General features: G+C 47.8%; 4 protein-coding genes across 6 annotated transcripts; all 4 read right to left on the minus strand.

Moving 5' to 3' along the window:
* Positions 1-993: 993 nt before the first annotated feature.
* On the minus strand, positions 994-22006 carry WDR76 (WD repeat domain 76). Its single transcript, XM_083370938.1, has 11 exons — positions 21809-22006; positions 20154-20209; positions 17221-17350; positions 16777-16869; positions 16649-16692; positions 16410-16563; positions 11236-11391; positions 9834-10048; positions 6995-7144; positions 2136-2189; positions 994-1638 (listed from the first exon to the last, which is right to left on the minus strand). Exons 1-11 carry the CDS (start codon positions 21986-21988, stop codon positions 1383-1385), a joined length of 1488 nt encoding a protein of 495 aa, XP_083227064.1. The 5' UTR covers positions 21989-22006; the 3' UTR covers positions 994-1382.
* Positions 22007-22839: 833 nt separating this feature from the next.
* BLM (BLM RecQ like helicase) lies at positions 22840-54226 on the minus strand. Of its 3 annotated transcripts, none has more exons than XM_083370921.1 (21): positions 53997-54224; positions 48318-49012; positions 47796-47955; positions 44685-44779; positions 44464-44578; positions 42515-43230; positions 40906-41100; positions 36749-36867; positions 33850-33963; positions 33585-33683; positions 32964-33112; positions 32714-32820; positions 31500-31660; positions 29572-29767; positions 28542-28732; positions 28076-28217; positions 25233-25432; positions 24844-25036; positions 23935-24057; positions 23492-23687; positions 22840-23115 (listed from the first exon to the last, which is right to left on the minus strand). In XM_083370921.1, the coding sequence occupies exons 1-21, from the start codon at positions 54092-54094 to the stop codon at positions 22968-22970; spliced, it is 4212 nt and encodes a 1403-aa protein (XP_083227047.1). In that variant the 5' UTR covers positions 54095-54224; the 3' UTR covers positions 22840-22967. The 3 variants fall into 3 exon arrangements, with proteins under 3 accessions (XP_083227047.1, XP_083227046.1, XP_083227048.1); XM_083370920.1 differs by having other exon boundaries at positions 44685-44794; XM_083370922.1 differs by lacking the exons at positions 22840-23115; positions 23492-23687; positions 23935-24057 and adding an exon at positions 24128-24432 and having other exon boundaries at positions 44685-44794; positions 53997-54226.
* CTSH (cathepsin H) lies at positions 54207-60214 on the minus strand. The gene is made up of 12 exons (XM_083370949.1): positions 59830-60214; positions 59611-59642; positions 59213-59321; positions 59022-59092; positions 58063-58167; positions 57801-57887; positions 56601-56656; positions 56400-56481; positions 56242-56310; positions 55879-55985; positions 54756-54881; positions 54207-54382 (listed from the first exon to the last, which is right to left on the minus strand). The coding sequence occupies exons 1-12, from the start codon at positions 59936-59938 to the stop codon at positions 54307-54309; spliced, it is 1029 nt and encodes a 342-aa protein (XP_083227075.1). The 5' UTR covers positions 59939-60214; the 3' UTR covers positions 54207-54306.
* Positions 60215-79443: 19229 nt separating this feature from the next.
* Positions 79444-129191, minus strand: RASGRF1 (Ras protein specific guanine nucleotide releasing factor 1; the record flags this gene model as incomplete). The annotated part of the gene is made up of 27 exons (XM_083370923.1): positions 79444-79536; positions 80035-80103; positions 80282-80399; positions 81738-81817; positions 83092-83289; positions 87399-87483; positions 87835-87938; positions 90042-90102; positions 90507-90619; positions 90727-90833; positions 91083-91256; positions 91526-91651; positions 92179-92552; positions 95235-95483; positions 96178-96260; positions 96552-96688; positions 98125-98191; positions 98493-98653; positions 99844-99962; positions 101571-101680; positions 101908-102101; positions 103563-103642; positions 104649-104902; positions 107095-107187; positions 109702-109849; positions 113495-113601; positions 128928-129191. 27 exons carry the CDS (start codon positions 129189-129191, stop codon positions 79444-79446), a joined length of 3768 nt encoding a protein of 1255 aa, XP_083227049.1.
* Between the last annotated feature and the right edge of the window lie 12145 nt (positions 129192-141336).

Raw genomic sequence — 141336 nt, forward strand, 5'->3', positions numbered from 1 at the left:
ATTCTTAGATAGCTGTTGACCCTAAACAATCCTAGGCCCAATTAAGAACACTTTTTCTTGTGCACTTCAGAATGCATTGGGGGACTATGCTCTATTTCTGCCAAGGGTTTCGTCCAACCCTTCGTCCTTCTGTTTCATGTTTCACTGCTCATTTGTTCCAAATCACAATTGTATGACTTGGGGGGACTTCCACAGGTTGCTGTATCAGAGGAAACAGACTCTGAATGAGGACTAACATGCTGCACGCTGAAGCAGGAAAGGTCAATTACCTGAAAATGTGAAATTTTCATTTTCATAATATAGATGTTGATTCATGTGCCAAATACTATGTGTCACATTTTTCCGTCAAAGATGTAAATTTTTCTACATATTCAGCCTGTAGTTAGTGCGAAACCATTGATTCCATATAAAAGTATTTTCAAATTTAAATAAATACTTATGATGAAAAAATGCCTTTTGAGCAATTTAATTGGGAAATTATTGTGTACAATAATTACTAAAAACATTTAAGTATGTTTAAGGGGCACTATAAAAGAAGCATGAATAACTAAAATGAGGGGGGGGTTACACAATTGTTTATACCAACGTACTTTTTAAAGATGTTTACGAACACAAAGGCCATCCCCCCACTGATTCGTAAGAGCCATTTTTCTGATCAGAGCATTCATAATTCATAAGCGTGGCTGGTGGAGCAGTGGGCTGATGCCTCCTTAAGTAACACCAGCTGCCTGCAATTAGTGCAGGTTCACGTCCCACCAGGCTCAAGGTTGACTCAGCCTTCCATCCTTCCGAGGTAGGTAAAATGAGGACCCAGATTGTTGGGGGCAATTAAGCTGACTTTGTAATAATGCCGCTTGGGGGGGTGGAAAGCCCTAATAAGCAGGCATATACATAGAATGAAGGCTACTGCTAAGCTTGTAAGCCGCTCTGAGTCTTCAGAGAAGGGCGGGATATAAATGGAATTAAAATAAATAAATAAATAAATAAATAATTTCCAATCAACACTAGGAATAGACAACATAAACATGCCATTTGTATTAAAATATCAAAATATGCTTTTTATTCATTCTTGAACACACGTTTAAAGTTCTTATTACAAAAATATCATCATTTAACTTCTAAATGGGGCATTATCTATTGCACAGTTTGTGACACAGATTTATAAGCCTCTGTGATTGACACGAACAGTTTCTCACAACCTGTTCAAAAAGTTACAATCCCAAAATGACAAACCTGGGCCTTATTAATTTCCAACTTAGTAGCAACAGAAGACATCTTCAGATGTGTAACGCAACATATTTATTAGTCTGTAGCTGTCTTTGCCCTGAAGCAAAATAAGGAGTAACTAAACACCAAACCCTGATTTGTTTCCAGCATGCTTATCACTCTTTAAAGATGTGCAGGCGGCCACTGGAATTCCCACCCGCAACAATGTACCTGGTGGGGTGCCAGGAATTGATGGAACAAACCGAGTTAAGATAATCCTCACTCAGAAAGGAATGCAGCAGCTCTCCGGTGGCGTGAAAGGCCTGGATCTCCCTCGGCCGTGTCATGCTCCCCACCACAAAACAGTCATCCCTTTTGGGGTCCCAAACTGCCCGGAACCTGGTCAGCCATCGACCAGTGTTGTTGTTGTGCCTGTTCAGAAAAGGCAAAAGAGACATGCAGGGTTTGTTCACTTGCCCTTCAAACTCCTGAATGACACTTGGATGCCATGAACTGTTCACTGTGGAAAATTTTGTTCATTTAGGCAATTTCATTCATTTAGTGACTGTTCAAAGTTACAATGGCACTGGAAAAAGTGACCTATGGCCATTTTTCACATTTAGAACCATTGAGGTATCCCTATATTCACGTGATGAAAATTCGGTTGCTTGGCAACTGGCATGTATTTATGACAGTTGCAGTGTCCTGGGGTCATGTGATCATCTTTTGTAACCATGAAGCCAGATTCTTTCATAATCATATTACTAACTTAACAACTGCAATGACTCACTTAACAACTGTGGAAAGAAAGGTTGTAAAATGGGTAAAACTCATTTAACTGTCTTGCTTAGCAGTGTAAATTTTGGGCTCAACTGTGGTCATAAATCAAGGACTACCTATACCAAGTCAATCTCCTTGTCTTAACTCACCGAATAGTTGTGAGAATAGGAGCTAAAGATGACAAACACTGAGTTCCAAAGATCCTGTAAGGCAAAAATGAGAGTTTAGCCAAAAAACAAATCCCAGCCCCTGGATTAGGTTTTAGGGGAGTAGGACCCAAACCCTAAGATCATTAGCTGCTGTCTTACATGCCCCCCTTCATCATTTTCATGTTATGATATACATTCTTATTTAGATCTTTTGATAAAGGAAGGTTTGTGCTGGGGACATTCTAATCATCCATCTCATTTTGCACAAAGATTATATCAAAACTTCCTTGAGGATCAAATATTTCACCTCTTCCGGAGCATCCCCCAACAAGAAACCGATACAGCCACAGCATCAGTTGGTTAGTATTCCACTATTCCCACCCCTCCTGTTTGGCTATTCCACTGTCTTTGCTGAGGGACCAAGTTCCTGATAGAAGACTTGCTCATCCAAATTGAGAGCTCTTTCACAGTCAGTTGACATCTACTGTGGAAGTGACAAGTCAACAACCTAGTCCACAGGTTGATTCAAGAAGAGAAGTACCCCCTTTGAAAAGTAAAATCGCCATAATGATGATAATGCGACACTGACAGCAGGCAGGGAGAACCGGGGCCTTGGCCTTCTTTCCCAAAGAAGCAACAGGCTTCCATTCAGAGCTCAAACACGGAAGATTCAACTGCTCTTTCCTCAACCTCTCATTTTAAAGCTTCAGACCTTTGCAAGCGGAAGAAGCCATGATGATTTTGAACCATGTTGACCAATTTCAGGCCAGAGGCTGCTTCCCTTCTCCTGCCTATTCCCCACCCCCAATTCCCCTCCTTGCCTTCCATTTCCCACCATGCAACAGGGCGGAAGCTGGAGTTATTCCTACTCCAGCATTCTTCCCACTTGCCTACCCAGCCTACTCGTCCAACAAAAAGGCCTTAGAGCATGAAGGGAAAACTAAGAGCTGATTTCAGGACGTCCCTGACAGGGGAGTGTGAACAGATCCTGGATGATGAGAGGGGGAAATCAGGGCAGAGCTTGGGTGTGTGTATACAAGCCCTGGTATTTAAACTGCTCTCTGGCTTTGACAGTGAGCAGCAAAGAGTCCTGCACTGCACAGATATGGAAAAGCCCCCCAAAGGGCCAGATCAGCCCAAGCAGCTTTGCTCCGGATGGAATCAGACAGGGAGAGAGGAACTGAGAACAGCTGCCAGGGGACTGGTGCATGTCAGGCGTGAAACCCCCCAAGTCAGGCAGGCAATAAATCTGCCAACCTCCTGACCCAAAGAATAGTCAACCAGTAAGAATGAGCAAGAACTAAAACAAATCCCCCTAAGATCAATAGATGAATGCAAGGCTGTAATCAAGACCGGGAGGCTGTGAGCAGAAGAAACTCAGGGGACCTGGGACCCTGGAGACAAACAGGGGGAAAAGGAAGGGGCGGACGGAGGTGGAAGGACGTCAAGGCCTTTCTCCTCCCTGAAGCTCTTTCTGCCCTCCTGAATGCTTTCCCCCACTGAGTTAAATCCCTAAAAAGGTGTGGGAAAGGGGGCAGGCACAGCAGCCAAAGAATGCAGGTGGAGACCCACCCCTGCCCATGGCACAGACAGCAGAGCCAGAAAAGCAACCCCAAACCTCAACCCCCACCCCTGGATACCACAAGGATAGGGCAGCATGGGGAAACTGGTATTTGATCTCTGCATGTTTGCAGCAGCTGCTCTGGGAACGAAGCTAGTAGAACCCTGAATGCATGAGAGGGCCTCCTCAGGGTGCCTCCGGTCAGAGAATGTCGACTGGTGGCCCCCAGGGGGAGGGCCTTCTCTGTGGGCGCTCCGGCTTTATGGAACCAACTGCCGGTTGAGCTCCGGACGGCACCGGACCTTCGCTCCTTCCGGCGCGGTCTGAAGACCCATTTATTTGAACAAGCTGGTCTGGCCTGATGGGGGACGTTAGGGTTTTTAATGGGTTTTTATACTGTTACTGTTTTTATCTGGGCAATTGTTTAATTCTCTTTTAATTTTTGTATTTTCTATTTATATATGCCCTGTTCACCGCCCTGAGTCCTTCAGGAGAAGGGCGGTATATAAATTTAATAAAAGAAAGAAAAGAAAGAATTTGACAGGCCAGGATCCTGCCATGGGGAGTATCAGGTCCCTCCGGAAAGGGGAGGGGAAGCACATATGAGTGTGGACTGAGGATGTTCCTCTACTCTAGCCTTTGTTGCTGCTTTCGCTTTGATGTATTTGCATGGGAGTTGAGGGGGAAACTCCTTCAGAGCCATCTGATTTCACAGGGCCTGGGAAACTGGCCAGTTATCACCTTTTTGGCCAGAGGTTATCGCAACATCTTCACACCAGCGGATTGGCTGCTACTGGACTCAAGGCGTTGGAGTGAGGCTGAAAAAAACGGGACTTTTAGCTTAACGCTCAGGGAATATCAGATTCTGCCTTTTTACTCTGCAATCACTTTCTCTCAAAGATCCTCTTTGAAACAATGCTGGTTTCCTGAGTGTGCTTTCCTAGGGGAATAGCCGAGGCAGGTCCTTACAGAAAGAGAGAGGACTCCGGTATGAGCAGCCTTTTAAAGGCTGGCTTCTCTCAAGGGTGAGGGCAGCCTTGGGAATGTTTACCTGCTACCCCCACAGGAAGTGTATAAACAGCAAAGTAGGAACTGGGAAGATACCGTGATACCTAAGTGCATCTAAAACTGCAAAACAGCGGTCACTTGGTATCCCAGAACTGACTGGCTCGGGCGTATTGTGGGAAGTGAGGAGAGCAAGGCTGGACTTCAGTTCTGGGATAGCACACCATGAGGGCAGAGGAAGACACGTTGAGGGACGCTGACTAGATTGCTGGAGAAGGGGGACACTGGTACCTCTTCCATGTAGAGATTGGCCACAATGGGGGACACGGAAGAGGTAGAAACCAAAGCCCTACTGGTATAGGCATGTGGAGGATACTTGGGTCAAGATTAAAACACAGGAATTGGAAGCATTCACCAAACATATCAACTCGGTGGACAGATACATCAAATTCACATGTGAAGAAGTGAAGGAACATAGTCTAGCCTTCCTGAACTATGCTTATGCATTAAGGAAGACAGAAGCTTTAACACTGAAATTTACAGAAAGCCCACACACTCGGATCAATATTTACATTTTGATTCTCACCACCCACTGGAGCTCAAAATGGGAGTTATCAGAACCCTACACCACAGAGCTGAAGGCCTGCCGACCAGCAAAGAAGGAAAAGAAAAAGAAATAAAACACATCAAGGAAGCCCTCAGAACGCGTGGCTATCCCAAGTGGGCCTTCATCAAATCCCAAAAAAGACCCAGCAGGAGCTCCTCTGTAACAGGTGTGAAGAAAACAATAAACGAAGCAACGTAGTCATTCCATACGTTGGAGGAATATCGGCAAAGCTCAGGAGGATCGTCAGCCAACACAACATATGTGCACACTTCAAACCTAAGAGCACACTAAGGCAGAAGCTTGCCCACCCCAAGGATAAAACACCCAGACACAAACTGCACGACGTAGTATATGCAGTACAAGGCGGTGAGACGTGTGCAGATCTGTACATTGGGGAAACAAAACCTCTTCATAAAGGCATGACACAACATAGGAGAACAAACCCACCGGGACAAGAGTCAGCAGTCCATCTGCATTTAAAAGACAAAAGCCACTCCTTCGAAGACAGCAAAGTCCACATTTTGGACAGAGAGGAGGCTGGCTTGAAAGAGGGGTCAAAGAGGCCATCTAGGTCAAAATCCTCTTTCAACAGAGGGGGAGGGATCTGACATCATCTATGTCTACAACACACTCCTTTCAGCAGTTCCAAGAAGGCACCACACCCATTTGCACCACTCAGGTGGCCCTGAAGACAGATAAGCCTCCAGGTGGCCTCAATGACTTGCTAAAAGAATGCAAGTGAACAGCTGTCTGCAGGAGTATAAATCTTTCCATTCCCCACCATCCAGTCAGAGCTTCATAGATGAGAAGCAAAATGTCTTCAAAGAAAAACAAGAAAGTCCAGCTGCCCCATGAAAAAGCATCTTTGGGATAACTATGACCTGGATGACTGAGAATCTCCATAGACCTTGATCTCTATGTAGGTGAGGATCCTCTTAAGATGGTTCGTCCCATTGCCCGAGTTTTCTGAGCATTTGGGAATTCCCTGATGGTGCAGCCTCCATCCTGCTTGATGTCAAAATAGTTTTCTAAGCTGTCAATCCCTGCTGGCTCCAGGTTTCTTGGAGCAGCTGAAGGGAGCAAAACAACACAGTGAGCAATCCTGGTAAAAAGCGAGAACCCCACCGCTGAGTGGTCGCATGTGCCCACATGTGGGCCCCCCCCCGTGGCAACGGGTTCTTCTCCCCTTTTCCTTCAGCTGCAGATTCTATGCAAGTCCATCCAGAGACGTTCCCTTGGGGCAGATGCCAACTGGTCCCAGATGGGGGAAGTGAACTCGGGCACCTCTTGCCCTGTGAACTCATATTTGGACTTTCCAGTTTGTGGAATCTGATGGTCAACGGTGGAACCAGAATTGCTCGATTCCTCACAATATTTACAATAAGGGTATAAAGGTATGTTTCTTGAGTCCTCTAGCATTTCACCACCTCATCTTTCAACCGTGTTCCTTTTTACATGGAAACCAACAAGCTCTTTTTGTTCTGCACACATTGCAAAGAAAAAAGAGAAACTGCTGTGAGGGCAAATCTGTCTCAATAGACATCTGGTGGTATGAGGGTTACTTGGGCAATTTTCCTGGACTTTTTGTCTTGCTAAGTAGAATATTTTGATAGCAGAGTTGCAGGAAAAAATTTAGAAGGCAGACTCCCAAAAGCAAAATCTAATACAAAGCCAACTCACACATACCTCAGTGTATCGTCAGCACAAGTTGTCACTATTCTGTTTCCAGTCACGGGTGAAAAATAAGCCGAAGCAACACTCTTGGTATGCCCATTGAGAGCAAGTACTGGCTGACTTCTGCTCTTCAGGTGCCGAGCATCATAAATGCTGACGTTTCTGAAACAGCAATGGAAACAGGATATTTACCAGGATGGCACATTTTCTTCAAAGATCAGAAGATCCTGCGTACGGAATCACCCCCCATCACTCCTGAGAAGCGGGACTAAGCAAAAAGAACGCACATCTCTTCTCACAGAAGAGAATTCAAGTTCCTGGTTGTGGGGAATCTAAGCAAGGAAGCTCTTCAGGAAGACCCTCTGGGTCCTGGGAGTGAAGAAATAATGAACACATTTTTAGAATTTAATGGGGACGTCCTCCTCATTGCTGCTTCTTTCCTACTTTCCCGTGCATCCCCTGCTTGGCCTACATGAAGTTTGTGCTTTTTCTGGTGTGTTGCATCAACAGCCTCACTCTTGTTAAACAAACGTTGAGGTATGTGATGGAGCTGCCAGCTGGGTGAGGGCTTTGGGATGAAGCCACAGGGCTGGGTACTCAGAACTGGAAGAGTGCAGAAAGGGAACCAAGGACTACATCCAGAGGAGTGACACTGAAGACAGTCACCTTCTCTATGGATTACTGTAATTTGCTTTACGTGGAGCTGCCTTTGAAGACCACTCAAAAACTTCAGTTGGTGCAAAGTGCAGCAGCCCACAGGCTTGCTGGTTATGACCATGACACACTGCTGCTGGGAGGAGCTACATGGGTGACTGCTATCCTTCTGAGTACAACCCATGTCTGGATGGGACCTAGACCAGGGGTGGCGAACCTGTGGCAGCCGTGCCACAGGTGGCATGTGGAGCCGTCCCTGTGGGCACGCGCACCATCACCCAAGAAGGAGGCAGGGCCAGGCTGCCCCACCCACTCTCCACGTGCTCCTGCGCTCTTGTTCTCTTTCTCTCTGCACTGAGTCAGGAAGCAGCTGCACAAGCTGGGCGGATCCAGGCTGGACGGTGAAGGCAGCTGCAGCACGAGTCCAGGTAAGCCTCCGGAGCAATCCCCCCCCCCGATCATTTTACGATGCTCCAGCGGCCCGATCCAGGCATTGGAGGCCTGCAAAATGCTTTTGCTGCCCAGATCTAGGGCTGCAGAGTGATTTTGCTCCCCCCACCTCACAGCCGATCTGGGCAGCAGAAGCGGTTTCAAAGCTTCTGGAGTTTGCATCCATGGCTGTGGGGCGATTTTACAATGCTCCAGAGGCCCGATCCGAGCATCGGAGGCCTGCAAAATGCTTCTGCTGCCCAGATCTAGGGCTGCAAAGTGATTTCGCTCCCCCCCTGGCCGATTTTGCAGGCCTCCGACACCCGGATCGGGTCGCTGGAGCATCGCCCACTCGATGGCCACATCCCCGGCACCCAGTGATGCATAAGTGGGTTTCGGGTTGCAGTTTGGGCACTCGGTCTCAAAAAGGTTCACCACCACTGATCTAGACCATGGCATCTATAAAGGTGCAGGTAGTCCTTGTTAAGCGAGCAGTCACCTAGCGACTTTTCAAAATTATAATGCCCCCACCCAAAGTTTCTTAGGGCCCAGTTCCAGAGTTTTGATGCTGCACACACGCCTGCACTCATGACTGCATTTCAGGCAGTTGGCAAGCAGTTCTATGACCAACTGCAGCATTCCATGGTCATCTGACCATAATTTAAGTTTTTTTATGGTTTCCAGCTTTTTTAGCAAGTTTCTGATAAACCACCCACAAGAATTTGTAGCTTTGCTTGATGCCCATGCATTTACTTAACGATTGCTGTTTAAGTAACTCTCATATTTAGACTACAGAGAGTAAGAGGAGAAAGGTTAGCCGTGTCTCCTTTTTGAAGGCCTACCATAGGGAAAAGGGTGTGGATTTATTTTTCAGCTCCAAAGACGGGCCAAGAACTTACTGGTGTAAGCTTTACAGAGGGAGAGCCAAACTTAAAATAAAGAGCAATTTCCTGATAGCAAGAACTATTAAACAATGGAACAGTGGAGTCAAGAAGGCCCATCACTGAGTGTTATCAAGCAAAGGTTGGGCCACCATTTGCATGAGATGCCTTGGAGATCCCTGCTCTGGCAGGGTCAGGACTAGAAGACCTCAAAGATTCTTTTCCATTCTGATTCTGTCAGTTGCTCAGTTATACTTCTGATTCTGTTTGTAATAGGTTCACATCACCCTCTCCCACTGTGGGGACCTTCATATGGAAACACATTGTGCAAAAGTGGGTTTTTCTGGGACATGGGGCTGGATTGTTAGATAGTTTTTATTTTGTAACAGAGGAGACAAGCAATAATTCTGTCCCTGCATATTTTCTTCTAGCAGGCCTTGAGCTGGGAGGGAGGAAAGGATCTTATGAGGGCCTAGCTTTGGAGCCTCGGCACTAGTAATCTCATCAGCAGATAAAGTTCTTGGTGCAACGCCCCAGGTAAGAGGCAAAACAAGTTCCAATAGCACTTAGCACTTAGACATACACTGCTTCACAGTGCTTTAGAGCCCTCTCTAAGCAGTTTACAATGTCAGCATTTTGCCCACAATAATCATTTTACCGACCCCGGAAGGATGGAAGGCTGTCAACCTTGAGCTGATGAGAATCGAACTACAGGCAGCCGGCAGTCAGCAGAAGTAGCCTGCAGTTCTGCATTCTAACCACTGCACCACGCGGTAATTCTTATTCATTACACAAAACATTTTTCTTTAGATTCTATTCTAAATCAAACGGGTGGCCCTTCCCTGTTGCTACCAGCCTAGCACTCTTGCGTCTGTGTGGAAACCTACCTTTCCCCAGCAGCAACAAAGTACTGTCTATTGACAGGGTGAACGTGGACCGTCCTGGTCTTTGAATGAAGATCTACCGAGATCTCGGGGGATGGTACTGGTGTTCTCCGATCCACTATGGCTACCCTTCCATCCCACATGCCTACAACCAAAGTAGAGGCATTGCTTGCCAAGAAGTCAAATGAAGAAAGGCTGTGGCTCTCATTTCGGTAGATCTGTGAATGAAAGAGAAGTTTCCATTTAGAATATGCTTGAGGCATTATTCAGTCTGAGCTACTGACTTGATGCCTGCATTTCGTAATAGCTTGAAATTAAACTTCCATCTATTTTCAAGGCTCACTTATAGCAATCAAAAGACTGAGAAAAGCAGGTTTTCTTGCAGACAGTTGGGCTTGCCAAACAGACAATAACAGTCACTCTCTGAGTCAGAAAAAACTAAGCCCAGCTGGAAGTGGTCACTTAGAACAGAGGTCCCCAACCTTTTGGGCACCAGGGACCAGTTCCGTGGAGAGGTTTTTCCACGGACCGGAGGGGGCTTGGTTTCATGTACTGTCTGCATCCCACGGATGGGGCTTTGCTCGTTTGCGCAGACTGGTTTCTGGCATGCCATGGCCGGATGCCGGTCCATGGACCGGGTATTGGGGACCCCTGAACACAACTCTCCAAAGTGGCCTGTGATTATTCTCTCTAGAGCCCCAGGCTTTGGTCTGTGGCACTCTCCTTCCAGCAGCAGCAATGGCTGTCCCAGGCAGATGGGAGCAAGCTTCTTTTCAGTTTCACCTGCGTCCAGGGACAGGGAAGAAGAACAGGAATGGCAGAGCCCAACCCAGGCTCCACTGTACCTGACAGAGTCAAGCTATGCTCCAATTGCTAAGGGAACAGCGCTGTCAAGACTCTTCAGCCTTTCCCTAAAAAATAGGTAAGTATAAGGTTACTGAGACGCGGTGGCTCAGTGGGTTGGGACGCTGAGCTTGTTGATCAGAAGGTCGGCAGTTTGGCGGGTCGAATCCCGAGTGCCGCGTAACAGAGTGAGTGCCTGTTACTCGTCCTAGCTTCTGCCAACCTAGCAGTTCCAAAGCACGTAAAAATGCAAGTAGAAAAATAGGGACCACTACGGTGGGAAGGTAACAGTGTTCCGTGCACCTTTGGTGTCTAGTCATGCCCGCCACATGACCACAGAGACGTCCTCGGACAAGCGCTGGCTCTTCGGCTTTGAAACGGAGATGAGCACTGGCCCCTAGAGTCGGAAACGACTAGCACGCATGTGCGGGGGAACCTTTACCTTTAAGGCTACTATAACAGCAGACAGAGGCCTGGGAATAGATCGTCCACAAGGGTTAGGGTCTCTTCCAAACATGGCATTATAGGATTTCTAAGATTATTTAATGACTGAAATATTCACCTCCTCAAAAATTCTTTGGGTTACATCTCCAGATCGTAATGAGCCATCGTGACTGAGAGATAAAAGATGAGCAGGATTAACAGGAGAAAAGTGCAAACAGCTGACTGCCTGGCTATGGGGTATGAAGACGTAGGTTCCATTTTCTAGACCGCAGTCCTGAAAAACACAAACCAGAGCAGCACCACAATTACTGTCCTGCTTTTCACAATGAGCAACAGAAATCATAGTAGGAAAAAGAGGAATATGTGACAAAATTAGTGGACCAGAGGAATGTTGTGGATATAATTTACTTGGACTTCAATAAGGCATTTGATAAAGTAGACCACAACATACTACTTGATAAGACAGAAAAATGTGGGTTAGATAGCATCACCCCGATGGATTCGTAGCTGGCTGACCGGCCGTACTCAGCATAGGGTCCTCAATGGAGCTGCATCTACATGGAAGGAAGTGTGTAGTGGGGTGCCCCAGGGCTCTGTTCTGGGCCCAGTGCTCTTCAACATCTTCATCAATGATTTGGATGAGGGGATAGATGGGGAACTCATCAAATTAGCAGATGACACCAAGGTGGCAGGAATAGTCATCACTCCAGAAGACAGGTTTAAGAGACAGGAGGATCTGGACAGACTTGAACATTGTGCACTATCTAACAAAATTAAATTCATTGGTGAAAAAAGTAAGGTTCTACATTTAGGCAAGAAAAACCAAATGCACAGGTATAGTATAGATGGTACCTTGCTCAATAGTAGTGACTGTGAGAGGGATCTCGGACTCCTAGTGGACAATCACTTAAATATGAGCCAGCAGTGTGCTGCAGCTGCCAAAAAAGCCAACACAGTGCTAGGCTGCATTAACAGAGGGATAGAATCAAGATCACGTGAAGTGTTAATACCACTTTACAATGCTTTGCTAAGGCCACACTTGGAATCCTGCATCCAGTTTTGGTCACCATGATGTAAAAAAGATGTTGAGACTCTAGAAAGAGTACAGAGAAGAGCAACAAAGATGATCAGGGGACTGGAGGCTAAAACACATAACAAACAGTTGCAAGAATTGGGTATGTCTAGTTTAATGAAGAGAAGGGCGAGGGTGACATGATGGCAGTGTTCCAATATCTCAGGGGCTGCCCCAAAGAAGAGGGAGTCAAGCTATTCTCCAAAGCGCCTGAAGGCAGGACAAGAAGCAACAGATGGAAGCTAACCAAAAAGAGAAGCAAATTGTTCTGACAGAACAATTAATCAGAGGAACAACCTGCTTCCAGAAGCTGTGAATGCTCCAACACTAGAAGTTTTTAAGAAGAGACAGCCATTTGCCCGAAATGGTTTACGGTTTCCTGCCTGAGCAAGCGGTTGGACTAGATGACCTCCAAGGTCCCTTCCAACTTTATTATTATTATTGATCATTGCACAGCCAGCCAGATGTTCAGACTGGATTTGGCATTTTTGTCTACCTATCGAGTCCTTACCAAGGACCTGGGATAGGGAGATATGGATGTTTGATGGTATTACAGATATCATCGCAGGCTGGAAGCATTTCCTAGTTAAGGCCACCTTTTGCAATTGACTAATGGCGAATTTGTCAATGCTGATGATGGTGTTCAAGTGGTGCTCCAGTTGTTTTGGGATTGCACCCAAGGCGCCTATTAGTATTGGTACTAACTACCCTTGCTTGCCTTTGCCACAGTCTTTCTATTGCTATTTGAAGGTCTTTGTATTTTGTGATCTTCTCCAGTTCTTTCTCGTCTATTCTGCTGTCTCCAGGCACTGCCACGTCCACTATCCAGACTTTTTTGTCTTTCTTATCGACAATTGTTAAGTCTGGGGTGTTATGTTGCAGGTGCTTGTCTGTTTGAATTCTGAAGTCCCAGAGCAGTTTAACTTTATCGTTATCATTATTATTTTCTCACACAGGGACATAAATGCTGCGATCCAGCCAGAGCGCCCCACCCAGGCCCAAGGCAGGTGCTTTCAAAAAGTGGCAACGTTTCACTTTTTTGTTTTGGGTGATCCAAAAGAAAAAAGCCTTGATAGCAGAATGCTTCTATTTTTCACTCAGATAGTCTGTGAGGGTAGTGCATTCACCCCAGTGCTCCTTGATCTCCCAGTGGCTTTCAAAAAAGGTTATCATGGTATTTTTAGGACCTTCTGTGGGGCTTGAGATTTGGGGCACCATGTTACAGCAGTTCGCCTTTCTTTGGGGTCAGTTCCAGGTCATGCCTTCAGACTCTTACCTGTGGAGTGCAGATAATCTTCAACTTATAACTGGTAGTTTTTGAAATTTTGAGCCCAAAATTTCTGTTGCTAAGTAAGATGTTTGTTAAGTGAGTTTTGCCCCATTTTACGACCTTTCTTGCCACAGTTCCTAAGTGAATCGCTGCAATTGAATCTAGCTTCCCCACTGACTTTGCTTGTAAGAAGCAAAAGGTGATCACATAACCCCACACTCCAACCATAATAAATGCAGTCCAGGTGGCCAAGTCTGAATTTAGATCACATGACCATTGAGATGATGCAATGGTCGTGTGAAAAATTGCCATAAGTCACTTTCTTCAGTGCCGTCGTAACTTCGAACAGTCACTAAATGAACTGTTATAAGTCAAGGACGACCTGTACCTCAGGGCATGATGCTCTCTCTTCTCCTGATCAATGTCTACATAAAGCTGTTGGAGGAGCTGATCCTCTAGTTTGAGGACCAGTATCATTACTGTGCTTCTTTAAAAATATTTTTGTTAGAATTTAACATAAAAATACACATTCAAATAAAGATCAGAAGGGAGATGGGAAAGAAGTATAGGTTAGAAAGAAAAAGAAAAAATAGCAGTGACTTTGACTTTTTTCGGTGCAGTAGAATATCACACCTCAACTTTTTGCCTTACCTTTCTAATAAATACAAGCCATTTCTATACCAAGTGTCATCCCTCAGCTGATGGTGGCCAGCTGTACATCTCCATTCTGGGCCAAACAAGGGATGCTGTGGATTTTTTCGGTCCCCTGGATGTGTGGACCCTCCAGGTTTAGTCTTGAAGATGGTTTGTACTTCTCCAATCAAGACAGGTGCACAATCTGGGATCTCCTTGGACTTCCAGGTCCTGCTTTAAGAGAGGGCAGCTCTGTCCCAGAGCCTGTGCCCCCTGCATCCGGTGGGCCAACTGAGCCTGTTTTAAGATTAGGAGATCCTCCAGAAAGCCTCTCATGCCCTAGCCCAGGGGTAGGCAACCTCGGCTCTTTTATGACTCATGGACTTCAACTCCCAGAATTCCTGAGTCAGCTGACTCAGGAATTCTGGGAGTTGAAGTCCATGAGTCATAAAAGAACTGAGGTTGCCTAACCCTGCCCTAGCCATTCCACAGTTGGTACTATGTGCTCCATATAGCGCAGCTTTTAAAGAACACTCTGAAGCTACTGCTCATGTAATACCTCTGTCCTATGAGCACCACTGGTTCGAGTGGGCTTCCAGATGCAATTCAAAGTGCTGCTCGATAAAGTCCTTCATGACATACAGCCAGAAGATTTTATGGATTGCCTGTCTCCAGGGATTTCTGTTCATTGGTGAAGTCAGGCAGAGAGGGCGTACTTTGCTTTCTTTCAGTCACACCCATGTCATCTATCAGGACCCACAGAAGCTGACCAGTGCATTTGGAAGCACTTAGAAAAACAAGGTGATTACCAGAAGCCACTGTGGATTAGTTAAAAATAGGTCATGTCAGTAAATCTGTCTTTTTGGACAAGACTAGACTAGATGATCAGAGCAAGGAAATGCTTTGGATGTTGTACACTTAGATGTCAATAAGGTATCTGACAAGGTTGACAGTAACCTGCTTTTTGATGAAATGGAATTATGTAGGATGGGCAGCCCCACCACCAGATGGTAGTTCTGTGGAATATTCGTCTCCTGAATGGATCTGTGTCTACAAGAAGGGAACTCAGCCAGGGGCATTTTGAGGTTCTATCCAGGCTCCAGCCTTCTTCATCACTATTATAAATGACTTAGATAGGGGACAGAAGGATGCTCAGCAAATTTCAGAGGACACATAGCTGGGAGAGACTGCTAACACTTCAAAAGACAGTCTCAAAAGGATCTTGATAGACGAATGTTGGCTCCTATATGCAATTCAGTGGGCAAAAGTATGAAAGACCCTACTTTGAGTAGAGGAAACCAGATGCACAGCTATAAAAATAGACATTTAATCACCGGAAATGATAGTTCTATGCGACATTGGTCAAACTGCACCTAAGTACTATGAGTACAATAGAAGGGCAGTGAAGAGCTGGAAATAATGGAGGGAGGGAGGGAGGGAGGGAGGGAGGGAGGGAGGGAGGGAGAGAGAGAGAGAGAGAGAGAGAGAGAGAGAGAGAGAGAGAGAGAGAGAGAGAGAGAGAGAGAGAGAATGGCAAGAGGCTTGCAGACTTCCAATACTCAGAGCTGTCAAGGAAAGCAGGTAAAGAAAAACGAGTGACTGAAAGCTTTACAGAGGGAGATCCAAACTTGCAATAAGGAAACCTTCCTCATGAAGACAATCATCACACCGTGGAACAACCTGCTTCCTGGAGTGGTGGCTGCTTCATCTCCGGAGCTTTCCAAGCAAAGTCCGGACAGCTCATTTGGCTGCCATGGTCCAAGCATCATTTCCTGAACAGGGGAGTAGGAACAGATCCCCAAGGAGTGTGCCAACCATCCCGTTGGCATGTGCAGCCAAAGAAACTCCTGGGACATCATCTTACCAAGAGTATAACTTTACTGATAGATCCATATAAGCACAGTAGAAGCAAAGACAGTTCTGAAGATTTTGCAGAAGAAACGGCAGTTAAAAACCCCCATTTTCTCCATTTCTTTTCAAATCACAGAACCTACATTTCTTGGAACAGTGTTTCTCAACCTTGGCAACTTTAAGATGTCTGGACTTCAACTCCCAGAGTTCTCCAGCCAGCACAGCACAGCCTCTTCAAGTTGCCAAAAGTTCAAACCTCTTTGCTTGGCTATCAAAATCCTGCCAAGCGAGAGGGAAACGGAGCCGTCTGATTGATCTGAATAGCAAGAGGGCCACATCTGAGTTTCATGAACCTTGTTTCTCTAAACATTCAATTATTCTTACCTAACATCAAGCCTTACTTTATGCTACCTTGAAAGCATAATAAAAACATTGCTACAAAGACAGTGAATCATGAAGTACTTACTAAATCCCAGAGGCCAATCTGCCCCCACTTGTCCCCAGCTGCCACCAGAGTTCTGCTTTCAGATGGATGGACAGCCACAGAACAAATCCGGCTTTTCACCACTTTCGCAACATGTTCTTCTCTGAGGACCATCCCACGGAGATGAATTTTGTAACTGGGCCAAAATAATGAATATGTTAGTTTAAACACAAAGCAAGCAAATTTTTAAAAAAGCAAGTTAGAATTAGTTTCAGAGTTACCTTTCTAAGTTACATGAGCTTTTCTCACTCTTCTTTCCTTCCACCTAGTTAATGGTTGGAAAACGATGCAGAAGTTATTTACATTGTGTGCGGGCACTTTCAAACTTACTAGTGAATTCTAAAAATACCTGGCTTATTTTTGCCCACATGTTGAGAAATGTGTCAGTTTTTGGCTCCTGAACAGTAGCAATCATTGGATGAGGTCCAGGTGGCAATTGGGCCTTTCAAAAAAGAAAAAGATATATAAAACAGTTAATTGTGTTGTATATTATCAGTGAGGTTCACAGAAAAAGCAGCAAGCAGAAAAGGACAGGTTTTGCTTTGTTTGCACAATCCAAGTCACTTGAGCAAAGTTAAATTTAAGATGCAGTCAAAGCAACTACATGAGTATCAGTGAAGCGGCAATGGAAATCCAAGACCATCCATTAGGACTGGAAGTCCCTACAGAGGGAAACTCTCAATCAGAAAAGCTTTGCCAGCCAAAGCGCAGAAGCCCCTAATGTGTCTGAGTCATCCAGAGGGCCAAGCACAAGCGCATCTTAACCTGCCGCTCTCCCCTGTGGTCCTCTTACATGCTCCTCTTCCACAGGAAATTCCAGCTTTGCTTCTGGCTCCGGGAGGGGAATGCCCAGTGGATCTATTCTCTGCAAACGCATGGATCTTCGACAAGTTGTCTTAGTTTCTGCCTTTGGAGACTTAACTCTACCAAGACAATACAAGTGAACCTCTAAATCTTGTGCTTCAAGAATACATTCACATCATGAAAACATTTGCTTATGCCCTATTGGTATTTTCAGTTACTTGAGTTCTCGCTGTATTTTCTACTATCATTTCCTCCCTGTGACATCACACAGGCTGCTCTGTGCTACAATCTGAAGATGAGAATTCAGTATGAACTTGGCTAGTTGAGGCTGGACACCTGCAGCTCTTCCCCAACTGGCTAAGCAGATGAGTGTGGATCATTTCCACTGGGGTACGACACAGAGGGGGCTACCAGATTTCTCCAAGGATGTGGTCCTCCCTAGAAAGTGAATAATTTCCTCCAGGACCATAAAGAAGAAAACAACCTTAACATAGTATTGCTGATGCTGCTCAAAATATTCATTCACAATTCTTAAGAGTGGGATCTGTAGTAAAAATATGCGTTTAAAAGATTCTTGGACAGATCCATACTTTTGTGCTTCTTTCTAAATAACTCTTTTCCGGCTAGTCTTCATGCATTTTTCACTGTGAGCTGCAGAGGGCAGGACAGTATTAAAAGAGCTTTGAGTTGCAAGTGTCCAGGAAACCACCAGGTTCTGTCCCCTGGTAAGCAGAACTCAAGGCTCAGCCCACAGAGATTCACCCACCGTGAATACCTCCAATGAAAGGTACCCAACACCTCTCTGATGCAGGATGCCTCTTATTGTTTGGATTCTTTCCTAACACTGAATTCGTATCTGCCACCTTATAATTAATATCTGATATTCTGTATCTTTCACTTCAAAATCCTGACAGAGAACAAGTCTTGACCTTCCTCTGCAGTCTTTCACCTGTTTGAAGAAAGCTGTTTACTGAGGTGAACGAGAATTTGTGGGCCCTTTACCTGCAGTATCATGAGCTGTATCAAAGTACTACTAATAGAGATAGAAAAGAATGGACTGTGGAATTTCTCTAACTTTTTGTTCTGGTTCACAAGTGTATTAGACATTCCTGACCCATTTTGGATCACCTGTGAATTTTACAAACATTCTTCCATCTCCTCATCCATAGTTAAAAAAAGTTGGAAAGTTCAGGATCAAGGGCTGTATTCTATGATAGTCTATGATTATCTGCTTTTAGGATCAATGAGCCTTCTCAGAGTATGATTTCTGAGTCAACTATACCAAAATGTCCTCCCATCCAACCTAATTAGCTTTCTAATCAGAGAATGACACACAGTATAGTGTAAATGCTTTTGCTGAAGTCAAGGCAGGTGAGGGAGATGGGTGGTTTCTAAATTTGACAAATAAAATGTTTCATTCCCAGTACTCATAATCAACCAAGCAGGTTACTTGATCATAAAGATTAATCTTCCTAGACCAGTTCTGCATAAATCCATGCCAATTTCTGATAATTCACGAACTGCTCTAGAATCTTCCAAAGAACAGGTCGAAGTAACCAACTCTTTCTTTTTCACCTTTTGAAAACAGGGCCATCAGTCCTTCTCCATTGTTTGAATTATTTTCCAGGATGTAAGAACAATATAATGGGTTTCAGCCATTCTACTAACTAGATTTTCTATATTCTTGGATACAAGAGGTAGCCACATCTGTATCGCTATCATCAGTCCTATCCTTTCACAATTCCGAGTGACCAGCATCTTTGGGAAAAGCCTGAGAAAAACATCTAGCATAGGCTTGCCAGATTTACACCCTACCTTTCTTGAAATTTATTTGATTTTGATAGCTGTCCATCTCAGTGACTCCACTGGAACCCTCCCTTCATTTTTCTCCAATAAGGAGTGTTAGGCTGGGTTATATGTTAGGCTGGGTTGTGAGAGCAGCTTCTATGACCAATGGCAGACTTGAACTCAGGTCTTCCTGGTTCTAGACAAACAGCTACTAAGCCAAACCACGAGTTCCAATATTTGTTAAATGTCTGTAAGGGGCATTTTGCTGCTCTCCTTAAGCAAGCAATACACAGATTCTTTTCCTGGGTTTCCTAACACCACCAATATACTTCCAATCTACTGATAGTTTTCTCTCTTTGTGCCTGCAAACCCCCCCCCACTTATTTTTGAGCTTCATTAAGCCACCTTTGACCTTTTTCTTGTCCTCCAATTCCCCCCACCACCCCAGCTTTAAGAAATATCATGAGTGCTGCTTCCCAGTCATTTGTCCTGCTTTGGGATCCTAACAGGCAGTTTCGTTTTTTTTGAAATTTGGTATGTATATGAGTACATTCAGTTTAGTACATTCATGTGATTCCCATTATTCTCTTGTAAGATAAGCATCATTATGCCAAGACACAAAAATAGCAGGGGGGCAGGGTGGGGGAGACAGAGAAGAGAAATGTGCCTTTTTCTCGTTTCCACCCACTTGATGCATGCTTACTCCAGTCCATCTTACTCCAGTCCATTCTTACTTCCACACTGTCCTTACCGCTTCCTCTCTGAGGATCTCAGTAACTTCATGTAATGATCCTGACTTTCCCTTTCCTTCATATTTTGCAATTCATTCTCTTTAGGCAACTACCATCACCTCAGCATAGTTCTACAGTGTTGATTATTCACTTTTGTATTCAGCCTCTCTTCAGTATGTGCTTACCACAATCAAAGTGTTTTATATTTATTATTGAGATTTAAGTTCTGTATAAAATGTAACCTTTTAAATTTAAGTTTTACTTAATTTTGGGTACCACAGATACCACTGGAAGGGTCAGTCACCGGCCAACAAGAACATTTCCCATGGTGGGGATGTCTGGATTAATTTTCTGTTGGGATTGCTAGGTATCTGAACTCTGCCATGGGTTAATGTAGTTTTACCTCTTTATTCCTGGTGTCTTCTTTTTCAAGGTCATTTTACGAAGTCTGGCAGCTGACTTGAAGGAGAAAAAGAACAGAGAAGCATGAACTCTCAATGTTTCAACACATTTTAAAAAAAATTAAGGTATTTTTATTCCCCCTTTGTTATTTTTATAAGTAACTCAAGGCCTAATACTTCCTCCTTCCTCTTTTCCTCATGCGAGGAATAAAAATTTAACTCTTAAGGGTGTTGGAAAACAAAACAAGTTTTATTAAAGCTTTTGCAAAAGATGGTGGAACTTTTGGTAATGGCAAATCCCAGTGTCCACACTTGAATCAATTTTTGCATAGATTTTTACAGCCTGTCCCGTGTATTAGCCACGTCCTTCCAAAGTGAGCCCAGTTGATAGGCCCACCTGGTTACATGCTTTCTGACCACCTAACAACCATTACAATTACCAAACCCTCCAATTATTAGATCAAAAGCCCCTTTTGTTCCTGTCTTATCTTTGCTCCCTTTCTATGGCATGATTTGTAACATCCTTCTAATGGTGTAGCTTTATCCACAAGGTGAACTGTTACCCAAACTGGATAATTGCAATTATAAAGTAGTTATGTCTTCCCTTTTTTATCTATAAGAGTGCCTGCTTTTCATCTAGAAGCTAACAGAGTTCATGCTTTGGTTAAACATGGCTGCACTTTGGTTCATAGTTATACTTTAAAATACCAACTCTAGGCAGTTTTTATAAAGACTACACCTTATATAAATTGAATATGTTATGCATAAGCTATATGCTATTCTACAATAGCGTGCACTATTCTAAAAGTATGCTTTAAGTCAACATATATAATTCCTCTCTATTCCTTCTATGTATCCCCTTCCCTAGAAGTACCTTAGCTAGGTGCCTCTTTATGCCTGTCCCTTTAACAGAAATGGCAAATTACAACATGTGCACTTCCCTCCCATTCACAACCACCACCCTGCGAGGTGGGTTGGGCTGAGGGAAGGTCTGGCCCAGTCACCCAGCTGGCTTTCAGGCCTAAGGACCACAACTCACGTCTCCTGCGGACGCCTGTTAGGCTAAGGTGGAACTAGGCCTCGGAGTCTCAAGGCGGCGCCTTCAGGGTTATACCAGGAGCCTCTAGCCCCGGAGCAGCTGGAAATGTGGCCCCACAAGGTGGCCAACTTTCGACATCCTGATGTGACTTAGATGCATATGGCAGGGGTCGGCAACCTCGGCTCTTTTATGACTCGTGGACTTCAACTCCCAGAATTCCTGAGCCAGCATAGCTGGCTCAGGAATTCTGGGAGTTGAAGTCCACGAGTCATAAAAGAGCCGAGGTTGCCTACCCCTGCGCTATGAAGTGTGGGCGGCCCAAGGCGACGCCTCTTCCCTCAGCGCGGCCCAGGCAGCCACGCACCACCCCCGTCTGGCGCTCTTAATTTCGCAAACTCAGGCCGGCCCTGAACGTCGGGCTGTTTTCCACAAATCCCGGCTTGCATCCGGGCGCAGTCAGCGAAGCGGTCCCGCAGCTGCAGCGCTCCTTCCGGGCAGGGAACGGCCCGTCCGCCCCGCCGCCGCGCAAGGCAGAAGGCGGGCAGAGCTTCGCCTCTTCCCGGCCCCGCCAGGAGCCCCTGCGAAGAGCAGCCGGAGCGCCTCCAGCGCCTCACCGACCTCGAAGAGCTTCAGCGAGGCGAAGAACCGCGCGTTCTCCGAGATGTTCCTCAGCCGCTTCCTCTCGTAGGCCGACAGCTGCGCCGCCTCGCCGCCCCGCGGGCAGGGAAGCGGGCCTTCGGGCTCCTCTTCCCCCTCCGCTCCGGCCCCGCGGAGGCCCGCAGCTCCCGCGCCCGCCATCCGGCCCGGTTCCCGCCACTCCGGCAGGCGCGTGCGCAGGCGCGGAGGGCCCGGCGGGGGGGGGGGCTGCTGGGGGCGGGGCCTCTCCGGCGTGGCCGCCCTCGGGAGGGAGCGCGGCCGAAGGCGTCGCCTGCTTCTCTCCCTCAGACGGAGCCTCGCCTGCGACGGGGGCAAAAAAGGCCCTTTGCCAAAATTGGGACCCCCAGCCCTCCCCCTCCAGGCCGCCTGAGTTGGATAGGCCGCCCTGGGACCCCCGTCCCTCTGCCTGAAGGGCCCGCAGGGTAGAAGGCCGAGCCCATGATTCCCCCCCCACCCCAAGCTGTTGGCAACCTGAAATTGAGGACCCAGATTGTTGGGGGCAATAAGCTGACTTTGTAATAATGCCGCTTGGGGTGTGTGTGAAAGCCCTAACAAGCAGGCATATACATAGAATGAAGGCTACTGCTCAGCTTGTAAGCCGCCCTGAGTCTTCGGAGAAGGGCGGATATAAATGGGATTAAAATAAATAAATAAATAAATAAATTGAGGTCCTCAATGAGCCCTCCCCCTTCCTTCCACCGGACCTGACCCTTGCCCTGCCTTCTGCCCCCCCCCCCCCCGCTGTTCTGGCCCTGGAGAGGCGCCCCCCCACCCCAAGACTGGTGGCCAGCGGGCAATCTCTTGCCCAACTCCCTTGCTCAAAGGGCTGCTGCTGATCACTGCCCTCACTTGGGATACAAATGGTCCATTTTAATCTCTCTCTACCAGTTAAATTTCCACTCTCCCGCCTCCCAGACATTCATTTCGTATTTAGGGGATTCATAGCCACGACTCAAAAGCTCTCTTATGCAACAGCTCACAAGAAGTGACTTAATTTAAATGCTTTACTTCTGTACAAGCAAGTTACAAAACATGAATACTTAATATAAAAGTCAATGAAAAATTTAATACTTTTATGCCGAATAGCATTTAGAAAAACGAGAATTAACTTTTAAGGGCATCACAAAAGTGTGTAAGAAGGTTTAAGGTATTGTCTGCTTTGGGGCCTTGGCAGTGCCATGATTCCAGGCCTCTTGGCAGCTCCTGGCTGGCCAGGAAAAATACAGGAAGTAGAATTTTTAGAACCAGACTTGCAGGCTTTGGAACTCCTAGGAAGGGAGAAGAACAAACAGGCTATTAGAGCATCTTCATATATCTTGTTTCAAAAAATCACAGGGGCTTCTGTCAGACAGTTTAGTTAAATGGTCAATTGTAGACGGAGAAAGGAAACATTTACATAGCGACACCAGCAGAGACTGCTTTTCCCATCACCTTTTCTGAATCCTCAGTGCTCAGGTGGTGTTAATACTTCTGTGGCTCTTACAATGGGGGGGCGGGGAGGGGGGGGAAGGAGAGGCACAGCTAGTCAGTGGCCGTGTTAAAGAATTCCAAAGTGATTGTCAATGACGGAATTCAATGTTAAAAGGTGCTTCATTAGCACTGTCACAGTTTGATTCAACTTTTATGAAGAATTGGAAAACGTACCTCTTAGAATAAGCCTGCTGTCCCCCAGATCCTTTTTTTTTCTTCGATTCCCTAAAAAAATGGGACTTCTTCCTCTTCCTTCCCTTGCCATTTTTGGTTTGGAAATAGCTGGATGTCGTATTCGTTGCTTCTTCCTCACCTTCACTATCACATCTGCTAGCGTCAGTCTCCGTGGCTGTGAGAAGCTTGTTTTCCGCTGCAGAGAAAAACCCAATATTCCTTAATACAAACTTTTTTCTTAGTTTGGACAGCATTTCTGCACTAGGGGTCCCATTTGCATGACTGCCACCAAAATACTTGAGGAGCTTGTCTAGGCCAAAGCAACTGAGGTGTGTTAGTGATAAGGAAGGAAAAAAGTCAACAGGACAGAAGTTAATGTTTTAGCACGATTCTGTGGCAATGGGACCAGCCAATACATTAAATAAATGAAGTTATTTAAATACCTGGTAGTATATTTGAACAATACTTCTGCATCACTCCTATTATTTCTGCTCCATATTTCTCTAGTTTGTCCTCTGTCACACCATCAATCTGAAGCAAAACTGCTGGATCTGAAGACAAAGTCTCTGGAAAAAAAAAGAATCTCAATATGGCTTTCTTGGCATCCACAATACGAAACTGGCTTGTCATCCCTATCTTCCAAGAACTTTTTTTTAACTTCCCAGTTTAGGCTACAGTACAATGTTTCGATTCCAAGTCTAACCAACCAACCCTGCTTAGCTTTTTTGAGATCAGCCAAGAGGTGCTAAATGTTGGCCACCTCTGTAAAGGACTCCCTGTTGACATCATTGAACAGGATGTTACTCCGCTACAATACAGAAAACCCTTCCCATTTCTGACTTCAGGGATGTGAGTTCCTGACATCGAAAGTTTGACTGATTTTTTTCATTGAGCATATTATCACCCTGATATTGCCTGAAGGTCATTAGAGATGAAGAAATCTGCATGAAAAGGATGAAAAATGGCTATAGAAACAGGGCACTTTGAAAGCTGGAAAATCTGGAGACAGAGAAACATTACAACTCAGCATCCTATCAAGTAACAGATTTTTTAAATGTCGTCAGGTATCATGGCCTTTACTTTTGTAATTCATACTTATGCAGAGAAAACAAGTGAGAAAAAAGGTGGAGATGGCAAATAAAGGAAAATAAAATAGCGAGGATTGCTATTTGAACAAGTGTTGCATTTATCATACATAAGCTGAGCATTGCACTGAAGTGTTGGAAATTATACATTTGGTATGTCAGGTGACTTGATAGCAATAACACGCTTGTTATTTTTATTGCAACACGTATGGTAGGGCTTATCCTCAACTACATCATACACATTTTTCCCATGAAGATATAGATTACCTGCTATTCTTTTTAATGTGGCAGTGTTAAAAATATTAAAATAGTGGATGTTAAACGCTTTCCCAAGGTTTTTACAGACATCTGTGAGTTCAGAGAGGCATTTCTTAATCATCTCTTCCCGTAGGGACATCTTGGTCTCCAAAGCCCTCTGCTTCCGAATGTTGCTGGCACTTTCTGTTTCACAGAACTCCACCTAGGGCACGAAGTGGGTGTACAATGAAAATAAGCATGCTTCTGAAACATCGTTTACAAGAGAGGAAAGAAGAGGGAACAGTCCAGCACAACCGATGGCTGACAGCAGGAACCCCCCTTTGCTATTCTGTGTCTCTGAACCATCCCACGGCAGCTTCAATCCATGCTCAGGGACAGCTGGGTCTGCAGTCACGCACCTGCAAGAAGCCATTCAGCACAGCACCAGCTTTTTCCCCCAGCTGGATGTACGCTATCGCTTGATCGTTAGCACTAATGTACAGGTCTTCGTCCAGAATCTTGTCCAGCACCAGCTTCCTAAAAAGTCGCTCGGCATTATGGCGTGAGTAGGCTGCTCCCTGGCCAAAGAGACCACGCTGAATCTTTGCACTTCTTGAACCTGGGAAAAGGAGGAGAGTATAGCACATTTTTATGCCCAAGCTGACTTATCATTTTGAACGTTCTCGGCCCTTCTTCAGAAAGAACAGGCCCCAGGATTGGAAATCTCTGGCACTGTACAAAAGGGTAGGGTCCACATCTGGATATAACCAGCTGTGAAGCTATGAGCGAGTGTGTGCTGACTGGGCAGCCTGGAATGCGCACCTCTCTCTGGGTTTGCCATAAGAAGGGGAAAAGAGCCCAGCCCCTCCGGACTCCTCCTTTCAGCCCCCCTCCCTGCTTCCTACACAGGTAACCAGGGCAGCCGAAGGGACTACCCAGTCCCTCCTCTGCTTCTCTGTGGCTGAGAGGAAGCGCCCTCCCTCCATCCCACAGGCAGATAGGGAAGGAGGGATGGCCGTTGCTAGGGCACAAATTCCACTCCACCACCTCTTGTCACGTGAACAGACTGCTATTTATTTATTTATTTATTATTGTGACTTATATGCCGCCCTATCTCCCGAAGGACTCAGGGCGGCTAACAACAATAAAATACAATAATACAAAAGTTAAAAAGTAATTAAATTAATAGCCCCAGTAGAAAAGTTAAAAAAAAGTTAAAATTAAGTTAAAAATTAAAAACATTATTAAAATCCCTGTCAGTCCAGGTCAGCCTGATGGAAAAGGAGTGTTTTGAGGCCGCGGCGAAAGGACCGGAGATCCGGGGCCATCCGATCTGAGCCCCAACAGAAGACCAGGAGGTGGATAAGGTGAGCCATGTGATACTCATGGAAACGACTGCGCATGAGACCAGGCCCATCCTTTTTTGGCAAAAAGCGGGGGGGGGGGGGCGCCCTGGGGAGAAGAAAATGTCCCAGCCAGTTTTACAACCTATCCAGCACCCAATGTTAAAAAAAAATACAGGATTTGTATAATATAGAATATATGTATATATGGATCCTTGGTTTTTCGGGTTTTTCCCCGCGTAGAACTAAAGGTGTAGGCGCAACGTTTCGACGAAATCCCATCCGTCATCATCAGGCTAGTGGTTTCTGCTTCCTTCTTCTGGGAGAAGTATGTGGCTGTTTGTTTTTCTTTTTTAAACTGCCAGAGGGGGTGTGTTCCGTGAGTGGAAGTGTGCTGATTGGGTGGGGATTATGTGTGTTCTGATTGGGTGGGAGTGTGTTTTGAATGGTGGGGGTGTTCTGATTGGGTGGGGGTGTGTTTTGAGTGGATGGGCTGGTCTCAGCTGCCAGCCTTAGACCTGAGCTGGTGAGTTGTGCTGTTTTTGTTTGCCTTCGTGTTTGTGGTGGTGCCATGTTTTTATAGTGGGTGTCAGTTTGCTTATTATGTGGTTTGGAGGGGTTTAAAGTGGCTGATGTTGCAGCTGTAGTTAGGTTTCTGTCCTGTGGTTGTGCCTCCCCATCATTGTGGGTTCGGATTTGCTTTTTGAATAGTTGTGTGGTGGTGATGTCATGTGATGTTATCATGAGTTTGGGTCTGGTATCATTCTTGGTGGTTGGGACTCGTCTGTCAATCAAGGCGGGTTTCCAAATAGCTGGTAGGCGAGAGGTATCATCTCGTTTGTTCATGCTGTGGGGGCGTTTTTCTATCTCAATGGCTTCTCTGATTATTCTGTTGTTAAAATGTTCAATTTTGGCGATAGTTTTGGTTTTTTTAAAATCAATTTCATGTCCCGTGGCTTCAAAGTGTTGGACCAGGGATGAAGTTTGTTCTCCCTTTCTGAGTGAGTTTTTGTGCTCTTCAATGCGTGCACTTATTCTTCTGTTGGTCTGTCCGATGTATGTGGTGGGGCAGGTGGTGCATGGGATTTCGTATACTCCTTGGTTTTCTAACCCAATTATGTCCTTGGGGTTTCTTAGGATGGTGGATACTTTTCTGTCTGTGTAGAATGCTGTTTTGATGTTGTGTTTTTGGAGGACTTTGCTGATTCTGTCTGTGGTCCCTTTTAAGTATGGGAGGAGGGCTTTGCCTTTTTCTTGTTCTCTGTCTTGGGTTTTTGTGGGTGTCTCTCTTCGGATTAAGTTGGTAATCATGTTTCTTTGGAATCCATTGGCTGTTAGTACATTAGTGAGGTTGTGTAGTTCGGTTTTTAGGTGTTGTTTGTCAGCTAGTTGTTTTGTTCTGGAGATGAGTGTCTTGGCTACGGAGTTGATCTGTGCTGGGTGGTGGTGTGAGAGTGCATTCAGATAGCGGTTTGTGTGCGTTTTTTTTATGGTAGATAGTGTGTCCTAGGGAGCCGTTGGATTTCTTGTAGACTAAAACATCAAGGAAGGGAAGTTGGTTGTTAGCTTCTGTTTCCATGGTGAATTGTATTTTGGGGTGTAGGCTATTGAGGTGTGTGAGGAAGTCATCCAGTTTTTCTTTGCCATGTGGCCAGATTACGAAGGTGTCATCTACGTATCTGAGCCAGAGTTTGGGTTTGTGGTTGGATTTTTCTAGAGCGAGGGTTTCAAAGTGTTCCATGTAGAGGTTTGCGATGACAGGTGAAAGGGGTGATCCCATGGGTGCTCCTTCCATTTGTTTGTATCTTTGTCCATTGTAGATGAAGTATGTGTTAGATAGGCAGTGGTTGGTCAGATCTAGGATGTGTTTTGGGGGGTTGTATTATATATATATATTATATGTATAATATAGAACTTACCCAAGAAAATGTCAATCATCATATTGAGGGTATATCTTCCTGCATTTCTCTTGATATTTCTACTTCCTTTTTCACCACAATGTTCCTTAACAAACATCACAATGTTTTTTACTTCTTCAGTCACATTCTTCAACTTGTATGCCTAATAAAAATAGTTGTATTAATTTTGCATCTTGGATGAGCCGGTAGACTGCAGAATTTTCATATCATTTAAAATGTAATCCATGTAATTGTAATTAATAACATAACAGGAATATCATATAATAGCTTTTTTGGGATGAAAAACAGCGATAATGAGAAAAAATGTTATCCCATCATTGGAAAACTAACTTTTGGCTGCTTTCAGCCCTTCCCAGGAAGATTTATTTCTTTAGTATTTATATTTCATATTTCTAAACTGCCCACTCCCTCAGAGAGGGCCTCGACCCAGCTGTTTAGAGGCAAACTTTGAGGCAGAGCTGCTTACCTGTTGTTTGGAGCAGTTGTCGCAACTTACTTCAGGGTGCTCCTTACAAAATCTAGGATTAAACCCTGTTTCTCCAAAGTATGCCAGCAACTGTATCCTCCGGCATTCCATGATGTTCTCGCAGTAATGGACCATGCTGTAGAGGTTGTTGAAGTGCGTCTGCCGGGTGTGGGTGTTACCCTCCCTTTCCACTGAAATGCAAGCAACGTGGTCCCTGTGAGAAAAGGTTCCAGAGGAGCAATACCTGGAACAAGCAACTGAAGTTTCACAAAGCTGCTGCAAAACCTCTGATGAACCTGGTGAGGATGGAAAGAAATACCCGACAGACCTTGGAATTCCCTTTGTGGCCATTTTCCTGGAGCAAGGAGATCCCTTTAGCTGCCGGATGGGTCCTGCTGGCTCAGATTAGGTTGTGAGAAGTACCGTCACAGAGCTTGCTGGGAAAAACAGCTGGCAATTGTGGTGCATTTTCCATTTTTTAAAAAATTAATTCTAACTGTTAAAACCCAAACTGTTCCCAGTCCTCATCCTGTATACACACATCACTGGGCAAACAGGAAACAAAAGAAATCAGCCAGGCAGCTGTTAGAATCAGCTAGACTAATTCTGGCTGACTTTCTAGCTACTGCTAAGCTTGTAAGCCGCCCTGAGTCTTCGGAGAAGGGCGGGATATAAATGGAATTAAAAAATAAAAAATAAAAAAATAAAAGTGAAAGCCAAATTATGAAATGTGGCCTCTCATGTAATAGTCCAAGCAGGATAAAGTCAGTCTTATTTTGGCTCTGAACATTGCTGGAGTGGCAGGCAGGCAGGCAGGCAAGGTTGCTGTAGGAAGGGCTGCTTGCACAGTGAAGCACAAAAAGCAGAACGTCAGTGCATCATCGGCCGGACACTCTATTTAGGTTTAGGGTTTTCTCTTAACCGACTGGAACCTTTGGGAGCGAGCAGCACCATGAGCTGGGCAAGGGAGGAAAGGCCTCCAGCTTGAAAACCCCACTTGACACGGCCCAGGGCTTGAAACGACACTTACTCAGGATGAGCCGTCTCAGCCTGGTCACGTCGCTATAGCTGTAGAAAAGCAGGCAGTGGGAGACTTCGCCATCCCGCCCGCTTCGGCCAGATTCCTGATAATAGCCTTCAATAGACTTCGGGAGGGAGGCGTGGATCACAAAGCGCACATCGGGCTTGTCAATCCCCATTCCAAATGCAATGGTGGCACAGATAACCTGGAAGACAAGAGAAGAAGCCCCTTACTGCATGGTGGGGAAGCACAAGGGCACTGAACCTTGGGGGACTGACCCCCAGGAAGCTGCCTCCGATGGGCTCGCGTGTGCCTGTTAAGATGATCTCGCTGGACTAACTCTGGCTCTTGCCGATCGCTTCTTCCATCTTTCCTCTTTACCCAAAGCTCAGGCTGGGCAGAGCGCTTGCCATCCTCTGCCATCTTCCCCGCCCGTGGTCCCGACTGCCTCTTCTATCGCACTGTTCCCTGTTGTGGGTGTGCAGGTGTGGCTGGGAATCGAGGTGAATCTATGGCCTTGCTAGGGAAGAACCAAAGCGAGAGTCCAGCCAACTGACTGGCAGAGCCGGTCACTAGTTCATCCCCGCTGGCCTATCCCTCGTTGCTGGCCCACGGAGACGCTGCCAGGACTGCAGGCAAGCCCTCCCTCTCTTCAGCTCTTCTTCAAAGCCGTTCCAAGGAGGGCAGCGTCTAAGTACACCAACAGCTTTATCAAGTGGGAGGGATCCAATCGGGGAAGGCAGCCCAATTGCTGCATTTGGCAGCGTCACAAAATGATGGCCTACTATTTGAGTCCAGGTTTTAGGAACCCTCCCATTCCTCCCCCCCCCTTGATAACAGAGTCACAGAGTTGGAAGGTCTTCTCGTCCAACCCCCTGCTCCAGCAGGAGACCCTGTACCATTCCAGACAAGCGGCTGTCCAGTCTCTTCTTAAAAGCCTCCACTGACGGAGTACCCACAACTTCAGAAGGCAAGCGGTTCCATTGGTTGGTTGTTCTCACTGACAGGAAATTTCTCCTTAATTCTAGGTTGAATCTCCCCTTGTTTAGTTTCCATCCATTATTCCTTGTCTGGCCTTCAGATGCTTTGGAAAATAGGTCGGCCCCCTCTTCTTTGTGGCAGCCCCTCAGATATCGGAAGGTTGCTACCCAGTTGCCCCTAATCCTTCTTTTCACTAGACTAGAGAAACCCAATTCCTGCAACCGTTCTTCACGTGTTTTGGCCTCCAGCCTCCTAATCGTTTTTGTTGCTCTTTTCTGTACTCTAGAATCTTTTTTATACATAGTCCTTGACTCACGAGCACAACTGGGCCCAAAATTTCTGTTGCTGTGAGACATTTGTTAAGTGAGTTTTGGCCCACTGTGTGGCATTTCTTGCTGCAGTTGTTAAGTGAATCACTGTAATTGATAAGCTAGTAACGGTTGTTAAAGTGAATCTGGCTTCCCTATTGGTTTTGCTCGTCAGAAGGTCACAAAAGGGGATCACGAGAGCCCACGTTGCTGCGACCGTCATAGGCACGAGTCAGTTGCGAACTGTCAGAATGTGGATCACCTGACCACGAGGATGCTGCAACAGTCGTAAGTGTGAAAAACAGTTATAAGTCACGTTTTTCAGTGCCACTGCAACTTCAAACGGTCACTAAACGAACTGTTGTAAGTCGAGGACCACCTGCATTATGGAGACCAAAACTGGAAGCAGTATTCTAAGTGTTCTTAAGGCTTCTTGCCTTCCCAATCACCCTGTTCAAGCCACAGTATTAGTTAAACAATGAAAAGCCACATTTAGCTGTATGCCAAGAGAGTCTGTGCCAGTCTGAGCCCTTGAAGCTCCCTACACCTCCTTTGTAGCGGTTGTTACGGGGCCCCCTCTCCGCCCGCTTTAACCGCTGAGATGGTTGCGTGACTTGATCTCGCTTTCTGACGGGTTATTCTTTCTACCTGGCATCCATCCTGGTTAATCCATTTCTGCTGCACGAGATCTCTGGTGCCGTCAGGGAGACCCGCGTGGTAGGCCAGGGCAGAGAGGCCGCCCCCTTGCAGAGCGTTGGCCACCGAGTCACATTCATACCGCGAGAGACAATAAATAATTCCTGAGTCACCTGCAACACAGAGGAAAAGGCTCAGGGTCTCAGCCCTCTAAAGATCTGTTCCAGTGTTTCTCAACCTCAGCAACTTTAAGATGGCTGGACTACAACTCCCAGAATTCCCCAGCCAGCTTTTTTCCCAGCAAAGCTGCCTGGGAAATTCTGGGAGTTGAAGTCCACCCATCTTAAAGTTGCTGAGGTTGAGAAACACTGGTCTGTTCAAGAGGGCGATGCAGTTCTGAATTCCCTCTGTTGGCTTTACTTAATGGCAGCTTGTAACTACTCATCATTTGATAGAAACAAAACCAAGTGTCAAACTTGACATTGTTCCTTTATCTCCATTTCTAACCTGCCCTTTAAACAGATGACGAGGCCCCTTCCCGTCTCTTAGCCCTAACAACAAAGCCAGCTTCTCCCTCTTCACATAAGGTGACGAAGGGGAAGCTCTGGAAATGACGTTGGCAGCTGCTGCAAACATCAGAGCGTGGTCTTCAACCGATGCTCTAACGTGGGGGATGCAATATAATGCTCATGGATGCCCCATTCCAGAAAGGAGGGACCTGCCCAAATTCCTAGCCTTCCCAACAAAAAACAAATTTGAAAAAAATATGTATCAAATCATTTATCCCCTTCTGGAGTGTCTCCAGCTGGAAGCTGGACAGTCTTCTCTCTGGGATGCCTGCGTTTGGATTTTTGCCTTGAGTAGGCAAAAACCCTCCATGGACCTTTCTAACTCCAGAAAAGGAAGGGAAATAGGGTATTTCCAGCCTTTTGTAGCTGGCACGTCCCTTACATTGCTGCTATTACCCAAACACTTTTCAAAATCAAATGGCCCCAAATTCCAAAAGGATCGGAGAAACTTGCATTAGCTAAATGGCACCACTTTATTTATCAATACGGGACATTTTTGAATAGGTTTTAGATGTCTACAGAATCATTCCACAAGGCTTACTTATTTTTTGTGCATATTTCACTAAGGAACACCAAGATATCAAATATCTAATATTTGGGTTTAAAATAACCTCGTACAAGTAGATATTGGCCAAGGAAGAAGGGATGATAGCTTACCGGCGTGGTGTTTTCTGATCCACTGTAAGCAATCTAAAGCAACAGTTTTGGGTTTCTTGGGTAATACGTCGTATTTCAAGTTGTGCCTGTTAAAGCTCATAGTAAACCTGGAAGGATGTTAGCGATTTAGTCGAATAAAAGGATTATGGAATAACTACACAGCTCATCTATGCAGCAATCCCAGTAAAGCCATCCCTTTTCCAAAGTCCCCAGGCAGGAAACCTCCCCTCTGCCTCCGAGTCGAACTTACACCTGGGGCTGGTGCATCTCCAGCTGGTTCAGGATGTCCTTCTGCACTCTGGGGTTGGCGGTGGCAGTAAGAGCCATCATGGGAACCAAGGAGAACTTCTTTCGAAGCATGTTCAGCCGCTTGTAGTCTTGACGAAAATCATGACCCCACTAATAAAAAGATTTCTAAAAGTTATATTTCTTTCTATGGTCATGTGAAAAAAAAGTGCACCCTCTTTTGTGTTCTACGGTTTTACATATCCAGACATAGTAAAAATCATCTCATCCTTACCAGTTTTTAAAAGTGGGTAAATGCAACCTCAGATGAACAAGAGCACAGGTCCTGATACGTAAAAGCATAGAATTCAAACAGGGTGTAGTTTCTTTATGGTATGACTCTATTATGCCTCTACTATTTTTACAAATAACCCAAAGCCACAAACATATCCATTCCTACAACAACAACAGTGCTGTGAGGTGGGCTGGGCCGAGAGAGGGGGACTAGCTCAAAGTCTCCCAGCTGGCTTTCGTGCCAAAGGTGGGAGTTGCAGGTCTCCTGCTCTCCAGCCCGGTGCCTTCAACGCAGGCGAAAGAGACGCAACTGTTGTGGCCGCCTGCCCCCTTTTCAGTGAAAACAGATCACCTGACTGACGCAGTGGGCCTCGTCAATCACGAAGCGAGCCAAGAGCTGTCGCTGGTACAGATTCTCCAGCGCTGACATCAGCCGGCCACTGGAGCAAACCTGGGGAAGGCAAGTGCAGCTGGAGGCCCAGATGGCTCTGGCATGTCTCCTTCTCCCCCAGCCCCACCAGGCAGGCAAGGGCAGCCAAAGCCTCCTTGCCTTCGGAGGGATCCAAGCCCGCTGGGCAGCTGGAGCACTGCTGAGCGGCCCAGGCCGCCATACAAACCTTCTCTGGAGTAACGTAGAGGAGTTTTATAATGGGATCTTTCTTTGAGAGCTGCATGTAAATCCGGGATGCTTCGGCGTCAGTCTTGTCACCTGTGAGGTACGTGGCTGGAATCTAGACAGAGAGGACAGCAGCTGTACCATCGGCAGCTAGCAGGGCTTCAACGCAAATCCTGGTTCCTGTTGACCACTTCTTTTGGAAACTGGTCAACAGCAAAGCCAATGCTTGTGCCCGGAGTGGGGAGGCCAGACCTATGGTCTGCTGTTGGACAGTGCCCGCTCCTTTGGACTCGGAACCAAATTGTAGGAAGCACCACACAATTCTAGCTGGACCTGTACTTATAACTCTGTGAATATTTATTTATTTATTTATTTATTTATTTAGATTTATATACCGCCCTTTCCCGAAGGACTCAGGGCAGTTTACAGGGCATTTAAAAGAAAGTCAATACAAACGTTAAAACAAATTTAAAAAGATTAAATAGAACCCTGACAAAATTAAAACCCAGTTAAAATTAAAATTAAAAAATTCTCAGCCTGGGCCAGAGAGCTCGAAGAGCCAGGTCTTCAGGTCCTGGCGGAATGAACAGAGGTTGGGGGCAGTCCTAAGCTCCGCAGGCAGCTGGTTCCACAGGGCAGGCGCACCCACTGAGAAGGCCCTACCCCTGGGTGTTACCCGCCGGCAGTCTTTGACCGGCGGCACCCTGAGGAGACACTCCCTGTGGGAGCGCACTGGACGAAGGGAACTTGATGCTGGCAGCAGGTGTTCCCTCAAATATCCCGGACCCTCGCCATTTAGGGCTTTATAGGTCATCACCAGCACCTTGAATCTCACCCGAAGGGCAACTGGAAGCCAATGCAGCTCGCGGAGTAGAGGTGTTACATGGGAGTATCGGGAAACCCCCATCACAACTCGCGCGGCTGCATTCTGCACCAACTGAAGCCTCCGGGTGGTCCTCAAGGGCAGCCCCATGTAGAGAGCGTTGCAGTAGTCTAAACAGGAGGTCACGAGCGTGTGAGTGACTGTGCATAGGGCATCTCGGTCCAGGTAGGGTCGCAACTGGCACACCAGGCGAACCTGGGCAAAAGGCCCCCTGGTCACGGCTCCTATATGGTCTTCAAAAGTGAGCTGCGAATCCAGGAGGACGCCCAAGTTGCGAGCCCTATCTACGGGGGGTAACAACTCACCCCCCATCGTTAGAGATGGAATAGTCTGGTTGACCCGAGATGCCGGTATGCACAGCCACTCAGTCTTGGCAGGATTGAGATGAAGCCTGTTTCTCCCCATCCAGACCCGGACCGCTTCCAGGCAACGGGACATCACGGCGAGGGCATCGCTGGGTTGGTTTGGGGTGGAGAAAAAAAGTTGGGTATCATCAGCGTACTGATGATACCCCACCCCAAAACCACGAATGATCTCGCCCAGCGGCTTCATATAGATGTTGAACAGGAGGGGCGAGAGAACCGACCCCTGAGGAACTCCACAAACAAGAGGCCTCAGGGCGGACCTCTGCCCTCCCGTCAACACCGACTGCGAGCGGCCCAGGAGATAGGAGGAGAACCACCGCAAAACAGTGCCTCCCACTCCCAACCCCCTGAGACACTGCAGTAGGATACCATGGTCGATGGTATCGAAAGCCGCTGAGAGATCTAATAGGACTAGGACAGAGGAACAACCCCTGTCCCGAGCCCCCCAGAGATCATTCACCAGCGTGACCAATGCCGTCTCCGTGCTGTGCCCAGGCCTGAAGCCCAATTGGTACGGGTCTAGATAATCAGCTTCCTCCAGGAACAGAGGAAGCTGATGGGCCACCACACTCTCAACAACCTTTGCCAGAAAGCGGAGGTTGGAGACCGGACGATAGTTATTTAAAACAGCTGGGTCCAGGGCAGGCTTCTTGAGGAGGGGTCTCACCACCGCCTCCTTCAGGGAGGCGGGGAAGACACCCTCCTTCAAGGAAGCAGTTATTACTGCCTGGAACCAGCCTCGTGTCCCCTCTCGAGCCGCATAAACTAGCCAGGAGGGGCACGGGTCCAATAAACAGGTGGTGGAGCTCAGCCTCCTCCTCATCCTGTCCACATCATCAGGGGAAACAGGATCGAACTCAGTCCAGATAACATGCTCAAGACCGTCCGATTCCTCCACGTCAGACTCTGCCCAGTCAGAGTCCAAACCGGCCTGGATCTGAGCGATTTTGTCCATCAGATGATGGCTAAACTCCTCGGCCTGCCCCTGCAAGGGATCCTCCCTCACCTCCTGGTTAAGAAGGGAGCGAGTCACCCTAAACAGGGCAGCCGGGTGATTATCTGCGGACGCGATAAGGGCAGCGAAGTAATTAGCCTTCGCCGTCCTCATCGCCGCAAGATAAGACCTTATAAAGGTTCTTAACTGCAATCGGTCAGATTCGGATCAGGAGGATCTCCAACAGCTCTCTAGACCCCGTCTCCGACACTTCATCTCCCGGAGCTCCACAGAAAACCATGGCTCCCAAATAATATTTGGAAGTCACTTCTATAAATCATTTTTCTTACTTTTCTATTGTTCTTCAATGTTTTTTCTTTGTCCTAGTCTACATCTTTTCGCTTAAAAGTTTCAATAACAATTATATGTAAAAAACCCAATTCTAGCTGGACCCATAACTGTGAGGAGGCCAAGGCTATGTTGTTCTTTTGATGAAAGCAGTTATACACCAGATTTTTCCCCCTAGATTTTAAACAGGACTAGCCCACTAAATTTTGTATGAATACAAATTCTACAAGAATTTAGGGTTTTATGTTTGCACAGTCACCCTGCAAAGAGCAGAAATCCAGATGCCTGTGACAGACACAAATTATCTTAATATGGCTTTGCATTTCAGGCAATTTACAGAGAATCAAACAGGAAGCCATCTTGAACTCACGTCCATGGAGGTCAACTTCTGAACTTGATCCACTATCAGGGACCTCAAGGGAGAGATGACGATGGTGACTCCCACTGAAACACAGGCTGGTAGCTGATAGCACAGACTCTTGCCACCTCCTGAGCAGAGCAGAAGTACAGGGTGAAAGCTCTACTCATGTTCTACTCCATCACTAGTTCTAGACCCAAGAGTTCTGCACACACAACCACGGGAGGAGGCGCAACGCTTCCACTCACACTTTCTCCATCACCTGTGTAACTGTGAAGATTAAAATCTGGCCCAAGAACTGAGATGCAAAGAACCACTAAGTTCAATCTCCTGTTTGGTGCAGGAGTGAACCATTCCTGGAAGGTCCTTAACACTTGTTCAGACAAAGTACAGTTCTTATGAAATTTATTTTAATTCTTTCCTTAGGTCTTTATTTAAAGTGCAGCCAAACATTTGATTGCATATGAATTCAGGTTGTTACACACACTGAAATCCTGAAAATGATTTCTAATCATGATAAACAGCAATTCATACATTAATATCAAAATAGAAAATAGCTTTATAATGGGCAGAAGAGTGTTCAGTCTGGGCTTGTGCAGGGAAATGTGTAATTCAACAAAGAAAGAAATCCAATAGTTTCATTTATTCTGAGTAAAATTTAAAATTGATTTAGAGCCTAATTACTTCTTATAAAGTTACAAAAATACTTAACTGCCCTCACCCCCATGCCTTGACATGTTGGGAGACCTCACCCACTTCAGTGGCTTTGACAGCAACGCTGGCAGGACTGTAAGATCCAAGGAGGAGGGGCAAAGCAAAACTCCACCCATGAACAGCTATTCTATCTGCTTGACTGCCAAAGACACCTACAAACCAGATTTAAACCCCCAGTAGACCGCACAGCTGGATGGCAAATAACTGAACAAAGCAGGCGAAGAAAACTGATATGGCAGATAACCGTGGATGCTCACCTCAGAATAAGCACATGCCAGCATACCACAGATAACCCCAAGCAGCTCCTGGAACAAACCATGACTCCAGAACACACAAAAATGCTGACAACCACCATCCAGATTACATCCCTCAGACAAGCTGGAAAAGGGAAGACAAACTCCAAACCAAACTGCTCAAGCCAAAAGCCGGAAGCAAAGAGGTACCTGAATCTGAATGGTTTGTCAACATGTCCAGACGCCCAATCCACCCCGGAACACAATATCCTATGGAAGGGCCTCAACTATGGATAATGCTAATCAGTTAGAATTTTTTGCGCTTTAGAAGCAGCATTTAAAGCCACAGGACTAGCCACAGAGACCCAAGGCAACATGCCAGGCAACCACACTATAGACCAGGAGAACACAGAATCAGAACCAAGTCAAAGCAGAAGATAGAGCAGTGCTCAAAAAATTAAAGAAGGACCAATCCATCATTCTCCCAGCAGACAGAGACCAAGCTGCACTTTTCCTGGACAGATCACAATACATACCAAAAACCAAAGAATTGCCTGAAGACAAACCTGCGTCCCAGTAAATACCAGCCCAACTCAGAAACTAGGCAACCTGATCAAGAGAACTGTTAACTACCTTATCAAGAAAGGTGAAATCACAAAAGGAGAACAGTGGCAGATGAAAAACAGTGGATCCATTTTCCCAGGGTTGTACGGACAGACAGAAACACACAAGCTTGACAGATCTCTTCATCCAAGTATTTCATTAAGGAGACCCCAACATACAACAAAGCGAAAGAACTTACAAAAAAGCTTGGACATCTCATATAGGGAGTGAACATTCACCAACTCCCCACTAAAGGCCTCTGAAATATCGAAGACCTAATAATAGAAGATGATGAGATTACAGTGTATTCAACGTCACAGCACTGTTTACACCCATAGATCCAGGACTAATGAAAGAATCCATGGCGGCAGTACTACACAACACCCCCAAGCTAACTATATACACCGACAGTGAAATATCCAGAATCACAGCTCTTATCATCCTCTGCCTCTCTATCTGTTTTCAGTTTGATGGACAAATACACCAACAAATCAGAGGAACACCCTGATGGAATCACCATTCTCAGGGCTCACAACAGAGACAATATTGCAGCATCTAGAAAGCACAGCACTCCCACACATACAACCCAAAGTATGGAACTGGTATGTAGACAACACCTTTTCATTATAAAAAAGGAACAACTAGAGAAGACACACAAAACAATCAACAAAACCTTCAAGAAAACAACACACTACCCTTTCTGGATATCCTCATCAGCAGAGGAAATGATGGCAAATTAGGAACACCGGCCTCTCCGAGACCAACTATACTTATTAAGGGTTCCACTACCAAAGTATCAACCCAAGAGGAGCTGGGTAAGAACATTATTCTGACAAGCCCAAGTACACTGCAGCAACCCAAAACACCAGAAAAAGGACCACCTACAACACCTGTCAACAAAATGGACACCCACAGAACTTTATCAGAAAGTGCCCTGACTGCTCAACACACTACAACACAAGGTGTGAAAAGGATAACACTGTCGTGCATCAGACACATCTCAGAAAAACAACAGCGTACTATTACAGCCACATGGCATCATCTAAAGCCTTTCAAACTATCTAAACAAAAGACCAGTAGCCCGAGGAGAAAAAACAGGAGTCGGCTACAACATACAATGTAAGGACTGTAACAGCCACCACAGGTTATCGATGACTTACAACCATGTTTAGTGACTGTTTAAACTTGTTACAATGGCACTGAAAAGTGACTTATGACCGACCGTTGCAGCATCCCCACAGTCACGTGATCAAAATTTGGATGCTCGGCAACCAGCATGCGTTTACGACAGCTGCAGTGTCCCATGGTCATGTGATCACCTTTTGCCATCTTTTGACAAGCACAGTCAATAAAAAACAGATTTGATTAACAACCACATTACTAACTTAAAAACTGCAGTGATTTACTTAACAACTGTGGTGAGAAAGGTCCCAAAATGGGGCAAAATTCACTTAACAACTCTTGCTTAGCAATGGAAATTTTGGGCTCAATTCTAGCCGTAAGTCAAGGACCACCTGTATGCAGGACAGGCAGGCAGAAGCTTAGTCATGTACACCAACTGTCAAAAAAACACAATGAAAACTCCTTAATCACACAACACATGGGCAGATTCAACCATTGTTTCAACTGGGAAACAGTGAGCACCTGAGACCAAGCTAAATCAAAAACTGCTAGGAAATTCCTGGAAGCCTGGCATCCAGACCAATCAGCCATTAGCAGGCAGATAAAGATAATTAACATGCATAAACCATCCACAGGAGACAATAAAAAAAGCTAAAAAGGAAATAGACCATCACCAGCAATCAACCCCTAGAAAGCAAATAAACATATGTAATTTTGACAGGTGATATGAGAAGATAATAGGTGAGATCTATCCTTGGCAGGAGTGAGGAAGTAGAAAAGGAGGACAATGGATCAGGTGGATGGGCAGGATCCACAAAAGTGTGGGATTCTCTTGGAAAAGCTTTCAATTATTATTGAAGCAGTTCAAAAGGTATCCATTTGTTGCCATACATCAAGCCTGACTCAATGGTCTCTACAGGTAGTCCTTGACTTATGACCATAATAGAGCCTGAAATGTCAGTCATAAGTCATTGCAGTCGTAAGTCAATGCACTGCAGTCGTTAAGCAGGTTTGAAATAGCTTACTTTGCAGTCTTTCAGAGCTGGAAGTTTTTCCCAATTCTCATGTGAAGTTACCAAAATTATGCAATGCATTCAGCTCTGAAACCAATATTTATAACTATTCAAAAAACAGACAGAATGATGGATTTCATTAATAAATCTAATTTCCCCTAATAGCAATGGTTTACTTCTGTAGGGGTTGCACACTTGTACTGAATATTCTGTGCTGACGGGAACCAGCTGTAATAATTGGTTCAAACAGCAGACGGAAGGAAGTTCAAGGTTAGATCATCACCTGAATCATTTTATCCCAACTCTTCAGCTTACTGGCATATCCCAATTAGAACGTATCAGCAACTTGATTTAAAACCAATTATTCTGTTCCCCCCCATTATTTCAATCACAGTTTAATATGCTGTTTGTCGGCCTTGATTCCCTCTGCCTCTTTCTTTGAAGATGGCGGCCACTAAGAGGGGGCCTCTGCTGCAAGACTCACCTGTGGGCATCAGGATGAAGCAGTCTTGACCCAGCAAAGCAGCATTAATGGCTTCAAGCTGATTAGTCCGAAAATGATGGAGACCAAACTTTTTATGAAATATCTTCAGCATCTCATTAGAATGTGGAAATGCTAAACCTCTGAATGGTTCCAGGGTGGCATTTCTGGAAGGTGTGTTCTTAATTAGTGGAGGAACTAGGAAGAAAGCAAGTTTTTATTATGAGACCGAAGGCAAAATATGCTTGCTGTTTCCAGGATTTGCAGCCAACCAATCGGGTGCTGAAACTTAATTTCATAAACCTGAAAATATATAAATACATTTCAGGGGTGGGAGGAGGGAGTGAGTGTGTCACTACACCACGTCAATGATTAAATCTCAGGAGATTTCACCTACTCTGTTTCCAATCTTATATGTGCCGAACAAAGTGAAATCTTGAAGAGGACCCAATTTATGTCTTGACACACAGCTCAGCCAGCGAAACACTTTCAGTCCCCACTTATTACAACACAGCAATTTTGGCTATAATGCAGCTAGGTTCAAAATTACCATTAAAAACTAAATGCAAAATGCTGCCAACAAAATAGACGCTTTATAACAGTTCTAGTCCTGCCTTAGGCACAAAGCCAGGGCCAGTCACTTTCTCTCAGCCCTAGGGAGGAGGCATTGGCAACCTGCTTCTGAAAAACCTTGCCAAGACCGGTCCAGGCAATCTCCAAGAATCAAATACTATTAAGCAGAAGGAAACAATTCTATCGGAAAAACTATTTGCTCTATTTAAAATTAATGCACTGAAAAAGTTGTATTTCCAAAAACATGAGAACTCAAATGTTAACAACCTGTGTGTGTGTGTGCGCACACACACAGGCACAATGGATAGCAATTGGTTGTCCTGTATTCCTGATACGCTGCCAAGGAGTGCCACTCTGCCTCCAACTACCTGCTTTAATGGACATCTAGCTCCCTGTTCCCTCCTGACCTTTTCCATCAAAAAAAATATTATGGCTGGTCACACGTTTAGGCCGGATTTGGCATTTTTACCCACCTACCACGTCCTTCCCAAAGAAATGTTGTTAGTCGATGTATTATATATATATGTATGTTATTTGCCTGAGCAGGGGTTGGACTAGAAGATCTCCAAGGTCCCTTCCAACTTTGTTATTCTGTTATTTTATTATTATAAAAAGTGATGACTTGGATTCATACATGTTTCTTTATAGAATAAAAATGATGGTCATATGCAACCCAGAACTCTTTCTTGGAAATATGCCTGCCAGTCCAAAAAAGGAACGAAGGGTTAGCAAGGCTAGAGTGAGTGACAGCTAACTTTCAAGTACTTTATACTCACATGCACACAAGTATGCACACGCAGACATACCTACGGCGAGCCAATTTGTGAACTGTGGGAAGCATCGCTAGCAACTATGTGGTGAGTGTCCACATGTTTCTAAAAATCCAAATATACTCAAAAAGGTTGAGGACAGTTAACGTGTGGATAAGAGTATCTGATGCAAGATTGTTTGTCAAATGAGTTAATTACACTCTTCACAGTAATTTCTTACTGCAGCTTATTTTCCAGAATGCACTAAAAGAAGAAATAGTGTAACTTACCAGGACAACTCTCGTCAGTCACAGAGTGGCCCATGTAAGAAAAATTGCTATGCGAAAGATCAGCATTTGCTTTGGACGCTACACAGTTTTCTTTCAAAAATAATTGTGCAGGGGAGGCATCTGCAGCAAACTGGGCTGGCCTCTCATAAGCGTGTCTGGTTGTTGAAGCACTTATTGCCTCATCCAAGTCATCAAAATCAAAATCAAAATCAAAATCGTTACTAAGCTTCTGCCCTCCAGTTGCCAACGAACTCTCACTTTCAACATTGCTCATAAACGGAGCGCGCTTCCGTTGGCTCTCCGGTTTTGCTCCATTCAGCGTTGAAGGCCAGCAGCGTGTCTTTGCTTCTAAGTCTGGATTTGGGGGTCCAGTTGTTCCACCAACTTCCCTCTTGGGACAAGATATGCCTGAACTTTCCATGGCAGAAGAGGAAGCGTCCAAGGTAGAATCTTTCATGAAAACGGTGCTGGCTGATCCTCGAGAGGGTGGCAGATGAAAGTCACGCAGGGGGGGAACATCACCGAGCAGCTGGCCGGAAAATGGCCCAGAAGTACAAGCACTCCGTTGAGGAACAGCGGGAGACGTTTTTCCCAGCTGAGAAGAGTAAATTCCATCTTGGGACCCACCATAGTCGAAATTACATTTGCAGTTTCTATCTAGAGGTGTATCAGCACCGATTCTGTTTCCATTTCTGGGATTGCTCAACAGCTTTCTTCTGGATATAAGAAAATATAAGATATTGTTTTTAAACTTTCCAAATGAATTTGCTGTTCCCATCTCAGAAATTCCTCTTCTTTTACCTTACTTACAACTCACAACCCAATTTAGAACCCTATAAAACATAACTGACATGTAAAACAGCTGCTTGAGTGTATTATATAAAAGCATTTTCAGTTTTGATTTGGCCAATAAAGTGAAGCAATACTATTATCCTAAACAGAATATATCTACCCTTAATCGCAATGTGGAAACTTTACTAACTACCATGTGATTGACAGATACATTTTTAGTCAATACTGAACAATTTCAACAATTCAGTCAATACTTCTGATCCTTGATGGCTACAGATATTAAAATGCTGTCCCATTTTAAAAGTATTTTTTAATTATTATTCACCCACGAGTTTCCTATAGAACTATGATACTGGGGTATTATCTGATCATTAAGAACTCTTTTGTTCTACAACATTCCTGTTTCTCTAATATAACAGATAAGTAACAATTCCCACCCCCCCTTGTGGACTAGGCACATTTTCCAAAGTTGGACTTCTGCGGAGCTTTTACAGCCTTGGACTCAATAGGCACTGCAATCATAAGATATTTTATTTTATTTTTTTTAATTCCATTTATATCCCGCCCTTCTCCGAAGACTCAGGGCGGCTTACAAGCTTAGCAGTAGCCTTCATTCTATGTATATGCCTGCTTATTAGGGCTTTCATACACCCCCCAAGTGGCATTATTACAAAGTCAGCTTAATTGCCCCCAACAATCTGGGTCCTCATTTTACCTACCTTGGAAGGATGGAAGGCTGAGTCAACCTTGAGCCTGGTGGGATGCGAACCTGCAATAATTGCAGGCAGCTGGTGTTACTTAAGGAGGCATTAGCCCACTGCTCCACCAAGGCTCATAGTATTATTAAATTAAATATTAAATCCCAATGAAGAGATCAAAAGGGAATTTATTTGCGTAATTCTGCTTCTGAAATAAATATGAGTAGGACTCCATTTACCTGTAACCTGTGACAAAGATCTTTCTACTTTCTAGAAGTTATCATGCATACCTTAAAAAAACTGACTTGCTTTATACAGCCTGCTTTAAGAGCTACAAGAATCTTAGGGGACCGAACACTTTGCAACTTGGACAAACTTAGCCCATCTTAATTTCTTAACTTAGTGTAAAGAAGCAAAGGCCCTCATTGCATTCCAAACCAGCCTCAACTCGCAACAGACCTGCAATCTCTAAGCCGAAGCAGCTCTTGACCACCTTGCAGAGACTTCAGTTCTCTTTCTGGAATGGAATCCACCAGACGACAGATATCTTCCATTACACATAGGAGGGACTGGCCTGAAATGTAACAGGGTTCAGTCACATACTTTGCAAGACACACGCAGTGTAAAGCTGGCTGACGATCATCAAAAGAAAACAACTGGAATACCTCACAATGTTTTACCTTCTCTCCTTCCTTCGCTTCTTGTGGTGGTTTCTCCAAACTCTGGAAGTTGATTCATCGAGAGTTCAGGATTCAGTGTTGTCTCATCAGCTGTTCTTTGGGGAAAATGCCTAACAATGTTAATAATTATTAAGAAATCCAGACATATATCATAAAGTAGATACACTTTATACATCTAATAGAATTTTAATGAGACCGTGATTTTATACACACATCCACAGTATTCTGTCAATCAAAATTGTATACTGTATATTTCTATAGTCAATAACTATTAGGAAGGTATGGAATTAGTGGAAATTAAATTTGAGTAAAACAGCTGTATTGAAGTTTGAAAGTGTTAATTTTTCAGTGAGTGCTTCTTCCCATTTGCTTAAACACTACCAACCAAAGAAATTATTTGATTTTCCAGTTTTTTTTGCAATAATAAACCTGTCACTAAAAGATGTATTGATTTATTGTGTTAAGTCTGTCAGCAAATCTTTATAAATACAAACAATAAACCTTTGATAGAATTAATCACCAAACGTTGTTGAGAATTTTTCCAATTATTGCCGATTATCTGAACTCACTACAGTCCGGTTTCAGGCCTGAATACAGCATTGAGTTGGCATTCGTCCTGGCTCTCCACAATCTCTCAGCACTGATCAAGGTATCCTCTGAGCCAGCTGGGGGGAGAAGGGGGAGGGGGGGCTAGGAGTGGGCATTGAGCTCGGAGGGAAACCTGCAAACACGAGGCAGGAAGTACTGGAAGTGCTTCTCCCGGAAAGGCCAAGGGCAAGAGGAGAGGCCCACTTTTTGCTGGATTATCTCCTCTGGAAAACGGGCATCACACATTTTCAGTAACTCGGTAAGGCATTTCAGTATTTAGTAAGGCATTTGACAAAGTAGTTCACAGTCTACTTCTTGGTAACATGGAAAATGTGGAACAGGCAGCGTCACTACCAGATGGGTTCATAACTGGCTGGCCAACCACACTCAACGCATAGTCCTCAATGGAGCTACATCCACATGGAGGGAAGCATGCAGTGTGGTACCACAAGGTTCCGTCTTAGGCCCCGGACTCTTCAATATCTTCATCAATGACTTAGATGAGGAGATAGAAGGGGAGCTCATCAAATTTGCAATGACACCAAACTGGCCAGGGAAGGGGGGGGGAGGAGGAGATAGCTAACACTTCAGAAGATAGATTTAAGATTCAGAAGGATCTCAATAGACTTGAACACTGGACCCCATCCAACAAAATGCAAAATGCAATTCAGGGGTGAGAAAAATAAGGTCCTGCACAGGCAAAAAAAACACCAAATGCCCAGGTACCGAATAGCTCAACAGCAGCAACGGAGAGGGAGATCTAGGAGTCCTAGTGGACAATCACTTAAATATGAGCCAGCAGTGTGCTTCAGCTGCCAAAAGCCAGCGCAGTCCTCAACAGAGGAATAGTATCAAGGTCATGTGACGTATTAGTACCACTGTATACTGCTTTGGTAAAACCTCACTTGGAATACCACTTGCTATTTTGGTCACCACAATACAAAAAAGGTGCTGAGACTCTAGGAAGGGTGCAGAGAAGAGCAACAAAGATGGTTAAGGAGCTGGAGGCTAAAACATAGGATGAATGGTAGTAGGAATTGGGCATTTCTAGTCTAATGAAGAGGAGGTGCATGATAGCAGTCTTCCAATATTTAAGAGGCTGTCACAGAGAAAAGGGGGTTGACATATTCTCCAAAGCACCTGAGGGCAGGAGGAAAAATAAAGGATGGAAAGAGAGATCCAATCTAGAATTAAGGAAATATTTCCTGCCAGTGAGGACAATTAACCAGTGGAACAGCTAGCCATCAACAGTTTTGGGTGCTCCATCACTGGAGATTTTAAAGAAGAGATTGGACAGACATTTGTCTGAAATGAAATAGGGTCTTCTGCTTAAGCAGGAGGTTGGACTAGATGACCTCCAAGCTCCCTTCCAACTCTGTTATTCTGTATAGCAATAGCAATCGCACTTAGACCTACATACCACTTGAGGTGATCAGGATCAAACTCCTGGCAGTGGGCAGAGCCAACCTGCAATACCGCATTCTAGCGCTGCACCGCCCATGGCTCCTGCTCTGTATTCTTGAGAATAATGCATACCAGCTTGACTAGACCTATTCCTGACTAAATAAATGTAATTATCATAAAGCTGTTTTTAAAAGGCATAGTACCACCTAGGAAGTATTTGTAAAGTCAGCTCTTAATGGCTGTGTTTCCATGATCGAACAATCCAGGTTTGTCACTGCCTGGGGGAAGCAGACATCCCCACAAAGGGCTGCTCCAGACCAAGGAAGGCGGTCAGGCTCATTCACAGGAAGACGGCTGAAAGGTCACAGTAAAATATATTGGGGTGCTGCTGGGGCTACAGGTCGTCCTCAACTTACAGCCATTCGTTTAGTGATCTTTCGGAGTTACAACAGCACTGGAAAACATGACTTATGTCCATTTTTTATACTTATGACCGTTGCAGCATCCCCAGGGTCATATGGTCAAAATCTGGATGCTTGCCAGCTGGTTCATACTTATGACGGGCGCAGTGTCCCATGGTCAATGGATTCCCTTTTACGCCCTTCTGACAAGTCAGTGGGGAAGCCAGATTCACTTCACAACCGGGCTACTCACTGAACTGCGGCCATTCACTTTACTGTGGCAAGAAAGGTCATAAAATGGGGCAAAACTCACTTAATAGTCTAACAGCAGAAACTGGGGATCAGTTGTGGTTGTGAGGATTACCTGTAGAGTGAGGAAAGGGAGACGCCTTCTGGATCCATCCCCTTCCTGCCCACTTCCCCATATGATTTTGGTGTGTGTGTGTGTGTGTGTGTGTGTGTGGTGGGGGGGGACAACACCAGGAAGACACTGAGCTTGATTCCACACTGGCAGCTACTGGTCTCCCTTTCCTCTGGGGTTGTCTAGAGTCCAAACTCACCCACCGTTAATGCCACCCCTGCCTGTTTAGAACAACTGGATGGCTTTGCCCTCATTGTTTTATCTTTAGGGACAAGGCAGACCATTCAGCTATATAAATACCAGCCATTTCCCACACGAAAAATGCCGTCTTTACCCTTAAGATAAATTCTAGTGTACCTCGTGCTCTTCAGCATGAACGGAGCAGGCAGCATCTCCTCCTCTGGGGACGGGGGTATGAAGTCCACGTAGTCTTCAGACTCACTGAATACCTGAGGGTCATCCCTTCCATCATCAGGTTCTTCGTTCCCACTTAAAGGGAGGCCAGAATCGTTTTGCCCTTTAACCAAAAAAGAGCACATATTAAACAAAAGACCAGTGAAAAATAATGAACATGTTGAATCATTAAAAATATCAAGTTAAATTATATCAATAAGAGTCATGGTGGTGCAGTGTTTTGACTAGCCCTGGAAAATAAGCCGCGTTGGGGCTGCTTAGATGGGGACCAAATGAGGAATTTCAAGGTTGTAAGCTAGACTGGAAACTTGAAAAACATTGCACAGAAACTAATGACAACCTAAATTCATAAATTAAGAGGAAGTAAGCTTCACTTGAGTCTAGCTTAAGGGGCACCTGCTGTAGTAAATTCATTTTCCCAGAAGTTACCCCTGTTACAGAACTGGTTAGAAAAAGAGCATTTACCAATCCAAGATTTTTCTTTTTTTCCTGTCGGGAGACTTTCCAAAGACTTTTCCTCTTCATGTTCTCCATTTGAAAAACCTCTTTGACTGGAATTTGGAGGGACAAGACAAGGAACAGGCAGGCTGCCTCCCCCTTGTTCCTTATGAAGCGTTTGTGTTTTCCTATTTGTACAAATATACACATCGTTACACTCTTCATTCTCTCTTTCTGTGCTAGATATTTTTGATTTTCCGGTAGAGGGATTCAGGTTTTTTGCAGTCTTTCTATTTTTAACAGACCACTTATCTTGAAACGATACAGACTGTTGTGGACATATTTTCTGCGGTCCAGTTGTTTCAAAGTCCTCCATGTCTTCCCAAATATCAGTAAGATCAATAATTGAGTTGTTTGAACCATTATGTTCCGGGGTAGAGATCTCAGATCCTCCTACTTTGCAGTCAGCATCACTTTCTTTCACAGAAGAGATAAAACAATCTAAATTTTTGACACGATCATTTGAATCCTCTTGTTTTCCTTCTTCAGCTTTCAGTGTTGTTTCAAACAGCTCATTAATTTTGGTTTGCTTATTTTTAATACCATTTTGTTTTTCCAAAGAAGAATTGACATTCTTGTCCTTTAAGACCGTAAGTTTTGTTCCACCCATATATGCTGAAGTGCAGACGTCAAGGCAGTTCATCTTTCTGAATATAAATCCCCTGCAAAAATGGATAAATTTAGACTTTAGCCAGTCATAATGACATAACTCTTAGAAGCAAGTCAGATCTAGCTGAAAGTACTGACTTCAACAAGGTGTCCCTTTTGCCACTATTTTGGATTTATTGCAGACACACATTTGAATATTGTAAGAAGCTGTGCTATTATGTATTCATTCCGCAGCTACTTCAGCTCTGGGAAAAATGTACAATATCAGATGATACACAATCGCTACTATAAGCAAGCATTTTACGGCAAAATTCAAAACATCATCTTTAGTGTCCAGAATTATCTTTTCTAGATTCATTGGTAACATATTTATATTGACAGCATAATAAATATATTAAAAATAAATACCATGTTTCCCCCGAAATAGGACCGTCTTATATATTTTGACCAAAAGAACCATTAGGGCCTATTTTCAGGAGATGTCTTAGTTGCAGCTGCCCGCCCACTCCATCCCACCTGGCTGCTCGCGGCTGCAACGGGGCAGGAGGCCACTGCCAACAGGTGAGGTGAAGCAGGTGGGGGTGTAGCTGCCCCGCACGCCCCACACCTGTTTACCTCAGGGCCCCCGCAGCCTGGCCCCTCCCCACTTGGTGACTTCCCCCCATCTGTTCAATGACCCGGCTGCCCGCCCGCCTCTTCGCTTTCACTCCCCTCCCAAGCCGGACTGCCATACTACGGAGGATGGGCCTTACCTGTTCCCCTCCGTTGTTTCGGAGCCAGGGAGGAGTGACAGCAAAAGGCCTCCGCTGCCGCTGCGCATCAGCTGTGTCTGCTGCTGGAGGGGCTTTCTTTAGTCCCCACCAGCCCCACCCCATGGATTACCTGCACGGCAACGGCCTCCTCCTCCTCCTCCGCCTGCCACTTGGGTCCTGCAGCACTGTGTCGAGCTGCCTGCTGCCCGTTCACCACCTGTATTTTATGGTTTCAATGGCGGCAGTTCTGGAGGCCGGTGGTAGGCTCTCTGCATCATCCCTGGGCTGGTGGTTTCCGCCACCGGCCACCTTTGCGGCTCTGCCCACACAGCCACGGGAGTTATACCAGGGCTGGCAGCGGGGGTGCTCCGAAGACCGCGCTGCCGTGTCTTCAGCCACCAACTCTCCTGTGGCTGTGTGGACAGAGCTTTGAAGGTGGCCGGTGGCCAAAACTGCCAGCCCAGGGATGATGCAGAGAGCCTACCACCGGCCTCCAGGGCTGCCACCATTGAAACCATAAAGTACAGGCGCTGAACGGGCAGCAGGCAGCACGACACAACGCTGCAAGACCCAAGTGGCAAGCAGAGGATGCTGCCGTCACCAGGGGGCAGGTGATCTGTGGGGCGGGGCCGGTGGGGCCTGAAGAAAGCCCCTCCAGCGGCAGACACAGCTGATGCACAGCAGCAGGGGAGGCCTTTTGGCATCACTCCTCCCTGGCTCCGAAATGGCGTAGGGGGACCGGGTAAGGTGACCAAGCCTCCCCTGCCCATCCTCCGTAGTATGGCAGGCCAGCGTGGGAGGGGAGTGGAATGGAAGAAGCAGGCAGGCAGCTGGGTCATTGAACAGGCAAGGGAAGGTTGCCAAGCGGGGAGCGGCTGTTGTGATTCAGGGTCAGCCTGTGGGTGCGGCAGTTAGGTCGATGACTCAGAGGAGGAGGAGGAGGAGGAAGGGGGGTGTTGAAGAGCTTGCTGAGGGGATTGGACAGCTTGATGAGAGCCCCCAGCCAGGCCCCTCTCATCTGGTCACGACGCAGACCCAGCTGTGTGAGCCTGACAGCGTGGATGAAGATGACCCACAGCTGGCCCTGTTCAAGGACGCCCGACGCAGGAGGCAGTCAATTAGGAGTAAACAGAGGAAGGCAATGGGGCACCTCAGAAGGAGGCAGAGAGAGGCCACGCCCTGAACTGTATTTAAGGGGAATGTGTGGGAGGGCTGGTTTGCTGAAGGCAACTGCTTGGATAGTTCCTGTTTCTTAGCTCCTGTTTCATGGTTGGTGTCTTGTCTTGCTCTGTTTTATGTGAATAAATTTGGCAGGCTTTATTCCAGCCTCTTGCAGTTTGTAAAGGGGTTGTCCCTGCTTTTGCTGCAGGGCCGGTAGCAGGCTGGTACAGAACAGCGGCCTGGCTGCGGGAGCCCTGAGGTAAGCAACCATGAGGCAGCTCCAACCCCACCTGTATCGCCTCAACTCATGGCGGCATGGGTTCAAAGTGCAGTCTCCTGCCCCGTTGCGGCTGCGAGCAACCAGACAAGTGGGCCAGTGCCCACATGGGCTCCTGCTGGAGGGGATGCTTCTGCCAGCACCGCGAGGCAAGACACGTGGCAGGGTGTGGGTGGCCTGGCTGCTGGGGCCCTGAGGTAAGCAGGTATGGGGCGCATGAGGCAGCTCCAACCCTACCTGCCTTGCCTCAATTCACTGCAGCAGCCCCATTGCGAAGTGCACTTTCCTGCCCCGTTGCGGCAGGGAGCAACCAGATGGTGGGACGGAGTGGGCAGGCTCTTAACTAGGGCTTATTTTGGGGGTAGGGCTTATATTAGACGCATGCCAAAAAATCCAGGCTAGGGCTTATTTTCTGGGTGGGTCTTATTTTTGGGGAAACATGGTATATTTTAATATATTTATTACTTAACATATTTATTAGTAACATACTATATTAATAATGTATTAATATATTACTAATAAATGTATTATTATTATTTTATATTTATTAAATAAAATATATTTTATGGCCCGGATTCTGGAAGAATTCCACTGCGCTACCACCATGGTTCCAGAGTGCCCGATCACACGACCACAGGGTTGCTTGTGATGGCTGGAACCTTGGAGACCGGTCAAATGTACATTTTCTTCAGGGCTGCCATAACTCTGAATAGATACACACTACAGACTTAAAGCAGGCATTTTTCAAATTATGGTAAAACTACCCACCAACTGAAAACCTATCAGCCAAAGTACAAGAGCTCAAAGGAATAAGGTACAATACAAATGTCCAGGAGAAAAAAAAAAACAGAATGTCAGTTGTCCTCTTCAGTTCCCTCTCAAAACTAATCCTCCAAGGTAGCAAGTTCTAAGGAGGCGTAATGCTACGTGGGAAAGGAGGTGGGGAGAGACGCTGCCTAGGTCAAATACGAGACAGCATAGCCCACAGCTGCATAGTGGGCAGAACAAGCGGCTCAGACAGGACCAGCCCACCCCAATTCTCTGGTTTTAAAGGTGACAGTGGGACAACTGTACTTTCAGATCTGCAAGATTCTGTTAATGTACCTTTACACTTAAGTAGAATAAGTACTGATTGATCTGGTCATCTTTCTTGGCTGGTCTACCTGTCATGTTTTACATTAGACAGCCAGTCAGTAGTGGCAGAATGTGCCTCCCCACCCCCCGGGCTATTCCATCACTGACCTCAAGGTAGCAATGCCTGAGAAAAGAGATACCGAGTCTGTTCCTCGACAGCCAAGCTGACACTCAGCAATTTCATACCGTTTTATGTAGCTGAAGTCACAGCGTCTTGAATTAATCTATTAGCTTGGCTAGTTATTTCTGCTCCCTACTGGTGTCTTTCACTGCTTCCATTTTCCACCTTGCTCCACATCTCAGAATAGGTGATACCATTAAGGAAACAGGCAGGGTGACTGAAAACCTAGTATTGTTTATGACAATCTATTATACCTATTATTGTTATCAATTATTAGCTTTATTACTTTTATTTATATATATTTACCCAGACAATATGCTGTTTGCCAAATACTGAATGTTATTGGGGGAAACCCCAACCCTCATCCCCAACCTTTCTTGTACCCCAGCCCTAATTCCCATCCCCTTAACCCCCTCCTTAACCTTATAAAAACTAATAAAAAAAATTCAAAAAAGGGAAACAAGGCAGGGTGCTTGGGATCGTTAGTCCAGCTGTTTGTGCTTTCTGGCACTCGGCATGCCTCTGCTTGGGGATGGGGATTCATCCTTGGGGCGGGGGGAGTGGGGATGGTCCTGCTGCTGTTTGTTTACCTTCCTCAAAAACCATTGCTACATCTGACCATTTTGAATAACTCTCACTGGATCTCCAACCATGCTTGGTTGTACTGGTAGAAATGGATTATCTGGATCCTTTTCTGTCAGGTTTCAGATGACTGAAATGCGATGAATTGCATTTGTGGGTGACTCTGGCAAGAGTCAAGTGGAAGTGGTGTGTCCATCCTGGATCTCCTTATGTAATGACAAGTGGTAATGACTCTGGGAGACAGGAGGAAGAGCTGCAGACTGGATCACTGGCACGTCCATCATTTCTCAGATCACCAAAAGAATCCTGCGTTGCGTCCTTCCAGACTGGTTCCAGGGATGAGGAAGGGGAGAACAGTTTTGTTCAGGATCTCCTCCTTCCCGCAGAGCTGGTTCCAGTTTGCAGGAAGGATTCTAGGCCCTGGCCTGTTTTCGGCGGGGTATCTCAGGGTTGGAGGCTCTCCCCACTCCTATTTAACATCTACACGGAGCCACCGGCTGAGGTCTCCGACGATACCCAGGTCTACATCTGCGACCCGGACCACCCGGGTTGGGCTCTGGGGGTTCGGCCTCCGTGCCTGGAGACTGCGGGGGTCGGGATGGGGAAGAAGAGGCTTCAGCTTAGCCTTCGCGAGACCCGCTGTTTCTCCACCGTTGACCCTGGACGCAATCCCACTTTTCCAAAGAAAACTGGGCTGCAATCTGAGGCAGGCCGCTTTGGGTGTGGCAGCCGTGGGGGGGGGAGGTGCGCTGGCACCGTTTTCTCTCGCAGCCCTGCCTTTTCCTGCGCCGCCCGCCGTCACCCCAGCCCCGCCGCGAGGACCAGCTCTCCCCGCTGCTCCCATCCCTCCCGCAGGGGAAGCGGACAAGCGCCGCGGCGGGCACAGCCCCTCCGCCGGAGCCTTCGCAAAAGGGGAGGCTGCCCGAGGGCTCCCCGCCCACGCCGCCTCCCTTGGCGCCCTCCGCCCCGCGCTCCCCCGCTGGGCGAGCGCCGACCCCGGCCCCACTCACGCGGGCCTCGGGCTGGGCGCGGCGGGCGGGCCTCGGGCGCCCCTGGCCGAGTGGCGCTGCAGCTGCTCGCGCAGGTTGTTGCGCGGAAGGGCCGCCATCCCGGCGGAGGCTTCGGACGACGCGCCTGCCCGGCCCGGAGGCGCCCGATTGGACCCCGCAGGCCCCGCCCCGCGGAAGCGTCGTCGGGCGCCTTCCGGGGGCGGTGCCGGGAGACCACGCCTGCCGCCCCGCCCCCGACACGCCCACCACACGTGCTCTGGGTCGGAAGCTTTTATTGCCGCCCGCGGCGCCCGCGCTGCTGCCGCCGGCCTCAGAGGAGCGGGACCGGGAAGGAGGCGCAGTCGGCGAGGCCGCACATGTTCTTCCCGCGCTCGATGTTGAAGTACCTGCCGGGACAAAGAGTTTCATGCGCGGGAGCCCGTCGGAGCGGTCGCTTCCCTTCGCGGGGGTTCCCGACCCGAAGCGCCCCGCCCGCCGCAGAGGGGAGGGCGGCCCGCTCCCCCGGGAAGCCGCGGGACGAGCCCAGGGAGCCGCGTCCCCTTCGGGTAGGCGAGCTTCTCGTGGGGACCAGCGCTCCCCGAGCCGAGGACGGGGCTCGTGCGGTGCCGCTGAACTGCGGGGACCCGCGGCGGCTTCCCCTTCCGCCTCCCCCTCCCCGAGAACGACCCTGGCGGGCGGGCGGTGATGCGGAAAGGCCGGCGCCTCGCAAGGCCGCGGGAAGCCGCCGTCTACCCTCGCGCCCCGGGGGCAGCGCCTTACCCGTCCAGACCCCACGAGGGGCCCCACGAGTTCTTCACGATCCAGAAGGGAACGCCGTCCTCTTCCCCGTAGCCCACGGCCAGGACGGCGTGGTTCACTTTGTCCGGGCTTTTGTCGCAGTCCGTGCTGTGGGAAGAGAGACGGGGCGGCGGTTGGAGACCGAGTCAGTCTGCCTTACCGGACGTTGTGCGAGTCATTGCTCCTTGGCCTCTTGGAGAAAAACTCGCATTTGGAATAGTGGTTGACTGCAAACCACGTGTGAGCAGTGTAACGTGTGTGCAAAAAAGGCAAATGCAGCCTTAAGGTAAATCAACGTTTAATTTCTCGATCGTAGGAAGGCATTGTGTTTTTTTTCTGCACAGGAACTCAGGTCTGTGTTATGCCCAGTTTGGGGTGCCACATTTTTAGGGAACATTTTACAGGATAGCAAGTTAAGTAGGGGCTTGGGATTTATGAGAAAAAATGGAACTAAATACGGTGACTTTCAAAAAGAAGCCATGGGAGGGGCGAATTATCACTTTCAAGTAGCTGAAGCTGTGAAGACTTGTCCTGCTGTCCCAAAAGGCAATCGAGGCCAGTTGGTCTTCTGGTCACAGGCAGGTTCCGGATGCCTGTGAGGTGCTGAGGAAAAGGGCGGGCTGGCTGGGGGCCAGATGGCTACAGGACAGAGGTGCTCCCATCTGGGGTTTTGCACTTAGCAGGGCAGGGACTCAAGGGGTCTTCCAGCTAAAGGGTTTTCATTTGCACATGGTAGGTTACAGGCCGATCAAAGAAAGTGAAGCAACGGGACTGGAATAAAGACTGGAACCGGCCAGTAATCGGCTCCTTTGAGCAAGGAGTGGAAAGCCAGGGCTGCCCAATGCCTCAAAGGAGCAAACGCAAAGCCTGAAACCAGCACTTTCCTTTAAAGGGGACCTGTTTCTAGCCACCCCTGCCCAACTGACTGTCTCCCAATTCAGCACGTGCCTGTTGAAGTGTGACGGGTGCCTAGGCGTTTTGGTGGGGATCTGAGGGGCCACGTTCTTGCTGCTTCAGGGAACCTTGCTGGGAAGAGGCTGATCACGGGGCCATTGAGCAACATCCTCTTGGCACGAAGCAAACGGGTGCGCCAGCAGGGACTCACCTGGTGTAAACCCCTTCCTGATAGTGTACAAAGTCCTCCTTCACTTCAAAGGCAATGCTCACTGGGTTGTATGTGCCCACCGCTTGCATCAGGCCGTGCTCATCGTACTGGAAAGAAAGAGGGCCGGCATTATCAGACTAGGGCCTCTGAGCATGTGCAGAAAGGGGACATGGCTTCCTGCCAGACCCAAGTGGGAAGCAGACCATATTCAAGTCTATTTTTTAAAAAGGGCAGTCAAGGCAGACTGCTGGGAGTGCCCTGGGCCTCCGCTTTGCGGGACGTGAGGTGAAGGTTGGTCCCCAAAGGGACAAAGGGCTTTTGGCTGCTGCTTGGCCTCTAGGAGAGAGGCTGCAGGTTGCTTACCAGTGAAATGTTGACCACGTCTTTGATGAATGCCACTGCCTTCTGGGGCTGGAATTTGCAGGTGCCGTTCTGCACATAACCAAAGGAGCCTTTTTAGATGCAGCTTTGCAGAAAAGGCAACTTACCCACCTCGGATCAGAGCCCCCCCCCCCCAATACCTGGGCCCGATAAGGGTATGCCTCTTCATCCATGAGCCCCTTGTTGTACAGGATATATTCAAAAGCCTGGCTGGGAAGTCCCCTGCGAAGGAAAGGAAAGGCCTCACCAAGCCGCATTTTCAAGGCTGCCTGGGGTCTTGAGAGCAGAGGCTAAGGTGGAACTGGAATGATGGGGGGGGGCTTCCTGAGGGCATCTCTTACCCATTGCAGCCAAAGTTGTTGAAGTTTTGAGCACAGTCAATCAGCTGCTGCTCCGCCTGGGAGAGGAGACATGTTAAATCAAGGCTGTCAGCCTCGGAAAGCCGCACGCCGAGGGCCCCGTTCCAGCCTTCCTGCCCGTCTCTTGAGCAGCCGGCCTGGCCTTGCCTGGTGCCACTTTCTTTCTTGGGGACTGGGTGTCTTTGCACACGAGGGCCATCCCAGTCTCTGCCACTGTGCTTGGCACCTGAGGAGGCCTGCCCTCAAGTTACTTCTGTAGGGTCCGAGGGTGCCCAGAGGAGCCAGAGCGTGGCCCATGCCCGCCCTGATCAAACGAGCCCAGGATAGAAGCCCACATATACAGGTAACCTTCCCGGGCAGGCTGCTCTGCAATAGCTTGTGTCCCCCTTGCTCCTCGGCAGCCCCATTGATGGAGAGGGACTTGCAGGTTGAAGTCAAGTGGAGAAGGCACTGGGCAAGAAAGTGGGAGACAAGAGTTCTAGTCCCACTGTAGCCATGAAAAGTGGCTAGGTTACTTTGGACAAGTCTCTTTCTCAGCCCATCACAGCTCACAGGGTGGTTGTGGGGAAAGTAAGGGGAGGAGAGTGTGTTGGATACTTTTGCTGCCTTGAGTTATTTGTAAAAATAATAAATGCAGAATATAAATAAGGACAGTGATTTTTATATGTAAGGGTGTGTGTATATACATATGTTGTATCTAGCATGTTTGTGTAGACTTTTGAGAGCAGGCAAGAGAGTTTCATTTTGAATGGGTGCCAGTGGACCCACAGTAAAAAATAACAATAAAGATCTATCCATCCATCCGCTGGGACTCGGGCAGGGCTGCCTGCTCTCCCTGCCGCAAACGCAGGGCATGAAAGCCCCCACCCCGCCCCTCTGGCCTTGGCAGGAGAAGGCTGCGGTTTACCAGCCAGGGCTTTGGCCCCCAGTTAGCTGGTCCTGTGCAGGCCGCCTCCTGTCTGGAAGAAGGGGGGGGGCATCTCTAAGAGGGCAGCACCAGGTGGGTCCTGCCGAGCTGCCCGTGAGACTGGAAGACTCCCCAGGAAGACGTGGAAGGGGGGGCTGTGGATTTCAGCCTGTGCTTAGGCTGATTTGTGTGGTTCTGACTTTATCCAATATAGGAGGCCCTGTACCAAATAGCCCTCATTTAACAAAGAGTGGAGTGCAAATGAACAGCCTCACCAAATTCAGTAGCTTCCCCGTTTTTATGGCAATGGCAGACTCCAAGCAGCCGGTGGTAGAAAAGGTCCAGCAGCTGCCACAGGGGCCCTGGGGGGGGGGGAGAGGAGAGGCATGAGAAGATCCCATCAGCTGGAAGGGAAACCAGCTTCTTAGCAAGGCTCCTGGAAGGCCGGAGGGAAGCTTGCAACCCCCCCCCCACTTTAACCCCTGCTGGCTGCCCAGAGTGCCTTGTTGGGATGAATGGACTGAAGGAGCGAATTACCTGGTTTTTCACAGGGCTGACAAACCTTCCTTTCTTCCTCCAGTCGATGGCCCTCGGACAGGGCCCAGCGCTCCTGGGGAAGTTGCCCGTGGTAGCAGAACAGTTCTGGAGGCAAGTGGGAAGCGGTCACTGGCCAGCGGATGAGACCCATCAGGCCAGCCTGAACAGACTATGGGGGGGGGCACAGTCTGAGCATGCTCTGGATGGGCCCCTGGCCACCATTGCTAGCCTGCTTCTCATGGGTGGGGCCAAATAAAGGATTGGGGGGGCTAATTCACTCGTGGCAGCCCTCCATACTGTAATGGGCCATCCCTGATGTAAGCCAACTGAGGCATATCTCTATCTGAACAAGGAAAACTGCAAGGGGCTGTGGCGGCTCGTGCAGGACCTACTTTCAATACAAAGGAAGAGGAATGACATTGTAAATGGGCAGATTCTGGAGAGGAACCTCCCCTTGTTGCTCTTCCATTCGTTTGGCTGTTTCCCCCTTTCACTTGTGGTGCTTCTCCCAAGCGTAGCTTCAGGAGAACAGTCAGATGCTAACCTCTAATGCAGGGGTGGGCTATGCCGGCTCAGGAATTCTGGGAGTTGAAGTCCACGAGTCATAAAAGCCAAGGTTCCTTACCCCTGCTCTAGTGCCTTATTTCTCAACCTGGCAACTTTAAGACGCTCGTGGACTTTAGCTCCCAAAATTCAGCTGCTAACCAGTTGGCTGGAGGATTCTTAAAGTTTCCAAGGTCAGTCTAGCTCAGGGGTAGGCAACCTCGGCTCTTTTATGACTCATGGACTTCAACTCCCAGAATTCCTGAGTCAGCTGACTCAGGAATTCTGGGAGTTGAAGTCCATGAGTCATAAAAGAGCCGAGGTTGCCTACCCCTGGTCTAGCTGATTGGGGTCTGGGTTACAATCAGACTAAGGCCGCCTCTGCCGACTTCCTTATCCGGCCCAGGTGGCTTTACCTGGGGTTCTTGCCAGAGATACGTCTTCCTGAATTCAGCGAAGGTCATATCCGAGAACTGGTTCAAGCCCACTGAAGAGAGAGACGGAGGCGGCCGTCAGGAGGGGCTCCAACCCGGGGGGGGGGGGGCAAGCGCTTTTCTTAGCAGCCAAAGGGAAACCGGCCGGGGGGGGGGTTGAGCAGCGCCCCTACTTCGAAAGCTATAGTTGCCCGCGTTGTGCTTGTCGATCTTCTGCTTGTTGTCCAGGAAGATCTGCATCCGGTGCCGGAACTCCCCCTCGGAGCGGTACGCCCGCCGGTGCTGCAGCGCCGAAGAGAAAGCGAAAGCGAGGCGAGGGTTCGCGGGGCGCGGGCGGGGGGGGCGCTCCTGGGAAAGGCCTCCAGGCTGGGATTCCCCCGCCCGACCCGCGGCTGGGAAGGCGGCGCTCCCGGCCTCTGGCCAGGCTCCCCCCTCCCCAATCCCCCCCTGGCCGCGCGGGCGGCGGGGCGAAGGGCGCCTCTCCGGGGCTGCTGGGCAAGCGAGCGGTTGCTGCGCTCGGAGCCGGCCGGTCCCCCGTCGCCCCTGCCCAGCGGCGCGGGGGGCTGCTTACCCGCGAGGCCCACGCCTTGAAGAGCTGCTCGCCTGCGGGAGGAAAAGTGCCGGTCGGGAGCGGGCCGGGCGCGGCCCCTTCGGGGAAGCGGGACGGCCGGCGGCGGGACAGGCGTCGGGCCTCTCCGCCCGGGAGCCGGCGCTGCCTCCCCTCCCTTCGGCCGCCGCCGAGCCCTGCCCCGCCCTGCGCCCATGGGCCGGCTGCCCCCGTCGCCCGTACCTGTGGCGGAGTGGCGGCGGCTGCTGGCGCCGGCGGCGCAGAGGCAGAGTCCCAGCCCGAAGCAGAGCAGCGCCGGCGGCGTCAAGAGCGGCAGCGCCCGCGGGGCCATCCTGGGCGCGGGACGGACGGGCGGCGAGCGGGGCAGCTGTGCGCTGGAGCGGCGCTGCTCGGAAGTGGCGGCGAGGCTGGGCGGCTGCTCGGGCAGCCAGAGGCGCGGGGAGGCCCGGGCGCTGCCTCCACCCCTTCCTGTGGCCACCGGCCGCGGGCGGCTCCCTGGGCGGCACCGGCGGGCCAATGGAGCCGCGCTGGGTCGCCTTCGCCGGGGCCCCCGGCCGGAAAGCGAAGCTCCCGTGGGCCTGGCTGGTGAACCGACGCCGCCTGTCCCGAGGGGAGGAGGGCTCAAAGCCCCGCACGCGGCCGCGACCCCCGCCTGGCGGGGCCCGGAGAGACCCCGGGAGGCCGGAGTGCCGCAGGTCCGGGTGGGAGAGCCCGGAGGAGGCGCCAGCTGGGTGGGAAACGCCGAGGCTCCGGATCTCCTCGCAGGAGGAGGACGAACTTGAAGCAAGGAATAACTACGGAGACTCCCAGTTACGGTTGTCCCAAAGGTGCTTTTCCAAAAGGCAGCTAGAAGTTCTGGAGCTGAACCAGCTTCTGGGATGAAAAGCAAAACGTTCCTAAAGAAAAAAACCCAGCAGTCCGGCTGCCGTTTGAAAAGCACATTTGAGCTAAGGCAGGGGTCTTCAAACTTGGACCTTTTTTGACTTGTGGTCCATGTCGCATGGGAGAAGGCCGTGGCGAGCCACTCCTGGATCTTTATCAAGGAAAACAGATGGAAGATATAAAAAGATTGAGGGTGCAGTGATGGCTTCTTTGGTCATATGCTCCCCCCCCCCCAGATGCCGAGGAAGACCTGAGGATTTTTCAGGGTGCTAATGGTGTTTGCAACATGGCTCATTTAAAGCCTTCAGGGTGACTAATTGCTGATGATGCCACACAGGAAAAGATCTGAAAGTGCAAAGACAGAATTACAAGGGAACAAGAAAGAGGAACACGGGGAGGCTCAACCCTCAGAAAGATGAAATGAAACTACTGTAAATTGCCATATTTAGCACCAGGGAAATGAGATGAGTGGTTACTTTCTGTCAGACTACTCACAGTGGGGGGGAAACAAAGTGTTTTGATTATTTGGCCAATTTTATTAAAAGGCTCTTGTGACTATAGAGGGAAGGGACCTTGGAGATCTTCTAGTCCAAACCCCTGCTCAGTCCAAATGGGGCTTCCACAAAGACGAGGGGGTTGACTTATTTTCCAAAGCACCAGAAGGCAAGACAAGAAACAGTGGATGGAAGCTAATCAAGGAGAGAAGCAGCCTAGAATTAAGGAGAAACTTCCTAACAGTGAGGACAATCAACCAGTGGAACAGCTTACCTCCAGAAGTTGTAGGTGCTTCATAACTAGAGGTTTTTAAGAAGAGACTGGACAGTCACTTGTCTGAAATGGTATAGAGACTCCTGCTTGAGCAGGGGGCTGGACTAGAAGACCTCCAAGGTCCCTTCCAGCTCTGATTCTGATTCTAAAATGGCTACCAGTCACTTCTAAAAACCCTCCAGTGATGGAGCACCCACAACTCCAGGAAACGTTGATTAATCAATCGATTAATTGTTCTCACTGTCAGGAGAACAGTGGTTGGATTGCCCTTGAACAAGAATTGCCTTGCAGTGAGATGGGCAGCAATCACATTTAATAAATAAATAAATAAATAGCAAGCTCTCTTTCCCCCCCCCCATTGCTTCTTGTCCTGCTCTTGGGAGCTTTGGAGAATAAGCCCATCCCCTCTTCTGCAGGAGAGCCCCTCGAATACCGGGAGACAGTTAGGTCCTCTCTAAGCCGCCTCTTTGATGGGCGACCTTTCGTCAGCTGTTTAGAAGGGGTGAAATCTCTTGTGATGCAGAAGAAAAGGAGGTGGTTGACTTTTACAATCAGATTCAGTCTAAAATTGACCAAACAGGCAAACAGTGTGAGTGGGTTGAGTTGGTTCTGGCTGCGGATCAAAATGTCAAAGCTGAGTAGAGGAACGGGGACAATGTTGTTGGACTGTGTGGCCTTGAAAGCGGCAACAAAGCGGAATGACTTACCTGTCCTTATGCTATCTCAGAGAGCATTTCAATATTATAGGCCTTCAACAGTCAAAATGACATACATATAGACATACAAGTACATACATGAATACCAGAATATCTCCATCCACCCAGTTCCTCTTTCCTTGAACAAGTCATTTTTTTAACAATTAAAGCTTTATTTAGTAATAATGCAGCATTTACAGGTAGCTCTCGACAGCTGATTTGGTGACCAAAGCTACAGTGGCACTGAAAAAAGTGACTTATGACCGTTTTTCACACTTATGACCGTTGCAGCATCCCCGTGGTCACATGATCAAAATTCAGATGCTTGGCTACTGGCTCACATTTATGATGGTCGCAGTGTCTCAGGGTCACGTAATCATCTTTGGCGACCTTCTGACAAGCGAATTCATTGGGGAAGTCAGATTGGCTTAGCAACCTTGTTATTAATTTAACAATTGCAGTGATTCTATGGCAGGAAAAGTGGGGCAAAATTCACTTAACAAATATCTCACTTAACAACAAAAAGGTTGGGCTCAATTGTGGTTGTAAGTCGAGGATGACCTGTATAGCTAAATAGATAAGCATTCATTTCCTTCTTTTGAGAAGAAGAATAACAGTGCTTTGTGCTTGTTTTCAGGTTTTTTTAATCTTATACTTTTATTTAAAAGAAAGGTATATCTTTGGAAAACTTGTTATGTAGGAATGAACAATGAATGAGGTTATAAAATTATTGCTCAATAGAACATTAGCAAAAGATGCCATGCAGAGTGCATTGTTTTTATGACAGAAAAATACTAAATTTTAAATTTAATGCCAAACCCTCCAGTACATTGTTGCTTATAAGTCAGCAATAAAGTAAATGTTCTCTTCTTTTTGCTCAAAGAAGTCAATTTACCCATCTCAATGCTTTTATCATCCCCACTGAGTGCTCCTCCACTGTGGGTCATGCAGAATCGTTCCACCTTTATGCATACTGATAGCCCCCACCTTATGGCCAGTTTTTTAACAACTGTCTGCAATCACAATGTTGCAGAACATGTGCTTCATGGCCCGTAAAGCACTTCCAACCATGGTGGTAAAAACCTTGCCAGATTCCGTGGTCACGTGACTTCCTTTTGGGCACGGGACAACCTGTTTGCAGTTGCTTGCCAAGTGCCCTGTGATTCTCTGACTGTCGTTTGCTGTCTTCTCCACAGGCATTAATTCCTCAAGAGGGATAATATTTAACTTTCACAAAAGAAATTATAGACCGATGTCATTATTGACTAGTGATGATAAGTTATTCACAACTATTTTAGCAAAGAGATGTAGGAAAAGTGTAAGAATTTATTCATGAAGGGCATAATGAAAAACAAGCTGCATTAATTATTTTAGATGCAAAGAATGGCTTTTATCATTTAAATTGGCCTATTTAAAATTTTGGAAGACATGAAGGAATTTTATAAAATGGGTTAAATCAATGTATATCTCAGAGAAAGCACAAATTACTGTTAATGGAGAGTTAACATTTTGAGACACAAAGGGGAACAATCATCCATCATGTCATACACATGTCTCAGAAGGGGACGTGCACTAAGAAAAATCTGCTAGATTTAGGAGCCAGGAAAAGTGGCTCCAGGGTGGCCCAATTTGATGAGCGTTTGACTACAAAGGTGGAAATTGACCTGGCTTGATGACTTGAGGGAGTTAACTTAAAAAGAGACTCCATTGGTCAGATATACCTCCAAATACGCTGCTGCATGCTTGTTGAAACTATCGCCCGTTGCATGCCGAGCCCTGCTGACACCACATGGTGAACACAGAAATCAAATTGATTTTATCATTGGCCCAAAGGAAGTAGAAGAGCTCGGTTAGAAGGGCAAAGAGATGGCCAGGTGCTGACTGCGAAATGTATCACAAGCTGCTCACGTTCAAGTTCCAAATCAAGCTAAAGCTGCAGAAGAAAGCCAATCGGTTCCACAGTATGAGTGCAGTGAGTGCAACTGGATGGTAATCATTAAGGCATGTGATTTTAGTTTTTTTGGACACTGGTACAATGATTGCAGTTTTACAATGTGATGGAACCATGGTCTGATGCAATGAAAGATTGAAGATGTCTTTGAGAACAGTGGCCAGCTGGTCACCACACTCCTTAAGTACTCGCCAGGGATGTTATCAGGACCTGCAGCTTACCGAATGTTGACTTTCTATAGGACCTTCCAAACAGCAGTTGTATCAAATCTGAGCACCTGCTCATCAGGAAGAGGAACAGCCCCTCTAGCCACCTCTTCCTACCACCGGCCTGTATTGAAACCAAACAAGGAGCAAGCAGCACAAGGTGACGCTGCAGGACTGAAATGGTAGGCAGAGGAGGAGGCCGTTGGCGAGCAGGTAATCTGTGGGGTGGAGCGGGGTGGGGTGGCAGGGACTGAAGAAAGCCCCTCCAACAGTGGACATGGCTGATGCGCAGCAGCGGCAGAGGCCTTTCGCCATCATTCTCCCCCCGGCTCCGAAACAGCAGAGGGGGACCGGGTAAGGTGACCTAGCCTTCCCCGCCCATCCTCCATAGTGTGGCAGTTTGGCTTGGGAGGGGAGTGAAAACAGAGGCGGGAGGACAGCTGGGTCATTGAACGGGCAGGGGGAGGTCACCAAGCGGGAAGTGGCCTGCCTGTGGGAACCCTGATATGTGCAAGTGCGAGATGCCTGAGACCACACACACACACAGACACAGGTTCTTAACTGGGGCTTATTTTTAAGGTAGGGCTTATATTAGACAAAGGCTAAAAAATCATGCTAGTGTTTATTTTCTGGTTGGGTATTATTTTAGGGAAAACTGTCACTTCTCCTTTGGTTGATGCTACCCCTGTCAATGCAGACTGGGAATGCATTGGATTTTTTGGCAGCTGCAGCACACAGCTGGCTCATATTTCAGTGATGTCCACTAGGACTACAAGATCCATCTCGTAATTCAATCAGGTAACATCTATTCTATACTGTACTGCATTCTATTCTATACCATACTTCATTTGTTTTTTCTTGCCTAAGTGTAAAGCCTTACTTTTTTCACCACAGGAAATCAAACAGGAGATCAGACAGATTCTTAACCAACTTAGCTGACAACTGTCACCCAAAAGATAGAGGAGGGAACTAGAGAAAAATCTATATTGGAACTAATTCTTACTAATAAAGAAGAAGTGATAGAGGGAATTGAAATTGCCAGAACCTTTCGCAAAAGTGACCACGTCATACTGGAATTCAATATAATGGAAACACAGGCAATAAAAAATAATCCAACCAGTGTCTTGAACTTCAAAAGAGCTGACTTTAACAAACTCAGAGAAAGCCTAAGAAAAATTCCATGGATGAAAATCCTAAAGGGGAAAACAACTCAAGAAACATGGGAAACTCTGAAAAATGAGATCATAAAAGCCCAGTCTAGCACAATACCACTGAAAAAGAAAAACAAGAAATCCAAAAAGAAACTAGCATGTCTGCACAAAGATCTCTCTGACAAACTAAAAGACAAAAAGGACAAGTACAAAAAATGTAAAAAGGAACACATAACTAAGGCCGATTAGCAGCAGACAGAACACGCAAAGATGAAGTCAGGAAAGCAAAGGCTCAGAATGAACAAAGACTTGCAACAAAAGTCAAAGATTTAAAAAGTTTCTTTCAACATATAAATAACAAGAAAAAAGTCAAGGAAACAGTAGGTCCAGTTAAGAGAGATGATGGCAAAGAGGTAACTCATTCTTTACATCTGTCTTCACACAAAAAGAAACTATAGACCAACCTACCAAAAACATAACTGTAAAAGATGGACTAGAAATAAAAATTAATATAAGCAAGAAAATGGTAAGAGATCACCTGTGTAACCTTGATGAAATCATAGGGACCTGACGGATTACATCCCAGAGTTCTGAAGGAGCTGGCAGATGTTATCTCAGAATCATTGTATCATATCTTTCAAAAATCCTGGAACACTGGGGAACTACCAGAGGATTGGAAAAGAGCTGATGTAGTTCCTATCTTCTAAAGAAAAAGGAGGGGGGGGAGAAACAGATCCAGGAAACTACAGACCAATCAGCCTGACATCAATACCTGGGAAGATACTGGGGAAAATAATCAAAATAATAATAATAAAAAAGAATGGCTGCAGGATTTGGGTTTGGCTAGTCTGAGGAAAAAAGGACTAGTGGGGACATGATAGCAGTCTTCCAGTATTCGAGGGGCTTCCACAAAGAAGAGGAGGGTCAACCTATTCTCCAAAGCACCTGAAGGCAGGACAAGAAACAATGGATGGCAACCTGGAAGTAAGGAGAAGAAGCTTCCTAACAGTGAAGACAATTAACCAGCGGAACAGCTGGCCTCCAGAGGTTGTGGGTGCTTCCTCACTGGAGGCTTTTAAGAAGAGTCCGGACAGCCACTTGTCTGAAATGGTATAGTTTCTCCTGCATGAGCAGGGGGCTGGACTAGAAGACCTCCAAGATCCCTTCCAGCTCTATTCTGATTGATTGACTGAATATCCTCTTTGCTGTGTTGGACTTGATGCTTTGACTTTAGTCCTATGAGTTGGGCTCCTTCTCCCTCCCGTTTTATTTTAAATTGCTTTGGGTGAGCTGAGCTGGTTGCTTCCCCAACACGTTTTGGGGAGCCTCCGTGATGGCGGGCGGCCTGGCGGTTAACTGAAGAGCCGTTTGTTTTGGTGTCGGAACTGAAGTCCCAGCTAGTTTTTCGGGGGGCGGCAGGAGAGCCCTCGGCGCCCCTGGGAGGGCGCGGCCAATTGCAGCCTCTTGGCCTGGGAAACAGCGCCGCCTCTTCCCCGAGAAGGCCTTCGGGCTGCGCGAAAGCCTTGCGCTTCCCGCAGAAAACTGCGGAGAGGCGGCCGGTCAGGCGGGCTTCCCGGAGGGCTCTTCCCCCGAGACCCTCCCCGTCTCCGCCTGCCTGCTGCTCGGCGGCAGCCCCTCAGACGGGCGCAGCCGTTCGCAGGGGAGAGCCCCTCCGCCGCCCCGGGGCCCAAGAGGGGGGTCGGGAGGGTCCCCCGGTTCCTGCCTCGCTGCGGGGAGAGCCGGGCTGCCTGCCTGGACCGCCGCCGCCTCAGGAAGCGCGTGGCTGCCGGATCCGCGCAGTCGGCCAAGGCCGAGCGGCGTTTCTAACGGCACCGGGGTAACCTGCGTCCTTAGCAGCCTCGGGACGTTTGGACGCTCGCCCCGCTTCCCTCGTGGATGCCCGCTTCGGCTTTTCTCTCCGCCTCGTGTCGCGCGCCTTCCTCGCCCTCGCCCTCGTTCGCAAGACCGTCGGACAGCTGTACCTTCAGGACGGGAGTCCAGCTGGGGGCAGCAATGCCGCCCCATCCCTCTAAAACTGCACATCCTCCCATCGGGAGGAGGGCGAGGCGCCAGGTCTCCTGAGCCGGAATTTGAACACGGACAATGGCGCCTCTCGGATCCCGTCAAAGGATCATTTTGCTCCGCAATTTTGCCTTTTCTGTCAAGCCAGCAAAAACCCAACCTTTTTTTAAAAAAATCATTATAATCAGTGCGGACCAAAGCTGTAGCGCCCCTCCCGCGGTGCCTTCCTTGCCCGCGCAGACCCCCGAAGCGCCCCTTTCAGCAGTCTTGCTTTCCAATTAATGTCATCTTATCCCAATTAATGTCATCCCTCGTTTTCTGAATTCCAGCCAACGCCTTTCTAGCCATTTTCACGCCGCTGCCAAAGTCCTCGTTTTGTTCCCTCGGCTGCAAAGATTTGTCCCCAGCCATCCCAAAGCCCCCCCACCTGCAGCATATCCTTGCCACGCGGTTGGGCTCCCAACTAGGGCTCCATGGATCCGTTTCACCTTTTTTGACCTGCTCCTATTAATTTGGTCTGTACGATTACTTTGGCCACCTCAGGAGAAGGAAGGACTCACTGGAGAAGAGCCTCATGCTGGGAAAGGTGGAGGGCAGGAGAAGAAGGGGACGACAGAGAATGAGGTGGCTGGATGGAGTCACTGAAGCAGGAGGCGTGAGCTTAAATGGACTCCAGAAGATGGTAGAGGAGAGGAAGGCCTGGAGGAACGTCGTCCATGGGGTCGCAATGGGTCGGACACGACTTCCCAACTAGCAACAACAACATCCGATTATTTATAGCATTGAACTTAATTTTGGTTGGGACCTCAATTTATAAAGAGAGGGAACTGTATCCTCCTTAAACCTTCACCATAATTCCTTTGCATTTTTCACCTGTTTAATCTTAACCGTCTGGCAAAACCTAAGGGTGGATGGGGGTGGCAGTTGTCCTCTGAAAATCTCTGGGGCTTTCAGGGCTGCTTCTCTGCAAGTTGTGGGTTGTGAGATCCTGTTCATTACATTAGGCTGCAGGGATCGACTGTCATTGGCTGCTATTGCACAAGCCTCCCTGTTGTGTCACAACCTTCTTACCATTTCTGGGTTGGCAACAGAGTTCCCCTCTTGAGCGGGGGAAGTGTCCTTGGAAGAGGTGTCTGAGGGGGGCCAGGTGTTCATGGCCACCATGACAGCCATGGGCCTTTCCCAGGTCATCAGGGCCCCACATGTGGTGGGGGTTCTCTTTGAGTGGTGGTAATATGCTCCAGAATTGGGGGAGTCTGTGGCTCCCGCCATGGTCAGATCATGCCCTGGTGGGCCTGGGGTTCTCAGGCGCTGCCCACTTCAAGGACCTAGTGCTCAGTGAGTTTTGCCAACCATTCCTCCATGTTAACGCTTTCTAAACTGAACAAGCAGTTGGGAAAAAGCTATGGAAGATGATTTAAATATGCATTTCAATATGTGATTATTATATGCACAGAAATGGAAAGAGTTCTGGCTTCAGTTGAATATTGTTTATTAAAGTGTGCATTTGAATCCAAAAAATTTTTAGATTTTTTTTTTACATGTCCCTTCATGTTCTCATTTACAACATACATTTGAAACACCTTCAATACATTCCATATACTTTATATAAAGAGCCATGGTGGCGCAGTGGTTAGAATGCACTATTGCAGGCTGACTGCTCACTGCCAGCAGTTTGATCCTAACCAGCTCAAGGTTGACTCGGCCTTCCATCCTTCTGAGGTCAGTAAAATGAAGATTGTAGGGGCAATATGCTGACTCTGTAAATTGCTTAGAGAGGCCTATAAAGCACTATTAAAGCAGTATAAGTTCTATTGCTATCGCTATTTGTAGTCAATTTTTAGGGCAAGATTTTAGAAAAATCAATACCTGTAGCACCCAACATGGAATCATCTCCAATGTGTTGTATCTATTGTGGCTCCTTTGTCATTGTCACTTCCATTTATATTTCCTCCAATTCTTCAAATTTCCCTCCAAAATCTTTGCTTTCTACATAGAATTTGGTCTGAATCTCTAATATTTAAAAAGTAGAAATCACTCTTTCCAAATCCCATCTAAATGGACCCTTCCTCGGTTCAAGGGTTTCTGCCAGAAAAAGATGCTCTTTTCTCCTAGTATTTTAATCAGAATTTCCTTAAGTACAATTACCTCTCGTTTTATCAATCTCAATCAAGTGCTGAAATGCTGCAAGATGTCTTCTTGACAAAGTACACAAAGACATTCCTTGGAATTGTTGTATTGTTTTTTTAAAAAACCTTGTGAACCGCCCTGAGTCCTACGGGAGAAGGGTGGTATATAAGTTTAATAAACAATAATAATAACATTTCTTCATTTCGCAAATTATGTAAAGGTTTCATCCTAGAAACCTTATCAGTCTCTTGTTTTAGTGTCATCTTCCACCCAATCCAGAAACTTGCTGGGTTTTAACCATTTTTTCTCTGATATCAGGAATATTTTCTCTGTTGTTCTGAGACTGTTCTAAATTTTAAACAACATTCTGTTTTTCTCTGCTCCAGTAATGCCAAGTTGTCCAAATCTTTGCCTGTTTTTCTATTTATAACTTCTGTCTTACATTTCAAGACTACCATTTTGTAAATAATTTGCTTTAGATCTCCAGCCAATTGTCCTATATATTCTTCAGTCTCCTTAATTTCTTTCATATTCCTTTTTATTCCTGCAATTCCTTCTTTCATTTCCTTTTTAAAAGCACCCAAACTATTGGCAACTGTTGCAGTCATCTTTTTGCCAACTTCCTCAAATATTTTCTGCAATAAATCAGCTGAAATGCCCGTATCTGTAAGTTGTGGTAATGAATCTCTCATTCCTTCTGCTAATCTTGCGCTTTTCTTGTGGTTGTCAAATTGAAAGTAGCCAATTACAAGGGTAAAAATGAAAGGCAGGCTTCCCCTTTGTTTTCCTTTTATCTGTCCTTAACATTTTAGTCCCTTTAACTCTATAGCTACAGTCCCAGCCATATCTGTTTATTTTGTAAAATCTATCAATTATCTATTGCCTTAGTAATAAATTATCAGCATTCCCACAAAATTCTGGTTTATTTGTCTAATTAACTTTACTATTGTCAAAGCTACTTTCATCTGGAAAAAAATCTGCTTTTGAAAATTTTTGTCCTCTTTAGCCATTTAAAACTTTCTTGAATCACAATTTTGTTAAGCTTTTTGCTTTTAAATTAAAATCCTTTAAGATACCATTTTTTTCTTAATTCCAAAAAGAAGGCAACTCACAAATAGCTTTTATTCTTCCCTGCTGTTCAGAATATCTCTCATGTTGTAAATTAATTATAGCCAAAGATGTGTAAGAAAATATATTTTTTTTGCTGGACATATGTAAGTAAAGCCTGCAAAGCAGTTAAGGGCACATTGACATACCCTCAGCTTCCATACCAGCTCAACTCACAATCGATCACAAGAAACATCTGTGGTCTTCTTAGTAGGAACTGTAAGAATTCCCCCAGCTGGTCACTCAGAAAAGAAAGACTCTTGAATCCAGGTGATTGAATCAAAAGAACTTTTACTGAGAGAAAGTGGTTGCAGGAAAGGTGAAATCTGAAGATCCTGCACCAAATGCAAAGCTATTATTTTGTTTTCCCCAAGTCCCAACCCCACCCCCTCCCGACCAGTCCACCAGCAGCCAATATGATGCTGGGAAGATGTTTTGAGAACACTGAGGTGCTAGGCAGATAACAGGTCACTCTCAAGGCATGACGGCCTTGGAACCAGGCTGGAACCAGCTGGGAGGGAGTCTGCTTCCTCCAAAGGCAATTCCTCTCCCTAATTCCCAAGCGTTACAATAAAGCGAATGCACCCCAAATATGCCAACCTTCCCCCTCCCCTCCAACAGAATGACAGGACACGAAGGTGAACCTGGCAGGAGCACTGTAAGTGGGCCATTCCCCAGTTTCTCCTTCCCGTGGAGAGATTTTTCTCAGCCAGAATCCATTTCCTGGTCACCAAATTCACCTTGGTGCTATCACTGCTCACAAAGCCATTCCCAGGATGTTTAACCCGCCATAGGTCTTCACCTGGAAGCCTTGGAATTGGGGGTTATTCCTGAGAAACTGCTGCACGGTCCTACTGGGGCGTTGATCATTGCCTGAAATAGGAGGGCAGCCGAGACCTTGGATTCCCCCGTGCACCATCTCCTTGCTCATATCCTTTTTGTCTCTCTTTATGGTTTGTGGAAGAGTTGAGTGAGGTGAAATGGATTAAGGGACATCTGGAGCACCACTGGTGAAGAACAAAGAACAAATCAAACTGAACATAAGTTAGAATCACTGTTAAGGCCTACTTTATGGCAGAAGATTCAATATTTCTCTGCCCTTGATGTGTCCAAAAATTGCTACTGTGCAGCCCTATGTAAATGACAGACATTTACCTTTTGGGCAAATAAGGTAAACATTTGAGTAACTTCAAGGTTGTGCTAAGGAATTAGCAGCGCATTTGTCAGATAAAATCACTCAGTTTTCCTCTCAGTTGGATGCCAGATGCTTGGAAGATCCTGGAATGCAGTCTTGCCTGATTATCCAAGAACAATTTGATCCCATTGGACCTGAGGAAATGGATGGGGTCCTTGGGACTGTGAGCTTGATTACCTGTTAATCATAATAGTAAAGTTGGAAGGGACACCCTTCTCAGGCAGGAAACCCTATACCGTTTCAGCAAATGGTTGTCCAGTCTCTTCTTAAAAACTTCCAGTGTTGGAGCATTCACAGCTTCTGGAGGCAGGTTGTTCCACTGGTCAATTGTTCTCACTGTCAGGAAGTTTCTCCTTAGTTCTAGGTTGCTTCTCTCCTTGACTAGTTTCCATCCGTTGCTTCTTGTCCTGCTTTCAGGTGCTTTGGAGAATAGTTTGACTGCCTCTTCTTTGTGGTAACCCCTGGATTATTGGAAGACTGCTATCATGTCCCCCATCGTCCTTCTCTTCATTAAACTAGACATACCTAATTCCAGCGACCGTTCCTTATATGTTTTAGCTTATATGTTGTTTATATGTTGATTAGATGCATGTGTGCCCTTCCTACCTGGCCAGGTTATCCAGGAGGCTGTGGCAATGGTGAATTCATCCGGGAGGGAGGGAGTTGCTCTGCACCTCTAAAAGTGGTCTTCAAGAAGCCATTTCTAGACCCCACTACACTAGACAATTTTCATCCTCAGTCTCACCTCCCCTTTTTAGGGAAGGTGGCAAAGAAGGTAATTACATAGCAGCTTCAGAGAATCCTGGATTAAATGGATTGTCTGGACCCCTTCCAATCAGATTCAGGCCTGGAGATTGAACAGAAACAGTGTTCAATTTCAAGGTCCCAGGTTGTACTCTGCTGTTAGCTTAGGATCTCAATATTCTCTCCAATACTTCCGTTTCTTCACAGCGGTTTTTTTTTCTTTCTCCAGTTCCATAGTTTGACAAGTCTGTATTTCCCCCCCCCCCCAAAAAAAAAAAACCACTACAAAGGAGGAACATTTGACTGAATTATATCAAGAGCTTTGGGTGCAATTTTTAATTATGTATCTGAAACTGTTACATCCAATCTTATATACTCTTAGTACGTAGTTCTCTGTCACTTTCTTGCAAGCTCTTCTAACTTGGTGAAAGTCTTTCCAGACCATCATGTTCTGTATTGCTTAAGTTCAGTTAGTTACATCTTGACAGTATGTTGTATATGGCCTATTTTATTTACATATTTATTGTAAATATGGGTTGGATAACATATTATTCCAGTAAAGCTAGATCTGCCCTCACCTTTCTAACAACTGCATCTCCTGGCTGATTCACGTTTAGTGCGTGGTCAGCAAGGATGCAACTGAGGTCCCTTCGTATGTCCAGCGGACAACCCAGGCCCTTGTGAACTTATTTCTCTACCCAGATGCAGACTTTACACTTCTTGTTCAATTTCATCCTGTTCATTTCAACCCACTACTCAAGCCTCTTTAGGCCTTATTACTCTACTTGCATGACTTTAATTATTTTGATTAATTCAGTTTAGTTATTTTTTGTTTATATGCCAGTTTTGCCCAGAACATGTGTTAGGCTGCCTGGACTGCATTTTTTTTTTAAAAAAATGGGCCTGCTTTGGGCCCTTTTTGAAAATGGTGTCACGTTAACTATGGTTTAATTTTGCACCACTAAATTCCATTTAAGGGGCAGCTGCCATCTTTATGCTAGCAGGACAGCAATTTCTTTTTCTGTTCTTTGAGTATTCCCAGATCAATCAATCAGAATAGAGCTGGAAGGGACCTTGGAGGTCTTCTAGTCTAACCCCCTGCTCAAGAAGGAGACCCCACACCATTTCAGACAAGTGACTGTCCTGTCTCTTCTTAAAAGCCTCCAGTGATGAAGCACCCACAACCTCTGACAGCAAGTTGTTCCACTGGTTAATTGTCCTCACTGTTAGGAAGTTTTTCCTTAATTCCATGTTGCTTCTCTCCTTGATTAGTTTCCATCCGTTGTTTCTTGTCTTGCCCTCTGGAGATTTGAGCCAGGTTTTGCCTAATCTGTACTTATACCTTTGTTTTTTTCTGCCTAGGTGTAAATCCCTGCTTTTCTCCAGGCTGTCAAGATATTTTTGGATCCTGAGCTGGTCTTCAGGGGTGTTGGCTATTCCTGCCAGCTGTCATCTGCAAATTTGATGAGTTTCCCTTCTATTCCCTCATCTAAGTCACTTATGAAGACATTGAAGAGTCCTGGGCCTAAGACAGAACCTTGTGGTACCCCACTGCTTATTTCTCTCCATGAGGATGTAGTGCCGTTTAATTATCATTATCGTTTCACAGTCAGCCAGATGTTCAGTCACTGGAGAGGCAGGGAACACAGCAGTTGCTGTACACGGCAACCGGACCACTCCTCTCCATCAAGCGTGTTCTCAGCGGCTGTGTAGCACCCTGACACCCCCAAAAGGGAGGGCACGGCCTATTATGCCTAAGATGGAGCCTTGTGGTACCCCACTGCTTACTTTACTCCATGTAGATGTAGTACCATTAAGGACTACTTGTTGAGTTCAGTGGCGGTGATGCTTTCTATCCCACATTTTTCTAGCTTACCAAGAAGTAAGCTGTGGTCTACTTTGTCGAATACTTTCCTGACGTCCAAGTATACCATGTCCACAGCATTCCACTGGTCTACTAATACAATTATTTTGACAAAGAATGAAATAAGATTGGTTTGGCATGAACTGTTTTTTATTTGTTTCTAGATGTTTGCAGATCTGTTTTTTCATTATCTTTTCCAGCATCTTCCCAGGTATTGATGTTAGGCCGGTGGATGCCATCAGAACCTGGTGATTCCTGGGATCCTCTGAGGAGTCAGATTGGCTGATCTGAAACTTGTTTTGGATCTGCTGGAATAAAAATGGAGCCAGAGGGTTAATTCTGTTCTTGCTTTCCCCTTTCACTTCTGAGCTGCCTTGTTGTTGTTAGCTGCGAAGTCGTGTCCGACCCATCGCGACCCTATGGACAGGCCTTTCTGTCCTCTACCATCTTCTGGAGTCCATTTAAGCTCACACCTACTGCTTCAGTGACTCCATCCAGCCACCTCATTCTCTGTCGTCCCCTTCTTCTCTTGCCCTCGATCTTTCCCAGCATTAGACTCTTCTCCAGTGAGTCCTTCCTTCTCATCAGGTGGCCAAAGTACTTGAGTTTTAGCTTCAGGATCTGGCCTTCTAAAGAGCAGTCAGGATTGATCTCCTCTAGGACTGACCGGTTTGATCGCCTTGCAGTCCAAGGGACTCGCAGGAGTCTTCTCCAGCACCAGAGTTCAAAGGCCTCAATTCTTTGGTGCTCAGCCTTTCTTATGGTCCAACTTTCACTGCCATACATTGCAACTGGGAAGACCATAGCCTTGACTATACGCACTTTTGTTGGTAGGGTGATATCTCTGCTTTTTAGTGTGCTGTCTAGATTTGCCATGGCTTTCCTCCCCAGGAGCAAGCATCTTTTAATTTCTTGGCTACAGTCCCCATCTGCGGTGATCTTGGAGCCCAGGAAAATAAAATCTGTCACTACCTCCATTTCTTCCCCATCTATTTGCCAGGAATTGAGAGGGCCAGATGCCATGATCTTGGTTTTCTTAATGTTAAGTTTCAACCCAAGTTTTGCACTCTCCTTCTTCACCTGCAACAAGAGGCTCTTTCGTTCTTCTTCACTTTCTGCCATTAGAGTGGTATCATCTGCGTATCTTAGGTTGTTGATATTTCTTCCGGCAATCTTAATTCCAACTTTTGATTCATCTAGCCCTGCCTTTCTCATGATGTGCTCTGCATATAAGTTAAATAGGCAGGGTGACAGTATACAGCCTTGCCGGACTCCTTTCCCAATTTTGAACCAATCAGTGGTTCCATGTCCAGTTCTCACTGTTGCTTCTTGACCCGCATATAGGTTTCTCAAGAGACAAATAAGATGGTCTGGTACCGAGCTACCTGGTGTTCTGCAAATCTGCCGTGCTCCTCCAGTCCTTTTCATTCTTCATTATCTCAACACACTTTTGACATCAAGATTAGTGCTTCTTTTTCTTCTCCTTATTAGACAGGAAAGCTTCTAAACCTGGACAGCTTTGGACTTACTAAAATGCCAAACAGGAGAACTGGCACCATTGTAATCTGGAACTTGGGGAAGAAAGTAAGAGGGGCTTCTGCTGCATCTGCTCAGTTTTAGTGGCCATTGCTTAAAAGGCACATTGAATGCTATGTGGCCAGCTGCCCAGTTTGTGCCTCAGCAAAACAACATTAAGGGTAAACCCTGGGCTCCTTCAACCACTAGCGGAGTCCAGTGCCCCATGGGAGGAGATATCCATGGACTTTATGGTAGAACTTCCTGAGAGATCAGGAAACACAGTAATGTGGGTGATAAGTTAACTGACTGTTTTCTAAACAGGTACACTTTGTGCCCTGCTCAAAAAAATCCCTCCTGCACGCACCCTGCCTAACCTGATCGTGCAACATATTTACAGACTGCATGGCATTCCACAGTGAATAACCTCTGGGGTGCAATTGCGGGGCGCAATTTACCTTGAAATTCTGGCAAGAGCTTTTAAAACCTTTGGGGACAACTCAGGGGCTTAGTTCCAGTCATCATCTGCAAATGAATGTAGGCTGTGAACATACGAATGGGGTTCTAGAGCTATGTTAATTTGACAATTGGTCTGACCTCCCATTTGCTGAAGTTGCGTACAACACAGCAGCATTGGCTTCACTCCATTCAAGATAGCTATGGGACAGGACTTTGCTTCCATGCCTGAACTGTCCCTGGCTACCCCTCCTGTCCCACCCGTGAAAAAATGGATAGTTCAGCTACAGAACACTTGGCCAGTAGCGAGGAAAACAGAGGAAGCAAGAGAATCATATAAAAAAAACAAGCGGATAAAAAAACGCAGGAAATAAAAAGACTTTAAAATAGGAGACCAGGTTTACTTGTCAACCAAATACTTGCAGTCCAAACAACCCTGTTGGCCCTTTCCCTAGTAAGAGAATCATTAACCCAGCAAATCTCTTCCAACAGATTCACCCATTCTTTCATTGCAACCTCCTTAAGTCTGAAATCCTCTCCCCACTACAACCAACGCCAACACAACCCGAACCTCTCATGATCGAGGGCGAACAGCACTTTAAAGTCAAAGACATTCTGGATCCCTGTAGATATTGGGGAACACTCCAGTACTTAGTGGCATGGAAAGACTTTCCCCCTTCTGAAACCGGATGGGTGGACACCAAACACATTAAAGCAGCCAAGCTCATAAAACGTCTCCATAATCCATATCCTGACAAACCAAAGTGACTCTCTAATTGTATTTTGTCTTGTTCTCCCCCTTCCTTCTCTCTCCTCTGCAGGACTAATGTCCCTGTTAAGGGGGGTGGCATGTCAGAGCTACCATCTTCAACTTGGTGCTATCAAAGGATTAAGGGGGAGGAATGGTTGGAAGGGTGACAAATGGGTAATAAGCTTCTATGCATTTTGTGTGGGAAATGAGGGGGGAAATGACAGCTGAAGTAAAGCAGATCAACGTGGAACTGGTTTGTGCCAGGCATTCAAGGCTGTTTACTCTGAGTGTGGAATTCTACCAGCCCAAACACTTCGGCATTGGCTGGAGCTGGACTGGTCATCGGGGGAGGGATGGAACGGAAGGAAATAGTTTTGTATTGTTGAGCGGGAAAATCCAGATTCCGCCTGACTTTACTGCAACCAGCATCCCTTAATAAAAGTACCTTTCTCTTCAACCCAAAGGAGCCGAGGATTTTTCTTAGGGCGAGGATCAGACTGGGGCAGGACCGACAGAGCCACCGACTGTCTGTGCCTTTGTTTCCTGTCGGGAGAGGTTGAAGAGCGCTGCCCGAGACCGAGCCATTCTGGGTCGCAATGGCACAAAGCCAACAGGTGGGCTGTCTGCACAAGCAGCTGTTTTTCAGCCCTGAACATTTTCCCGAGCTCTGCATCGAACAGATACCATGAACACAGGAGAAAGAAGCTTTGGGGAGGGGGATCCTAGACCCTACTCATATTTTAGTCCTTACTGAACCTGGTTTGAGAGCTACCTCAGGGAGGGCTTCAGCATGGTACGGCTGCAAAATAGGGGACTTATGGTCAATGCCAGACTGCGGTAGAATGTTTTTCTCTTGGGTGTGAGGAGAGGTGCTCAACAGGCCATCATGCTGGTCAGTCAGTGGTCAGTTTGCTCTGTCCATTTGCAGGAATCACCGTGGCTGGGAATGGGGTGGAAGCGGCGGCTGCAGTTGAAAACATTGTGAGGTTCCTGTGATCCCACAAAAGCTAACTTAAGCTAACTACCTGGGGTTTTCCAGAAAGAGACGAGTCTTCCACTTCCGAAAAGTGGGCTGTGTTTGCTCTTCTGCGGCTCTCCCAGAGCTTCAGTCAAGATGGCGAGGTGTCCAACTCTTTATCTGCCATCCAGAACATTTCTCCAGGCTCCCAAATGAAATGGGCTGCGCTAGATATGCAAAAACTCTCCCTTCCCACCCTCTTTCTATTTCTCCTTTGAAAACTTGCCTCTCTAGCCCGCTGGCTGGTCTGTACACATGCCCAAAGCCGTGGTTCACCCTGAGATAGAATAGATTTATTAGCAAGAGGTAATCAGGAAACATATATTTTTACAAAAAAATGGAAATTTTCTTTTCCAAGTAAGCTGCAGGTTGAAATATTTCAGGTCTTGAAAGACAATTCTCATACCAGAGGGTATTGCTTACAGCAAAAGGTTTCTGAATTCAGTTCCCATAGAGCATGCCTGCTACTCAAAAATTCACTTGGGTTTATACACTGTACACTGTAAAAAATACATGATAATATTCACAGAATAAGCACTACATTACTATATTCCTGTTAGCAAGTGTTTAGACAGGATTACAGTATATGTAATAAAAACACCTGGCCATTTCCCCCTCTAATTGTACATCATGTTACTAAGACATGTCACTATGTCTACAACAAAGCATACAGACAGAAGCGCCAAAGTGGGGGATGCAGCAGAAATGCTCAAAGGGACAGAGGGCCTTTCCCTTTCAGGGCCTAAGGCAGGAAATCCAAATGGCCTTTACCACCCCCCCTCTGGCCCCAGGCCTGCCGTATGAGGCCCAGAACCCACAGGGGTGCCCCAGGCTTTTTTGCACAAGCCAACCAGCCCTGGGAATTTTGGAGAGTCTCTGTGCCTCCAAAGAGATGTATCCCCAATACGGACGGGATGTGTGGACCAGCTTCAGGCTCCTTCCAAGCCAACCACGGGGTCCTCCTGCCTGTGTCTCCTGCCTTGGGCAGTGAAGAGAACACAACGATCCTGGGAAAATGGATCCCATCAAAGCTGCCCTGGAAAAGCTGAAGAACGTCCAGAGTAGCTCAGATGGGGGCTGGGTTTTCCACACTACAGGGGTACTGGGGCCAAAGTACAGAGGCCAAGAAAGCTGAGGCTCCAGGGCAAGCGAGGTTCCCGGCCCCCAACAGCCCAGTCCTGACTCCCTCCAGTCCAGCTGCCCCCAAAGAGTCAACAGAGAAGAAAATTGGTTTGATCAAAACCAAGCCTGCCCGTTGACAGTGCAAAGATTGAATGGGGGGGAGAGGGGGGAGGGAAGGAGGGGGGAGGAAGTCGAGAAACAGAGGGGAGAGGCGAGACACATCCCTGGGTCCGGGCTGGTGGCTGCAGCTGCTGTGTTCTTAGGTGGGGAGCTTTGGCTCTATCTTCAGAGACGCGTCATAGAGACTCTCTTCATCCATCACAAAGGACTGATCTAGGACATACTGGGTGACCTGGAAGAGAGAGGAGAGCAGGGGCAGAAGAGGCCGGGGAGCCTGGAGGGAGGGGGCATCTGCCCCAGTGCCAGTCAGTGGGGAGAGAGAACAGGACAGGGCCAAGAGACTGTCTCCCCGAGCATCCTCCCTGGGCGTCAGTGGCTGAGCGGCAGGAAACGGGGGCCTGAGACGGGAGTCCCTTGGGCATGTGGGGGCCCCGCCTTTTTCAGGAAAGAAGCTGCAGGAGGAAAGACTTTGAGACTTTGCTGGCAGCCGGCTGGGTTGGAGGCTTGTCTGCTTGTATGTTGCTGAAGGAACCGCGTGGCTAAAGCAGGACTCTGCACCTCCGGGCAGTTTCTCTTCCAGGACATGCCGTCGAGAGTTCAGGGACAGCCTGTGCCCCAGTAACACAAAGCTCTGCCTCTTCCCCATGGCCAAGAGGCTCCCCCCAGATGATGGTCCTTCCCCCCCCGACCCTCTCCTTGCGCAGGTTGCTGAGCAGCGACAGGATCCTACCTTGGGCTGATGCTCGATCTTGTAGGCCGTCTGCTGAAACTGCCGGATCTCTCGGATGATGTGGGAGATCTACCGGGAGAGAGGAAAGAGGCCCCTGTGCCCAAAGGATGCCAAACAGCAGGCGATGCTCCCAGGGAGAAGGGCTGGGCTAGGAAGGCATCGGCACCGTGCTGGGGGTGTTATGGCCGAGGCAGGCAGGCAGCTGGCTAGGGGGAGGGCGATTCTGTGCCCCTGCCAGGGAGCTCACCATCCTCATTTTGGAGAAGTTCACCAGGCCGTCCTCCGTGTAATTGGGAGTGCCCTCTTCAATGAACGCCAGGTCCGTGAGGTACATGCCCAGGTAAGGGACGCAAGGAGGGTCACAACTGAGAGGCAGAAAAGAGAAATTCAGCTGGCAGGACAAATGCAACAGGGTTGGTTCCCAAAGATAAACAACTTCTATCTCCTGAAAAATGGTTCCTTCGGTCCCTTTTGCATAGTATTACACTTTCACGTTTTCTCTGGGACTGGAGAATTGGCCCCCTAGGAAGAGGGGGTTGCTTTACATTATCCTGTATTTTTGGTCACATCTAAGCTGCAAATCAAGTCAAAAAATTTGCTTGTGTGCAGAATTTTGTTATAGTCTCTGAGACTAAAATAAACTTTAGGGCAGGGGTGTCAAACTCAATTTCATTGAGGGCCGCATCAGCATTGCTGTTGCCCTCAGGGGGCCAGGTGGGTGTGGCCAGGGTGGGCGTGGCCTACTGGGTGGGCGTGGCTAGAGTGTGTATGGCCTACTGGGTGGGCGTGGCCAGCTCTACATCGTTCGCATCAAGGGTGCCTATGGGGGCCTGGGCAGGAGTGGGACGGATCTGGGGGTCTCTGGCAGAAGGAGGGTCTCTGGGCCAGGGCCAAGGCAATGGGGGCCATTCCCTCACTGTTTCCAGGATGGCTTCGTGGGCCACATGAAACCACTTCGCGGGCCGGATCTGGCCCCCGGGCCTTGTGTTTGACATGTCTGCTTTAGGGGTTCCGGAATCTCCACATGGATGTCACTCTCTGCTGCTGCTATCTTCCAATGCAGGGATGAGGTCCTTGCAGCCCCTCCATCTATCCCCACATCCTTGGGCATCCCCCCACGTTCTCTCCAAGCATCACTGCAAAAGCTAAAGGTGTGCAAGACTCCCCCACCTTTTGCAGTGGGACACTCAGAACCTCTGTTGCTTAAAATCCTAACATAGACTATATGCTTTTGCTGAACAAAATCACTCTCTCCAAACTCCCTCTGGAAATGAGGCAAATGAACAGCTAATGGGGCTCCCCCTGATAGAAAGCCCCCCCCCAATCCCTTCCTCTGCTGTTTGGGATGGAGCTGGATCACGCAAGTGGTCTGCCCTGCCTCAGCGGCAGGACTGGACCCTGCTCGGTCAGGGGCCTCCCAAGGGATGGCAACCCATCAACTCCCCCTCCCTGCCAAGGGCTTCTCTGCCCATCTGGGAATGGGGCAGGGGACCCAATGGCTCAGGCAGAGCCCTCCTGCCTGCCACCCCTCAGTCTCCTGCTGGCCACGTGCCTGGCTCTTGCCACGGCAGCATCTACGTGGGCAGGGCAATGTGCAGCCTGCCCCTTTGCCCTCCTCTCCTAGTCTGCCTGGCGATTCTGCCAGGCACCGGCTGCCCAGGCTGGCCTCCAACCCACAGGCGGGAGCAGCAGAGGCAACTTACTTTTTCAGAGCTTCCCTCAAGTTTTTAAATCGTCCTTCTGAAGACACCAGCCGCTGCAGCTTGTCGATCACAGCTTTGGTCTGGGAAGAAGGGAAAGAATTAGAGGAGCCAAAGGGGGAAGGGAGCCTGGGCTGAAGTGGCCATTGGGCCCCCCGCCCAGCTCCCAGGTGGGCAGAGAAGCCCTGGGGTCCGGCCAGATGGAAAGAGCCTTAGAGCCCATGGCGGCCCTGCAGAGCCTGATGATCAAACAACATCCAATGCCAGCTAGCATTGAAGTGCACTGATGAGGTTACCTATTCAGGTACCGAAACATCTGCGAGCAAGCAACCCAGCTTGGAGAGCACCAAGGACCCACAGTCAAAGAATCAGTCCAGGAAGTGGAAGAATTAAGGGAGAAGGTGCAATGGCTAACAGATTCATTCATTAGAGGTCAAAGAAACAGTCCCTTCCTTCTGGGTCTGGGTTTTGTGGGCAGAAAGCTGCTAAGGGCCCTGCACGTGGGAGCTTCTCCTGGCACTACGGGGGCCCTGAAGCAGTTTGGCCAGAAGAAGCTTTGCCTGATGAGTTGAGTGCTGCCAGAGGTTCTGATTGCTCTCAACATCGCTGTGATCAGGGGAAGAAAAACTGAAATGGCCAGCTGGCTGGTGAATTCTGTCTGGGGGAGGGGCGGGGCTCTCAAGGCCAGTCCTGGATGAGCTCCATCAAGGGGAGAGGGCAGCCCAGATGGGGCAACGAAGGGGAAGGGGAAACGCTCACAGACCCCAAATGAAGCAAATGGTCCTCATGAGAATCAGCACCACACAAGGACCATTAGACACATTGCACCAACCAAATGGGTGGAAACTCTGGCAAGAGCCGGAGAAGCCTTTGGGCCACACACCTCTGGATCAAGATGCTGATGCCGTGGGCAACGTGGGGCTTTTACAACTCTTCAGGACAGGGCAACTGAATGGAGGCTGAGGAAGATGGATGTTGGCATGTTTTCCTGGATTGCTGAAAAAGTAAAGCCATTCCTGTATATGTGACTGCTTCCTGCCTACAACATCTCTCTCATGGGAGCACAATTTTGAAGTCAGGAGCGACACCCCCGGCTGGTAAACAGCACCCTCACAATCATGTCCAGTGGGGTAAACGGTGCTATTCTGTCCAGAAGGACACAATAAACTGAAGCCGCAAAGCGGCTCAAAATCCAGCCAGCTAGCCTTGCTGAAGTGTGTAAACACACAAGATTAGGATCTCCGTTCCAGAAAAACAGGAGAATGAGTGTGTGCAGAAAGGCGTCTGCAGCAGAACCCCCTTCCCAACACCTTGTCCTGAGCGTGCAGCTTCGGCAGTGGGGCTCCTCAGCACTCACCGGCTTTGACACCTTCATCCACGTCTTCTTCAGGCGGAAGATGGCACTGCGGTTGAAGGCCGAGGTGATCTCCAGAACAGCATTGTAGTTGTGCAGACACCGGCAAATGTCAGCCACGGCCACCCACTTCTCGATTGTGCTCACCCGGGCAGCCATGTCCTCATTGCAGAGGATCTCAGAGGCGATCAGGTTGCTGATCTGCAGGGGTCATCAGGGAAGGGTGGGTGGACATTACAGCCCCTGAAGTGTTTGTGTGCAGACCCAAATGATGAGAAAAGCCTCTTGCCTCCACGGAGAAAGGGTGGGGGACCAAGAGAGAGGGAAGCTCAACCAGGTGCTGGTGGGCAAGGCTGCCCCACATTATCCTGCTCAGAGCAGAAGGGAGACCCCCAGTTCTGGGCAGTGTTTCAGGCATCCGTTAGGGCTCACAGATTATTTCCAATTACTCTCAGCAACCTTACCCTCCCAAAACTGAGTTTAACATCACCTTTCTGGCTTGGTTATGAAGTGCCTAAATACTAAGATTTGTGCAGTAAAATGACACGTGAAAATGATCTGTGAAAATCTGGGCACAACCATGCAACTGTCTGCTGCCTGGCCATGAACAACCTTGGCTGGTATGGAAATTGCTGAATAGAGTGTGCAGAAAGTTCAAAGGACAATCTGAGAAAATGGGGCTGCCCTATAAAAGGCCCCGTGTCTGAAGGCGGAGAAGAGCAATCATCTCACACAGGCTGCTGTGCCTGGGAGATCCTTCAGCACAGACGGAGGGAGACATCATGCTGACGAGAGAAAATGCTGGGCCCGGTAGTGAGCGAAGGGCATTTAGATTTAATTTGATTTATTTATATACTTTTTATATGTGCTATATTCCTATGATCTATTTTATAATTATTTCATTTGCTCAGTGTTGAACGTCACATGTCTATAGTTTGTAGGTGCTTCTGATATGAATAAAGAAAGATCTGTGAAAATCTTTTTCAACACCCATCCTGGACTAAAAGGGCAGTGACTTTCGGGACTAAAATCAGAATGAGTGAAGGAGCTTTTGCCCAGGCAGCCCCTCCCTCTGGATGGGGAGGGGGTTGCAGAGTCAGGCCAGAGGGGAGGAGAGCAGCAGGGAAGGGTCAACAATCCGCCCAGACCTTTGAGGACTGACGGAGCAGCGGCCTTGGAGGGGAGCACATCTATGGGGGCAGGCTGGTTTGTGGGGGCATATTCCACCAAGAGTCTATGAGCAACATTTTCTGAACTTGTATTCCAGTAGGATTTATGTAAACTATGTTTAATTTGCCTTCCAGGGTGCTTTGTCTTACAAAAGTGGTTTGAAATTACTTCAAATACACAAAAATATGATTAAAATTTCAATACTGAAATTTTTTTTAAAGAAATGGTAGCTAAAGATTGTTATTCTTGATGATGGTGCAAGTCCCAACCCAACTCCACAAAATGCAAGCTTGTGTCATGCCCAGAAGCAAACAAACCACTATCCAGGAGAAAGATCCCAGTCTGGGGCGCAAAGTTTTCTCTGGGAGAGCAGCGCATCCTGGTGCAGCTTTCAGAGTTCATGGCCTGCCCCTGCCAGGATCCTAAAGAAGCCTCTTCCTCCTCAATAGACCTTCCAAACCAAGCAAGCAAAGGAAATAGACGAAGGTTTGGCTAATCAGTTAGCTAAGGTGTGCAGGAAGCACATCAGAATAGTAACAGGGGACTTTAACTACCCTGACATCAAGTGGAAGACAAACTCTGCACCAAGTGGGGGATCAAACAGGCCCCCTGAGAAGCCTAGTAGACAATTGTCACCCGAAAGGAGGAAACTGGAGGGACGGCTGTACTGGACTTAATCCTTACTGACAGAGATGAAATGATAGAGGGGGTTGAAGTTGCAGGAACTCTGAGGGAGAGTGACCGTCTCATATTGGAATTCAATAAAGTGCAGGCATAAGCCACAGAACAAAATCAAACGAATGCCTTCGACTTTAAGGGAGCCGATTTCACGAAACTCAAAGAGAGCTTGGGAAGGATTCCATGGGTGAAAATCTTAAAGGGGGAAACGCTCAAGAACTTGGGAAAACTCTGAAAAATGAGATTATAATAGCCCAGTCTAGTGCAATATCATTGAAAAATTAAAGAGATCCCAGAAGAAACCAGCATGGTTGCATAAAAAACTCTCTGATAATTTAAAAGAGCCTTGGTGGAGCAGTGGGCTAATGCCTCCTTAAGTAACACCAGCTGCCTGCAATTAGTGCAGGTTCGAGTCCCACCAGGCTCAAGGTTGACTCAGCCTTCCATCCTTCCGAGGTAGGTAAAATGAGGACCCAGATTATTGGGGGCAATAAGCTGACTTTGTAATAATGCCACTTGGGGTGTGCTGTGAAAGCCCTAATAAGCAGGCATATACATAGAATGAAGGCTATTGCTAAGCACATTGATTTGTGCTTTAGATTGTAAGCCACCCTGAGTCTTCGGAGAAGGGCGGGATATAAATGGGATTAAAAAAAAAAGACAAAAAGGACAAGTATAAAAAGTGGAAAGATGAGCACATAACCAAAGCAAAATGCCAGCAAATAGCCAAATCCACAAAGATGAAGTCAGAAAAGCTAAGGCTCAGAATGAATTAAGACTTACAACAAATGTCAAAAACAACAACAAACGTTTCTTTCAACATGCAAAAAACAAGAAAAAAAGTCAAGGAATTGGTCAGTCCACTAATGGGAGAAGATGGCAAGTAGATAACAGGCATCACGGAGAAAACAGAACTGCTTAATTCGTTCTTTGCATCTGTCTTTACACAAAAGGAAAAAAATAGTCCAACCTAACAAAAATGGTACCTAAAAAACAGATTAAGAATACAAGTCAAAATAGGCAAGAAAATGGTAAGAGAGTTCAGTTTACCGGGACCAGATGGATTACAGGCAGACGTGCTCCCCGAAGCACTGAACCAAATCTTTCAAAGATTCTGCAGCACGGGAAAGCAGCCAGAGGGGACAGCATAGGTGGGACCTGGCTGAACAGCAGCCACAGTGAGAGCGATCTAGACGTTGTGGGGGCTCCATCACTGAAGACTTTCAAGAAGAGATGGGACAACTATTTATCCAGGATGGTAAGGTCTCTTTCTTGAGCAGGGGGTTGGAATACAATTCCTCCTAGATCCTTTCCAACTCACTTATTCTGTCTTCTGAAACTTCTGAACTCTCTTCAGAGGCCTCTAGCAAAGAGAATCTTGTAGTTTCCTAACCTGGGAATCAGGAGAGTTTGGTCATTTGGGAAACATGAGCTGGAGTGACCAACTAGCTTAAGCTGGTAATAGCAGTAAATGCCTTAATATGAAGCAAAGACAAGGTGTTTCTTCAGTCCATGTCAACTGTCTAAAGTCTAAACAGCCACCCAGCATATTCACAGCCAGTTATTCACAAGAGCTCCTGAACTGCAATGTTCTTAAATTCATCAGGGCCCTTTGAGGATCATCCTGAAAGGAAAAGTTGCTTTTTGTAGCACTGTCCTCTCCAAAGGAAGAAAGAATTCTCTGGCCAGGAAAGGACCAGCCCTTCCATGCACCTTCTACACCCTCAGAATAAAAGGTAAAGGTAAAGGTTCCCCCGCACATGCATGCTAGTCATTTCCGACTCTAGGGGCCGGTGCTCATCTCCATTTCAAAGCCAAAGAGCCAGCGCTTGTCCAAGGACGTCTCCGTGGTCATGTGGCTGGCATGACTAGACGCCAAAGGTTCACGGAACACTGTTACCTTCCCACCGTAGTGGTCCCTATTTTTCTACTTGCATTTTTACGTGCTTTCGAACTGCTAGGTTGGCAGAAGCTGGGACGAGTAACAGGCGCTCACTCTGTTATGCAGCACTTGGGATTCGACCCGCCAAACTGCCGATCTTCTGATTGACAAGCTCAGCGTCCTAACCCACTGAGCCACCTCAGAATAGAGCATGGATAGTTGTCCAGAGGAGCTGCCCTCTAAAGAGTCCCTGGGACCCCCCCATCAGAGTGGTGGTGGTGGAGGAGGAGGACTTTTGTGAACAATGCTGAACAAGGGGGACTTTTAAAAAAACTGGGCAGATGGGCAGTTGAACACGGGAAGCCCAGTACCTTTCAACTCTCATTCAAGCAGGCTGGAATATTTTCCCCTGGAAAAGGAGCACAATTCTACCCATTAGGATGAGGTGAGTCTGGACAAGCGAGAGGAACAAGAGTCCCTGTTACTGCATGTTCTGAAAAAGGGCAAAGTCTGCGTCCTGAATTCCAAGCTGCCCTTGCAAAACTCCACTGAGACTTGGACTCCCAGCAGTGGCACTCACATCATTGAAGTGCTTTGTGTTCATCAGGATATAGGGTGTTCGCTCGTTCTTTTCCACCTTCATCCATCCTTGTCCAAAGAATTCTCTGAAAACAAGAGGTCTCAGGGTGAGCTGGGCCCTCTCCAGAATTTCTCCCTGCCTGGCCCACCCTCTCCTGCACGGGAAGTACTTGAGGAAAGGCCCTCCATATGGATGTCTCCTCTTAAGGTCTTTGCAAGTGGAGGGGGGGGAAAGCAGACTTACTCCCACAAACCCCATGGATGGGATGGGGGTGACAGTTGTCTAGGAAATGGTGTGCCTACGACAACATTCATCTTCATCTTCGTTTAGACCTGTATTTGCAAAATCAGCCGCAGGACCCCCCTGGCAGAATGCAATTCCATGTTCTTCAGCTTGGCTGCACTTCCACATACATGTCAAAGAGCTCAGTACTCACTCATAGGGTATTGTTTTGAAGATCAGGTGATCCAGTAAAGTGAGCTGCTCAGCTATTTCTAAAGCCGAGTGATTTTCAAAGGGTTCAGCCTTGACCCCCGTAGCCTGAAATTGGAAAAGAAGGGCTGCTTGGATGGGGGTCCCCAGATGAAGGCGAAGCAAAAGAAGACCCTGGGCCAGAGCGAGGCAGATCCTGTCGGAGGCAGCCTCTTCCTGTTCTTGGGGAGGGAAGGGGCTCATGCCAGGCCAGGACTTTCTGGTAGGACACCCCAGTGCACAGGCAGCAGCTCCAACCACGCTTCTTCACCTCCCAGAACACCCCAGACCGTACATGAAGGAAGGAGCACCAGGTATTCATTGGGGGGGGGCGCGTGGGGGCAGTGGATTAAGAGGTAAAATGCAGGCTGCGCCCAGGAGAACTCTCCAGCCGAAAAGCCCCTCCCCCAGCTGCCTTTATCCTGGCAGGCTAGCAGGGGCATACTGGGGCAGGAAGGAGGGGGAAGGACCTGCCCCCTTATCCCTTCCCTGATGGCTGAGACCCCTGCCCAGTCAGTGAACCTTGGAGGACACACCCAGGGCCTGGCGGTGAGCTTGGGCTGGGCTGGGCAATCCAGGCCCTTCCCTGGCATTTGTGTTCCAGAAGCTGCCAATTCAGAGCAAAGCTTTTGTCTGAGAACCCTCCTGCTCCGTCAGGCCCAAGCAAGGCAGGGCACAGTCACTTTTGGTTTCTCCTCTTTGAAGAAGGCAGGCAGGAGATCAAGAGAGCCACCCAGCTCCAGGAAAGAAACACACCTTGCTTGAGGTTCCTGTTTTCTGCGATGGAACCCTGGCTGTCCTACACAGGACAAATCCAGGAAGCCAGAAAGGTTTAAAATCCTCCTGAGCTTGGGTAGACTCTTGCTTCAGGTAGCCCAGCCCATCGACAGAGTGATATTGCAGACAAGTCATTCTTTGGACCGAGAGGATGCAAATGCCGCTCAGCCCAGGAGAGATGTCAGCCTCTCTGGCGCTCTTCCTCTAGCGCTTGGCAGACAGGATCCATAGGGTGGGCAAGAGGAGCATGCGCATGACCATAGTCTCTGCTTCTTATCCTGGCTCATGGGCAGGCACAAAGGACCTGGTTCTCTTCTTAAGAACATCTCCAACCCAGACTGACATACCCTCATTTGGGGTCGTGCAGCAAAGCCTGAGGGCACCCTTTACGCTCCACCCTTTCATAAGAATGGGCCAAAACAGGAGCCCCATCACGTTGGGTGATATAAACAGCTGGGCCCCTTGTGGCCCTAAGATGCTCCCCCGAAGCACCTCCGTCCCTCCTGTGCTACGGCCAAGGCAGTCGCCAGTCTAGTCTAGTGGTTAAAGCGCCAGGCTAGAAAGCGGGAGACCCCAAGGGCTTGCCCCACCTGAGCCATGAAAGCCCATGGGGTGATCTTCGACCAATCACCGGGACACAGTGAGTTCTAGTCCCACCTTAGTCATAAAAGCCAGCTGGGTGACCCTAGGCCAATCACGCTCTCTCAGCCCAACTCACCTCACAGGATTGTTGTTATGGGGAAAATAGGAGGAAGATATAGTGGATCTGCCTTGAGTAATTTGCAAAAATAATAAAGGCAGGACATACATACGTACATATATACATACGTATGTACGTATGATAGATAAATAAATAAATAAATGTATGTATGTATGTCTGCTGAAGTTAGGATTACAAACATGAGCCAGGGTCGTGCTGCCCAGTTTAGAGTGAGTTGAGTTCAAATTCCTGCTCAGATGTGCTTCTACTCAAATCTCTAGCCTACTTACATGGTTGCTATCATAAGGCTCAAGGGGGCCCAGTCTGGTCTAACCCTAAAAGGCACCAAGAAGGGAAGATCATGGAGATCTCGTCAGACCTCTGAAACTGCTCTTGGGCCTTCGTGGGGCTCCACGCCAAGGCTTTTGTGGCTGACATTCTGACTTCACCTTGGCGTCACATCCCACCTTCCCTTTCGAGTTGGCCAGAAGACAACAACTCCCTCCAACAATCCATAACTCTTCAACTTAATGCCAATCTTCACAACTGCATTGTTACATAGGTAATACTGGACTCGCTTTGTGGATTATCAGGCCCGGTGCTGGCTCTGAAATGCAATGGACTCCTAGTTTAGGAAACAAAGCAAACCAGCCCAGCCTTCTTTGTGACCCACTTGGGGACCCAGAAGACATTACCATTTGCAGGATCTCTTCCAGGGTGATCTGGTTGTCTCCAGGGTCTTCCTGGGTCAGGGTCCTGGCCGACAAGTAGAAATGGAGAATTGCAGCAGTGAGTTTCCAGTGGCAACAGCTGGGAGTTAATGGCTTCAGTTTATTCTGGGGAGGGCCTGTGTGGAAGCCGAGGGTTTCTCTGGCTCTCAGCTTCTCCACCCAGTGCCTCGGGACAGAGATCAGGGGAGTCTGTTCCCTCAAAGCAAAGGAAGATGAAGCCGCCTCAAAAACCTCCTTTGCATCGGAAAGTCAGGCCACGTGACCAGCCACTTGCCCTGAGCTAACGGCCCAAAACACTGCGGCAGTTGGGGCAACCAGCACTCGGGGCCATCCGGGTCCCACCCAGTCCTGTCCCCGGCTTGGATTAGAACCCCCATCTCTGGCGAGAGTGAGATGACGATGCTGCGTTTTGTGACCCGCATGACCTGCCTTATGATGTTGCCCGCGGCTTTTCTCTCTTGAGTCAGGAGTTCTGGGTCATGCATCACTTCCTCCAGAAAGCTGATCACTTTATACTTCAGTTCCTCGTTGGTTTCAAAGTCCTGTCAAAGAGAGATTTTCCACAAGCCACAATGAGGCCAGCTGGCCAGGCAAGCACAGCCCCCTTCAGCCCAGGGCTCTGAGGGTTTCCTCGCCAGCTGAGCCGTACCTGGGCATGTTTGGAGACCCAGTGCCTCAAGACGTTGAGCACCCGGTTGGTTGCTGCCCTCCTGATCACAAACTCTTTGTCACTGTTCCTTTGGTCAGAAGGGAAGCCTGCAGGGCAAGAGAGAGAGTCAGCCTGGAAACCCATCCAAGAGTCGGGCACTATGGGGCCCAGGCAGGATCGGCACGGGGCCTGTAGCTTTGTGGGGAGGTGGTGCCCTGCCCTGACCCTGCGCTGGAAGATGGCCCCAGCCATTGCCTGGCCTCCTCCTGCAGGCAGCAGTTCCCTGGAAGGGAGGTCTGCGGGGCCCGAGAAAGGGAGGAACCACCCGGCCCAGAGGACCCTTCCTCTTCTCCCACCTGGGCCAGCCAACGACATTCTGCGGTACTTCTCTTTTGCCGGGGTACCCTCGTTGGCTCCGGCAGTGGCAATGGCGAACGCAGAGGCGGCTGAGAGAGCGCTGCTGCGGCTGTTCTCCAACTCTCGGCAAGAAGTCATCACCACTCCATTGTTGTAGGAGAACAAAGGGAACTCTACATGGGGGGAGGGGGAGGCAATTCAGGAGGACCCATCCCATCCAGCTAGTCCCTCTACTGGGCTTCCCCGAGAGGAACAGAAGGCCTGTCCACTTGGGAAACAGCAGCGCACAAGGGCTGATGCTGACCCTTTGCACAGAGACCAGGGCCAGCATCACCCACAGATGCCCCCTGCTGTGGTGCACTAGAACACCCCAGAGTGGTCTCCTGCCAAGAGTGCAGATGGCTTCTCTTGGCCATCTCCCCCTTCCCCACCGTGAGTTTACCTGAAGAGTTCTTGCCTCTGACCAGTTTTGGTGTTGTTGGAGACTTGGTGGGTGATGCCTCTGGGTCTGCCTCCTCACTCTGGGCCGCCTCAAAGGCAGAATCTTCTCGTGGAGACTCTTCGGAGCCTGGCAAAAGAAGCAGCTTTATGACCTTTCTCCCAAATGTTCCTGACGGGCAAGTGGTGGGGGAGGGGGGGGAGGAGGAGGAGGAGGCTTTGAAGGCAAGGTGGCTGAACATTCCATACCTGTCAGCCTCTCTCTGCTTTCAACAGATTCACCCAGGTATTGGGGAAAGAAGCCATTCGCTTGGGGTCTGTCAGATTTCTTCATCCAAAATTAACCCAATGCAGAAAACAGCACCAGGAATCCAAAGCTGTGCGATGCCCAGGCCTGCGCTGGAGAAGGTGGCCCCAAAGCTCTTCCCAGGCTGGCCCATCTCCTGAGATTTTGGGGGGGGGGCGTGAAGTCTCACTACCTCGTCTACCCACCCACCTGGCACCTTTCCACTAACCCTGATGTGTGAGATCACTCCTCCCCCTGAATTGCTCTGGGGCTCCGGGACAGTCAGAGCGCAGAAGCTGACATCGTCCCTTCGGGCTTCCTCCACGTGGCTCCTGACCACCTTTTGCTCCTCCCTGCCAGAAGGCGCTCACCTGTCTTGCTCAGAAGTGCTTCCTCTGCCTTTTCTGCGCTCCCTTCTCCCTCATCAGATATTTTATTGGAGTAGCTGCTGGAGACGTAAAGCTTGTTGATGTCCAGGGTGGTCTTGCTGAACGGCGACATGGTGGAGGAATACATGCTTGCATAACCATTGGAAGAGCAGCTCAGGGCGGCCAGTTCCAGGGCCTTCCCTCCTGTGATAATGGGAATGTTCAAGGACAACTTTCTTCTCCGGCTTGGTGAGGACGACTTGGAGATGGACAGGGGGGGAGGGGAGGAAAACTTCCGGTTGGCACGTGGAGACTTGGGTGGTTCTCCGTAGAGGAGTTTCGTGTTCTGGCTGCTGGCAAACAAAAGTTCCAGGGACCTGGCGGAAGATATCCAGGGACAAAGCTATCACTGGGGGGGGGGTCTCCTTCCTCCTCTACGTTGCATCCCTTAATGACACAACCGCCTGAATTCTTCAAACACTGGTGACTTTACATAATCTCCCAAGAGACGAGCATGAGCACCAAAGCCCATTAGAAGAAAATCCCTCCCTATGAGCTAGTTCAACAATGTGAGGTCAAGAGACACCTTTCCCCAGGTTTCTTCTTTTACCATGAGATGTAGGTGAATGAACAGGATGGGTGGAGAAGATCAGGAACCGAGGAGCAGCGGTTCATCCCCTCACAAAGATCTGGAACTGGATGCAGCATTGTCGCTTGGAGGATTCATCAGCACAGTACAGCTGCTCCTCCCGACCATTTGTTCAGGGACCAGTCAAAGTTTAGAGGGACTGAGTGGAGGAATTTACAAGCAGTCTCCAAAGTGACAGCTGTTTCAGCACCACCTGTGGTCGCATGATCAAAATTCAGGCACTTGGCAGCCCACCAGCAATTTTTGACCACAGAGGTGCCTCGGCTCCTTCCACCAGCCTCTCCCCAACATCTACGCCTTTTGGGCCCCTGCACATTACAGTCCCTGCTGCCCCAGTTGACCTTTGCCCTCTTGTTGCTCCTGCTGCTGACCAAGCAGGCCTGGCAGCTGGAGGAAGCTGAGGCAGCCACTGCCTTATTGAAGCTCAGCCTGTGGGGAGGGGGGGGACCAAGGCCAGAAGGATGTAAGAGACATCCAAGACTAAGTAGAATTTAATTAGCAACACAAACAGGGAGTTCCATGGATTGCCTCCACTACACGATGTCCTTCTTTATGACTGCACTGCTTAGAAATTCCAGCTTAGTTGTAAATGGAGGACTACTTGTAGCTTTTATGACTGCAGGCAGGTTCTGGGTGTTGCCAAGCTAGAGGTAGCCAGCCACTGCCGGCCATGCAATGAAAAGCCTTGCAAGCTAAGGGGGCTGTAATGCTGGGTGCTGGACACTGCTCGGAAAGTGGGATCATCCACTAAGAAGCCCACAGGTCTAACTCTAACCCACAGGTCGGCAACCCGCGGCTCCGGAGCCGCATGCGGCTCTTTGAGCCATCTCCTGCGGCTCCCAGTCGCCCGCTGCGTGTGCACCTCTTCAAACAGGCAGTGGTGCGTGCACACCTCTCCAAATGGAGAGTGGCACCGCCCGTTCCGAGAGGTGCGCGCGCACCTTTCCAAAGGGCGGAGGTGCGCGTGCACCTCTCCCAAACCGCCGCCGTCCCGTTTCCACAGCTGCTGCATTCATCCATGTTTGATGAATGCGGCAGGTCTCCGAAAGGGACAGCGCGCACCTCTCCAAAGGGGAGACCCGTCGCCGCACAGGTGCCTCCCATTTTGCGCATGCACAAAATGTTTTTTGCGCATGCACGTGAGTGGACGCACGCGCGCACACTTTTTGCGGCTCCCACTTTTTTGTTTGTGTGATGGAACCGGTTCTGAGTGGCTCTTTTCCTTTTTCCGGTTGCCGACCCCTGCTCTAACCTTTCTGCCACTCAGAGTTGGGGCGTAAGAGGCTGGCCTGCTGATCTCAGGCTTGGGAGGAATTTTTCTGCCAAAGGTTGTCTCTGAATATTGTGTTACTTATTCCTTCTGTCTATTAAGCATACAAGGTGTCGTAAACACAATCAAATCAGTAGGACAGAGAGGCATCTGAAAAGGCCTGGATGTGCCCCAGCTGTAATTCTACCACAGGAGGTTTGGGCAAGGCTTTTGGAGAACTCTGGGCTCAGAGGGAAAGAGAGCTTCAAAGGACGGGCAGGTGAGGCTCCGCTCTGCATCTCTGACCCGTCTGAAGTGGGGGAACTGATGAGACACTTTCAGTTGCAGCAGTCCGGTTCCCCGGGGTGGGAATCGGGCAGTGGTGCTTCCATTTCTCCAAGCAAACTGGCACTAATGTGAGCTGCTGCTTTTCAGGACATTTTGGATCCTGTTGGTGTATTTCATGTGGAATTTGACCTGCCTTCCTTTGGGAAATGATCTTACATGGCATTTTAGAGGGTCATACTCCAGCTTGATATATTTCAAGAATCACAAGTAGGCAGGAGGCTCCTTGGTAGCTCACATCTCACTAAAGCAGGACACCCCAGATAGCCTATAAAATGTCCCTCAGACCAGAACAAAGCTAATCTCTCCTCTCTCTCTCTCTCTCTCATTGCCTTAGGACAGTGATGGCGAACCTTCTAGAGACCGAGTGCCCAAACCACAACCCAAAACCCACTTATGTATCGTTGGGTGCTGGGTGGGCGTGGCCCATTGGGTAGGCATGGCCCATTGGGTGGGCGTGGCTGCGGTGGTAACGGCAGATTGGGTGGGACTAAAAAGTTCCATCAATCAATTCCAATTTTGTGAGATGTTTTTCCCCCCGCAAGATGTTGAAATTGTTTGATTGATTGAACCTTTTTTTTTTGCACATGGCGGCGGAGGCCTAAAGCGAAAAGGTTTTATAAAACCCAGCTGAAGGCCTAGGACAGGAGTAATGGCACATGTGCCCACAGAGAGGGCTCTGCATGCCACCTGTGGCATGCGTGCCATAGGTTCAGCCTTAGGATTTCTAGGCAAAGAGGCATTTCAGGTGCCCACACCTGGGTTCTGCAGCCCACCTCTTTTTGAGCTTCACGTACTTGGCTGACAAAGACTCACCTGGCAGGAATTGCACTGATTGGTTTCTTGTAAATTGTGATCAGCTTGTCCAACACAGTCATAGCTGTGGTGAAGACCCGGTAAGAGTGCAGGAAGGTGTTGAGAAAGTCAATGCTGAGGAATCTCAGGTCTGTCAGTCTTTCCAGGAGACGCCCCACGCTGGCATAGCGGATCTGGAGGACCTTGCAGGAGTTCATGGTCTTGCTGAATCGAATGTCAACATCGTCACAGTACAGGCTGGTATCTGACCTGGAGAATTGAGAGGGACAAAGAGAGGAAGCACAGAAAATCAGGCTCACCTGTGGCAATTGTATCTTTTCAGGCAGCAAGGAGCTTGTCAGTATCTCACTGGCCTGAACCTCCGAGGGCTGGAGAGGAAGCTGGGATGCTGTGGTTCGGAGTCCAGGTGCAGAACCTCAGCATTCAGAAGAGGTTACCACCATTTTGAAATGACTCCATGCTATTTTTTATTACAGAAAATCCCAAAGTGATTTACAATATTATTAAATAATAGATAACAATCCAGATATAGTTAATTCATTTATTTCTTTTAAATTGCATTTACTTGCTAGTGAAATTGATATAGTTTCAAGTAACCTCCAACTCTGTTATTCTAAAAGACTTTTGGCTCCAGCCAAAACATCCCGCCCAGTTTTCAATTCTCGGAGGTTCAGGCCAGTGAGACACTGGCAAGCACCTCCATTGCCTGAAAAGATACACGTGCCACAGGTGAGCCTGATTGTGCAGTTTTTGCCCTGTCCTCACATAGTTCTGGAGCACAGTCCACACTGTGCTATTCAATATACAGCACTTGACCCAGAATAAATTGTGGTACCAACTCCCCATGTTATCGATGGCTTTGTTGGCAGGAAGCCTTTTTAAACTAGGGGTAGAACTAAAAATACCCCCAGCAATTCTGGACAAACACAACTGCATTTCTTACTTGATCATCTGCGGAACAGTAACTTTTGAATTTTCTTCAAAGGCGTTCATCATGAGGCCGTTGCATCGGATGTTGTCTACACACTGAAACAGGGAAAAGAGGTTTCAGGAAGCAGGATTGATGGGAAGGGAAGCAGTTGTGCTCTGCTGGTTTTCCCAATGGATCTTTGGGAGACGTGTGTGTCTCTTGTAGACATTGGCTCATTTGGCAACTACTTCCTCTTCCAAATGTGATTATTCATCTTTGATTTAGTCCAGAGGATGACTTTGCATGTTGAGAAAAAAGTGAAGGATTCTTCTACAGCCCCAGGTCCTAACATCCCTAACCCTGCCTGGCCAGAAAGTGTTGGTTCTTCATGGTGAAACTGTTCTTACCTGGCTGATATCGCTGGTCCATGCAGCCTTTTCTTGCCTGGATGATGCCAGCAGGATAATGGTGTACGGGGCACTGTCTTTAGGTTCCACCACAATCTTGAAGTCAAGGTGCTCCGCATCTTGCCCAGATCCTTTTTGTTTTTATTTGAGGAAGGAGAGAAACAATTTAAGAAGATGGTCATGGGAAGAGAGAGAATGGGGATAAGTGAAAGGAAGGGAACAAGCTGGGCTGGCCTTTTAACCTCCAGCTTGCGTGGCAGGATCTTCATTTTGGTGCGAAATCCTTTTCACCTGCTTAGGGACTGAAAGGGCAGCTCTTTCGACGTGCAGCAGCCACCCTTTTATGGCTTCTGGTGCAAGAATGAAAGAGTGTGATTGCAGGAACTGCAAGAAATATCTTGGAGTCCTAGTGGACACTCACTTAAATATGAGCCAACAGTGGGCAGCAGCAGCCAAAAAACCCAATGCAATCTTGGGCTGGATTAACAGAGGGATCGAATTAAGATCATGTGAAGTGTTAATACCACTTTATAAAACTGTGGTAAGGCCACACTTGGAATATTGCATCCAGTTTTGATCACCATGATATAAAAAAGGTGTTGAGACTCTGGAAAGAGTGCAGAGAAGAGCAACAAAGATTATTAGGGGGGTGGAGGCTAAAACAGTTACAGGAATTGGGTGTAGCTAGACTTGTGAAATAAGTAGTAGGGTGACATGACAGCACTGTTCCAATATTTGGGGGGCTGCCACAGAGAAGAGGGGGTTGACCTATTTTCCAAAGCACCAGAAGGCAAGACAAGAAACAATGGATGGAAAATAATCAAGGAGCAAAGCAACCTGGAATTAAGGAGAAATTTCCTGACAGTGAGAACAATTAGCTAGTGGAACAGCTTCCCTCCAGAACTGGAGGCTTTTAAAACGAGATTGAACAGCCACTTGTCTGAAATGGTATAGGGTAGCCTGCTTGAGCAGAGGGTTGGACTAGAAGACCTCCAAGGTCCCTTCCAACTGTGTTAGTTATTCTGAGAGGGATGGATGAGGCAGCTGGTGCTCGGAGGAAGGGAGCAGGGGATAAATATTCCCCTCCTCCCCGCAGCAGCCCCAGGCTTGTGTTTTGCTCCTGAGATCAGCTGAGGCATTCCTTGAAGTGAGAAACCCCATTAAAAGCCTTCATTTAGCAATGGGAAACGCCAGTGAAGGCTGTTGATCTTCTCTTAGAGCTGACTGCTGCGCTTTCCCTGGCTGCCTGCTTTATAGGTCTGGGGGAGTGGTGGTCAGACAGCCCTCTCGCGGCCTGGATCACACCTCTCCTGCTTGGACAGGAGAGTCTCTGAAGTCCCTACTCCCAGGTATGCTCATCCCAAGCATCCATGGAGGAGAGAGTGTATAAGTGCCCTAAACAGACCCGGCTCATGCGGGGGACAGGGAATCCCATTGCTGCAAAGGACAGCAGCGAACCAGGAAAGAGTGAGGGGGGTGGTGGTGCTTAGGGGTCAAATGCAAGCTGGGATGGGTGGACAAGCTGTGCGCCAGGCGGGGCGGGTGGGAGTGGGGTTGCTCCAGGGATACGTACGGTCCTCATCCGTGCTTTCCGTCTCTTCCACCAGCGTGCAGTCAATGAGTGAAATCACACCGCTATTCTGGAGAAAGCACAGGGGAGGTTTTTCGTGAGAGCCTCTCGTGTCACCACTGCTCCCTGATCCTCCTGCTACGTCTCCTCCACCCAACAGGAGAGAAATGCTCATTCACCCTCCACCAGGCGCACTCGGCATCCTGTTGCCATATGTACCCTCCAGTCAAGTCAGTGTGTGTGGGGGGTTACCCTCACTGTGCAATAGCTGCTGTAGAAATTGTGTGCCCTTCAGTAAGGGAGGTTGCGGATCAATGCCCTCCCCCAATGTACTCTAGAGAAACCTGCTCTTGATGCTCTGCCTCTCTCACCTTCGTCAAGTGCAGCTTCCCTCCGGAGCCCCGGGTGCAAATGATCAGGTGCTTGGAGAAGAGGAAGCACTGCCTCTCCCCCTCCTTCCGCAGGGACAGGGAGCCCAGCCGTCCACGCGTCACCTTCCCCTTCTCGGACATCGGCACTTGGATGAGGGACCCTGCAGGAGAGGAGGCCCTGCCGTCACAGCCCTTGGCCCCAGGGACACCGGCTCCTCTCCCGCAGTGCAGAAAGGCAGCAGGCCAGGGCGGCAGCCTGGGCTGGGGACCCTGGGCAGCCCAAACCGCCCAGGGTCTTCCAGAGCGGGTCTGAGGGACAGAGGAGGAAGCCGAGGAGAATGGGACTGAAAACCTCCCAGGTCTCCCAGGTCGGCAGCAGCTGCCACAAGCTGGCTCCCTCTCAGAGGAAAGCTAAGGTAAAGGTTCCCCCGCACATGCGTGCTAGTCGTTTCCGACTCTAGGTGCTCATCTCCGTTTCAAAGCCAAAGAGCCAGCGCTTGTCCGGGGACGTCTCCATGGTCATGTGGAGCAGTGGGCTAATGCCTCCTTAAGTAACACCAACTGCCTGCAATTAGTGCAGGTTCAAGTCCCACCAGGCTCAAGGTTGACTCAGCCTTCCATCCTTCCGAGGTAGGTAAAATGAGGACCCAGATTGTTGGGGGCAATTAAGCTGACTTTGTAATAATGCAGCTTGGGGTGTGTGTGAAAGCCCTAATAAGCAGGCATATACATAGAATGAAGGCTACTGCTAACCTTGTAAGCCGCCCTGAGTCTTCGGAGAAGGGCGGGATATAAATGGAATTAAAATAAAATAAAATAAAAATGACTAGATGCCAAAGGCGCACGGAACGCTGTTACCTTCCCACCACAGTGGTCCCTATTTTTCTACTTGCATTTTTACGTGCTTTCGAACTGCTAGGTTGGCAGAAGCTGGGACGAGTAACAGGCACTCACTCTGCTACGCGGCACTCGGGATTTGACCCGCCAAACTGCCGACCTTCTGATCGACAAGCTCAGCGTCCTAACCCACTGAGCCACTGATCCAGAGGAAAGTTATAGCACCCCTAATGTAGCCTTGGGGAGCCTATTCCCAGTGGTTCCTCCTTTCAAGGTCATCCGTGGGTTACAGGCAGCCCTTGAAAGGAACCAGGCCATTCCTCGATGGCCGAGGCAGCTTTTTCACTTCAGTAACTCTTGTCCTGAATCTCCTAGCCTTGAACTTCTCTGGACAAGCCCCGGCGCTATCTGAGAAAGAGGAACTGCTGAGCCTCCTCAGGGCTCCCTCTGGGGCTGCCCTTTCCTGGAGGATCTCCAGCTCTTCAGCCTGGAGGCCAGGAGGCTCATGGGCTACCTTGTCTCACGAAGGTCTGGCTGGTGTCCAGGAGGATTTCGCAGCCTTCAGTAATCATCCGCTCGATTGCCAAGTTCTTCCGAATGTTTTCTGTTTCGCTCACTTCGTCGTGCATTATCCTACGCAGGAAGAGATCAGTCAGCCTGAAACCAGGATTTTTCTTGCTAGGACTCCTGGATGGTCAACTCTGAAGGTGGTTTTTTTACATGGCAGCTGCAGCGAGATTATTTTGTGCCAAAAACGGAAAGACTAAAATGCCCCCCAAGGGAGGAAGGCTGGTGAAGTTGGCAGAATGGCAGAGACGGCAAAACTGTCTTGTTTGATCAGGGAAAAGACAACTACGACATTTGTCAAAGATTGGAAACATTTTATGGATATGCTTTTTGCTGAAAGCAAAAAATGAACCTGGGATTTGATGATTAGAAAGGGTAGGAAATGGAAAGAAGGGATAATTTTTAGAGTGAGAGGACAAAATATAAATGCATTTGTATCTGTTGTCAAGATCAGAAAACTCTCCTTTGTATCTTTTTCTTTCCTTTCTTTTTTCCTATTTACTTATCACTTTTGACTCTCCTTTTTTCTTTAAATCTGTATTGTTTTTATTTTGCAAAAAATATTTAATAAAATTAATGATTAATTTTAATAAATAAATATTTTTTAAAAATATTTTTTTTAAAAAAGAAAGGGGTCAGGGTCAGCCAAACAACAAACACTCCCACCTTCGTAGATTTGCTGGACGTCCCCAGAGGAGAGAGCAGACAGAGGGCGGCTGGAGGAGTGGAAGGAGAAGAGCCAAGGAGCCGCTCTGGGCCGGAGATTCCCAGAATCCCTGGAGGCAAAGCTGGCAGCCCATCTGGGCACTCGCCTCAAAGAGAAACCTGGGGGGCCATGGGGGCCACTCTGGGGGGCCCAAAGGCGAAGGGCAAGCAGGAGCTGTCAGCTGTTTGAGGGAGCTGAGCTTCAGCTTTGTCTGGTGATAATGGGGGCCTGATAAAAATCAGCGCCTCCAAAGTTCTCCGGAGAGCATTTTCTCCCCCTGAAAGGCATTTGGGAAGAAGCGTCTCTGCAGTTCTAAAATAACATATGTTGCCTTGTCATTATCTGCTTCACACATCCTGTACTCTGTGTTTCTGCTTAAGGGCAGATGGCTGCTTACTTTTCCCAAAGTGATAATTATACAAAAATGTGAGAAATTCGGCATTTTTTAAAAAAGAGGATGAAGATCATCACATTGTGGGGAGACCATTTCTTGGATCAGCCTTGCACCCCCCCCCCCCGTCTAGAATGCCTCTTCGCTCCTGGAAGACTAATGCCTGCCAGTTATGGGCACTGTAGTCCAACCCATCTGGAGAGAACCAGTCAGGAGACGGCTCTTGGAACGACTGCTATTGCATTGGTGTAACTCCCTCGTGAAGATCAGCACCAAAACTCTGGGCAGTGTAAACGGTTTCAGAGTCGGAGGGCAGAGCACCAACCCTTCCCTGACTGGAAACTCAAATGGATCCTCATGCCATAAAAGCCTCATTGAGAGGCTGCTTCACCAAGCAGAATCTCCCACAGCTTTCCTTGTGCAGCTGAGGAAAGTGGGGCCGAGGAGGACATGGATCAGGAGGGATTTCTCTGCAAAAGGCCTTCAGTGATGGGTACCGAGGGGACCCTGGGTGCAAGGGGGGCTGCTGCCTGCATTCTGCCCTCCTCCCCATGAGGCAGCCATTAGCCCCTCTGACCTGGAGAGTTCCTCCAACTTGGACTTGGCGTAGTCCAGGCTGTTCCTCTCGACGTGCTCGTGGGGCGTGTGGGCCAGCAGCTCATGCAGGGTCAGGATGTACCTGGGGATCTGGTGGAGACACAAGAGAGAAGAGAACCAGGGACCAAGTTGGTGCTTTGGCTTGCCCAGGCAAGGCCCCCCAAGCTTCAGAGGATTGTGCCCCCGTTCGACTGAGGCATTTGTGTCCAGCCTTCAGTTTGGCATTTCCAGGACACCTTACGATGACCCAAAATGGGGCTTTCTCCAGGTGCGCATCGTGTTAGTGCCTAAATTGACCTTGTGCCCCACAGCTTCACCTGAAACATGGGGTAGGTCAGGAAAGTCTCCAGCGTCCGCTCCTCACAGTCAGGCTTGGCCTCGTAGTGCTTCAAGAGCTTATCGAAATCCCGGTTCTGCTTGCAGTGGGCCAGGATCTGCAGGCTGTACTGGTGGTTTCGAACAAACTCCTGGTAGATGTTGAGCATTGGCAGGAGGATGTCGAAGAGATCCGCTGTGGGCAAAGGCAGGCGGGCACTGAGCGGCCGAGGGGGGAGAGGCGGGTCCAGGCAGGCGGCAGAGTCTCACTGCTGGGGGAAACTCCATGGCAGGGCAGAGGGCTTGGCCATCGCATTTGGCGGGCAGGGAGGCTCTGACTGAGAATGCAGGGTGGATGCCACAACCCATTTGTGTCCATTCACATCTTTTAAATGTCAAATGTAGGGAGGAGTTTACAAAGCCCTCATCCCCCCCCCCAGCTGCCCTTTGCGCTCGTTCTCTCTGGGATCAGAGCTCAGGTGGAGGAAGTGAAGCTCCACTCCAGACTTGTCCCCATCCAGACCCCTCTTTCTCGGCCCTGGAGAGAGATGGCACGGGCACCCCTGAGCCGGCCTTATGCAAGAGGCACCTTTGGACTGGGACTGCCGGGGGGGGGCAGATCTAGAGGAGGCGGTCTACAGTGTCCTGAGAACCACCCTGGTGCCCCTTCCTATTTTGGCACCAATAATGTACCACTGAATAATGCCCCTTTCCCAGTCAGCCATGCTGAATTTGGAAGTGGCAAAGGAAAGAAAGGAAGGCAGAGAACTCTGAAAGGAAAGCCCCCCCCCCAGGAACACGAGTCTCATCTCTTTCTGGAGCCCTTTTGGAGCCTTATGACAGCAGGTGGGGGGGAGGAGACCTGCAAAGGAGCCTTGAGGTGCTCCCCGGGACTCCCCTGCCCCCATACATACACTCAGGGCTTTTTTTCTCATAGAACGCTCAGAACGGAGTTCCGGCACCTTTTTTGGATGGAACCTTGCAGAGTCGGCAAGGCGGGTTGTATGACATGTGTGAGTTCCGGCACCTTTTTCTTTTACAAAAAAAGCACTGCATACACTCCTGAAATACTGTGATGGGTGGATGATAACCTGGGCAGAAAATTGTGGGGAGGGGGCAGCCACTTTGCTTATCACATGCGGCACATTCGAAATCTGGATGTGACATTTGGCAGGGATCAGCTCAGGCGCAGCCCAGACAGGCACGATGGAGCTCAGCCAGGAGAGCAGTGAGTTTCATGCCGGCATCAGAACCAAGGACGAATGGAAAGAGCTTCAACTCAGCAGTGGCAAACAGGTGTGTGTGTGTGTGTGTGTGTGTGTGTGTGTGTGTGTGCAGTTGCCCAAGTAGCTGAATAAAAGGTGCAGGTAGCCCCAGGTTTGGGGGAAAATCTAAGCTCTGAAACGTACAACAGATCTTGGCTGCACCTCTGACTGGAGGCAGGAAGGATCTCCCTTCCCAAACTAGGGGATACTCAGAATACTCTGAGTTTGCCTGGAATGGCAGCCTGGCCATGAGGAGGAAGTAGAATGGTGAATCCCCACCCCACCCCACCCCCTCTGGATGCCTGGAAAATAAACCCCTAGCACTTTGCTGAAGGTCCTACAAGTTTGGTTTAATCTCGAACTGGGTAAACAGCAAATTTCTTTACACTCACCAAGCACCAAGGTTGGCCAGCTAGAGATGCGTGCTTTTAAGCCCTGGTAAAAGATCTGATGTAAAAACATGATGGTTTCACTAAAAAAGAAAGAAATACGGACCAGGAAGTTAGGAACTGAAAACCTGGCACTGAAGGGGGCAAGTGTGTTTGGCTTAAAATTAAAAATTAAAATTAAAATGTTAGTTGACCACAGGCTGTTCCATAATGCACAGAAGAGGAGGAGAAGACGCATGCTGAGTATTTCCTCAGTCAGCTCTCTGCATTGGTCTTCCGAAGCAAAGGAAAACAATCGCCAAATCTTAAAGTCTGAGAGAGCAGCCAATCATGGGGGAGCATCACCCACTTACGAATTTGTGGAGTAGCAAAGTCTTGCCAACAGACTCAGCTGATCCTTTTCCACCCCATTTACAATCCCCCATAGGATCACAAAATTGTACTGTAGTCTTGGAAGGAGCAATCAAAGCCATTGGTCCAACTCCCACTTTGTGCAGGAATCCAGATTAATGATCAATTTCAGAAGCAGCCATCGCTCCCTTTAAGTACATGGCTCCATCACTGATCCCACTATCAAACTGCTTGTTTGTTATCCCAAATCTGCTTTTTCACGAGTCTATGACCTGGGTGACTGAGAATCTTCATAGACATGTGCTTGTTTATTAGGGAAGTGCCTTTCCTGAACCCAAATCCGTGATTTCACAACCTGTCACCTTGGGAATGAGAGAGTAGAAGTCTAGACCTTCTTAAGAGAGAAGGCCTTAGAGATCCTCTGAAGGGAGTTATGTGGCTACCTCTCCCTCCCCCCCCCCCGCCCTTTGTCTCTCCAAAAGCTCAGCTGTGGCCTCCAAAGAGGCTTGGAAGACACCGGTTGAATTCCACCCCTTTTCTGCTCAACCTCAATTCCCGGCTCCCAGATTCCTGAGAAAGAAGCCGTCCCCCTTAGTCCCTGACCACAGCTGTACAGGAGTGAGGCACATCTGGCCAAGCCCCTCCCAACCCCCACCCCAGGTTCCCTCGCCTGTGTTAAAGGCACGAGGCAGGGCAGGACCGGAAGGCAGCGGCATTCCTTAGCTCCTTCCTGCTCACCTGTTCAGGAAGATGCTGCTGACATCGTCATGCGTGATGGGGGGCTTTTTAGAACTGGCCGCCATCCTCAGCGGGCGCAGGAAGTTGTTCACGAGGATGTGCAACTGCTGCACGTACTCGGCTTCGGCTTCCAACATGCTGAAGACCACCTGGTTCCTCTTCCGCATGCTGTCAGCATGAGGGGAGCGGATGTAATCCTGGATGATGGTCTTCCACTTCCTTCGGCAGAGCCAACCCCGGAGAAAACTCTGGACCTGTTTTCAGAGAGGAGATTCCAGATTATTGCCTGTCAAATGCAAGGCCAGATCCATCCCTGGATCTGTTATCCAGCAGTCAGATCCTTCCATGGGAAATCTTGTTTTCAGTCTCTTGAAATTATTTTTGGCTTTGGAACATTGATTCTCCAAAGTCTTGCGTTATTTTCATTGACTGTTTTGGTGCAATTTATGGTACTGCGATGGTTAATGCTCCATTATCTGAACCATATTTAAGCTTATACAGGTAGTCCTCAATTTACAACAGTTTGTTTAGTGACCATTTGAGATTACAATGGCATTGAAAAAAGTGATTATGACTGCTTTTCACACTAGCAACCAGGACTGTATATAGCTTTTTTGGCTGCTGCTGCTGTTTAAGTGATGGTCCATTAGGATTCCAAGGTCGCTCTCACTGCTACTGTTTCTTAGCCAGGTTTTGCCTACTCTGTACTTATGCCTTTTTCCTGCCTAGGTGTAAAACCCTACTTTTCTCCACCTTAAATTTCATGTGGTTGGATAGGGCCCATTGTTCATGTCTTTTTGGATCCTCAGCTTGTCTTCTGAGGTGTTGGCTATTCCTGCCAGCTTAGTGTCATCAGCAAATTTGATGAATTCCTCTTCTATTCCCTCATCTAAGTTATTTATGAAGATATTGAAGAGTATTGGGCCTAAGACAGAACCTTGTGGTACCCCATTGCTTACTTCCCTCCATATAGATGTAGTACCATTAAGGACTACTCATTGAGTATGGTTTGTTGGCCAGTTACAAATCCATCTGGTAGTGATGCTATCTATCCCACATTTTTCTAGTTTATCAAGAAGTAGGTTGTGGTCTAATTTGTTGAATACCTTGCTGAAGAATACTTACTATGTCCACAGCATTTTACTGGTCTACTAATGAAATAAGATTTGTTTGGCATGATCTGTTTTTAACAAACCTGTGCTGGCTAGTAATTATAACTTTATTTGTTTCTAGATGTTCATAGATCTGGTTTTTTATTATTTTTCCAGTATCTTTCCAGGTATTGATGTTAGACTGATTGGTCTGTAGTTTCCCAGGTCTGTTTTTTTTCCTTTTTTTTTTGAAGATGGGAACCACATCAGCCCTTTTCCAATCCTCCTGTACTTCCCCAGTGCTCCAGGATTTTTGAAAGATGTGGTGCAATGGTTCTGAGATAACATCTGCCAGCTTCTTCAGAACTCTGGGATGTAATCCATCAGGTCCTGGTGATTTATATTTGTCAAGGTCAGATGGGGGCTCTCTAACCATTTTCTTGCTTATTTTAATTTTTATTTCTAGTCTGTCTTTTACAGTTGCGAGGGGTCCTTGGTGCTCTCTGAGCTTGCTTGTTTTCTTGCAGATGTTTCATTACCCTAACTAGGTAACATCATCAGTGCAGTGAACCCCTCATTTCAACCCTGAGCTACAAATATTCTCCTTCATTTTACAGTTATGTTTTTGGTAGGTTGCGCTATAGTTTCTCTTTGCATGAAGACTGATGCAAAGAATGAGTTTCTAGGAATATGAATGTGGGATGAGGGGCCAGAAGCATTTTTGCAAAGCAAAATGATACCAGAGGCCAGCACTTAGTTTGGCTACACAGCAGCCCAGTTTCCATTCATTGGTTTCTTAAGTAGAAAATCAAGTCAGTTGGCAGAGCAAATCTGGTGATCTGGTGCCCCCCCTCCCAAGAAGTAATGCTGGAGGCCACGGCCAATGACAGGGATAACTGTGGGAAGCAGGACAGCCCATTCTCCCTGAATCAAGAGTTGCACCTGAAGACCATGTCCAAAAGGGGCGGGTAAAAGCCGACCTCAAAGATGAGATTCTAGTAGGGAAGATGGCCAAAGGGGGCTGCTGCTGAATGGATGCAGAGCAAGCTGAAGCCCTAAACCCAACCAATGGTCCTGAGGTTCACTTTGGGGGCCGGGGGCCTGGTGGCTCAGTCCCTGGACTGAGGATATGATTTGGATTAGTGTGACTGATCAGGAGAAGCTGGCGGGGGAGGGGCTCATGTCTTAGGCAATAAACACTCGAGTCTTCCAGCAATATGCTGGGGGGGGGCGGTCCCTTCCGGCACTGAGTGGGCGGCCTTCAGGAATGGGTAAGGAGACTTCTTCTCCCAGGTCTGAACATGGGCTTTTCCTCCACCCCTGTGATGGAGCTGGGGGCAAAAGTGGCTCCTCACCTTCTTGATCTTCTTGATGTCAATGTCATCGTCATTTGGCATGTTGGCCTGGTTGGCCTGGATGCGCTCGTGGTCCTTAAGTAAGGCGGCCATCTGCCGGGACAGAGAAAAGCAGAAACAGGCTCAGTCAGGGCAGCAAAGCCTGAAGCCGCTGGGCTGCCTTCCTCGGGCACCGATTCCACCGGCCTGAGGCAGCTCTGCAGTTGGTGAAGTTTCCATGGGGCTCAGCTGTGCCCCAGCCTCAGGGAAGGGGAAGAACGGGCCATTTCACGGGGTCTGTTTGTGCTGATGTAGGTTGTGAAGTTCCCAAAATGGTCCCTGACTGATGAGGAGCAGGAACGCAATATTTACACCACCCTATCTGAGGTACCATTTCAATGGTATCATTTTAAGGAGATACCTCAGAGCCAGAGGAAGGAGTGGGGGAGATTCCAAAGGGGTCTCCTCACCACGCTTGGAGGACTTTGTGCCTGGCCGCTTCCTTCAATCTGCTATTAAAAGGGATGTTACTAACATAGGGCGTATGTGATTTAATGATATAGTACACAAGGAACTGTGAGCCCAAAACCAGAAAAGTGGGGGGGTAGACTTATATACCACTTCACAGTGCTTTACTGCCTTCTCTAAGTGGTTAACAGAGTCCACGTATTGCCCCCGACAATCCGGGCCCTCATTTTACCGACCTCGGAAGGATAGAAGGCTGAGTCAACCTTGAGCCGGTCAGGATTGAACTGCTGGCAGTGGGCAGAATTAGCCTGCGATACTGCTTACAAGACGCCAAAGGATCTATTTTCTGTGCATCCGACACCAAAGATTTAGAATCCTTCAAGTAATGAGGGAGATATTGGTTCAGGGCAGAATCAGAACTGGAGCAAACCAGAGGAACCTGCTAGTTCAGCTGCTGCCATTCAGATCATGAATTCTGAGAGAGGAAATATCAGGATGAGATAAGCAATCCCGACCTTCACTGGGCAGTCGGTGGCCAGGCAGAAAAAACAGGCTGGGGAAGGTTGCAAGGAGCCGTGACTTCACCTAGCTCAGGGGTAGGCAACCTTGGCTCTTTTATGACTCGTGGACTTCAACTCCCAGAATTCCTGAGCCAGCATAGCTCATAAAAGAGTCATAAAAGAGCCAAGGTTGCCTACCCCTGACCTAGGGTGATGGGACAGAGGTGCACAAGTTGAGCTAAGGGACTTTCATGAATGGGAGGAGGCTCCTTATCGCCCTTGTAGCCTGGACTGGGCAGGGCAAGGAAACAGGCACCAGTGCTGAATTTATTTCTCCTGGAAGGGTCACCCAGAAAGTTAAAAGTAGAAAGCAAACCTAGACATAAAATCTGAAAGTGTGAAAGCAGCACAGCACTCAAATAAACCAGAATAAAACCAGTAGGAGGAAGTAATGGGGTAGTGAAGTTGCTATCTAGTGCTGCCACTAAACCTCAGGAGCTGCTTGTGGTGCTGAGGCAATTCTGTGCTTTGGCTTCCCTGCTTCTGAGTCTTCTTCCACCCAGCAGCAAATGCTCAGGGGTGAGCAAAGCAGATTTACCTTGGAAGAAGGAGAAACCAGGGTGCATGGAATAGCTTCCATAAACCTCTCCCCAGGTCCGGTGTTCCAGCTGAGATATGGGCTCCGTCCCTTGTTCACACACACAGAGCTTAAACAGAGGCCTTCTCCATCTTGCTAAACAGGCAGAGGTCCCCTCCGTTTTCTGTTGGGTGCCTCTGACAGCCCGCAATGCCCCCATCCCAGAGAAGAAACAAACTGCCCAGGCAGGCAAACCTTGTCCAGAGCTCCTGTGCTTCCCAGCTTGGCCCCTGGAAGACTCACCTGGCTTTTGGGGGAGCACCCAGGGCAGCCTATTTAGAGCTGTCCAAATAAATCATCTTGGGAACAAAACAGCCCAACTCCTACACAATCAATGCAATCGTCGGTATTTGCATATGCATATAAAGGGCCATTTGATCTGCACTTCAAAGAGCACAAATGGAAGTGCAACAAATATTTGAATGCAGAAGCTCCATAATCAATCAAAAAGGTTGAGATTATGCTTTGCTTGGCCTTTTTAAATAACCGTCACACTTTCCTAGAATCTCCTACTGTGGACTTCCGGGCTTAAAGTGGCTTTACAGTCTAAGCTGTCAGAATACAGGCAAAGGACATTTCCAGATATCATGGAGCCAGATTTTTCCAAAATCCTTGATGTACAATTTTTGTCCTTCTCTTCCAGACAAATACTGCAATTTTTTTGCTGTCCGTGAAACCATGTCTACCCTTAGGTCTCAGGAGCAACACAGAGAGGGTTTTGCAATCAAAACCAATTGGGCACAATGGCTTTCAACAAAGGAAGTTCCCTGCTCCAGGAATCTGCGTACCCAAGTCATGGAGTCTCGTGAACCCCAGGTGCCTGTTCAGAATCTGCTCACCCTTTGCCTCATCTGTGCATCAGGAACCCTCTTGCTGGCAGGAAGCCAGCCCCCTGGAGGAGTTTGGCCAGGGCCCCTGCACGTGAAGCAGGCGGGATGACGGAATGGCGCTCAAAATAGCAACATACCAAATTCCCTTGCACTTCGAGCAGCTGGCAGCACGTTCTGAGGCTGGCCTCCATACCTCTGATTTCAGGCGCTCTGTCTCTATTTCTCCATCTTCAATTTGTTGCCTGAGTTGCTTGGCAACTGTTTTTTCGGTCTCCACAATCTGAAGTAAATGGAGGTACTTCTGCATTAAGGCTTCGTGCTCTGTGGCGAGAGTCCCGTAACTGTGCGAAAGGACAGCAGAGATAGAGGAGCTGTTAAAAGTTGTTCTTCTTTCTTCCAGCTCCAAAACCCCTTCAGGCCTGACATTCGTGATGCCCCCAGCCTCCCTGCACCGCAACAGTGGGCTCCCGGGCCAGGCTTTTCCTGTGGAGCAAATTATTTTCAACTGCTATTGCTAAGAAGTTTTATGGAATCATAGAATTTTGGGACAATTGGATTGGAAGCAACCTTTGAGGCCATCAGATGCAGCCCCCTATTCTGTGCAGGAATCCAAATGAAAGCCACTCTGCCGAAGGGCTCTTTAGCCCTTCTTTGGCACAGCCTTCGGTACGTGATTCTGAGAAGTAGCTGTCAAGCAGGAACAGCTTTGAATTCTTTGTTTCTTTGCTTGTTATTTATTTATATTAATTTATTACATTTGATTGCTGCCAATCTTATCACAAGGCTACTCTGGGCAGTTTACAAGGTTAAAAGCAGTGCAGCTTTGTGGGATCCACTATTGATCCATCAGCCACTCCCAGCGAGATACTCTCTGTTGGGGCTCCACTATTCTCCTTCAAGTCTGTCTAGACAAGCCTGAATCTTGGAGACCTGTTTGGGTCAGCAATGCTGGTCTCTTCTGCGATGCAGAAAGGCTGGTCTGGAATCATGACACTTCTGGTGTTTCCTCTCAAAGACCGTTGGGCTGGTGTGGCCCATCTGGGGTAGACATCAGGAGGGGCTTTCACTGCGGCCGAGAACTTGCTGCCCACCAGCCACGGATTATCTGGAATTTCTCATGCCATATGCAAGATCTAAGGGTAGCCCAAAACCATTTTTTCAACTTCATCACAATGAAGGGAGAAGCCTTGTTAAAGGGATCTCATGGATCAGGGAAAGAAAGGGAGGGAGATACTGGCGAGCCTCACTATAAGGCAGCTTTGTATGTTTAATTGTATGTTTAATTCAAGAGTTATGGTGATTATTGGAGCCCTGCATGGATCTGAAGGGGCAGACGGCCCTTTGTGCTCTACTGCATTTCTCCTGCAAATGCCACTTGTATATATCTAGAGTCCAGCCATGTTGCAGCTGTCCAGGACTATCTGTCTGTGGGCAGCATACAGCTGCTTGTACCATCACAAAGCCCTAATGGAGAGAGGAACAGGAGGAGGAAGAGCGGAATAACCAGAAAAGCTGAATATTTTGAGGCGTTGCTCAGCTAGACGAGGTGAACTATTCATTCCAAAATAGCTGCTGTTTGCAAAGCATGTCCTAAGAGCAGAATGGCCCAGGAAGCAAACAGATGCCGCTATAAAGCACGGTAAGAATACAAGGCAGCCAGCAGAAACAGAGGAAAACAGAGACCAGTGGAATTAACCGGCAGGTTTCCAGGATAGGCCCCTGACCCATCACTTTAGAGTGACAATATATTCCTGGCTAATCTTGGCATACTCTGGCATATTTTGAAGCAGGTATCAAATTGTAGCAGTATTGACTGTGTGTAAAACAGCCTATCACACTAGTCAGTATTACAAAAATTTGTGTACCGTTGTACACTCTGTTGCCCTGTTGGCCACAAGCTCTGCTCCTTTGAAGCATCTGATTTGTGAATGATCCCTTTGATGATCCCTTTGCTGGCAGCATTTGAAGAAAAGTCAGAGACTGGAGCAATGAGTGATCATCCATAAGCTCAGACCGGAAGATTTATCAGATCAAACAAGGGAGACACTACAGCAGGAGTGGCAGAGACGTAATCAAAAAGAGAAAAAAAGTAAAGAAGCAAAAGAGAACTAGGAACAAGCGATATAAAAGATAGTCACTTTCCCTGGACTCAGAAAAATGTTGAGACCCTCGCAGAGGAAATAGACTTTGAACTGCTAAGCAAGAGGGAGAAGAATGGATCCCTGAAGGACAGAAGACAAGCAGCTTTGCCCTGAGAGAAGACAAGAGGGCTGAGAGCTGCTGGAGCATGGCTACTGTATAAGGAATAGAGACAAACAGATGCTGACCAAATCCATTAGCACGTGAGGACTTTCCAGATCCAGAAATTATACTTTCTGCTACTGCATGTGGAGACAAACAATTCTGTCAAGTGCAGCTACAACCTTTTCATCATGGACTTCAAACCTTGAAGACAGAAGGCTAAAGTTTTAGGGGATCATGTAATTTTCTTGATCATCCTTCTAGTGACTGGTCTTGATACAGAGCAATCTGATGAAAGCAAATGTTGAGTAGGTATCCATGTTGATAGAGCTAATGAAAAAACAAATGAGAGATCTTCCAAAGGAAATACTAAAAGCACAGTTACAAACAAAAGGAACACATCTGAAGAAGCCAACCTAGCTGCATGACAAACATAATCAACAAATTTAAACAAGTACACAAGTATAGGTAGAAAGAGAACTGAATTGCCAAGGAACAGTAAACCCAGACAGTCCAAAACTGGAGAGATTGTGAAAGCTCAGAATGAAGTGATGGGAAAAAGCCTTTTTAAGATATATTCAGAATAAAGAACTATATGATAGCAGAATTATAGCAGGTAAGGAAAAAGGAGAGATACTTAATTCCTATCCAGGGTGTGATGGCTCAGGGGTTAAAGATGCTGAGCTTGTCATTTACCAGGTTGGGTTCGAGACCTGAGCACTGTCCAACAGGATGAACTCCCGTTCTTTGCTCCAGCTCTTGCCCACCTGGCAGTTTGAAAGCATGCAAATACAAGTAGATCAATAGGTACCACTTTGCTGGCAATGTACCTGCACCTCAGCGTAATAGTCATGCCGGCCACATGACCACAGAAGTAGTAGTAGTAGTAGTAGTAGTAGTAGTAGTAGTAATGTTGGAAGGGACCTTGGAGGTCATCTACTCCAACCCCCTGCTCAGACAGGAAACCCTATACCATTGCAGACAAATAGCTGTCTAGTCTCTTCTTAAAAACTTCCAGTGTTGGAAGCATTCACAGCTTCTGGAGCCAGGTTGTTCCACTGGTTGATTGTTCTAACTGTCAGGAAGTTTCTCCTTAGTTCTAGGTTGCTTCTTTCCTTCATTAGTTTCCATCCATTGCTTCTTGTCCTGCCTTCAGGTGCTTTGGAGAATAGCTTGATTCCCTCTTCTTTGTAGCAGCCCCTGAGATATTGGAGCACTGCTATCATGTCCCCCCTCATCCTTCTCTTCATTAAACTAGATATACAATTCCAGCACCGTTTATTATATGTTTTAGCCTCCAGTCCCCTAATCATCTTTGTTGCTCTTCTCTGCACTCTTTCTAGAGTCTTGACATCATGTTTACATCGTGGTGACCAAAACTGGATGCCTTAGCAAGGCATTGTAAAGTGATATTAACACTTCACGTGATTTTGATTCTATCCCTCTGTTAATGCAGCTTAGCACTGTGTTGGCTTTTTTGGCAGCTGCAGCACACAGCTGGCTCACTATCATTATTAATTATAAAAGCCTTAAAACAATTTTAAAAAACCCAAGAATTCTTTTGCCATTCTGGCAGCCTCAGAGTGGCTACTTGTGGGCAGCCCATAAAATATGGAAGCCTCCCCCACCGGGCCCTCAGATAATGGGAAGCAGCAAGGCAGCCCTTCCCTCTAGCTGCTCTCCCTCCCTCAGGCTCAGCCTGACGGGAGCTGTCCTGGGGAGGCATTTCTGCCAGATGTCCTTACCTGGCATGACTGATAGCTGCTACCCACTCATCACAATCCTTGGCATCCTCAGTTCTCAGCTCCAGAGTTTTCTGGTTCTCATGATTGAAGTTAACCGTAAAATAATGCTATAAAAAAAAAGAGAAATGGTCTTTCTGTTATTTATTATTACATTCATATCTTGCCATCTTTTTCTTTGTAAAGATTCAAGATGGCTCAAAATAATCAAACTTATAGAACATAACATTAAAACCAATGAACTAAAAATCAGAATCATAATAAGTATCAGGGCTGCCTCCAATCAATTCCTAGGAAAGAAAACCCTTGACTCCATAGATTCAAAGAAAAGGTACTTTAACTAAGAAAGAACAGAATGCAGCAAAAGTCAGGCAAGGCCTGAAGCAAACACGTGCGGAAAAGACAAATTGAAAATAACCCACCCCTCAAAAGACAGGCAGATGGAGTCCAATCATCGGCCAGGAAGATGTTTTGGGAACATCTCTGGACCAGATGCTCCTCACCACCCTCGTGCATGCCATTCCCAGGACGGACGGCCTTGAAGATGTTGAACAACCAAAGCTGGCCTCTCTGAGTCCAACCTCCACCCCCAGAATGCTTCCCCTCCACAATGCCCATTGCCCCTTCCCTCCCAGTTTTCATGGCCACTGACAGCAAGTTTGAAGGAAAGCAATGATGGCCAGGCTAACATTAAGCCCTCCTGTAATAGAAGTGTTAGCCCTAAAACAAAAACAAAACAATATATACATAGATAAAGCACAATAAATCAATTAGAACAACCAACTGTCAACTCTACAACCAACCTGGCTGCACCATCTTTGTCATTCTAGGTTGCCACAAGAGTGGGAGGGAGGACGAGGTATTTTTGCTAGTCTAAACGTGAATGAACCAAGGTCATTCTCACACCATAGTGGAGAAGGAGGGACGTCCTGCCAAAAAGCCTACCAAGTAGTTCTATTGGAGAATGAGATTTATAGCTAAATGGGGGGTACTATTACATTGAATTACTCTGAATCTTTGGAGGGGATTTTAGATTTGGTTTCATCTTTGACTGTGCCGACATCATGTATCCAATAAAATATGTTGTAAGGACCCACCTCAGCTAACTACCCAAGAAAGCAGAACTCTTGAAACAGGCATTGTCTTAAGTTACTTTTATTAGGGGTCAGTGACAGTAGGGAAGTCAAGGTGGGAAAAGCCCACTGAAATGGTATAGTTAAGCAAGCACACTCTTTAGTCAACACATAGACGAAGTGTTCCATTTTTTTTTCTCCTGGAACAACACTGGAGCTGTCATTCGCGGTCTAGCCAATTGAATAAATCCACATTGTGTGAAGCTCTTCTAGCTCTTGCAGAGTCATTGAGTAGAGTTTAGGTTCTGGGAGTTTAGCCCTAAGAAGAATTTCAATACCACAGTCAGTGGGGCGACGAGGTGGGACTATATCAGAGCCCTTCTCACTAAACACATCCCAGAGATCCCAATACTCCTTGGGGGTTCTGAGCTTGCTTTTCAGGTACTCTTGCATGGCTGCCCCTAACTCTCTCTTTTCTTTGGATTTCTTGTCTCTGCGTGTTGGAACCTTATCTCCTTTTTTAGCCATTTTGTGCTGGATTTTTAAGACCTGTCTCCGCCAATTCACATAAGAGTTCCATTTCTGGAATGAGGAATGAGTCCAGGCAAGAGGGGTTTCTCCATCCCTATTGCCACTATGAAACTCAGAGTTGTGCTTTCCCATTCTCGTCTCCAGTGGCTCAGTTATAAAATGAGCTACTGTCCCATCTAGTTGGCAAAAAGCTATTGGAAACTTCAGCTGCTTAAGTCTCAGTCCCAGCTTTTCCACCACCTCAGTGCTAACTACACACCTGGTGCAGCCCAAGTCCAGTAAAGCCAGCACCCTCCCTTGAGTCTCTGATGAGGGCACCACTAGTTCCACAGGAATGGTTGCGGGATTACATGTTGACTTACCAGCGGGTCATCATTGGAATCTGTTTCACTCTTGCCCGGGGTTGGTAAGAGCTCCCAGCCCCTCATAAACAGGAGGAGCAAAGTCAGTGACCTCCACCCTTGAAGTACTGTCTCATGGGACCTCGGAGCTTTTTTCTTTGCCTTTCTCCCTAGAATCTCTATGGCTTTGGGGCTGGGCTTGGTGGATCAGCATTTTGCAGCTAGGTGCCCCTCCTCTCCACACTTAAAACATGCCTTGGATCACTGTCTGGGCCCAGGCTCACCCTTCATTTTTTGGGTCTCCTTCCACCCCTAGGGGGAGGATTTGTACCACCTGTGACTACCCCAGTCAGTCTCTGGCCAGGTTGATCTCTACTTCATCTGCCAGCACATTCCAGTGGTGTAGGGTGTGTGGGGCCCCATGCGAGATGCAGGTGTGATAAACATCATAGTTGAGGCTGTCTTTGAAGCAATCAATCAGGATGCCTTTAGGCCATATGACTAGGTGACACGCCAATTTTCAGAACTCCTAGTGTACGCAGCCAGTGGCCACCAACCTTAGATGATGGTTTTCATCTGGGTCCAAGCCTTGTGCTCTGCCAGTGGGTCCTTGAACTATTGCCAAAGGGGTCATAGTTCCACAGATGGGAGGCATCATAATTATGGAGGGAGACTATTCGCTCAGCCGCTGCACCCTCAAGAGGCATATATTACTTGGGTTGCCTCCATCCCCAATTCAGCCCAATACTCCTGCGTGTAGTTCCAGACTTGAGCCAGGGGAACACCCAGTTGCTTGGGGTCTCCCCCATACTTCACTCCCAATGCTGGAATTTTGGGGGTCCGGCATCTGTGAGGGGCAGCTCCCACATATGGCACTGGTGGGGCTGGTGTTAGTCCAGGTGGGGTAGGTGTGACTGTTGCTGTGGCCACCAGCGCAGCAGCTTCATCCACGGCTTGGCTTGGGGTGGTTCGAGGAGTCTGAGCGTGAGAGTTTCCAAGGCTCTCCGATTCCTGATCGCTTCTTGAAATAGGTACACGGCATGGTTCAGCATGGTGTTGTCCAGGTCATAATCAGAGACTTTGCCACTCACGCCCTTGGGAACTTCTGTTTCCTCGAGTAAAAGTCACACCAAGGATTGATCCTCTGGTTCTTCCTTTTGCCCCACGCCCGATGATCATCTGGGCTTGGCAGGTTCTTCATCGATGTCCATCTCCTCCAGCCATTCTGCATCATCTCAGGCACGGCACAGTCACCTGCCCTCCTAGTTCTCCGGTCTCTTCCAGTTCACTCTTGTGACTGGACATTTAGATGCTCAGTCCCCATGGTAGATTGCAGTTTCTGGGCTGACTGTTAAAGCAGATCTCGCCTAATGCCAGGGCTGCCTGTGATTAATTTCTAGGAAATGACTCCATAGATTCAGAGAAAAGGTACTTTTACTAAGAAAGAACTGAATGCAGCAGAAGTCAGGGAAGGTCTGAAGCAAACATGCGTGAAAAAGAAAAAATGAAAATAATCCCAGAGCCCACCACCCAGGTAGACAGAGTCCAATCATTGGCCAGGAAGATATTTTGGGAATGTCCCTGGTCGAGGTGCTCCCGCAGCCCTCGTGCATGCCATTCCCAGGACGGATGGCCTTGAAGACGTTGAGCAACCCAGCCAGGCCTGGCTGAGTTCAACCTCCACCCCCAGCAAGCTTCCCCTCCGAAAGGCCCACGGCCCCCTCCCTCCCGGTTTCCATGGCCGCTGACAGCAAGCCTGAAGGAAAGTGAGGATGGCCAAACTGACAATAAGTGTAACCAAATATAATCGGTTTCATGAGAATATACAAGACTGCACAGAAAGCAGAGCCTTTAGTCTCAGGAGCCACTGGGCATCCCAAGGTCACGTTTCGTCTGCCAAGGGAACTATTGGCAATCATATCCCCATTTCTATTTATCTGAAGGATACAGAAGGATCAATAGGAAAATGTGTGGTTGAAAGGATTTAAATTTATTTTTTTTAAATGATGTATCCTAGGTACATGATGCCAAGGAAATTATCTAGAATGTTTAAAGGTGATCCAAATCTAGGCTGGAAATGCAAATAACATGAAGGGATATCTTATCATGCTTGGTGGACGGGTAAAAAAGCTAAAATGATTTGGATTCAAATACATGCTTCGATACAGAGGATTTTAAAAATCAAAACTCAATTGAGGCTATTTTTTTTTAAATTTTAGGATTAATGGATAAAGTGAGAAAAAAGCCATGCAAGATTATTTCAGAAAATGGTTACTGCAGTGGGGTTTCTCTATGCATAGAAACATTCAACGCTGCCCACTAGGGAGGGACGTTGGTGAAATTGGCTGTTTTTGCTGAAATGGATAAATTGACTTCTTTGATTAAATAAAGGATAACATTTGCACTTATTGGTGACCAGAAGCCTCTTATGGACTTTTAATGGAAAACTGAAAAAAATGAACTTCTGATTTATGGTTTTGAGGATAGATTATAGAAAAAAGAGGATATAATTTTAGAGAGGAAGGTTAAAATATAATTATAATTGTTAGTGCCACTCTTTATGTCTTTTTCTATTTTTCTTCCATTTTTCTTTTCTTGCGCTTTTTCCTTTTCATTTCTTTCCTCACTTTCTATTAGTTTGTATTAGTTTTTACCTTCTTGTTTAAAAGTTTTAATAAAAATTATAAAAAAATAATATTTGCTCTGCCAAGCTGGAGCTCCCTCCTGCCACTTTAGGGACCAAGCCCCCCCCCTTTATGATGCTCCCCACACGAGGCCAGGAGGGCCCCTGATGGCCGCCCTGCTTCTTGGCCTCTCCTCCTTCTTTCTGGGGGGGAGTCGTGCTGGGCTTTCAAAGAGTAGGTCATTTGGGGGGGGGGCAGTGGTGACATTGGGTGTCCTGGCCCTGGGGGTAGAGGAAGCCGTGTCTCTTCGGAAATTATGATGGTTTCTACAAAATTGCTTTTGCTATGAGGGGGACTCGTGTTGGCCCTTTGAGGTGAGGAAACAATCAACTGATAGATAACCTTTATTGTTATGTTTTGCTGTGGACGCATTGCCACACATTAAAAATGAAATTTAGTTGCTTGCTCTTAAAGTGTACACATACATAACATACATTTAAACATGCTATGTACCAGGGCTTTTCAACCTTTTCACCCACTTTTAGGATATGGCAACATCCGAGGACCACCAGTCCCCTAGCAAGGTGTCAAAAACTTGATGACCAAAAAAAAAAGGAAAAAGTGATGAAGTACAGGTAGTCCTCGACTTACAAAAGTTCACTTAGTGACCGTTTGAAGTTACAATGGCACTGAAAAAAGTGCCCCCCAAGCCACAGCTGAGCAAGACACCTGCTTGTCCACCCAACGGCGCTCTTCCTCCTGTCCGAGGTTTTCATTGTTGTGAGCATTTCTGTTGAGGATTGGCGGTGGGGGTGGGGTGGGGGTGTTTGTTTTTTATTCCCCCCCTCCTCTGCTGGATGGTTGCAGCAGGTTTTGGTCACTTCACATGACCCTGGGACACTGACCATCATAAATATGAATCATTTGCCAAGCATCTGAATGTAAACCAGAAGACCCTGGAGATGCTGCAACATTCCAGCTGATCGGCGCTTCTTCTGGGCTCAGAAGCGGCAGGATCAGCACCGAGCTCCAGCTGGAGACTGGCGCTGATCCTGGTGCTTCCACTGAGCCCTGACAGCCCTGCAGCTCCAGCCGTCTCTCGCTCAGGCTTGTGCGGTGCTGCCACCGGTTCAGCTCATTCCCCTCCCCCGCTACTTTTCTAGGATGGTCACATGCCACCTCACACCTGAGGTGCTGGGCAGCTTTTGTGAATTTCTAAATCTTCCCAATTGCATCCCCCACCCTCACCTTAGGCTCGCTACCCTCTTTGGGAAAGGAGAGCAACCCGTGATTTGCAACCAGCAGCCCCCACTGGCACCTCCTGCTCATCATGGTCACCCTGCTTATCTGTTTAGGCAAGGGAATATTTCTTATAATATACGATAATATAATTATAACATATTTCTGTGTTATGCACTGATTGTCTAGTGGAACTCTAAAGGTAGGTAATTTGATAGTGATGAATTGATATTGATGCAGGAGGCCATCTGCATGGGAAGTTCTCTAAGCCATAAATTCTTCCTGGGCAAGAAGCACAGCTCGCTGTTAACCCTTTTGCAATCCATGGAATGATTGAGCCACCCGGACTGGGCTACCATTAGACGTAAACTGAAGTAGTAGAACAATCACCCCAGTCAAGCTGAAAGGATAGTTCTGCTCCAGGCCCTGTGCTGTTCAACATAAGAAAAACATGAGAAAAATAGAGTGATCTCATTTGCATAGGACACAAAAATGAAGGGATGGCAAACATTTTGGGGGGCAGCATCAAGATTGAGGGGAATCTTGAAAGCTACAACAACGGTCAGAAACCAACAAGATGAATTTCAACAGAGAAAGCAAATTTTTACTTCTGCTTAGGAACAAATCAAGGGTCTGGGTATAGGTTAGGGAAAATCACAGTAGGCAACAATATATAGAGAACGGGTCTTGTGCCTTGCTGAATCCTAAGCCGAATATGAGCTAACAGTTTAATGTAGTTGGAAAAGCCCCCCAACCAACCGCAATCCTGGGCTACTTCAACAAAAACACCAAGACAACTCATATTTTTTTTCTGCAGGCTGTATTGGTCATGAAGGATTTTCACTGAAAAATTGGCCCAAGTCAGATTAAAGCAACCGAGACGACCAGGGACTTGGAAGGAGTCACTTACAAGGAATGACCGAAGGGCAGGGCTCAGCCTTGACTGCAGGATGGAGGCCTTTGGGGAGAGACAAGTCACCTGAAGGACCCCAGATGGAGCACAGAGCTGTTCCCAGGGAGAGGATCAGAAAGTGCAAGGAAAGAGATGTTGGCGGAAAATGAGCAAGAACATCCTGAGGTTGTCGCACCGTGGAAGAGGCTGCCCTGAGGGGTGTGGAGTCTCTGCGGGGCAGAGAAGATTCCTGCAGGGGGGCATCAGGATGGAAGGTCTGAAAGGGAACTTAGAGGCAACTGCTTTGGATCTGGGAGAGGCCTTTTAGCACGTCGTCGTCTTCTTCAGTGTCCTGGGTATTGCCCAGTGCCATTAAGATGCATTAGCTGAAGAGCTAGTGACCTGTAAACTGCACTTCTACCACCGAATACCAAACGATTACATGACTGCACTGTATGTTGTGAGCCTTTAATAGTTCCTAATAAATAGCTTTGATCGGATATTAATTATTGCTTTAATTCTAGACTTCATGGACGTGTCGGCCTGTTGAATAAGCCCTGGTGTTCGGTCTCAGCCAAACAGAGGGGGGAGGCCCCGGTTTGTTGCAGGCTGCCGTGTGGAGGAGCTGAGCAGACTCAGGACAGGCTATTTTTAGCTTCCTTTGGCATTTATTCTTGTGTTAATTTTCATCAGGGAAGCTTCTAGCCCAGCAAAAGAGTTCTTGCAGTTCATTTGCTCTCCTTTCTACAGTCTCCTAGGAAACGGAATATTCTGGATAGCCACAGATTCAATCGATTAAGTGGGGAAGCAAGGAAGGAAGCACTAGCTGCCCCCTTCTGCTTCCACAGCTCTAATCAGCGGAGACCCCAAATGCAACCTGGGAGGAGATCCTGGCAGGCAGAGGTCGACCCCCAGCTCCCACAGTGCTCGGGGCTGCCAAGGGGGGAGCACAAGGGCCTCTCTTGCAAGGCTGAGGCTGCTCTGGGCAATTGCTCCACCCAGCACTGCTCACTCCACGTTCCTGAGCTTCTAAATACGCAGAATAGGGGTGTCGGCATCCTTGCCAAGACAGGTCAAGAGGCTGCTTGGAAGGGTAATGGCCACCTTCTAATTGAGTGCAGCCCACTGCTCTTGCCCTGCGGACCTCACAGAGGAGCCCCAGAGAGGGGTCTCCCCCCAGTCCGCCAGTGCTCGGCTTGGGACCACTTTCCTTCTCCATAATATTTGGATCACTCTACAGGTCCCGACACGTCTCTGCCTTTTCCCTCCCGAGGTCTTTGTGTTCTGTGCTGAGAAAGAAGGTGCGGCAGAGAAAGCGAAGAGCCGACCGTGGCTCCCTTTGCTGAGCCTAGAAACCTCACCTAGACCAATGCAAGAGAGATCGGAGCTTTACGTGGCCTTTTCTCACTGACCCTCACCCTGCTATCAGAGAGGGCACTCAGCGGTTTGGGGGGAACTAAGGGTTAGAGCTATGCCAAAGGAAGGCAGAGCTCTCTGGAAGTGTGCCAGGTCATGCCAGTGGCTCTTGAGATGCTGATCAGCCAGGCTTTTGCACTGGGGAGCTTCCGATTGCCTGTTTCCCCCCCCCACACACACACACAATCCGGCTTGCCTGCTTCAAGGGCATCCTGCTGGATTCATTTTCCGCAGCACCCTGGAAACATTGCGGATGAGGCCAAGGAGACGAGGGTTTTCTCATCTAAATATAGCTCTTCTCACTGCACATGCTGATTATGTGAAGGGCAGCAAATCATAGCCCACCTCTATGCCAATGTGTGCAGGGCCTTATCCTGCAAAAGATCTGCCGTTCTTTCTGACCTTAAATCAGAATTGATTTCTGAATGGATGAAACGACAGAGGGCTGCATGTTTTCTGCTCACTTCCAAATGCCTCCATGCATGCGCAGGGACAGCTTCCCAAACCAAGGATCGACAGGACTAGCACCTTTAATCTACTAGGTAATGCTTCAGCCAGTAGTTGTGCCTGTACCAGAGGATACATAAGGCTATTTATAGATCTAGAGCTTTGGGGAAAAGGGAGGGCTGTGCGAAGCATGAACTGGAGCCCGGGGGGAGGAAACGGTGTTCCTCTTGCATTCCTAGAGAAGGAAGAGGCTATGCCTTGAGAAAACCCATTTCCTTCCTCCGCCCAAGAGAAAATAGAGGGAGGACACTCTAAAAGGAGACTTGCAAGACTTATGGTGTGCATCTCCAACTTCTAAGCACAACTAAGGAGTCCTTTGCAGCAAATACAGGCTCCGGTGCCTGAAGGAAAAGACAGCTGGGAATAGCGAGTGACCGTCTGTCAGGTCATAATAAAAAGCAAAGGCATACTGGATGAAATAAAATAAGTATAATAACAGGAACTGGTGTCACCCGTGAAAAAGAGATAAGAAGGACAGCCAGAAATGAGAAATGGAGAAAGTATTTTGTAACCCTGGAACTCAGAATCAGATTCAAACCCTAACCCAAAAAAGAGGTTCTCAATCTTCAGTTGAGGAAAGAGATCCTGGAAAGGGAGCCAGTAGATCCCTGAAGGGCAGAGGGAGTCGCAATTCATCCTGCAAAAAGGCATACCTGGAAGCTGCTGATTCCCTTCAATGTGGAATAAAAATGAAAGATGACAAGAAGCCCAGGAAACAACTTTGTCTCTCAGGAGCACAGAGTAGCAGTGTGGCAGGACAATTTCCAAGATTTATCAAGCTGACTGTCAATTTCCCCATTCTGCTATTCTATATGGGGACAGATGATTCTGCAGTAACAGCTCTAACTGCATCATTGTGGATTCCGGAAGGAAATCAATATTCTGGAGTTTCAGGTGGTTTCTCATTCACTCAGCAAGGCCTGGAAAGGAAAAGGGAAATTGCCGGTTAAACTGAGCGGTTAGACAAGGCCTGTGGGCAGGAGAGGTTGGTCTTCAGGAGCCCCTGTCTTGAATGACTGGCTGCGGGGCACAAGGCGTAGTTAAAAATGTGTGGTGAAGTGTGGTGGCCCTAGTCAGGAGAATTTTAGGTTTAATCTTTTGAGGTATGACTCCAACTAAAAACCTTGGATAAATACTTATGGGCTGTAGAAAGAGGAGGAAGAGGAGGCGTGGAAGGCCAGGGAGGAAGGATGAGCAGGGAGGGAAGGGACCATAGAAGCTTTTCCACGTGGATGAAGAAGCCTTTATATTGAATCCTAGAACATACGATTGGGGGGAATCTTCTAGTCCAACCCCCTGCTCAAGCAGGAGACAGTGAACCATTCCAGACAAATGGCTGTCCAACCTCTTCTTGAAAACGTCCAGTGATGGAGTATTCACAATTTCCAAGCTTGTCTTATTAAGATTGGAGATAAAACTCCAGAAGAATTTGAAATAAGGATTTGTATCCTGCGGAAATAAAGGAGACAGCACAATTATATAACTATCTCTTCCGATTGCACGATGAACGATCAAGAATATTAACCCAGCTCATGGCATTATCCATCACGATATGGGAAATATGATCAAATGAGATCATATTTGGAGAGCTGGTAGGATGGCTCCCATGACTGAGAAGGAAGAAATGAATCTTCTTGAAAAGAAATTATAGAAAGAGAGGAGAAGGAGCAGCAGCAGCAGCAGCTGAACTATAAAATCTACAGCTCAATTCAAGGGAAAACGTTTGTTGGTGCTGTTGAAAGTACATTGTTTAAAGCATGTGGAACAGTAAATCAAAACAATGCTTATAATTGCTATCTACAATTCAACTACGGAAAAAGTATGGAAGCGATTACCCAAAGCAAAGATCTTTCCAGAGATGTGAAGTGGTAATAATGGGAGACTTTAACTGCCCTAACATGTGTTAGCAGGCAAACGCTGCCAAGTCCTTTGAGGAAATCCCCAACTAACTATTTTGCTGGCATTTTCTCTTTCAGAAGGTAGAAGAAAGCACACGAACTTCAGCAACCCTTGCTATACCTGACTCAATCAGGAAATCTCACTAGGCCAAGTGGATGCAGCAGTAATATTAGGATGGGGAACCATGTAAGGAAGATTCTCCTAAGGAAATCAAACTCATCTTGAAAGCATGTCTACCAGAAAGTGGGTTTTAATCCATGCAGAACAATTAGATGTAAATGAGAAGATGAGCGCAAGGTGGACAGAAGCTATTTTAAAAGGAGATGCTAAAAGCACAGACTATTCCAAATGAGAACAAAGGGAAGACAGCCAACGAAGCAGAGCAGAAGAGGGCACGTTCTGGAGAAAGAATCACAAGTGCAGCAGAAACGTCCAGAATTTTAGTGGGGTTGTTAGAAAGTCCAGGTGCTCAGAATGAGTTGAAGGGAGCAGAGGATGCTCAAAAGAAGAAAAGGGTTTGCTGACAATGCAAGAAGGAGCAGAGTCAAAATCAATGGAGCCCAGTCAAGGCCAACAGAGAGCAAAGGCAAGGCAGGGCCCTTGGCCCCTTTAGTGGGCCTGTTGTGTGAGAAGAGGGTGGCATGTCTAGGTTGAAGAAACAGGGTTGCAAATTCAGCTTGAGAGAAATCTAATCAGGAAATCTCTAAACACTTTAAAACTGCAGGGCCGCATCTTAGAGCACTGAAGGAAACACCTCATCATTGGGCTGGTGGTCGATCAAAATTCTGGCAAAGGTGACAACAGGGATCCTAACCCGAACCCCAAACTTTCAAAAAGGGAGAATTCATCAATATCTGATAAAGCAATTGATCTATTGAATGTCTAAAACAATAAATGCCATTATTGAATCTAGCTTGGTTAACTTTTAATTGTTAAATGTTAATTTAACACTTGTTATCTCATATTTATAAAAGTACAGAGCTAATATATCGAATAGAGACTAAATACAAGTAGTCCTCAACTTATGATCACAACTGACCCCAAAATTTATGTTACTAAGCAAACTGAGTTTTGCTCCATTTTACGACCTTTCTTGCCACAATTATTAAGTGAATCACTGCAATTGTTCAGTTAGTAAGTGAATCTGGCTTCCCCATTGACTTTGCTTGTCAGAAGGTCACAAAAGGTGATTATATGACCCCGGGACATTCAACCATCATAAATACATGCCCGTTGCCAAGCATCCAAATTTTGATCACATGATGACGGGGATCCTGCAACAGTCATAAATGTAAAAATGGTCCAACCATTTTTTTCCACTGCCGTTGTAACTAAATGAATAGTTATAAGATGTGGACTGCCTGTAGAATGTTTACTGGGAAAGCTGCAAGTAGCTTGATGGGTGAAAACAGAAAGCAAAGGTGCAGGAACAGGATAGACAAATATTGTTTGCATAAAAAAGAAGTAATTGTACTGATCACAGTGATACGGCTGGGAAAAATAAAATGTTAATCTGCATCAACAAAAATATAGCTTCCAACCTTCGGCAAATAAAAAGACCACCCCCCACCCCGCTTGACTGTATGAATTTCAGAGGGGCCCCCTCTGAGGAGGACAGGGGCAAGTGGCCAGCAGGCAGAGAAAGGGAGGGCAGCCAAGAAGAGGGACGCTGGAAGTACAGCTGAGGGACTGTCCAGCCTTGGGGAGAAAGGCCAGAGGCGCCTGAGGATGCCCGCTCCTCTTCCAGAGTCGGGCCTTTAAGGCAAATCCCGCAAAGCCATTTGAAAGTGGAAGGCTGGGTGGCTTTCCACCCGGGAGGCTTCAGGCTGAATCCCTGCTCTGAGCAGCCAGTGGTTTTCCTGGTGTGTTGGGTCCTTTGAAAGCCTGCAATTCTTCTGATCAAGAGAAAGCAGAGCCCTTTTTTCTGTTTGGAGGTTTTGCTTCCAAACTGAAGTGGAAGTGAAACAATTGAATTTGTGGTGCTGCAGCTGGACTTTTGGCTCCAGAAGCCCCTTTGGCTGGACACTGTTGGGGAACAAAGGGTGGGATATCTAAATGTGTTCCTGATTCTGGAATGGGCAGTGGAAAACAAAGCTCCAAGTCTAGCAATGCCTCATGACTCCATCATCTTTTGTAGGTTGGACAAGCAAGGAGGCCATTTCAAGCTTCCCAGCCTTCTTCTCAGTGCAGGAGTAGACAGCTCAGGGTGTTCAGCAATTGAACCGAGCATCTTCCCAGCCTCCTGCCCCTCCCTCTAGTGCTGTTGCCTAATAGATTGGCAGAGACATGCACACAAATGCATGTACGCATATATGGATAGGGTACCCATATCGGAAGGGCCAAAGCGAGGTGAGAGGGAGGCTTCTTAAAGAATAAGGGATAGGAAGAAACTAATGCATTTCCAGGGAATTGCAGAAGTCACCGGAGCGTTTCTCTCTGCGTCTGGTTTGCCTCTGCAGCAAGAAACGGAGGGCCAGGCGTTGCTGAGTCCTTCCTGCCTTTTCAGCTGGCAGCAGTACTTTGGCTCTTAACAGAATAACAGAGTTGGAAGGGACCTCGGAGGTCTTCTGGTCCAACCCACCTCTTAAGCGGGAGACCGTATACCATTTCAGAAAAACGGCTGTCCAGTCTTTTCTTAAAAACCTCCAGTGTTGGAACACCTACTCTTGGGTGGAGATCCTCTGGCTTTGGAAACTGCTTAAAAGGTAGCAATGCTTTCCTACTCATGACTTACACTTAAGCAGAGCTGAGATGATGACCCATCACGAAGACTCAGAAGTGGTCCCCAGAACATGTGCATATACATGGAGCAGAAATAAGGCTGAGTGGAATAAGATCTTGCAATAGTAAATCAGTTGCAGGGAGTCCTTTAATTGTAATTTAATGTGGTTGTTTTGGTGTTGATCTGAGACAGGAAAAATGCTTTGAATAACCAAGATGTGGAAGACTATTATGTCCACAGAAAGCCTGAGAAACAGATAGTCCCTTGTGATCATCTGTAGCAAAAGATGATCTAGGACCTCACAGTTGAGTTGGTTTCCCAAAGCACCCCTGAGGAAAAAGGGGCCAAGAAAGCAGTAGCAGCCAGTCCTCCGAGTGAGATTTCTTGAGAACCTGGCCTGAACTGGGCGTCTCCTGCCATGTGGCCTGGCAGTGACCACTTGGGCCCGAATGGGCAGTTACTAAAAACTGGCCTCCTCCGCCTGCTTTCTCCCTCTTGGTTCCTAAAATACCAACATGCAACAGGGGAACGGATGCCCTGGCATTCCTATCAAGGGAAGCTGTGCGAGCAGCAGACCAAGTGACCCACCTTTCACCTGACTCCAGAAGGTGCAATGTGGTTCTTTTCCTGACCATGTTAAGACTAGATTTCCTCATTTAGGCAGTCTGGAATCTCAACAGTCTCACCCCTTTGGGCCAATATGGGAATGGCCTGGGCTACCATACCAAGAATGTATTGAGGTAATGAAATGTTTTGAATATTTAAAGACACCAAATAAATATTACTGCCGAGATTACATTGGAAATGAATGGTGAAAGCAGAAAAAGGTTTTGAAAATGGGCTTTCTGTATAGGATACCAGAGAGAGAGAGAGAGAGAGAAACATCTCACCACAAGAGGGTGAACTGGAAGAGGCAGACAATCTGCCCATCTCCCCCTTGGCTACAAAATCATTCCCATTTGGGAAAGGAAGGTCTGCCTTTCTGGTGCCCCAATGTAGACACCCTACTGGGGGACAACACCATTCATGCAAGGCCCCCTTTTGCTCTTGGCTCTGGCTGGATGATCCTTTCATTCTTTAATCTACCAAATCTACAGAGTCATGTGAGGCTCCTCATCATCATGAGACACCCCCCCACCCCCCCACCCAGATTCTTGCTTCCCAATACCTGCACTTGCAGGCTAGCCTCCCGTATGGTCTCCTGGGTTACTGAGTATGCTGGCTCCAAGTCGGATCACTTCTTCAAGGAGCTTCACAGGCTCTTCCAAATTGCAGGGCTGGGAGCAGAGTCTGGGGGTGCATTTCCAGCACTGAGCTGAGGTTTCTCCCGCTGTGCAGTGCAGCCCAGGGGCAGTTTGGAACTCCCAAGCAACTGGGCTGAGACTGACCGGCTCTGGGCCCAGGAGATTAGGAAATCTGTCAAGGCTGGGCTGCTTGCCAGCTTTTGCCACTTCAGGCCTGTGGGCTGGCCTCCAGCCCCCCCCCCCAAGAGAGGGGGCTGGCTTGAGGGAGGGAGGGAGGGTGGTGGGGTTGGGGTAGATGGATTTGAAAGAAGGTGGGAGTGTGGGTGGCTGCAGGTGAACACAGCCTCCCCCTTTCCTCCCCCAGAAAATCAGGAGGAGTCTGTTAGCACTTTTCCCAATTTTATTAAAAGGCATTTTATTGAGCCTTTTAATCTGAAAAGATGTTACTAGACTATTTATTTATTTTTGCAACAAAGACTAACAGAGCTCTCCTCCTACAACATCCTCCACCTGGAGCATTGTATTTTAGTATGCTGACTAATTAATTGGATGGGTTACCATACTTAATTTTATAAAGAAACATGCAGCTTCATTTAACTTATTTTCTGGCTGGATGTCTCCAAGATGGGGAGGGGAAGCTCCTGCCATTTAGCCTTGGGTGCTGAAGGGGAGAGGACCAGCTTCTGATGCAGCTTATTAGGCAGCGGGGTGGGGTGGGGTGTCGAGGAGCTTTGGAAAGGGGGAGGATGGTTATCACAAGCCCTTGGTGGTGAAGTCTGGGTTTGCCTGCAGCCAGATGCACCTGGCGCTGCTGAGACACTCCCGAACAAGATCTCCCCCACGCAGAGGGGTACCCCCAAAGAGGCTGGCCTGGCTCAGAGTTCCCCAGCCTCTCTCTGCTTCTCAAGGAGCGTGCCCCCTCCCTCCCCCGACATGCTCCCATCCCACCTGCTTCTCCAGTGGATCCTTGGGCTTGGGTGAAGGAGCCCTGTCGCACAGGCACCCTTCCAACAGGTAGAGGCCAGCTGGCCGGGAACTGGAGTCGTTCTCGAAGTAGAAAAGCATGTTCTGAAGGAGGGCGAACCACTTGGGGTGCCATTTGGTGTTGTCGGAGCTCCTCTTGCTGAGGTAGCCACGCGGGGCCCCGTCCTTCTTGGCCAGCAGCCCCAGGTAGACGGCGTGCCCGTCGTTCAGGCGCAGCGCCTTCTGCATAGCGTGGGCACGGGGAAGCTCACAGCCACGGCAACCGCAACGTCGCTCGGCTCGGAGGAGCCCAAGCAGGCCGGAGCCCTTCGCGCCGTCGGCCCGCCTCTCGCATGCCCGCCGCCGCCCGCCTCAGCGCGCTCCGGCCGCCTCCGGCTCCGCGATCACCTGAGCGGCAGGTTGGCCGGACAGCACCGCGGACAGCGCCGCCGCCGCCGCCGCCACCACCAGCACCGCGGACAGCGGCAAACTGCGGCAGCGCCGCGGCGCTGGGAAGCTGCGCGCGCCCCCTCCCCCCTCCCTCCCCCTCCCTCCCTCGGGCCGCGCGCGCGCAGGAGCGGGGGGGGCCCGGGCGGGGCGGCGCAGGTGGCAGCGGCTCCCTCCCGGCCGGGGCCCGCGCAGGAAGCCCGTCCCGCAACCGCGGCCGCTTCTGCCGAGCTTCCCTCCGGCGGGGCGGGACATTTTGCCGGGGTCGGAGGGTGCCTCGCTCGAGCGAGACCGGGAGGCCGACGCCCCCGCAGGGGAAGTTCGCGCTCCTCGCCTGTCTCCCGCGAACGCCGGGACCCGCGGGGAGCTCTGCGCCTCAAGCCCCGGGGGAAAGAAGGGAGCGACGGGCGGCCAGCCTGCTGGGGGGGGGGCAGCGGGGGCGGCTGAGAATTCAGGGCTCAGGCAAGAAGATCCTCAGGAACCCCCCCCCGAGCTCAGTTTGGCCCAGTCTTCAAAGGAGGGAAAGACGGGCCGCCCTCCTCTGAGGAGGCCATCCCGGAGGCCACCTTCCTAACCCCCCAAACTCAGCCAAAGCACCAGGCTCACATCAGCCTCATTCAGAAGGTTTCCACGCCAACCCCCCCTCACAGGTAGTCCAGTTGCCCCCCCCCCCACTTTCTTAGCATCGCCTGGCCATTGCCCAAGCCGAAGGCAGCCAAGCGCCTGACTGATCTCTCCGCACAAGCGGGAGGAGGACGCCGAGTGTCTTGCCAGGCTCCTCGTTTCCTGTCTTCTGCCTCTGACCAGAAAGATGCCGGCCTTCTCGCGGTGAGGGAATCTGCATCAGGTGGGATGCCCAGGTGGGCAAGAGGACGTGGGGGAAACAGGCGAGTTACTGCACCCAGAACGCTCGCCAGATTCCACCAAGAGGACAAGCTTCACTGGATCTCTTAAAGACCTCATGGCTACATTTGGACAACGTGCTACACTTGGTTTGTGTTATGCTGGCAAAAGTGGGTGCTTATGAGAAATGGGAGTGATGGGCGTTGGACAAATTCATCCTGGTCGGTTTATGGTTCTGTGCACTGTCCCAAACTTCAGAATGGTTAATTCAAGAGTCAGGTTGGGAATATTGTGAGAACATCTTTGAACATCAGAAAGACCAAGAAAGTCATCACAGCGGCTGCTTTGGTGCACCCCGGAAGAATTATGTATTCCCACCCCATTAATAGGTTTGTCTGGATTATAAAAATAAAATTATCGTGAAAACGTAATTTTTAAATTATGCAATCTTAGCACGCACACATCTACCATTAAACCATGAACACATTAAAAGGCTGGGTGTGTTTTGGCTAATTCATAAACAGTAACGCAGGGGGCTCCAGTTTGTTTCTTGACGGGGGCTTTACTGTGGAAAAACAGATTTAACTTGTTGAGTGAAATGGCAACGGGATTCACAACAGATGCTTTCTGATCATCCAAGTGTTGGGATTAGGTGCTTTTTGAAAATAAAATCACAGAATGTAATCGTTGGATGTCCTACCTCTGTCCAGTGCAGAAATCCACCATATTGTTAACCCTGAGAAAGTGCCGTCTGGATGCGTTTGAAATACTTCCGCAAAAAAAAGCCCATCATCATCTCAGGCGCCTATCCGGGTAGGCACCAAGGAAAAGAGGCGCATCGGCTCAGCAGGATTACGTGAAAACTGGTCAGGGGATTGTGCAGAGACGCTGACATGAACCTGTAGTTTTATAGAAATAAATACATTTAACACTTTTATTTATAATAGTCAGGCACATCACTACATCATGAGGTAAATCATCAGGAAAATCACAGAACAGCATACAGAGCACACACAGAAGGAAAAAAGGCAGGAAAAAAACTACTCCTTTACACCCAGCAACCAATCATAACTTAGATTGCCTCACGCGGGACCCTGCACTCTCCAACCAATCCACCACCACTGTGTGTTCTGGTCCACTTTACTGTTCCAATTATTAAATTAAATATCTTAACAAACTTGCCAGATCTACTCATCTTTATGGTACATTATTCTACACACAACACAATCCTTTATTTTTATTCTGCACAGAAAATAATGTCCAATGACTAGAAAGCTCCCGTGCATCATTAAATACGCTATTCAAATTTCATGTATACCTTAACATGGTTTTAACAAGGCAACACAGAAAAATGTATCCCTATTTCAGGCATCTTGATGCTGTGGAGCTGTGCAGAGAGGAATTATCTCAAAAGACACCCCCCCCGAGGTCATGACGGCACTCTCGGGGATGGTAAGGCAGCCAGATCAAGATTGGGAGGGGGGGGACATGGGGCTCCCCTTGATGTTAGCTAAATATCCATATCTTGATAGTAAACTAGGTAAGCAAGATAAATGAACCCATTCTTTCCCTGTGGGGGGAGGGAAATCTATCTCATCTCTCTCCTAATTCATTCCTTTCTGAGGGTTCTGTCATTCTCCTGAGTGGGAGGGGGGAAGGCTCTGTGGTATATTATTCTGCTTTGCTACAATGTATCCTTTCCACTCTTCCTACATGCTTACTCTTTGAACTGTCTCTCCCTTGATGTTACCTTGGGGTGAGAAAGGAATGTGCCTCTGACCATCTGGCGAGGCAAAGACCCAACAACATCTTCCCAAGCTTGGGAACGGACACTGTTATCGGCTCCCTTCCCACAGTGGATTTAACACCTGGGGATTGGCCCATTCAAACTGAACAGATGAACCATTGGGGTGGGGTTTGCTTGGGGACTCTTTTAACCTAATGATCTGAGCGGGAAACCCTCAGATCCTGCCTATCGTGCCTGCTCTCAGCTTCTCCTAATAAAAGTTCCTTTTGGAAAGAAACCATTCCAAGAGTCCTGCTTTCTTGGGATGAGGTTTTGAGGTGGGCCCTGACACTGAGTTCTGAGCTATTAGCCCTTGGTCTTTTTGAAAAGGGTGTGTATGCAGGCTGACGGTAGTAAACACCTCCCATTTCTTACCGCTGACCCAGATTGCGACTTCTTTAAATAGTCTGGAAGAATGTTGGAGAGAAGATGTGAATTTGTTGTTTTGATGGGAAAATGTGGGTACCACTCCAGTGACTTTAATTAGGTCATGAATCACCATGGTAACATCCAGGAATTGTCTAGAAACCAGGAAGGTTGCTGGGACTGGAAACCTGTTAGCGGGAGGACTGGAAAGACTACGGCCACAGAAGGCCTGGAAAAAGAAGGACGTTTCTGAACCCAGCAGATCTTTCAAACACCCCTGTGGGGAAGAAAGCCAAAACTGACCGGCTTCTTTCAGGCTTCCTCACTCTGCCACTCCAGGCTTACAGTATGAAATAACATTTTAAAAAAACAGTTTCTTTCCTCCTAATTCTTACAGTTAAACAGAGGAAAACTCATGATAATCTTTTTAAAATTGAATATTTAGTAAACCATGATACAGAAAACAGCACAAAAAAAACTCTGGAAAAATGCTATATAAATAAACGAATGAAATTCCTGAAAATACATAAACAAATAAGTATATAGTATGCAGCAATAAATACAAATGAACATTAGGATTAGCAAAGGAATAAACAGTATAATAAAAGTATCACCCAATGATTACAGAACAAATCTTTAATATATCTGTCAGAGCGGCAAATCACTTTTTTTCGGCTAATGTTTTCCGCTTCATTAAACAAAACTAAATAATACTTAAAACAGAAAAAGATAATTGAAGGCTTGAAAATGTGTATCATGAATAAACCTGAAAACTTGACAAGGAGAGTCCAGAATCCACTCCCTCGTCCTTCTGTCCCAGAAATAACCAGGTGAAACAGGCAACCAGGGGAGCAAATTTGGGGCACCCCAGCCTGCCAACCCCAAAGAATATTGCAGTGTTCAGACCACATCTGTGCCCCAGAGGAGCTTCTTTTGCTCTGCAGCCATGCGCCAGTGCATGGCAAACATTGTTCTGTGGTGCCAGTCTCACAGCAGCGACTCTGGCTGGGTTTAAGAACCAACAACTTCACAATCCAACCCCAAACATCCCAGGTTAAAACAGTGGTCCCGACCTGGAAAAACAACCTTTAGCCAGCAAGGCTCCCCTAATCCCTTGGCCTGAATCCAGTGGAACAGCCAGCCTTTGGTGCCTTGCGGGAGGATGCCAGCGTCAGGGCCACCCAGACGGTCCGTGGGGCAGGCGCAGCCACAGAGCAAGCATGGCAACAAAGGACATTGTTGTATAGAAGGGACCCACAGTACGCCCTCCCACCAGCTCTGGAGGGAAGAGCAGAAACGATGGGAGAGGCAGTCCTGCAACAGCCCGGCTGGCTTTATGGGAGATAAGCAGCCCCTTGACTCCCACCCAGAAGCCCACCGGAGCCAGCTCAAGGAGCCATGGGGTTACTGCCCAAACGTTGCTTCTGGGCCAGCTGAGCCCATACCAGACTTCTGACTGGCCGATTTGAGTCAAATTCTTGGAGAAACTCATTTCAGGCACCCAGGTGCTTCCCCAGTGTAGCTGTCTAGATAGAAGAACTGTATTTATTATTAAGAAGTTACCACAATCTGAATCTTCAATTTTTGGAGGAAGGTTATCTGCTTTCCACAAGGCCAAATACTTAGTGAGACTTTTGCAACCACTTGGTGTGTGCGATCAAAAGGAAAATGGGAATTTTCTCCAATGCTTTGAGCAATTTGAATTATAATGAGGCAAAGGCTGCCTTAAAGCCAAAACCATCGGAAAGAACTTGGTATCTGACTCAGGCAACCCTATTTGCCACTTTAAACACCAAAGTCTCTGGCACATTTATTTCCTCCAGATGCCACACCTCCTTGATGGCATATTTCTGTTTCGGCAGACCTGGAAGGCCAACTCAGGACAATTCCCAACAGGAGGATCCAGAGGGAAAGGGCGGCTTTGGGATGCGTGGAGACAGAAGCTGCAGGGAGAAATAGGAATGCCTTGCCTTCAGAAGTTATTGATGCTCCATCACTGGAGGTTTTTAAGAAGAGATGGACATCCATTTGTCTGGAATGGTAAAGGGTCTCCTGCTTATGCAGGTGGATGGACTAGATGACCTCCAAGGCCCCTTCCACCTCTGTTAGGTGTTATTCTGATTTGTAATCGTCTTCACTTCTACAGACTTGGAAACAAGGAGAATGCCCAGGAACACCATGAGCCAATCAATTCTCCCTTCTGGTTGACCAATAGGAGTGTTAGAAAATGTCATCCAATCAGTATCCACCCGCCACCCCCCAGCTACTGCAGATCTGAGGCAAATTCCTCATTTCCACTTTGTACAGAGGCAAAGTAAAACCAATTGCAGCACTCGCAATCTTGTTTTCAGCACCTGGTACATTTGTCTCCTCATGACCAGGAGGGCAGAGTTCCCAAGCTGGCGTTGCCCCCATTTCAAATCATGGAACCAGAAATAAGCTGACAGCTCCTGAATCTTGCCCATATCATGAGAACAGGGAGGTCTGGGACTGCTGCCAATCTCCTAACTGAGGCGCCTGAATATAGCATAGAAAGGACTTCCAGAAGCTGAACATTTTTCTTGCTGGGAAAAGTGGCTGTGCCAGAGGTTTATCCATTGTGTAACTTTCGTCTTTGTGCTTTGTTAATTAATATTAAGAAATTGGGCTTGACTCCTGGACCTTGATTATATGGACAAAAGCCATCTCAATTGGCCAAGGACCATAATCCCAGACACTTGGTGCCTTCCCCTTCTCTTATACTCTCTTTGCTTTGGCCAAACATCTCTGTCCCTCTCTTCCCTCACTGCCCAAAGCAGGTGATCAAGGAAGCACCGATCAACCTCAGTTTGGTCCAAGACTGACTTACAGTATTGGGTTGTGCTGCAATCAGAATAACCTTCTCCAAAGCTCATAATTCTATCTTCTTTCTATCATTTTCCTTTCAGACTCCACTTTTTAGAACCATGGTTTTCACTGGACGGACCATGGTTTAAGCTATTCTAATCACTGTTCTGGTTGAAATCTTTTTCAGGATCGAGCCTGTCATTGCCTTCCTCTTTTAAGACCAGTCTTATTACTTCTCCACCCACCTTCGTTCTGGAGTTTCCCCAAAGCCCCAGCTGTCAGTATGTTCACCAACCAGCCAGTTAACATTATCTTTGTCTTCTTAGTATTTAATAGTCCACTTGCCATTTTCCCATGAATGATTCTAGATCTTCTTTAATTTCTGCTAACAAAATGGAGTTGTCTCCATATGGCAAATTGTTAGCCTCCAATTTTGATTCCCCCTGTCATTTCTTTCAGTCTACGGTAATTATCCTTTGAATGTGTTTGTTGCACACTTAGATGTAGGAAAGAGGGGCGCTTTCCTCTCTTCCCCTTTCCTTTGTTACTCTTCCTTCCAAAAGGGCTGCATAGCAGGCTCTGGACTAAAGATGTTATATTTAAACTTACCAAGAGAATGTGATTTGGGGTGGAAAGCAGCTTGGCTTTCTCTTGCATATGCAAAACGTCTCTAACTATTCTCCCAATATGATTTGCTGCTAATGCCAACTTCCAGTATGTGTTCATGCAGCTCCTCTATGCTCTGTAGCTTTTCTAGTTAAGGCAAATTGATAGACTTGTTTTATATATTAAAAACATGAAGATTACTTTTATCCAGAGAGGGAAATGGTGTCTGTACATTCTTCATGATGACAGTTCAAAGGGGCCTTGCTAGGAACAAGGGCAGGCTAGTAAGCACTTGTGGTAAGAGGTTTCTCCTTGATGAGTATGACTAACAGGATGGTGAAGTCCATTGTTACCTATTCTGTTGTGCAAACCACAAACAAAGTGGAAGCCAGATCCTTGTTTTATCTTTGCACAGGCCATCTTTATGGAGTCCAGTAGACTGCATCCTAAAGCTGTCTTGTCACTCAGAGGCTCCATTTGTCACTGAATGAGAGACTTCCTGTTGCGTCACACTGAGAGGCTTCTTGCCCACCATTCTTTTCTGGGCCAAAATTGAGAGACCACTAAGGGGATGGCAGATTGCTAGTACAGGTGTTGTGCAGGTGAAGGAATTGTTCCTGCCTTCAGATTATGAGAAGTGCTAACCTGGATTTCCAGATGGACTGACCTAGGGCATCAGTCTAGTCCACCCCTGGCTGAGCGCATGAGCTGCACTTGCACCATTCTTTCCATCCTGCCAAACTGCCAAATTGCTTCTGCTGATGGATGTTTCCTCTGATATGACTTTGAGGTTTGCTACACTGCAATTCCATTCCCAGTCCTGCACAATAGTTGTGGCAAATATTGTTGTCACTGAATAACTGTGGGAGGAGAGGCCGGGCCTGCAAGAGTTTGGCTTCCCAGGGGGTGTGGAGGTCCCTTTTCCCTTCTCCCTCAGCTGCAGGGCCTGTCTTCCTGCACCTGTGGCCCAGCAGGTAATGCTGAGCACCTAGATGGACCAATTCCATTTTTATTTTATTTTTTGCTGGAACCATTCACTTATCTTGCCTCCCAATGTCTCACCTCAGCTTGGTTTGCCTCCCCGACATCAGGAGGAGCCCCGGCCCTGCCACACCCTTTTCCTCACGGCTGAATTCCCTGGAAAGATATTGTCTAAGAGCCAGCAGAGAAGTTTGAGCTGGGCTCCACTGCCAACAGAAAGTTACCTTTCTTGCACATACCAGGTGTTATTTGCATAATCCAGAGATATTCTGGGAAGACAACAGAAGCCACAATGAGCAACAAAGGACTTTATCTGACCAGTTAATTCAGTGCCTTGTTTTCTGGCTTAGAAGAGCATTTTGGTAAGAGGGGGAGGTCACAATCAGGAACAGAACAGCTAAACTGGACATGACCAGCTCTACATGCTGTAGCATATCCTGCAAGACATATAGTTATAGATGGGTTTTTGCCAGGAAAAAAGTAGACATCTGTGCAAACTATTATTGAGTGAGGAGTCCTTGAGTCAAAGCCTGGTAAATTAGAGGCCAGAGCATCATAACTGCATCTCATTAGTTAATATAAAGGCTTCTTGAACAGTAGCACAGATACTGTTACTCTTTGTAGGCATCAGAGCAATGTGAACTTTGCAATTTGGTTCTCTGCGGACCTGCGGGAGATGAAGCGCCGGAGAAGGGGCCTAGAGAGCATTTGGAGGTCCAGTCGGTCTGAGTCCTTTTCTAGATCTTATCTTGTGGCAATGGAGGTGGCGAAGCATGCTCACTTCGCCACCCTCATTGCATCCGCAGATAACCGCCCGGCCGCCCTGTTTAGGGTGACCCATTCCCTTTTAAATCAGGGGATGGGAGAGGACCCCTTGCAGGGACGGGCCAAGGAGTTTAGTGAGTATCTGGTGGATAAAATCGCTCAGATTCGGGCTGGCTTGGACTCCGACTGGGCAGTGTCTGACGAAGGGGAAACGATGGGTTTGGCCGATAACATCTGGGAAGAGTTTGATCCTGTGACTCCGGATGAAGTGGACAGGATCATGGGGAAATTAAGTGCCGCCACGTGTTTGTTGGACCTGTGTCCCTCCTGGCTGGTTTATGCGGCCCGGGAGGTTACACGAGGCTGGCTCCTGGCAGTTATAAATGCTTCCTTGAGTGAGGGGTGCTTCCCTGCCACCTTGAAGGAGGCGGTGGTCAGGCCCCTCCTCAAGAAACCTGCCTTAGATCCAGCTATTTTAAACAACTTTAGTCCTGTCTCCAACCTTCACTTTCTTGCAAAGGTTGTTGAGAGCGTGGTGGCACGGCAGCTCCCTTTGGTCCTGGAGGAAACTGAGTATCTGGATCCATACCAATCGGGTTTCAGGCCTGGGTACAGCACAGAGACGGCATTGGTCGCACTGGTGGATGATCTCTGGCGGGCCCGAGACAGGGGTTATTCCTCTGTACTGGTCCTTTTAGATCTCTCAGCGGCTTTTGATACCATCGACCATGGTATCTTGCTGCGACGTCTTGCGGGGTTGGGAGTGGGAGGCACCGCTTTACGGTGGTTCTCCTCCTACCTCTCGGGCCGCTCGCAGACGGTGTTGACAGGAGGGCAGAGGTCAACCCCTAGGCCCCTTAGTTGTGGGGTGCCTCAGGGGTCGGTACTCTCGCCCCTCCTGTTCAACATCTATATGAAGCCGCTGGGTGAGATCATCTGTGGTTTTGGGGTGAGGTATCATCAATATACCGATGATACCCAGCTCTTTATCTCCACCCCAAACCAAGCCAGTGATGCCCTCGATGTGATGTCCCGTTGCCTGGAAGCGGTACGGATTTGGATGGGGAAGAACAGGCTCCAGCTCAACCTGGCCAAGACTGAGCGGCTTTACGTACAGGCATCTCGACTTGTCCAAGAGGTTCCATCTTTGGTTATGGGAGGAGAGGTGTTGCCTCCCGTTGATAGGGCGCGCAATTTAGGCGTCCTCCTGGACTCACAACTCAGTTTTGAAGATCATATTGGAGTCGTGGCCAGGGGGGCATTTGCCCAGGTATGCCTGGTGCACCAGTTGCGCCAATATCTGGACCGAGATACTCTACGTACGGTCACGCATGCACTCGTTACCTCTCGGATAGATTACTGCAATGCTCTCTACATGGGGCTGCCCTTGAAGACCACCCGGAGGCTCCAGCTGGTGCAGAATGCGGCCGCGCGGGTAGTGATGGGAGCATCCCGATACTCCCATATTACACCCCTCCTGTGTGAGTTGCATTGGCTACCAGTTGTCTTCTGGGCGAGATTTAATGTGCTGGTACTTACCTTTAAAGCCCTACATGGCTTAGGCCCGGGATATTTGCAGGACCGTCTGCTGCCGGGGACGACTTCCCATCGCCCAGTGCGCTCACACAGAGAGGGCATCCTCAGGGTGCCGTCGGCCAGACAATGTCGGCTGGCGACCCCCAGGGGGAAGGCCTTCTCTGTGGGAGCACCAGCCCTTTGGAACCAACTCCCCCTTGAGCTTCGGATGGCCCCGGACCTCCGGTCCTTTCGCCGCAACCTCAAAACTTTCCTCTTCCATCAGGCTGACCTGGATTGACGATGGGTTTTTAAATATGTTTTAATTTTTAATTGTGTAGTTAATTTATTTTGGGGCTGTTATTTAATTCTTTTTTAATTTTTGTATTGTTGTTTTTATTGTTGTTAGCTGCCCTGAGTCCTTCGGGAGGTAGGGCGGCATATAAGTCCCAAAAATAAATAAATAAAATAAATAAATTTCTCCAGAGAATGAGAATAAAGACAGTGGTAACATATTATCATCATCAGCAAAATCATCACAAAATAAACCACACTCCAACCAATTCCAGCCTCTGAGGAAGATGCTACCAACAAAGGAAAACTATAAAAGATCTCAGACTGGTGGCTTTCTCCCTGATCCAAGTGGAAGTGATGCATCCCCAGTCACTCAGAAGAAGAAGAGGAAGGTTGTGTGTAATGTATTGGGCCTTTTACTTGAACTGTTTTCACGTGTCTTTGAATGCTGCTTGAGATTGCTTAATTAGAATGTCTGTGTAACGGTCGCTGGCTGCCCAGACATGCAGTCTCCAGGACGATAATTGGTTGGCTCTCGGGCGGGAATAGGTTCCTCAAACCTATTGGCCGCCACCTAGTGGCCAACCATATAAGTAGCTGCGTAGAAGCCTCTGTTCTCAGTTCTGTTCCTGTTACTACAATAAAGCAGTGTTCCTGTTTGAACCCTCTCATCTCGCCTCCTGCTTCCCAAGAATCTACTACACCACATTGTGGTTGTAGGCAACTCCCTCCTGAGGAGCACAGAAACTCACATTTGTTTCCCAGGTCATTCATCTCAGGCTGTCTGCTGTCGCCCAGTGCCTGAATCCATTCTCCTTGTGAATCTTCACATTGCCTTGGTGTCCTTCAGTATGACACGAAGGCTTTTATGGCTTTCGGGAAGAGCTGAAGGACTTGGGGGCCCAAAAGGTCTTAGCAATAGAAGCAAACACTGAGCAAGGGAAAGGAAACATGTGCTTGACACAAATGGAATTCATCTCTCAGAAGAAAAAGTACACTTTGGAAGTAATTACTGAACAAAGAATGAAAAGGAAATAATGGGAAAAGATGACGTGAACCCAGAGAGTTCCTTCTATTATCTTCAGCACTAATGCACATCAGTTCATGCGATCACGCAGTAAGCTGGGCGGGTGGATGGCATGAAGCAGAAACGCAGGGGTAATATCAGAGGGACTACACAAATAGTGGAGCTTCAGCTTCCGGTTTGCGTGCAGGGCGCTTTCGGATGTGCAGGAAGAGCTCTCTCCCTGCTGTCTGATCCTTCTTCCTTAGAGGACCCTGAAAAAGGTCGAAAGTCGCCCTGGAGGGGCAACCACCACAAGGAGGCCCTCCCTGTGATCATGGAAGGGTGGCAGCCCTCCGCTTGAATCCAGAGCAGCTCCTTTGGCCCAAAGAAGCCGTTCCCTGCTGAAAGCCAAAAGCACCATCTAGCACAGGGGTGTCCAAACTTTTTTCAAAGAGGGCCAGATTGGATGAAGTGAACATGCTGGAGGGCCGAACATTTTTCCGAACATTCTTTGAACAATTACAATTAAATGCAAATGAATTATTTTATGCCAAGTTAATTGCAAATGGCATATTTTTCATTTTATAACATAAGATCAACTGACAGCTGAGTTTTCACAATGTATTTTAAATAAATTTTAAAAAAAACTTACCTGCACTAATGTGAAGGGTGAAACTGATTCAATTCAATTCTCCGTGCTATAGTGTTACGAGCCAGGCAAATGTTGGCAAATGTTATTTGCTTTGACAAGGTCAGACTCTCTGGTAACAGCTCACACACTTCCACCACTTCACAAATTCTGCTAGGCCAGGGCCCTACCTACCCCTGTCCAGCTCCCCACATCCCAGCCCATAAAATGGCTGTGAAACACAGAATGCACGCACGTGCACACACACACACACACACACACACACACACACCCTTCCCTGGATGTCGCCAGAGGGCTTTGAAGCCGGGGC

This window comes from Vipera ursinii (genome assembly GCF_947247035.1).
Source record: "Vipera ursinii genome assembly, chromosome: 11".
Classification (NCBI taxonomy): domain Eukaryota; kingdom Metazoa; phylum Chordata; class Lepidosauria; order Squamata; family Viperidae; genus Vipera; species Vipera ursinii.

Coding starts and splice junctions, on each gene's coding strand:
- CTSH (XM_083370949.1), bottom strand. CDS start 59,938: ATGGCCCCGCGGGCGCTGCCGCTCTTGACGCCGCCGGCGCTGCTCTGC. Junction 59,093..59,212: donor GGGCAACTATAGCTTTCGAA/GTAGGGGCGCTG, acceptor CTCTCTCTTCAG/TGGGCTTGAACCAGTTCTCG. Junction 57,888..58,062: donor TCAGCCCTGTGAAAAACCAG/GTAATTCGCTCC, acceptor CCCCCCCCCCAG/GGCCCCTGTGGCAGCTGCTG.
- BLM (XM_083370920.1), bottom strand. CDS start 54,094: ATGGCGGCCCTTCCGCGCAACAACCTGCGCGAGCAGCTGCAGCGCCAC. Junction 47,956..48,317: donor AAAAGAAAAATCTTGGATTG/GTAAATGCTCTT, acceptor TTTTGGTTAAAG/GGCAAAACGATTCTGGCCTC. Junction 25,433..28,075: donor GATGATTGACATTTTCTTGG/GTAAGTTCTATA, acceptor TCCTTTTCCCAG/GTTCAAGAAGTGCAAAGATT.
- WDR76 (XM_083370938.1), bottom strand. CDS start 21,988: ATGGCGGGCGCGGGAGCTGCGGGCCTCCGCGGGGCCGGAGCGGAGGGG. Junction 16,693..16,776: donor TGTGGGCAAAAATAAGCCAG/GTATTTTTAGAA, acceptor ACCATTAACTAG/GTGGAAGGAAAGAAGAGTGA. Junction 16,564..16,648: donor AGCTCATGTAACTTAGAAAG/GTAACTCTGAAA, acceptor ATTTTGGCCCAG/TTACAAAATTCATCTCCGTG.